The sequence below is a fragment of the Amblyomma mixtum genome, chromosome 4, assembly GCF_055824585.1.
Source record: "Amblyomma mixtum isolate Tamu chromosome 4, ASM5582458v1, whole genome shotgun sequence".
In the NCBI taxonomy this organism is placed as follows: domain Eukaryota; kingdom Metazoa; phylum Arthropoda; class Arachnida; order Ixodida; family Ixodidae; genus Amblyomma; species Amblyomma mixtum.
Window position 1 is genome coordinate 91871526 of NC_143015.1, and position 120000 is coordinate 91991525.

Consider the following 120000-nt stretch of genomic DNA (forward strand, 5'->3'; position numbering starts at 1 on the left):
GCAAACTGAGGTTTTCCCCTCCCTTGTTCATTTTTGTGTTTGCACTTATATGCTTTTCTGCTCGTTTGTTGCAATTTACATACGGGATATTGAATGTTAGGACATTCTTGATTATCGAATAGCGTTTATTTTTGCATTATTTTTTGGCCAAAAGTTGAAGTTCTGCAGTCGGTAGCTCACCGCCCCATGATGCTTTGAGCGCCCATGGTGGCTGAAGTGGTCTCGAGGGGTCTCCATGCAAACTCTCATAGACGGGCTGCCAACTTTCCCTCTAGGTAATAGTAAGAAACTCTATGGATTTATGGAACCCAATATGCGGGACTAAAGTCATCTTCATCGCCGTCTTTCACTCAGCCGAGAGCAGATATCATCATCATCATTTATTAACCCATAAGGGTCCCGTGGGGACATTACATAAGGGGGGGGGGATACAAGTGTCCGACGGTCATACATAAGAAAAGGCAAAAAAGGAGAGAGAAAAAAAAAGAATAAAAACTAGAAAGTAAACTAGACAAAGCAAAACAGTAAATAAATTATGAAGTCATTCAAAGACAACGTGAACCACAAGCAAAATAGTAAATACATCAAGATAGTCAATCAAAAACAATGTGAAAAAAAAACATACAGAAATACACACCACAGTAATACAACGTGTCCAATAAAGTGATCGTCCTGCAGCACATCGCAGCTGATACATGGAAAGTTTTATTTTTCTTGGAAATGGTCGATGAGTAGGTGTCTAAAGTTGAAAGGATTGGTTTCAACGACAATGTTTTCGGGCAAGTTATTCCAAAATTCGATCGCGCAAGGAAGAAAGGATTTGTTGAATGCATTGGTGGAGCCGTGCAAGCGTTGTATACTAAATTAATTATATAAACGGCGAGATCGTACCGGAGTGCGCAGAAGGTTTTCTCGAAGTGCTGGAAAATTAAAGTACAGTTTGTGGAACAGGCAGAGGATTGAAATTTTTCGGCGAAGCGCTAATGATTTGAGAGCGAGAGATGATTTCATGACAGTAACACTGAGCCGAGATTTGTACTGCGAGGTGATGAAACGTGCTGCCCGGTTCTGGATGGCCTCGAGTGAGTCAATGAGGTAGGCTTGGTGCGGGTTCCATATTGTTGAGGCGTATTCTAGTTTGCTGCTAATATATGTTTCATATGCTAATTCTCTGGTGGCTGGGGTAGACATGGCAAGTGATCTCCGGATGAATCCAAGTGACCTGGAAGCGCTAGCGCATAATTTTTTTATGTGATCTGCCCATGTCAGACTGGTCGTTATCTCAATGCCGAGGTACCTGTATGAATTAGTTTGAGACAAGGCTATGGAGTTCAGGGTGTATGGGAAATAAAGATTGGAGCGCTTGCGTGAAAGGTGCATGAATTTACATTTTGAAACATTGAGCTGCATTAACCAGTCTGAGCACCACTTCTGGATTCTGCTGAGGTCTTCCTGTAATATTGTCTGGTCACTGCTGTTGCTGATGCGGCGATACATGACGCAATCGTCCGCGAAAAGACGGACGGTTGATGAGATACCAGAAGCTAGATCATTGATAAATATTAAAAACAGTAACGGAGCAAGAACGGAGAAATGTGCGGAGGAACTTCTTCGAATAATAAACTGAACTAGTATATCTCGAGCGACAGCCGTGAGAGCATAGAAACTGAATTTCATCTCTAAAGTCGCAGGGCGTAAACTTGAGACAACGCTGGCACATCCATGGTGTAAACGTAACAGTCAGATGTTGGACGAGCCAATAATGCTGCTTCCGCAAAAAGTCTCAGCGAAAGTTCAGAACACAAAGCGCATGAAAAATTGTAACATATGGTAGCTCTGAGTCCTTCCTAGAAGTTTAAAAATAATGTGGCTACCTTTATAATCTAGAATTCATCATGTAGGAGTTCCATGTTAGGCAATGAGGCCGGTTGGACGGAATGAAAAGAAGAAAATGCTCCTGCTATCGCTTCGATTTTTCACATCAGGATAGCTTTTAGTGCGAGTGCTCTTAGTAATATCCTGTCTTTAATATGCTGGATATATAACCTATCACTCTAGAATAAGCTTTCATGAAAGTTCTGAGTGTCATTAGTGTGCACGAAATTATGGGTAGTTAACTCTTTACAGCGATACCTGTGCTGGGAAAAAATGGAACATGCCTACTCGGTTTAGTAGCATGACAACTCACATTTGAGTCGCATTGACGGCTAAGTTCTCAATAATGCGAGACAGGAACATCGACCGGGAGACGTTTAAGAAAAAAGTTGTGTCGCAGCGAGTAACAAAACTGGTCATACATTTTCAATCAGGTCAAAAAGATTAAGGAATGAAAGCCAAAATGGAACCTAAACTGAGTGAATGATATATATATGCCAGGCAAGAATATTGATCCAGCCCCAAAACGGCACAATGAAGTGCTGAAGGTTGCACTGAATGGCAAATTGAGCCGTTTGTTCGTTTCATTTAAACCGGAATTGAACATGTGGGCGTGCACATCTTCGTTTTGCATGCATCTGTCGTCGGTAGAATCATCGACTAAAAGGTCCGGCGTACGTATTTCGTTCGAGTTGCGAAACAGTTGTAACGAAACCTGCAGTAGAATGTTTGACATTGCTTGGAACGCCTTGACAGTGACCTTCTGAAGTGGTGTTCTTGGAAACGTCTCCATGGAGCTGTTTAAAAGAAAATGGTCATGGTCGACGGCACATGCTCTTCGTGAAGGAGGATCATTCAGAGAACCTATTTTGGTGTGCCAGCAACTATTTCGTCCGGGAATATGTTTCGGGTGGCAATAATATATTGGCTCTTTTTCTTTGAACAGCGCAGTATAGCATTTGCCGGGACCGTTACAGAGACAAGCATTCATAAACGCACAGAAGTTCATTTTCTGTGTTCAAGAAAGGCTGCCGCCTACGTTCTGCATTGGTGGAACTTGGGTCAGTCTCCTCGTGTGATTTCCTGGTGCGAAAACTGGAGCGACTACTTTGCCATACTGGACAACACATCCGCTAACAACCTGCACGTTGTGGCTATAACTACATTGAAGGTATGAAAGAAGACTCTGCTTATGAAAGTAAATAGAAAGAAAGGTTTCTGTTCTCTGGTCACGTGGGTGATTCTACAAGAACCAGCTGATGAGATGTCGTATAAGCATGCAACTTACAAAATATTTGATTGCACATCGAATTCTGGCATTTCCACTGGAAACCTCGAACAAAGACACAATTTGGCTTCACTATCACTTCAGCAAGTGACTACAATGGCAAGGACCTGGAAGGGGCTTTCCGGCCACAAGCTGTCCGTCGGCTGCGTTGTACTGGATTTCCCGGTAAACCACGAATACTGTTTTTATTTAGAGCGGAACACAGTAGCGCACGCGCTTCTAGCACTAAACGCCAGCTTTCAGATAACTCCGGTGAAACGGGGAAAGTTCGCCGAAGTCCTTTCCTCGAGAGAAGCTGACATTGTCGTGATTGCGGTTGGTCTGACCCCAGATCGCTACCAGCGCTTCGACTTCGTGGTCAACAAATTTGGACACGCTGCTTTTTACGTGCAGAAGAGGTGGCGTCACCACGCTCACTTTCTGGTCACCATGCTACCCTGGACCTTTCTGCTCGTCTTCTCGATGCTGGTTTCCACAAGCACTTTCATCCTCCTCAACATACGTCGGCACAACTACGCAATGAACGGCCTCGGTAGCGTTGCACTGGCGCTGACGGCAGCCACCCTTTCGTTCGTCTCTCCACTGCGAGCTCTACACTCCCGTGACAACAGCGGCCGTATCGTCATGGCATCCTGGATGCTGGCTTGCTTCTCCTTGGCAGCATACACTAGAAGCCTGCTCACCGCCAGTCTGATGGAGCAGCCGACGTGGGAAGCCGACGTCCACGTTGAGAAGATGCTTCCCAAGCTTCAAGCCGGTCGTCTACTCCCTTGCGCTGAGAGGAACTCCTTCTTTGACGTCATGCTATCTGCAGCTTGCACTCGTGACACCAGAAGCGGGAGCGACATTGTAGCTACAATGGCTTTGGCCGTGAAGCAATGGACCCGTAGCAGGCGTGACTACACCGGAACCTTTCACCGCTGCCTCCAACGTACCACGCGAGGAACACACGTTATGCTCTCCATGGACATTGAGCCTTGCAGGTTCTTACCCTTTTCTCGCTTGATTGTAGAAGGCATCAAGCCCATACGTAGCCTTGTAGGAGGTTTCCCGATCAGAAAGGACTTCCCGAAGCACGTAGAGCTTGTTTTACTTATCAAGCGGATCTTCGAAACTGGTTGGGACGTACGCGTTCAGAGGTCTGTTGATTGGAACTGCTCAGCTCCGGTCGAACCTAACGCACAACCGCTTTTGAACACAGCGTTGTTATATGTTTATTTATCGTGCTGCTGTGTTACTGTAGCTGCTCTTCTATCTGAAATTATATGCAAGCACATTATTTTCGGAGTGATGCTCAGATCGCGTGCATTCTGTAGTTGTAAAGGGCGTCAGTATAAAACGCACAGGTCTTTGAATGTTGAAAGGACTAGGAAAGGAAGTCGCATTCTACCTTCCATTCCGAGGTGAAGATCTTCTAGAAGTATTTGTTGGTTTTTACACTTAGTAAGTGGTCGTGCCCTTTCTCAGGATATCATAATTGTGTCGGCTACCGCCCGGTAGCTGTAAGCAGAGGTAAACAATTTAGGAAAAAAACAAAATCCTCAGAACACTATTTTCTAAAGACAGATCCCTGTCGTCGATTTCGTACAGTGAATAGAATTAAAATTACGAGATGCAGTGCATGCGACCACTTGTCACAGTTTTTGCTTTAGGTATCAAATGTTTATAACATCATGAACATGATGATTATGATGATGATGATGATGCTTGTATTATCAAAGATGTGCCTCCTCTTTGACAGCCCTTGCTTTTCCACTAGCGTTTTCTGCTTTGTGTTAGCCAGCCTTTGTAATAAGGGAGTAATTGCTCATTGACATCCAGCAGGAAAGTTAAACAGCTTTCTCAATTAATTAAATTAGTAATTACTCCCTTATTACAAATCTACTCCACCTTGGGGGATTCCCCATAACATTCAACCAGCCTTTGCAAGGACTTTGCTTATCCGCTTCCAGCACTTCAGTTTCAGATGTGTGTTGAAAAAGCCATATTTTCTTGTAGAGAACCTTGGAGATTCGCGTTATCATCACACATTGATGAGAACTTCCAGATTGTCAATAAGACAATAAGCAAACGATGGTGCGGCAGAGCTCCCTTGCGTATGTTACGTTATCAGTTTTAATTTCAGTGGGGCTAAGAAATTCTGGTATACATTTCCTCTTCCGCATCGCTAATCATTTAGCGAGAACGAATTATGCTTGCTGTGAATGCTGGTGATAAAAAATGAGATGAACAAAATGGTTGATAAAGTGTCTGAGGTTATTAAAACTATCTATTGGCCAGTTATGGATGTCGCAAAAAGCTCGCGCGAGTCAGCACTTAGGCCACTCGATAAAGTTCGGTCCTTTCAGACAGCCTCCTAGTATTCGCGTTTGAGCTGGAATCAGTAATTATGGGTATTCAGCGCTTGTATACAGGGTGATTGTTTTTTCACCTGTACAGATTTATATTTAAAAAAAAGTAAGATATACATCGCTGCGCTCTATTGAGCTGGATTGTACAACAAGGCAGATATTATGTAACTCATCGATCAAAAATTAGACAAATTAGAACTTGATTAGCTTAAATTAAATAATACATCTTTGTTTTGGATAATAACTGGCAACGTTATGATGCGAAATTTATGACCGTCAACCTCGAAAGTGAGCCCTGCTTCCAGATTTTCACAATCAGCAATATGGGTACAAATACGGAACGTCAAAAATACAAATTCGAAAGCTTGTTGAGTTGTCTTTTCCGCATTACACATTTTTAGATTGGCTTTGCGCGCGTAGTATAGCCGCCGAAATCAAGTTAGCTTCTTCCATCCCGTCAAATGGGACAAATGCGTTTGTATTTTATCCACACCAAATGCGAAAGACGCCATTTAATAAATTTTGAATGCGAGACTGCCAGCGCAGTAAAGTTTAAAATATATACTTGTCACGTTCGATATCTCGAACTACATTGACGATTAAGAAAACTTACAAAAAACAGTACACCTCAAATATTGACGGCCTACAATTTCGCAGTCACGTTGCCCCCTAATAGAAAGAATATAAAGCGTATTATTTCATTTCAGTTTCTCTTTGTCTTTTAGTTATTGCTCCACATAAGAAACATATTGACCTTACTGCACAAACGAGCTCAACAAACCTCAGCGACGTATTTCTCGCAGTTTTTAAAACAAAAACGTTGAAATTATAAAAAAAAATCGCACTGTATCATGCGCCAAAGTCTTTCCCGTTTAAAGCATAGGAAAGAACGGCATGGATGGTGCTCAAGAAGTGGCCCTACAGGAAGTTTGCAGCCTTTCTAAAATATATGAAATCTAAGCTGTTTGCTTATATGCCTCGCAGTGAGGCTTTTCGGTCAACCCTGGAAGTCCTGAGATTGAGATTGGTGCGGTCGATAGTTGCTCTCATCTTCTGAAATTTTTAGCACTGACGATGCCGAACTAAATGTTCAGTATAACTCAGAAGACACCCTAATCAGTACTACATATCTTACGTTTTGATCAATGTCATAAATAATCAAGCCACAAGTTAGCCAAACGCGAAAAAAAGGCAGCTTCCTAATCCCTCCAATCAACCCTATCCTCCGCCAGCTGCGGCATCTTGCCCCTGCAAACATAATTTCGCCCATCCACTTGACTCGCTGCCCCTCCCCGTTGTGTTGGACATAACAATGCAAACTGACAATATAGAAAAGCATTTCATTTATTCGATCGAATGGCTTGCGCACGGCCGTTGTGTTGCTACAGATACAAATGAGAGAGAGAATAAAGTCTCTCGATTCGAGTGCGGATGTTGTGAAGGACGCGGGTTTTATGCAGTGGTCGTTTTCCACGTGAAAACAACGCCATAATGGTTTCAGAGGTCAAAACTTGTTCTTTAGCTGAGGTATATCCCAGAATGTGATCATGCCAAAGAATAAGAAGGTGTACAAGAAAGATGCGAGCCAGGAGTTGCCGTGACATTCCGTTTTGTAAATAGCTGTATTGTTTCTTCGGCCTCTATTTTGGACAGTGGCGCACTGGCTGCTAAGACTGGCCGAAATGTTCCTTGTTTCTTGGCGGTCGCAGTCATCAATATTATCATCATCATCAGCCTGACTATGCCCATTTCAGGGCAAAGGCCTCTATCATGTCTTTCCAAGTAACCCGGTCTTTTGCCAGCAGCGGCCACCGTATCACCACATACTTCTTTATCTCATCTGCCCACCTAACTTTCTGCCGGCCCCTGCTATGCTTGCCTTTTCTTGGAAGTCATGTGTATCATAATCTTGAAGAGCCTTTTCAAGATCTTTTTTGACAAGATAAACTTTCGAGGAGGTGCGTTATAGTTGCTGTAATGTAGCACATGCAAGCTCCTGTCTCTTGACTGACATTATATATTTATGTGCACGTTATCATTTTCTTCGCCGTTTGAAAAGAATAAAGGTAATTCACTTCAAAAAATACTATCTCATGCCTTTTTGTTGCGTCTATACAGAAACAGAGACTTCCCAGCTCATCACCTTAACAGTATTTTTCTACCACTTTCCTCACCCTTTCTTCTTTTCGGTACCCAACGATTTTTATAGAACAGAAAATACTTTCGCAAAGGAACACGGGGCTATACAGCTGTCCTCAGTATTTAGGTATTGCTTAGGATTCTCGTAGAAGAAATGTCCCCTTTGAAACTAAAGCTGCCTTTGAAGGTCATCTCCAAATATTTGTCCACAAAGTTTCCTTAATTTGTTTTCGTCTTCTACGTTCCTTAATTGCGTGCTATCTCTCATTTAGTGCTGAATTGGCATAATCTCGACCAAGTTACCGTAAGTCACCCTCGTACTGACAAATCAGATGGACAACAGGTGAAGGCGAAGATTACTTTTCTGTCACTTTTTCCCCAGTTATACATCGGTAAACTGACAGAAGTGAACAACGAATGTTTTGAAGAATATTTCGGCAGGAATTAACGATCATAACAATAAAACAGAAGGAAACTAATTTTCAGAACTTGCATAATAAAGATAGCTTCAAAAGAGATTACTGAAAGGATAAAAGTGATGAAATTGTTGAAATTGATGAAATTGTTGGGAAATGAGCCTTAGACATCAAATCGAGCAGACTAAACACGCCAGTCATAGCACACTTTGGTCCAAGAGCACTCGTGGCATTCAAATGGATTTATCATAACGAAATAAGGTTCCACGGGTGATGTACTAAAAATCTTTAAACGCATCGAACAGACATTGCAGTTAGCATCTTGTCGACGGAATTTGACTTCCGGTAAGAGCCCTCGCAGTCAGAAAGCTAAGACGTACGAGACGAGTACAAATGTTACCGATTACCGGACGAAAAGTCCGAGGTGCGCTGTAAGGATTACATTATCTCAGAAATTTCGTAAAATTGGTAATTGGTTTTTGAGGAACGGAAATGGCGCAGTATCTTTCTCACATATATCGGCGGACACCTGAACCGCGCCGTAAGGGAAGGGAGGAAGGTGGGGAGTGAAAGAAGAGAGAGGTGCCGTAGTGGAGGTCTCCGGAATAATCTCGACAATCTGGCGATCTTTAACGTGCACTGACATCACACAGCACACGGGCGCCTCTCGCGTTTCGCCTCCATCGAAACGCGGCCGCCGCGGTCGGGTTTGAACCCGGGTATAAATTTCGTCTACTATTCGTAATTTCCGCTTATCTTAACGACCGCCATCCCTAGGATCGCCAAAGCTACAGTACCTTGACAAAAACCAAGGAAAAAAGAACCACAACTAAACCTTGAACTGAATCTGGTCACAAAGGAATGCGCACGCAGCTGCCTATTCCCCGGCCCCTCTTTTTTGCCGCTGGAAAAAAAGAACACAAAGACGTTTCTCACAAAGTATAAATGGGAGAAGACGCTGCTTTTATGACGCATACCAGTCAATTCATGGAAGTATGTCACCAATAACTTGAAAGCATGCGCCCATCGATCGCGCGTTCCGGGAAACGGCTGGGTTTCTCAAAACGAACCCCCCCCCCCCGCCCCCCCAATTAGCACTCCCTTCTTTCTTCAATGGGCCAAACGTTTAGGCCTCCCAACAGTTTTCATTCCGCGCCACAGTACTGCACGCTCTAGTTGCGTCAATGCACGGTCTTTGAGCTGAGCAGACCAAAAGATTAAAACCGAAAGATGGCAGTATACGAAGACTGAACAGTGTACCGCTGCAAGCAGCCATGTCCTGGCCAGGCTAAAATATTTTCATGCTCGTAGTTAGCTAACTAAGAATCCTCTTAATTGTCAAATTAAGCGAAAAAATTTTTCGAAGTATATTTTCTTAAAACCGCTTTTTATTCAAAGTTGTATTCAAAGGCAACTTTACGTTGTTGTTTTTAAACTTAAAATATATCGCGCGAAGCTCAGTTCTCTCACGTAAGTATGCGCTCCTGTCCCACGATGTTACCACCTGTGAGTTTCTAAATGTAGCCGTTAGAGGGAAAGGCGGCGCTGCGATGGCTCATCCACCAAGGAGAGGCGCAGGAATGCTGTAAAGACGAGGCTTAGTTTCAAGCTTCGCTATTGCTGAGCACACAACGTGTATTCAGTCTTAACAATACGACTCTTTTCGAGGCAAACCTTAAAGAAATGCTGTGATATTTTCATACGAACCTTGGAAACTTTCACTCGCGTTCATATTATCGGACAATTCCCTTCATGGGGCTTAACCTCGAAAAGCGAGTCGGGCTATGAGGGACACTGCAGTGGAGGGCTCGGGATGATTTCACCCACCGAGGGATCTGTACCGTGCGCTGCCTCTAGCAGATCGCCTCCAGCGAAATGCGACCGCGCCGGCAGGGACCGAACTGGAATCTTTCTGGTCAGTAACAGAGCACCATAACCAAGGAGCCTCCTTAGCAGTCTTTTTATTGAAGGAGTGAAAAACGCAGCATAAAATTATTTACTTTGCGCACAGAGGAGGGATCACGTCACTGCTACCGATTCAGAGGAGGAGTCCATGTTTTATGTCAACACTAGGCAAACCAAATAAGAAAGCTTGCTTTCCAACATTCTCATAGAGGGCGTAGTGATCTTTAAAAAGCTAAAATAGACATTAGCGCTAGCTTTTCCTCTAGGCAATATTCACAAACTCTAAGGCTACCGCTCTCCCAATGCACCTGAATGAAGGAACTCTGTTACACAAATTCTAGAGGCCCGTGTACTGTGCGATGTCAGCGCACATTAAAGAAACCCCAGGGGGTCGAAATTTCCGGAGCCCTTCACTACGGCGTCCCTCATAACCTGAATAGCTTCGGGACATTAAACCCAAATAAACCAAACTAATCAGTTGCACAAATGCGCAGTGAATAAACGGGAAGGGTACTAGTCCCGGCAATGGCTCCGCGCAAGGCAGGAGGAGTTAATTTTGTTACTATAATCATGGAGCTGCAGCACGAGGGCGATTGTGCCAGTCTTTGAGCCTCAGACTGTGAAAACTTGTAAATCTATGATAGCACGGCCACCGATTTAGGTAGTAACAGAGACAGTTTCTTACTGTAGAACTTGGTCTCGCGTATGCTATACGTTTATTATTCGCAACCCGTATCTAAGGCCACGCGGGTCAAAGTAGCCACTTTCCAGCAAAATGTTTTGAACCTTTGATGCATTAAGCATAGAAAACAACTGCTGATACATGTAATTTACTCAAAGCAGAACATCTAAGAGATGGAAGGTTGCCGTGCAGAAACAACTTAAAAGGTCAGAACTATTTTTTCATACAGGGGCAAATTCTCTGTGGTTTCCGCTGGCTACAAGCAATTACATTGTGCCGCATTATTCGCGATACACTTCATTTTTAAGGTGGCGGGACATGAATTATTACGTGTATCTCATTCAATGGGCCGTGTACGTAAGGCGCTATAATGCAGTATAATCAATTCCCTGCTTGTTTTCGCGTCTAAAACTGGTCTCGGTTGTTGTTGATCATCTTTTCAAACACGTAGGCAGTGTCTGCGTTTGTATCTGTAGATAAAATACTTTACGGAATGTGAAGCTGATATTCATCTAGTGCGCTATAGTTTTCATATTTATTGCATCTGGAAAGGCAGTTGTCTCTCAAAATGGTGACATGATCCTCGTTATGTCACTGTAGCCGTAAGCAGCGGATTCTCTCAAGAGACCAGCTATTTTGATTAGAAACACCTAAGCTGCTGACAAGTCAGATGTTATTTGGATTAATACTATTGGGACCACATCTGAGTTCCCCTTCATGGGCGGCTTATTCTGGAACGTCAATGAATTTAAATGCTCGACTTTTTTTAAAGAAGCTGTAAAGCCAACGAAACACTCCAGTAGTGCAGCAGGGTTTTCACGTTAAATTACATAACGACCTGCTAAAATATTTCATAATAAGCTAAGCAGATAGCCTGATAAACGTCTCCTGTGTTACCAGTTCCTCTTAAATCAGCCTAAAACCGCGAATCAAGCCGCTGCTGTCCCATCCTCTTACCCATGCCCGCTTCGTAGCTCGCGTGTTTATCACTAGTTAGGCTGGTATGGTGGGGCGCGCCATACCCCGCGGCGTCGCGGAGGATGATACTGTCACGTAGTGGTGACTGCAGTCCGGAGAGCAGGAAGGCAGCGAAAATGGCTTCTAAACGAAACTTTTTATTTGGGCTGACTTGCGCCCGCAAAGAACTGAATGTGTCGGTGGCGGCGCAGCAACGAGCCTGCTCGGTGGTCGTCGAACAGAATCCCCGATTTTCTCGGTCATGCTCATTTTAAAGCTGATAGCCAACTTTCGAGATGAAACGTGGAAAGTTGCTAGGACATTCTGGAACAATGTAGAAGCGGCCCCGTCTGGATGCGATCAATCGAGATAAATCTGGCCGCGTCTTGCAACACAAACAATGTGATAAAGCGGCGCGCTGGCAGATTTGAAGAATGAGCAAACACTACGGAGATTAGCGGCAATGCACTAATTGCCACGTAGAATCCTTGTCGAACTCAGAATTGAGATGTGCCCGTTGACGTGCCTGAAACTTAAATGTTGCCATGGAGAGCCGTCACTGCACCATGACACAGCAGAAAATTATGTCAATCCCGCTCTCGAGCATCTCCAACAAAGTTGGTATAAACGTCCCTTACGATGTTCCAGGGCAGTAACAACTGCACGCTTTGATCGATAGCGTTATGCGGGCGCCATGATCACTGCCTGCATGCGTTTGAGCTTTGCTTTTAAGGCGAAAACCCTTTATGGCTCATGAGTGGCGTGGGTAGGATGTGTCACCTTTCACCAATCCATTGCCAATCTATAATCGAATCCATAGCCATCTGCAAGCCAATCCATAATCCCCGATCCAAAAAGGCACGGACTGCCAATAAGCGTAGCAGGGTGCGGCAGAAACTTAGATGGGCGGAGGAGATTGAGAAGTTTGCGGGAATACGGTGGCCGCAGCTGGCAAGGACAGGTTTAATTGGAGAGACATTGGAGAGGCCGTTTACCCTGCACTGGGCGTAGTCAGGATGATGATGATGAAGAAAAGAAAATTTGGGTCTAGGTGAGAATTGAACACGGGCCTACGGCGAGCGAGATGGGGATGATTTCACTGTGCCACGATGGTTCGAAGTTTGCAGCTGAATAAAGGCGCGTCTAGTGAATGCAGAGTTGTCTTAGAAGTGTACATGAGTAACTATGACCCCATAATTTAGAGATGTCGCAATTTACCGATTACAACAGTACGTTTCCGGTAAATTTACTTCTTGTTTTGTGTGTCATTGCACCATCATGCGGCGTCCACTGAAACACCCCTCGCAGTTTGACGCTGGCCCTCCAGATGGCACCATAAGCCGCCGCGGTGGCTCAGTAGCTATGGTGCTCGGCTGCTGGCCCGAAAGACGCGGGTTCGATCCCGGCCGCGGCGGCTGGAATTTCTTTGGAGGAGAAATTCTAGAGGCCCGTGTACTGTGCGATGTCAGTGCACGTTAAAGAACCCCAGGTGGTCGAAATTTCCGGAGCCCTCCACTACGGCGTCTCTCATAGCCTCAGTCGCTTTGGGACGTTAAACCCCATAAACCAACCAACCAACCAGATGGCACCATAATGCAAGCTCATATGCTTTCGCATTACCGGAAGTAAGTTTTCGTAAGTCCCTCCTTCGATTTTTACTGTTGCCAAGGTGTTTACGGACCGGAGTAGAGAGAACAGCGTCCGCCCTTCCTTGCACAGGCGACATCACTTGTTAGCTCGCAACAAGACATTAAGAGAAGCGAATACAGCCTGCTAGTTCACTAAAGGCCAAAGTAAATGGAAAGTCCAATTGATTTTATACCTGCCAGTATCCGCGGCTGTTTTAAGTGACAGCAAAAAAGAGACTTGTAGTTAAATGAACAAGAAAGTCCCAACATTTTAAGAAATTGTTTATATATTGCGAGACTCCTATCCGGAAATAAAGTCGGCAAAATAACCCAGGACGGCCAAAGCGTACTTTTCTTCCACAGGTATATGCTTGTAGGCGCAAGTCTGAAAGAGAAATAAGTAGGCAGAATGAGTGAAATAGAAATGTTGGGCATGCCCTAGAGATCAAACACTCAAAAACATTAGCGAACTCTCTCGATGGAGCACTAGCGAGGCGCGAAAGATGTCTCACGTAACTACTTGATCATTTTCAAATTAGGTATTAGCTCGTAGCCTCTGACTTTTAATGGTAACTTTTGGGACACCTAGTTTAATCGGAAGGTGATACCGCATTCGCGTTCAGGATCAAAAGTATTCAGCCTCGCGCTCGAGTGAATTATACAAGGAATAAAATATGCTGAAGCAGAATGTTTCATCACCCGGAACGCTGTACGACAAACGGTTACGTCACAATTTTGGTACAAATGTTGTGAAAACTGGCGCCACATTGAGGTCGACAAGTGGGGAGTATATATATATATATATAGGTGGAAGAAAGAAATGTACAATATTTTCTGTAATTGCGGTGATCGGCTTGCTGTTTGTGTCTTACGTCCGCTCGATGAAGTCACCGTATTTTTCTTGTCATATCGCTAGGATTTTCTTTACCATGCGCGTGTACAGCCACCCTGATTTTTAATAATATAGCGCGAGCGTCGACCGAACTGCTGGTCAGCGCCTTATAACGGCGATAAGCGTGCAACAGGGCGAGAGTTCGCGCACGCGCACGAAGGCAGAGCGTCGTCTGCTACGCTGTTCCGAGCGCGAGGACACACGCCCTGCCACAATATCAGTTCGCAAGATTCCGCCGAGTCGTAGAGCGCATGCGCATGATTAATGTGTGATACTTTTTCATTTTATTTTTTCTTATCGTAACTTTGCATCGCCAGGCAGGCCTCCAGTAATAGGCAAAAAAAAAAGAGAGAGAGAGAAAGAAATCACGTCTCATGCAGTCTCGCATATTAATCATGCGCATACGCTCTACGACTTGGCGGCATCTTGCGAACTGATATTGTGGCAGGGCGTGTGTCCTCGTGCTCGGAACAGCGTAGCAGACGACGCTATGTCATCGTGCGCGTGCGCGAACTCTCGCCTTGTTGCACGCTTATCGCCGTTATAAGGCGCTGACCAGCAGTTCGGTCGACGCTCGCGCTATATTATTAAAAATCAGGGAGGCTGTACAGTCGCGAGCAAAAAATATTAGCACAGATCACTGGCGATCAGAATTGGGATATCTCACCACGCGGCGCTGCGGTTCGTAGACCTGCCTATCGGGCCGTTTCCATGATTGCAGCTTAGAGGGGGACGGCAGGAAGTAAGCTTTATCAAGCGTGCACCGCCCGAGCGTTGAAGTGCGGACCCTTCGTGACTGTGCATGCGGCATTTATTTTGGCTCGGTTATCATGAGCAAAGATGGCTTCTTTTTATTACTATTTTTTCATGTCCTGATGGTTTGTCAAAAGGAACTCGCGGGAACAATAGATGATAGCGCTGCTTTTATCCAGTAATTTTCCTGGTCCGTGACCGTCCGCTGAACCCTCCTAATACTGTAGAATGGGAACGGCCCGACACTCTCGTTATCAGCCTCTTCGCCACCCGCAGCGCCACACGTTATCATTCCGGCGCTCTGGTGTCCCGTCATGTGTGCTAATCTTTTTTACTCGCGACTGTACAAACACACATAGTATAGGCGCCATGGAGGAGAGCGACTAGGTTGCGTAGAAGAGGGCGCCGCCGGAGGCAGACGTCCGCCTTGCCAGGACAGTTGAGAGGCGAAAGCCGAGGACACTATGCCGTCACGACTTCCGGCAGATGTGACGTCACACCGTTCCCGTGGCTATATCGATACCCAAATTATACATCTTCCGGGGTCTTAAGTGTTAATTACGCTTAATTACACATTATTCCACCTAATTTAACACAAAATTAACACAAATTCTGTGACAATTTTAACTATGCCGTGACGACTTCTGGTGGATGTGACGTCATACCGCTCCCGTGGCTATATCGTCGCCCACGCTCTTTCGACTCAATTTCGACATTTTGCCTATAATTAATTAACTAATTAATCTACAGTCGTCACACTTGGCTTCTGGGTTCATTTTTTCCTCCTCTATCTGATGCATCCATTGGTTTTCTTTTATCTCTTTTAGTTCCCGAGTTAAACACATGTGACACGCTTTGTTATCGGACGACAGTACTAGCAATTAAAGGCTTTCGCCGTAATATTAGGGATACTCTTAAGCTTCGCCTTTTAGGGTATGAAGCGATAACGTTGATGGTTTCCTTCAGAGGTTTCACGCCCAGATACTATTCTTTGCTCACGTTGACATATTCATCACAACTATCACAACACAGATGAAAGATTCTTTGATTTGAACTCTTCCAAACCATTGTTTATGCATTTAGCAATGCTTTATATGTCACATGGCCACAAAAGAACGTTCCGGACTGATGAAGCTTTAAACTCCTCGGGCGTCATCTTTTGGGGCCGCGGTGTACATCACACCACGGGGGTTTTCCGGCGACGGCCAGACGCCGGCGAAACAATGACATGTCACCAAAGAGAATATGAAACGCTCCCAGACACCAATGCATAAAGGAGTTTCGCGACACAACGCCGACACCGCCTTTTCCGCTCAATGAGAGCCTTACAGCTATCGCTTCAAAACCCAGCGCGCTCACGTGGCAGATATTCTCAGAGTGCTGACTTGGTAGGCGAGTCAAGCTGCCAACATTGTCATGAATGAATAGGAACAACGATGCCTAGAAGCTCGTCCCCATGTCAAAGCGGTCGCGAAAACCTGCATGAGCCGACGGCCGTGGTGAGATCGCCAGAACACATTTGTATTCATTTAGCAACCAGCATCGCAAGGCAAGAGGAAATGCAAGAGCACAAAATGCAAGCAGCTATTCCTACCGATGCTCATCACCCGAGTGTAAACGCTTTTTTGGGTTTAATTTTCTTGATATTGCTTTTAAACCTGCAGCTTTTCATTGCAGCTTTTCATTTTCATTGCAGCAGAATAGTTTATGCCGTTCCCTACCTCAAGCTAGGGCTGGCGGAACAGAACAAAATAGATGGGATCATAAGGCAGGCATATAAAGCAGCATTGGGGCTGCCCCACTGCACTCCTACGGAAAGGCTTCTTAAACTGGGGATCTACAACACCACCACGGAACTATGCGAGGTACATATTGTTGCGGGAAAGAATATATTTACAAATATTTACAAATAGAAAAGACCAGCTGCGAGCGGCACCGAGAACACAGTCCGAACTTCGTTGTCGTCTTCTACTCTTCCCACGCTCTTGGTCGTCGTCGTCGTCTACCCGCTTCAGGACCCCCGGCTGCTGAAACGCCTGAAGCGGGTAGACGACGACGACGACCAAGAGCGTGGGAAGAGTAGAAGACGACAACGAAGTTCGGACTGTGTTCTCGGTGCCGCTAGCAGCTGTTCTTTTCTATTTGTAAATATTTGTAAATATATTCTTTCCCGCAACATATTTGGTGGAGGTCGGGCTTTCCCCTACGTCTACCGACGACGGAGCTCCGCAGCGGCCGCCAGTTGCCTTCACTCATCATGACCAAAGACGCCTCCCAGCAAAGCTCAGCCCCGGCCAGGACATCACTCGTTCTTTCTGCCCCTCGTGACCCTGGGACATTTTCTGGTACCGACAACACTGACGTCGACGACTGGATCGACATGTACGAGCGAGTGAGTACCTACAACCGCTGGGATCCGACCCTTATGCTCGCAAATGTAATATTCTATCTAAAAGACACCGCCCGGGTCTGGTATGAGACCCACGAAGACCATTTATAACCAGCTGGGACGTGCGCAAAGAGAAACTCCGCGAATTGTTTGGACGGCCGCTCGGCCGAACACTTGCCGCTAAGAAGGACCTCGCCTCCCGAGCTCAAACCTCTACGGAGTCCTATGTGTCGTACATTCAAGATGTGCTGGCCCTCTGTCACAAAGTTGACGCCAACATGCCCGAGTCTGACAGTCGGCCACGTGTTGAAGGGAATCGCCGACGATGCCTTCAACTTGCTCGTATACAAGAACTGCACTACAGTCGACGGAATTATTAAGGAATGTCGACGCTTCGAAGAAGCCAAAAGCAGGCGTATTAGCCAGCCGTACACACGCCTCCCCAACACGGCTGCGACTTCTTCATGTGAAGGCCTGCGACACCGGGAAACTCCAGCGCCCCCAGAAAATGTGACCCGCATCATCCGACGCGAGCTCGAAGCTATGTCCCCTGCCCCCCTGCATCTACATGATGGCGACAACCGCCTGCCTACCATCTCTCTGGTACAAGCTGTCGTCCGCCAAGAGCTTGCAAACCTTGGTTTCCAGCCCGTCAGCCCTGTACGGTCTTCACCACCACCTGAAATCACTGCGATTGCTCCTGGACGACCTTCGTACTTCACTCCACGTCGCCGAAACCCTAACGACTGGCGGACAACCGACGACAGGCCCATTTGTTTCCATTGCCACCGCATTGGCCACATCTCCCGCCACTGTCGAAGTTATTGGTCCCGTCGCAGCACATACCGTCCTCTCAGCTCCCACCACGACGACGAACAGCCCACTACACGCCCCCTCCAGCCCAGCACAGTGCTACAGTCGACGGCCAGATTCCCCGCTCCAGCCGCTCCCCGTCCCCCCTGCGTCGACAGTCTCGTTCGCCCCAACGCCGTCGTCTACCCACCTCAATATATTTGCGCAATTAAGGAGGCTTGCGACCTCACTCCCGGGGAGAAAGATCCTGAGCAACCTAGGATTACATGATAGAATTCCGGAAAGAAACGCGCAGGCAAAATTACAGACCAAAGTTAGAAAATTACTCACTATTAAACCACTTCCAAAAAACATGCACCCTGCTTTTCACGAAGGCAGGAGGAGAGCCAGAGCAAAGGCCCTTGAAGCCAAGCTCGAAGGCTCGGAATACACACCCTATGTAGACGCGGCGGAATACGAAGGAGGCGACTCCTTTGTGGTCGTGGCCGTGAACGACTCGGGTGAAACATTAACGGCCGGTTCGGTCAAAACAAAAAACTCAGGGACAGCGGAGGAGGCGGCTATCGCCATGGCAATGGCCAGCACCAAAGCAGTCACCATAATTAGCGACTCCAAGGTGGCTATCAACAATTTCGCGCGGGGTATGATCTCCCAGGAGGCAGAACGAATATTAAGACATAAAGACTGGGACCTAAGAGAGGTGGAACTAATATGGGTGCCGGCACACTCGGGGAACAGGGGAAACGAGTTGGCTCAGAGTATAGCTCGAGGTTATGTCAGCCGAGCAGTGAGCCGGGTTGAGTCCCCAAATTTCACGAGAGATGCATTCATATCATTTCACGAATACACCAATCAGTTTAAATTGGAAAGGAGGATCTATCCGCCACCAGACAAAAAGCTCGACAAAAGCCAGGACGTAACGTGGCATCGGCTCCAGACGCGAGCCTTCTTTAGCCCGTCGAGACTAGCACACATGTATCCGACACAATACAACGCTACTTGCAAACAATGCGGCGAGATAGCCGGATATGACCACATTTTATGGAGCTGCAAAAAGGCGCCGCCACCGGCGGACCTACTACCAGTCCCTTCTCTAGAGCGGTGGGAGGCTATACAGGCCAGCTCAGACCCGTTGACGCAAGTCCGGGTCACTGAGTGGGCTCACAAGGTCGCCAAGAGCCATGGGCTCGAAGCCACCTAGTATAATGCCCACTAGGGCTCAGTGCTGACAATAAACGTTTTCCAATCCAATCCAATTCATTGCCTTCTTATATTCTGCACCTTGAGCTGTAAACCTTCGCATCGTTCACGTAACCAGCCAGGTGACATCACACTCCATCTTCCAAAACACCGCACAGCATTCAGTAATTCTATATCAAGATGCAGCTATCAAGATTTCACATCTTTTGAAAGTATAACCCAAAAGAACAAGCTATTGACGTTTTTGCAGTGTGAAATAAGAAGTTAGTGCGACCCGCCGCGGTGGATGAGTGGCTTTGACGTATGGATCATTGTATGATATTCATGGATTGTGTGCCGGCTGAGGCGGTCATATTTCGATGGAGGAAAAATACAGCAACGCCCGTGTGCTGCGCGATGGCAGCGCACGCTATAAATGTCCTAGGTCGTCCAAATTAACCTGAATGCCTCTACTGTATACGTCGTCCCTCATAGCCCATGCGTCGGTTCGGAGCGCTAAACCGCACGATTCCCGAAACCCGAAATCGTATGCAAAGACATCGTCTCTTCGCTGTTTTTTTTTTTTTGCATTATAAAAGTCCTAGTATGTGCACACAATGGCACAAATTACAAAGCGTCAAAACAAATGTTCTTTTACCGCGCGAATCCTAAGCATTAAACAGCTGACGGAAGTAAAAGCGGCTTGCACAAAGTAAATAGCAGCAGAAGGAAGCCAGCTCTCAAAAATATAGGATGTACAATACGGCCTGTCTCCATGCCCTATCTGATGTAGCTGAAAATCTGCTAGCCTGCGGCATGTGCATCCTTCTATTTGTTCTGTTTGCTTCCTGTAATCTTTCAGAGTGTGCCCACTGTACCATGTAAGTAATGGCCTACATACACGTGAAAAAGTGATCTCCCTTTCTTCTCTTTCCTTTCTATCTATCCCTCAATTTCCATTTGCACGTGTAAGGTAGGCTACTGGGCGTCGGCTATAGTTAACCTCCCTGCTTTTCTGTCCATCATTCTCTCTCTCTCTCTCTCTCACTCGCTCTGCCTACTTTTTCACCTAAATCTTGAAGCAAGGTCAAAACTAGCCCTGCCAAAGAGTGCTGTTTCAATCAGCGTTCATTTAAGTCGCCACATACCACTTCTCTATGATAGACTTCCTCACCGTTCCAATTTCGACGTTCCTGACCAATTTGTGAGTTGGAGCCTGCCAGGGTTCACGTGGCCAGCGTCTGCAGCAACTACATCGTGTGCCCCAGACGCTCCGAGCCGCAGATCACCAACATTTTTAGAGGGGCCTTACTACCTTGAAGTGCGCGAACTGCCGTTGCCCTCACGACTCTTCCTCGAAAGACTGCGCTCGTTTGAAGACTGAACGGGCGGTACTGAAGCAAATTATGCAAATTATACGAGACAATTCTACGCACAGAGAGGCCGCTGCAAAGGTGCGACGACATAGTTCATGTCACTGAAGTTGCTCAAAGAAGGCAATCGCCTTGCAAGGGAAGTCCTAAACGCCACTGCAGCGTGTCTGCCCCTTCAAACAACTGCACTAAATGAAGGGAACCCGGCGTCTGGTTACGCTGGACCTACTGCCTCAGTTATTACTCGGCCACCACTACCCCAGCCTTGTACGGCCTCTGGGTTGGTATGTTACCGCACTCCTGAATCTCCAACGCCTACCACTGGTCCATACAAAAGCCACGATCCGGACGGTGACCGAGATCTGCAGCTAATTGCACTGCTCACGTCTTTGATGAATGTCATGCGTGCTCTGCTTTCTAGCCTGGGCACGCCAGCAGCACGCAACTCCCTGCAAGTGCTGGACGCTCTATATTCAGTTTTTGCGGCTCAACTCAGCTGCAGCCGTCAGCCAAAACCTCTTCTAGAATGATTAGGATGACCCACAACCGCCTTTGTGACCGAAACACTCACGCTGCATTGTGCTTTGGAAGAATTCGATCCTTGCCCTTTAACAAAAGATAAGGTCTTTGGACCATGGCCACAACAGTTTACTTCCCTCCAGGCCTACAAGGCGCTGTTTCGCTACCTGAGGGCGACTGGCTTGAGTGACCAGTTGTGACTGTGCTCCTCGCTACTTCCTGCTTTCCCTTATCAATCCCCCCATCCCTCCTACCCAATGCATGGTAGTCTGCAGGAACACCCTTCTTCTTAGCATCCCCGCCTTCCCTGCTAAGAAGAAATCATCAATCAACCGAGCTGTTTCCTCCCGACAGTTACTCGCGGCTATCACCCACCAGGTTGGCATCGTGTTCTCACCGATGGCTTCCGAAAATGTGCCTAAATTTTGTCGCATATAATGACTTATCATTAGGGCGCCACCAAGGTATGACAAATGCACATATCAAATGTTCTCTCACCGTCGCAGCTTCCACCACGGTAGTCACATTGAGGCGGAACTTGGCCACAAGATCCTAAAATAACAAAATTTCTATTACAGCCTCTTACCAAGTGGAAATTATCGAAAATATAAAGAATAATGCATGCCGAATGCGCACTGTTTGCCGGCAGAAACAATGTGCAGGTTGCCGAGAAATCATGCAGCTTGATTGGCACACTCTAAACAGCAAGGGGTAGAAAGGGGACAAGATGTCCTCCAGCGCACTCCTTTGTATAGAAGACTCGGCGCCAGAGGACAGCTTACTACAATTTTGTTTCCATATTGACGTATTCGCACATGCATGTTCGAGGTAACAATGTGCGACGAATATATTTTGAACACTGAGTATTTGCCTTTCTGATATATAGGCAAGGGTGGAGGGGTGGTGTATTCCTAAAAGATGTTCATAACCATGTGAAATTCGAAACGGTAACTCAGAGAATATGATGCTCGGCTGCTGACACGACAAGCGTTCACGCCCGCGGTGGTCGCGCTTTCAATGTTTGTCTAATGTTTGTCGCATTTTGATGTTGGCCCAATGTTTAGGGGAATCCCAGAAGAAGTAGTAGAACTCTTTCTAATATACATTAACTACCTGCCTTCCTCAGTGACACCTACCATGCGTATTTCCGCGAATGACTGCGTACTCTACCGCCCTGTAACAAACGCCGACGATGCTTTTGTCCTCCAAAATGACCTTGATAGTATACAGCAATGGTGCACTATGTGGCTAATCTCCATTTATACTACAAAGGCTGTACTAAATTCTTTTCGCCGAAGCCCAAATTATGCTAGGACTACGTAAAAAATTAATAATGCTAGCATTATAGCCACTAACTGTTTTTAAGTACCTTGGTGTTAAGCTCAATTCATCTATTCGAACATTTGGTTGTCTCCCTCGTAACCTGAGCATGGTGCCTTCTTCCTTAAAATTAGTTAGTTAGAACACACTTTTGCGACCAAATTTTTAATACGTTAGCTCAAACTTTGACCCGCAGCAGTATGATCTTCTTACAGCTTTAGAATCTGTTCAGGATCCTGCTTCTCGCTTCATTCCTTTTGAAACTGCTTACTATAGTCTAGCATATCCATATTAAAGTTTCAACTGCAACTTTCTTCTCTCGCTTCCCATCCCTGCATTCCACGTCTCTGCCTTCATTACACTTTTTTTCATTGTTCACCCGGCGACAGCCAGCTATTTTAACCAGCAAGTCACACATCGCACAGGCCTTGCAGACAGCGTCATCCCGCATCGTACCCGCACTGCTGCATACCAGAAGTCCTTCTTTTTATGCGTAGCTTATTGCAATCACTCAGTTCAGCCCTTGGGCGCGGCCGGGCAGCCACCAAACCACGTGACGTGACGTCACCAAACCACTTCAAATAAAGAAAGAAAGAAAAACAAAAAAGGAGAAAAGAAAAAGAAAATAGAAAAAAAGAAAGAAAAAGAGAAAGAAAAAAAGGACGGCTGAGCATGGTGGCGGTTGCCACCGCCCCGTTTCAAAGGGGGCGCTCCTATCCATCCATCCATCCATCCATACGTCACGGAGGAAAAGCTGCTGAGAAAATCGAGTGCCGCCAAGCAATACCTCGCGAAAAAAGACCGCGCAATATGCAACGCATTCTTGTCTTAACCAAGCTAAGCCTGGGCATCTTTTTTTGCAAACCCGCCACGGTGGCTCAGTGGTTATGGTGCTCGGCTGCTGACCCGAAAGACGCGGGTTCGATCCCGGCCGCGGCGGTTGAATTTCTTTGGAGGAGAAATTCTAGAGGCCCGTGTACTGTGCGATGTCAGTGCACGCTAAAGAACCCCAGGTGGTCGAAATTTCCGGAGCCCTCCACTACGGCGTCTCTCATAGCCTTAGTCGCTTTGGGACGTTAAACCCAATAAACCAACCAAACCAACCAACCCCACGATTGAGTTGACCTTCCCAGAGCCCTAGCACTAAAGCTTGGTCCTGCTCATTTCCAGACTCCCATCGAAGAAGCCATGTCATCGTCATGATAATCGCGCAACGCTCATTGTTAACCGCTGTTCATGCGCTCACCCCTCAAGTAATGTCCCGCCTGGGGATCCTTAAGTTAAAATAAATAAAAAATGAAGAATAAATAAAAAATCAAATAAATAAATTGCAATAAGGGAGTAATTACACTATGGCCTTGTCATTGGACACCTATGTCGTAGTTCCTATGTCGGTCACATCTTCACGTTGGTCCAACGTTTAGGGGAATCCCCCAAGGAGTAGAAAATTAGGAATTTGGAATTAGAATAGGAGAATCCCTCAAGGAACATATTTGTAATAAAGGAGCAATTACACATTGAACACGAGCGCAGCCATTTCGTTCCGGTGCTACGGGGGCTTCTGGTAAAGTTGGACTGGACGGTGCTTTTATGAATGGTGTACGGTGTTGAGTGGTGGTTGATGAACTTCTTAAGAGTGTAGGTGTGTGGCGGCTCATGAACGGGAAATGCGCTTTAGCAGTAGGTGCCCAGATAAACAATCACACACACACACGCACGCAGACCACGCCTTTTGTTTGAATGATGGCTATACTGAGGGAATGAACCTGCATGTGGAATACGATGGCCTGCAATATAAAGAATGCTGAAAAAACGACACCTTCCCTCAGCTGGTGGGTGGACATGTGTGGACTTTCTCCGATCATAATAGGAAAGAGGATTCTTCATGTCTCCCTGAAAAAACGTCCAAAAATCTTCAACACCTAAAATCCTCGGTCGCAGCATATCTTACTTCGTTGAAGCTCAGAAATTTTGGGCAGTCAATGGGATTAGATTTCCTGCCTTACATTGCGCACTCAAATAATCTTCTAGAACCAACACATAAACATTATGGCGTAAATCGCAAAACTCAATGAGAGGTGTCTACAACTTTTTTCAATTTATTCGCTATTCCTTGCATCCTTGTATTCTCTCTATGAAAACCTCTTCGCAAACTCTTTTGTTTGCGAGCTGACATACTTTTGGAGCTTCGGTGTGCTCGGCACGTCCTCTGTCCGTTCTTCTGCCACGCTAGCATAAGAAAGACTACCTTATTATAAATGAAGTGATTCCTGATGTCGTGCACTTCGCTCACGACGTGTTCCAGTTTAAATAGTGGGTATATAGAAGGGCTCGCTTCCTGGTAGGATGTTCTTTATCCGTAGCTACTACGCCATGTGAGGCTGCGTGCGTAGAAGCTCGTTGCATAACCGAACCATTGTGGTGTCTAAACGGTTGGAAGTTCAATGGCCCTCGCACACCGACAAGGGGTACACCGAAACGCTGCAGTTAGTGAAACGGCAAAATTCCAGCCTCTCTCTGTTTTGGCCTAAGGCGAGTACCCCCCACCCGACAGCGGCAGCAAACCAGACGGAAGCGGAGAGACACCTTAAATATCGAATATTGGCAATATACTATGTTTTAAGATTATACTGACACCTGCAAGCGGATTGCATATTCCCCTGCATCAGAAGACAGAAATTCCGGCTCTGTCTCTTTCGATCCACTGCCACGAAAAGTTGTCCCGAGTACACTGGGGTGGCCTCCTTCTTTTCCCCCTTTCGCGTTCAGTGACGGTGCGGGCAGGGCAAGCCCTCAGTTCGAACCCGGCCGCGTTTCGATATAGCGAAACACAAAAGGCGGTCGTGTGCTTTGCGAAGTCTGTGCATGCTAAACGGGCCCAGGTTGTCTAAACCATTCCGGAGCCCTCTTGTACGGCACCTCACTCTCTCTCTCTCTTTCTTCCCTTACTCCCATCTTCTTTCCCTCAAAGCACACGGCTGCCGTGTTCACCTAGAAGTGAGCCAGGTACTGCGACTTTCATTTCCTCAAAACTTAAAAAAAACCGTCGGGAATCTAGAGAACATCATGGTCTAGAGGGCGACGCACGAGCGAGTGGAGCCTCACCTTTTGCCCTAGGTGGCATTAACCTCTTTTCGTGGTTGTCTGCCCCAACACCTAGTTGCTCTGCTGAGGGAGGGCCCCACCATTGGAACGTGCGAATACAGAGTATGCATGTGGATTAATAAACTTCGGTGTGTTCTTCACGGCCCCAAATATGATTCGACGTAACGGAGCGGTCTTGGTCCTGAGGGCCGGGTCTCAGGCGTGGCACACATCTCTGGACTACGTGTTCGTTTTCTCACCATTTTAGAGCGCAGCTCTTAGGCGCCCGTTTCTGCGTTTCGCGGCGTCGCCGTTGTCCGTTGTAACCAGGAGAGGGTAAAAGCGCAACCTCCTCCCCTTCTTAGCAAGAAACAAAAAAGAGCGCCGCGCGGACGGCTCTCACCGGCGCACGTCGTAAAAACGGAGAGAGGAACCCCTGGAGAGCAACTAGCCTTTTTTGTGTGGCTGCCCCCTCTCCCACCGCTCGCTGACGTGTCGCGCTGGGGGATTGTCGTCGATTGTTCTAGACTGTCCAGTCGTTTCTTCGCGATGTTGATGGAGAGGGTGTAGTCTTGCGTGCGCTAAGAGACGCCCTCCACCTTTTCACTCTCGCGACGGCGGTGGCGCCAACAGAAAGTTCCAGATGCTCCTCGAAGCCACTCCCGGCCTTTGACCAATGAAGACGCGCGCCCAGCGCGAGAAGGGGAACGAGACTGCACATCCGACACTATGTCTTCGTGCACGCCTGCTTTGGCGCGAAGAACAGACAGACGTGGAGCGAGACTATATAAGAAGGGCGTCCACCGCCCGAGCCGCGAGGTGGTGACGAATCGCGGCTTCGGCCGCTTATCTGTTTTTTCAGCCAGCGTCCGCTCCGGCGGACGCGGTTGTTGCTCCGGCGTGCGTCTTCGCTTTTCTTTCAATATTTCCTCTTATCTTTAAACTCTCCTCTATCTGCAAGTGGCAGCGGTGGTGGCTCGGCATGAGCCAGTCGGCAGGCCCGTGCAATTTCCTTTTCATCCTTCTCTCAGTAACAACAACCGAGCCGCCGTTTAAGCCTCAGTGAACAAATTTTGAGGAAAGGAAATGCGCAGTATCTGTCTCCCACAGCTGCGAAGCCAAAGCAGAGGGTGAAGTTTGTACATTGGTTTTTGAGGAAAAGAAACGCGCAGTATCTGTCTCACACATCTCGGTGGACACCTGAACCAGAGGGAAGGCGCATAACTGCCCTCTTGGAACAGTGGACACCTTAATCGTGCTTTAAACTACGTGGTGGTAGTAACAGATGTGCGCTGCATGCTTTGGCATTGACAGCGTTGTGCCAGAAACGCTGCCACCTGCCAAGGGGGCAGAGTGGGTGGGGACTATAATGCAGACAAAAAGACAAGCGGGAATTTCTTACCACTTATGCGGGAGAACAACCTGTTCCTCTCGCTCGTAACGGCTCCCACAGCTGTGACAACCTCCCCAAATACTTGCGCAGACCTCGACTTTGAGAACTATTGGTGCAGCAAGTCCAGCATATATCCATCTGTTTCTCCGTCCACAAAGCTTCCTTCATGACAATCAAGAACTGTTAGTGGAGTGTTTCTTAAAGAAGGAATATGTGTGAAAGTTAAGTTGTCTGTAATTGTAATTACATGTCATGATCAAATTCTTTGCCTCAATCTATTGAAAAGCTGAAACAGCTGATGAGCTGCGCTCATCTTTCACCCCCAGCTCCATCCCTCACCATACCGCAGGCTGCACATTGGCGACAACTACAAACCCGAACTGCTCCATACCCAATACTGCTGCATGCCCGATACCCAGACCTATTCCCGTCATCATGCAAACTTTGCGGCAAACCAGGAGACTTCTTACACACCCTCGTCACATGCCCCACCTTCCCTCATCCCCCATCACCAACCGCGCGGAGTCTTACTGGGAGTCTCTTCTGACCAGCTCGTCCGCTCAAGACCAGCGCCGGATCATCTCCAGCGCTCACAGAAGGATTGCGCTCCAGGGGCTATCCTTCGCATTGTAAGGGTGCCTCCTCCTCACATTGAGGAGGCATCCAAGTGCCATGTAGGGGGCTTCGCCCCCACGATTTACATCATTGGCAATAAAAGTTTCCACCACCACCACCACCATCTTTCGCATTAGAAAGTAACGTAATCGTCGGCAGTTTTTTTCCTTATAAAGGTCGTTTTACAAATACTCCTTTTCGGAACACAAATCATAGACAGCAATAAACACAATAGTTTAACACACGCTAAGGCTGCCTTTCTTTTGGGCATGCATTTCCGTCTCTCGAACAGCAATTGGGAGGGTGCTCTGGTAGATAACTTTTTAGAGGCGATTGGCATGCTACCGTAGGAATGCTACATACCGGACTTATTGCGGTCGCTACGTGGAGCATCTTCTCCATGCACCGCAACATGGCCCTCCGAAGAGATTCAGTGCTCTGAAATGTATGCTTTTGTCACTAGACGCACCAGATGCGGGAACACATCGCAGAATGTACCTGGTTCTCGTAGCTGGCGTACGCGTAACACATCCGGAGTGTGATGCACAGCCGCCGGTGTTCCTGTGAAGCCAAAAAGCTGGATGAAGTTACAATTTTGCAAGTATAACAGCAAAACAACAGAAATGCAAGGTGAAGAAACAAAATTCTCCGCGCGAACAAAGCTAACTAGAGTAATGAATTTAGGAACGGGAATGTTTATGAAAGTAATGCTGGTGCTGACAGCTTTAACCGTTTAAGGCGCTTTTAATACAAAACAATGTAAAATGCAAACCCGCAGCTTTTTCTCAGAGTATGAGCTAACTAGCACTAATTTATTCGTCTGAGGTGCTTATGACATTCCTCACCTTGCAACCAAGCTGCTTTTGTAGCCTAAATTGCAGACGCAAAAAAAATAAATATTCCTTAAGTTTTGTAGCATGTGTTCAGAAATTTTGCATTACACAGATTTTGCCACCAAAACATTTGTGTATTTTTTTCAGGCTTTCCCTCTTCATGTGCTTCTACAGAAAACAAAACAGTTAACCGATCCCTGGGCTCGTAGTTCCATAGGTCATAGTGTTTAAATGTTACTTTTTGAAATGTTTTTAGATCTTGTAAGAAATATTTTTATGCCTTTGTAAAATAACCATGAGCGTTTTCTTTACGTGTCGGGACTGCCACTGATCCGGATGAAATTTGATAACTAACATCTTCGGTTGGTGCCTCGTAACTTCTTGCTTTCATTTTTCATATCAATTCCTTGCATTTTTATTAGTGATAATTCAAATTGTTTCAATTTAATTCCGGGGTTTCACTGAACTTGTATTGGTTATATAGCAGGGAATAATTTTTCTCTGTCTCCTGCTCTGTTCAGTTCCCTTATTTTTTTTGTTTGCTTTGTCTTTCACTTTCGCTTGAATGAAGAATTATTACTGCTCACTATATATTTTATTCTAATGTCCTATAATGTGATTTTGTTTGTTTTTCTCGTTTACTAGTGGTTTACTTTCTATTTTTGATCGAATGCCTGTACCTCCTTATGTAATACCCTCAGCAGTGAGGCCCTTTACGGGTATTTGCAATAAATAAAATGAATAAATAAAGGCTGCATATGCGCTTAGGCTGAAAATTTTTTCTTTCATTCGCAATAAAAGAAGACATCTGAAAATTTTCAATTCCAGGAGGTGATCGCCTTCTATATAACGTGTCGGCTATTGCGCCACTTTCCGCACCTATTCAAAACAAAGCATAACTCACTTCAGTGCTCCAGAAGGACATTCACTTCAAGTGATTGGAAAACGAGCCTGGCTAGCACTCGTTTTCATTCTCCGTGGACCTTCAGTGAAGGCCACGTGAGCTGCACCTTTGTCACAGAATTCGGTGCATTTTTGAAAAAAACCAAACCACGTTTCTGAAAAAACCAGCGCCGCGCGGAAGCGATCTCGCCAGCGCGCGCCGTTAAAACAGGAGAGAAGGAAACCCCGGAGAGCGCCTAGCCTTGTGTGTGTTGCTTCCCTCTCCACCATCGCTCGCCGGCGCGACGCAAAGAGAATTACGTCAGCACATGCCGCCGATTTTTTTCAGAATGTCGGAGTAGTTTCTACACATTGCTGACGGAGAGGGCATAGCCTTGCGTGTGCTAAGTGACGCCGTCTTCCTCTTCACTCGCGAGCCAGCGGCGGCGATACACAAGAACTCGAAACATCTCGAAGCCAGTCTAAGCGCCTGACCAATGGGGACGCGCGCCCGGCGCAAAAAGGAGAAGGGAACAGCACAGCTGATACTGCGTGTATCTGCGCACCTGCCTTGGCGCGAAGAACGAACAGACGTGGAGAGCGCCTATATATGAAGGGTGGTGACCACTGTCTGTCAGCCCGAGCCGCCGTTCAAGCTTTAAGAAGCGCGCCCGCTACACTCCCGGAACGACACCACTCGCCCAGCCACAAACAAACGAGGCAGCGTGCGCCAACCTGCGGGACGGCCTTGTCGTGAGGCTCTGGTTGTCGGGCTGTCGCAGTGCCCGGTGAACAAATTGTGTTTTGTTTGTTTGGCTCTCTCTTGTGTTAGTGCACTTGGGGTGCAATATTTCCTTTGTACTGTATTCTCTCTCGAGCTTAACTTTGCACGAGTTGCATTTTTTTGTTAATTACTTTGTAGGTGCTTATACTAGCGACTGTGAAATCCTCTGTATCGTCTCATTGCTTTATACAGTTTGTTTTGTTGGTGAACCTTTGGCTCCGACCAATTTTCTGGCTTGCGACCGGCGAAAGCTGGGCACCAAACGACCAACAACCTCTTGTCACTTGGTAGCTCGTGTCCGCTGAGCTTGTCACGCTGAATCGAGGGCTTCTCATTCGAGTACGAGACTGCTCCCCCCACATGCTGTAAGGGAACGCACGCTAAAGTGCGCGAAGTGGTGACAACCTTCCAGCGACACATTCCATCCTCTGAAAAAGCGCAGAAATGGCTGCAGCTCACAAGAAAAACACAGGTACACCAGGAGGAATTACTCTATTCTATTTGCAATGACACCACTTGAGCACATACCCGGCGGATCACAAGAGATTTCCTGTAACCCCGGTAACGCGCAGCCATAGTCAACGCGTAGGTGATCCTGGAGCGTGATGTGCTCTAGCGATACACCCTGAGCCTTACAAGAGAGGTTCCAAGCCGGCTGAAGCGAAGCGTTTTTCTCCACCGCGCTTTGGGAAAGTAGCGTACGGAACTGTCACTGCTCGGAAGCATCACAGGGCTTTTAGAAGGAAAAAAGGGCGCCTATGCTACCCCTGCTAACCTGCAAAAACATACTCGCAACATACTCGTATGCTACCCCGACTTCGCTGTGAAAGGTGAACGGCCGAATACCACTTGCAGCCTTTACAATTGCGTTTTGTTATTCATAATTACGATTTACTACACAATTTTTGCAAGGGAGTCCGGTTTTGAATGCGCTCCGTAGCTGACGTTAAGTAACAATTTCGACGATGGGTTTCACATAGGGAAATTTCACAAAGTGCGTTTGGAATGGCCATAAGTTTTGCCCTTGAAGACGACCCAGTTCTGTGAAGTCGGCCTCGCCAAGATATTGTCAGGCTAGAGATAAGAAATGCGCGGCAGAGTATAATTGCTCAGGTTCACTCGATAGGCCTGGAATAAACAGTTGCGTTTGATCTCCGGACTTATTCTGGACATTCTCGAGCACCAGAATCTTTTCTCCGCCTTGGATGCAAACTGCAATGAATGCCTGGGATGGTCATGCTGCGTATTGCCCTCTTCAGCGTATTGAAGGGAAGGTGCTAGGGAAATAACGACAGAGAACATGACAAAAATGAGGCAATAAAACGAGGGCTCGTAAGCTTTGACCTTACAAGAAATAAACCACTTACAAACCGCAAAACTTCGCCATGAATTTCTAGTGTAATGTCTAGGCTAATCTGAGGCGAACTTCATCACGAAAAAAATGTTGAGGCGACCCTGATACTGAACCTTAACCGGAAGCTGAAACGTTTCGCTAACCTTCGTCAAACCTTCTGCGTCTTACTAAACCGACCGTGATTTGAGCGAACGCCTGCGGAGATGAGGCATCATCGTTTCCCGGCATCAAAACGAGTGAACCATTACAACAGCGTGTCGCAACATGTATTTCATTTGGTTATTAGCCTTTTCTTACTCGTAATCCTCGTGCTCCTCGTCTTTACTTCGTGTATTTTATTTGTTTTTTTTTCTCTTAAGCTAGAACCTATAATTGGGTCAGCCGAAGAGGAGGAGGAGGAGGATAAACTTTATTTCCGTCGACAAATGTATCTGACGGTGTGGGGTTACAGCCCCATCAAGTGGCCATGAGCCCGTGGCGTTCGGCGACTTCTAGGGCTCTTGTCACAACCCGGATCTGTGTGTCCGAGTCGGAACTGAGCAATGCGGCCTACCACTGGTCTGGATTCGAGAGCTGCAAGCCTCGAGGGGGGTAGTCGCGAGGGCAAACCCAGAATATGTGGAATAGAGTGGCATGTTGGCCACACAGTTGACAGGAAGGGGAGTAGACCCCAGGGTATATGCGGGCATATATCGCGGGGTTGGGAAAGGTGTTCGTTTGGAGTTGCCTCCACGCAACTTCTTGGGGTTTCGTGAGAGAACTATGTGCGGGGGGATATAGAAGTCTACCTAAGCGGTAGTGCATGGTTATGTCATGAAATGTAACCATACGATCTCTCGAAGTCCGCAGGACGGGCGACACCACCTCCCGGTCGACGAATCCTCGGGCATAATTGTGGGCCGCCTCGTTCCCTGGATGCGATGAGTGCGCAGGGACCCAGATCAATTGGATCGGGCGGAGTTGAAGTTTGGTTGAGTGGAGGAGAGAGAGGGTGACAGGGGAGACCCGGCCTTTGGAGAAATTACGAATCGCAGATTTAGAGTCGCTCAAGATGGTTTCTGCAGAGGTGGAGACCATCGCCAAGGCTATGGCCGCCTCCTCGGCTTCTTCAGGCGATCTGACGGGAATGGAGCACGCAACTAGCGGCCGTCCACAGTAGTTTACAACCGCGAGCGAAAAAGCTTCGCGGTCGGGGTATTCGGCGGCGTCGACATAGACTGCTGTCGGATCTGTTAAATATTTTTTGTGCAGAGACTTAGCCCTGTGCTTGCGGCGAGCGACATGATACTCTGGGTGCATATTTTTAGGAAGAGGGGTAACGATAAGGTTACTGTGGATATGGTGTGGAAGCTGGACCCTGTCGGGTGCGGTTGTTTCGAAGCGTATTCCAAGCTTGTCGAGTATGCGACGTCCCGTGGAGGTGTGAGTGAGACGCCCGTACTGAGAAGTGAGATGAGCTTCCGAGAGCTCCGTCACAGTGTTGTAGACCCCTAATGTCAGCAGTTTATACGTGGGGGTCCGGTGGGGGAGATGAAGAGCCGCCTTGTATGCCTGTCGAATAAGGCAGTCAACGCGGTCCTGTTCCTGGCAGCTAAGGTAAGGGAGGGTATATGTGAGGCGACTGATAACAAACGCATGAACAAGACGTCGGAGGTCAGCCTCTCGCATGCCTCTGTTTATTAGCAATGCGACGAATTAGACGAATGGTCTGCGATACAGAGACTGTAAGTTTAGCTAGAGTGTCGGTGTTTTTCCGATTGCTTTGAATGAGGAGCCCCGATACCCTAATGGTGGATACTTCGCATATGGGCTGACCACTAGCAGTAATGCAGATGTGAGGATGGCCGTGGAGGCCGGGTTGACCTCGGATGAGCAGCAGCTCGGACTTCTGAGGGGAGCACGAGAGGTCGGCTGCGGCTACATGGCGCTCAATGACATCGACCGCTTGTTGAAGAGCGGATTCGACCTCAGCATCGCTGCCTGTTGAAACCCAGAGGGTAATGTCGTCTGCGTATAAGGTATGGGATAGCCGGGGGATAGCGTCTAATTTAGAAGGTAGCGTGAGCAAGGCGACATTGAAAAGAAATGCGGAGAGAACAGATCCCTGGGGGGTGCCATTGCTACCGAGGTTTATAGGGTCTGAGAGGAGAGAGCCAAAGCTAAGTTCAGCTGTACGACCAGAGAGGAAAGTACGTATATACTCGTAGGTACGGTGACCAGGATTTAATAGGGAGAGGTTAGTGAGAATAGCTCCGTGCGAGACGCTGTCAAATGCTTTAGTTAAATCAAGCCCTAGAATAGCCTTTGTGCCTGCTCTGGTAGAGGGGCACAGTATCTCTCGTGAGAGCTGGAGCATAATGTCTTGCGTAGAGAGATTTGAGCGGAAGCCAATCATGGTGCGAGGTAGGAGATGGTTATCTTCAACGTAAATATTGAGACGGTTGAGAATGACGTGCTCCATCAGTTTCCCAGCACATGAAGGGAGATGGGGCGGAGGTTTTCGAGAGCTAGTTGCTTGCCTGGCTTCGGTATGAAAGTCACGCGTGCATGTTTCCATGCTGCGGGGATTTTACCCTCTCTCCAGCAATAAGAAAGCAGATAATTTTCGGCAGCCGACATAAAGGCTGCCGCGGCTGTCTTTTGGGCTGCAGTGTCTTTGTGGCATTGCTGGTCGTGAAAAAACTCTGCTGCACTCGCATCGGAGGCATTGCGCAGCTGCTGCATCATTGCGTCAACGCACGGAACCCCCCCCCCCCCCTTTCCCGCCGGCTTCTGCTCATAGCGGCTGTCGTTAAAGGGCGAACACTGGCACCCGCGCGTGGGTGCCAATAGCGGCTGATGATAAGCGGCGGCAGCTGGATAACACTATCTGGTTGTACTTCTAAATGGGCTCTGAAACGCCTTTCGTGGGGCGCACATCAACTCGCTCAGTCACTGCATTGTGTTGTCGTGAACACCTGAGCCAAGTAATGCACTTCTACACGCAGCAGAGAACAATCGCGCGCGAAAGTTGGCGAGCCCTTTCCGGCGACTTTTTCATGCTCGCGCCCTTCTCCATCGCTCACACCTGCGCATACAAGTTGTGAGGTGGCTATTGATTAGATTCTTTCAGACGTCAGGCAGCTACCAATGCGGCGGCCAATAAGCGCGTAGCACCGGCGGATCAGAAAGCTCCGCCCCCAGATGTGGGGCCGGCGGAAGAGGGCCGACTTTGAGTGTGTGAAAAGTGACGAGAGGTGAGAGAAAGGCCCGAACACGCTGAAATTCAAATTTTGACTACAGATGACTCGGACTCAACAAAGCGCATGTAAGAAAATCCGAGCTAGACAATATTCGTCATGCGGATGGCTTTAAAATCCCAGCCATGCTACAACGCTAGTAGAGCTCCTTTCAGAGCCCCTTTAGAGGCAAACCTGTACTTGCCAACCATATTAAGGAGTCCGCAGACGCCTCTCAACGTACTTTCTCGCTGTCGAAGGTGCTAGGGCACTGTGATAGAGAGTCTGAAAGCGGACGACTAATCCTAAAATTCCACCTCGCGCTATTCTTGTTTGGTGAGCTGGACTGGATAGATTGGTGTGCTCGCCAGTTTTTAGTTGTGACGGTTTTGATTTTCGAATTGCTTGTAAAGGTGTGCTTTTAAAATACATAGAGAAAAAAATCAGGCGTGAGTTACATGCATATCTAGACTTCTTTACTGGGTAGGTGTTTCACGGTAATTGTCTGGGTGGCCTTTCAAAAGGGCCAAAAGTGTTTCAACCAGGGGAAAGGGATATATGCATTGCACTGTAATTCCTTACCTTTAGGATAAGTGGGCTGAGGTCGAGCTTCATTATGTAGTTCTTGCACGACAGCATCATGTCCGTTGCTGCACGCATGGCCCGAGCAAACTCCACTACATCTGAGTAAAACCAGAGAAAAGTCACACGTGCGTTTTATTCAAAACGTTCAGATATCCAAAGTATTTAGTGCAGATGCGGGCGTAAGTAAACCAAGAACGATGTTCATTCTAACTTAAACTACGCCTTCCCTATCAAAAAAAAAGGAGATATTGTTTGTATTAGAAGAAGCGCTGTAGCGTCCACTACCAGCATACACATACCACAGCCGGTAATTTCAATTAGGCAACGAGTGAGAAATATTAGAACTTAATAGCATGTTCTGTTTACTTTTTTCCGGACCTGTACACGCATAGAGGCCCTGGTAACTGTTGATCATTTGTTTAGAACAGTTTAAAGCATTAAACGATGTTTTGATGACTTTCTGTCACCCTTTAATATCAGATTATGGTGCGTACGGACGGAACCATCAATTTCATACAAAGAGTGTGTTATTCTTGCAGATTTTTTGGACTGATGAAAATAAAATAGGGAGAAACGGCGTTTCATAATGTATGAATCAGAAGGTCAGACAATAATGCTGAGTAATGCACAATTGACTTTTGCGCGCAGTGATGGTGGTTAAACACTTCACTTCGAAAGGGGGACTAAGTGACCTGTCCTTGTGAGGAGGGGGGAGGGGGGGGGGGGTGGGTGTCAGTCCGGAGCAGTCCAGAACTTCGATAGCTTCTGCTCTTCTCCGGGTCCGCGATATCAGCCGTCGCTGGCCCCTGAGGCTAGAGCTCGCTCGATCGTTGCCATCGCAAAAGCTTGAGTTCTCGGGCCAGAGCGTGAAGCGCGTTCGTTGCCAGCAAGGGTCAAGCGTCCCGGAGCCCAGACGATGCGTACCGATCGGACGCGAGCGTTTAAGTCACGGGTGAATGTGTAGTACATGAGGTACATGGGGCGGGGGACGAAGAGTGCTTGCACGATGTGCAGTGGGCCGACCTCTTTGACGCCGCCACGACGACTGGATACGAATTGCATCATGTGCGTCATGAGCGTAATTTGTTAGTGCAGGACGTGTACCGGACGAGTGTCTCTGCCATTGGCATAGAATTGGAGACCCAGGACGCGCAGACGCTCTACTTGCGGTACTGGTACCCACTCAGGGTGGATGGAAATCGCGGCGAGCCTGCCCGGTCGCCGGCGCTGTTTACGAACGACCAAGAGCTCCGTCTTCTCTGTCACGCCGGACACGCCTCCGTAAATCGCACACCTCTGAAGCATGTCTACGGATTCCTGATGGTAATAACGAATTTTTATGGCGTAAGGGCATCTGCGGCCAAAAAGCACCATGGCAACAGGTATTTTTTGCTTGCTCAAGGTGGAGTCAAAGACCCATTTTCCAAGCACTTGATCCTGAATAAGCTGAGCACCAAGCCAGGGGAAGCCTGTACCCAATGGCGTAACCGGTGGGCACCCCGCGGCAGTCGGGATCTAACCCCACACCTCCCGCATGGAAGGCGGATGCTCAACGCCAAGGCCTCGTGGTAGAGCACCCGCCTCGTATGCGGGAGGTGGTAGGTTCGACTACTCCAGCGAGCTGGGTATTCAGCGGCTTTCTCGAAAAGGTACAAGCAATGCCCCGGCCTGGTGCTCGGCTTCCCGGGGTCGCATTGCTTGGTAAAGGAGCCTGCGCCTTCAAATCCCGTCATTGTGGGCTTGAGAATGGCCATAAGTGGCCTTTTACCGCACGAGGCGGATTTAGGGTTGCTTTACTGCGGAACGAATCGCTGGCCCGTCAATGCGACCCTCTTGTTCGGGGCTCTTTTCTCAATCAGTTCACCTCAGAAAAGCCGAACGCCATGCCGGGGGAAATCTCGTACCCATTAGAAAACCGGTGAGTACCCGGCGGCGTTGGGAATCGAACCCAGGACTTCCTGAATGCGAGGCTAGTGCTTTACTACAGGACCATTGCTTCGGTCTATGGGTCCCTATAACGTGTCTTGCACGTTGCCATCGGACCCCTCCCTGACACACATCGGCACATCGTCGCGTACAGGAAACAACGAATGGAGGAATGCGGTCGAGGAGGGGCTCTAGCACTGCAATGCCAACATTGAAGAGTGTCGATGAGAGTGCTCACCCCTCGGGCATTCCTAAGCCCCAGTCAAAGTGTTCGTGTTTGAGCGGATATCTCTAGGCCAACAGAGGGGCTGCTGTCTGCGAAGAAGGCGAGGACGTGGTTATACGTTTGTGCACCGCAGCAGGATGACGCAAGGTGGCCAAGGATCAAGTCGCGGCATAAGTTATCAACACTTTTTGTAAGCCGAGAGCCAGGATCGCCTTCGCCTACACAGCGCACTTCGGCTTCTTTGATGTTGGCGTCGAGTGTAGTGGTTTCCTCTGAGTTTCGGTAGTCACGGTAGCAAGGGCTAGGGACCGAAGTAAAGTATCGTTGTGGAAATTGCGTGAGGCGGCTGTTGTCATCAGCACTTTCCATGTGCAAAAGAATGCGAACCTTCTTATCCTCTCCATCTTGGCCTGCTTGAGATAGATGATGGCACAGGAGAGGAACCACATGCGGGCCGCGCCGAGTGTACCTTGTGGCTTGTCGCAATGTTGTCGCACTGCATTCTTGACCAGTGCTAACAAACTAGTCGTCGATTATTTTTTATTGCTGGTGGATTTTTCATTAACCGCTTAAGGACGAGAATGAATAGTGCCGTGCTTGGCTGTTTCGTGTAATGGCTATCTGCTTTTATTATTTCTTTTGGGATGGTTATTTCTCCTCTGTCCACTTAAAATTGAGTGGATGTGTGGAGCTTCCTTTACGCCTTCCTCTTTACAGAATACCACACTGATGCACGTATTACGTGATGTCGACTGCATTGAATTGGGTTTCAGAACAAAGTACACCGTCGTTCACGCATTCGGGACTCTGGAGAAGCGAAATGCGTCATCCTAGCCCTAGCCATCGACCATGCAACTCGACACACCGACGTGAAAATGACCAACACCGATTCTCAAACAGGATGTCGACACTTTTTTCGTGGCATGATTCCGCGGTAGGAAGCCCACGTACTCAAACCCTCCTCAGCCGGGCGAACGGCGAAGAACAGGTGAGAAGGCTCCTGGACTTTTAGGAGCCTTCTTGGGTCATGGAGCTACTCCTTTTTTATCGTTTCAGTAAATGAAGTTTATTCCACCTCATCGTCCTCTTGCACTAATGTGGCGTCGGGTACTAATTGCTTGTGCTTGAGAACGTAAACTTTGTGTACCGGTGGCGAAGTTGTATTCATACAGCTGGTGGAAGGCCTAAAAAAATGTCAGGGCGTTTTTCAGAAAGTCTTTTTGAGGCGTTTGGCTGCTATTGGTCGTGACTGCGTGCCCCGCTCGACAATGAAGGCCGCAGGGGCCCTGAGGCGCCGCCTTGAGCTCTTTTTCATCACACGCCTCTCTCCACTCCGCAGCTATGTACTCTGGCAACTTGCCTCCTTTTTTTCCATGAACGGTGATTATCTGATACCCAAGGGCCTTTGAAATAAAAGTCAGCGCTTTCCAGCTACTAAAAATAGCTCTAGAGCTGCCGCAAGTGCCAGCTGCAGCATCGCTTTTCCTATTCAGGAAAGCTGGATGCGTCGTGATCACTGGCTTTGAAAGAATCTTTTTTTATTGTTTTTAGTTTTATAACTGGGATGACCACCTATAGCGTCAGAATAAAGTGGATATCTCTGCTGTGCGGGGATGACAATGGCACTTTTTCAAGTGGCATAATTGGCGGCTACCTGTACTGACACCTTGACATATTTTTGAGCTAGCTACAACGATATATACAAACACCTATTTTTCCTTTTTTGCAAACTAAGCAGCGGTCACAGCAGCGGCGCTTCACGCTAAATGTTTAAAGACCTTTTTCCTGAATGACGACAGCCTTACAGAATATACTACTACTGCCAGTGGCCGAAAATAACATTGTTATCAAAGGTGCATTGTTAATGAAACAAATGCTGTTCAGAACACAAACAACATTGTGCGAAATCCACTCTCACTTCACACGGTAGGGTACAGTTTTCGCTGCAGCTTTATTCAAAAGGCTATCAGTTGATTTTTAGATGACGGCGAAAAGGCATCTGCGGCCAAAGAGCGCCATCGCACAAGGTATAGTTTCTTCTTCTCAAGGTGGGGTCAAAGACCCAATTGCGAAGCATTTCACATTAAATACGCCAAGCACCAGACCAGGGGAAAGCTTGTACCCATTCTATCTGTGGTAGGTACCCGGTGGCAAATTCGAGGGTTTAGTTATTTTGCCTACAAGAATGGACCATTTTTCGTACTTCGTTAGGTGTACTTTCCATAAAGGTATGTATGCAACCGCTGAGCTCTAAAAAAAAGGGCTTGAAGTATGTTAGCAGGCGCTTAAAAAGTATCGGCGAACCAATAGTGAGATAGCTAATACTATTTATTATGCTTTCTTGGATTTCTTGTCATCTTCGTCAGCATCCCACTTACGCCAGCTGCTCGAAAAAGTACTCTCCCAACGACTCCAATTGGTAGCCCTGCCTAGCAGGGCAGCTGCCGCTAGCTTGTAGGAGTAAACTCGCTAATCTCAATTAACCATCTCATTTTCTTCCTCTCGCCCTATGTTTACCTTCTATTCCAATCCGCTTCGTTACTGACATAGACCACAGGTTATATAGCTCTTCACTGCACCGCATTCACAACTAGGCTTAATTAGCGCCGTTAACCACTTTTGTGAATAGTGGCGCTATTCTGTTTTCAGTGCAAATAAGCAGTAAATCACTCCACTTACTCAATCGCTTACCGCACCACTTTAGACGATCGTCATCAGAGCCGGCACAGTTCACTGTTGCAAGAAAGACTGCCAGTACGCCCCATGGCGCACACAGCGTCACACGCTTGCCAAGCAAAAACCTAGTTGGAAACTGAATCATGGCGCGTCTGTTCTTATTCCAACCTCCTGGTTACGCGGTGCCGGAGCTCTTTCTAGTCTTTACCTCTTCTTGCAGCCTTAATTCAGAGAACTACGTTCTTGTACAAACGATAGAAGAACCACGAATACGTTAATGAAAGATGGAAACCTCCAGCGTTTGGGCACGAGAGCAGCGTAAACCTAGTTTCGTGAAAGGCAAATAATCCAAGGTTGAACACGCAGTTCGGCGAGCGAAGGTTTGAGCAGCTGCTTCGAGACATTTTTGCCGAAGTATCAAGCTGGGATTACCGACCTCGCGTTGTTTGCGATAAAAACGGGTGCAACTCTTTCCACCTTTGGGGCGTTGCATGTAGACATGAATGAACGGACTAGGGGGAAAGCGCAAATTATTTACATCCCCGCTGAACTCAATAGCAGGTCATTCATTCGGTTGGCACGTCTACTGCAAAGAACCGTAAAAGGCAAGATCTTTCAGAGAAGCAGAGAAAACTTAAAATAAATCTCGGCAACCTTGATACTGCAATCTCTTTTAGAAGCACCTGAATACATATATAGGATGAATATAATTTTTAAGATGGACTATGATTTTTAATGATGATAGTTGGGTGATTCTGCTGAGTACTCTAAATGCGGAGATCACTTACTGCCACCTCGTCTTAGGCTTGCTAAATTATTGGAACCGCTAATACTTTCATAACATGACAGCTTAAAATTCGAATGATTGTGTTTTGAACTTTCCAGCAATACATGAGAAGGTGTATTACAAGTAAACTGCAGTTGGAGTTAAACGTGCAGCTATCTTTTGAATGTCTCCTGTTTAAATGTTGTTTTATATAAACCTCTGGCATCACACCTTCAATTCATCACAGAGGAACACAGAGTAACGACAGCAGAGCAACGACCGCGAGCAGTTCCCAGAAGCGAAGGCGCCTCAGCATTTTTACGCTCTCGTTTAGTTCCCGTGACAGCAAAGAACACATATTGGTGAGCGGATCGTGCTCACTGACCGTACTGCACTTGAAAACCTGCGGGGCGCTTAGCGTTCCAGCATTCCACTAATTTAAGCAATACATCCTCCTTTTTAATAACACTGAAAACAGGAAGGAAGGTCAAAGTTCTGAATAAAAAGAAAGCCGCTCACTCAAACACTTCATAGCACTGATCAGACACGAAAAAGAGAAGCTTGTTTACGAAATTCAGAAATTTCACAGTCCTCGCCACAAAACCTGCACACAGTTTTCGCCATATGCCAACCGCAGCGTATTTATTTTCATAACCCAACTATTCTGGATCGAAGCTTTTTTCAGCAGGAAACCTTTTATGAACGCAATTTTTTTCATATTGTTACGAAGACGAAGCTGGCAGTGGCGCGGGACGGCGCGCTCGCGCTACGCCAGCGGCCATTAAATCATCTCTTATCCATCGTTCATCACGCCTCAATCTTCGGCTGGCCGCCACGCAACTATATTATGTCAGATATGACTATAAATATCAATATGTACGCAGAACACCGTACAGCAGTCAAGAATTTTTTTTTCTGTTATCATTTTCGCTATCGTTAAAAGCCTTCGCCATTGGTTTTCTATGGGAGTCTTAACTGTTCGATGCGATCGATGGAAACACTTAAAAGAAAGATTTTGCTACATCTCAGAAGAATGGACCATTACCTTCAATATTTTAGTAAAACTACCTTAAAATTTTTCAATTTAAAAATTTTTGTCTCGAATTTTTGGACACGTACGCTGAAATCTGGATGCTGATGTTGGTGGTCAAGTCCCGGTGGTGGGCACACTGTCTGCGTGTGCTTGGACCTAGAACGTTGCCAGGTTCTCGCGGCTGTTATCTGTGGCCATCAATAGGTGCAGTGGTGAAAGGCTCTGCCGTTACCATGAGATGTTGGTTGCGTCGCAAAACACCCCCGTCTTCCGTGGCAAACTGGCACGACCCAGGTTATCTTTAGAATCAAGGTTATCTTTAGCCAAGGTTATGTTTAGAACCGAATTTCTGATTAAAATTTCACCTCCTTCATGGGACAGGGTGGCACTCGAGCGCAGTACACAAATGTGCTCACGAGTAAACGTCCAGACCTGTGACACTTGAACGCCAGTTTGTTTGAGTAAAACACGTTTTTGGGCAAGTTGGTAACATTCTTGATTGCAGCGAAGAAGCACAAACACACGTAGAAGGAACACGCAAAAAACACGGACGAACGCTGCACTCACAACTGGTTTACTGCGAAAAGATTTCGAGCTTAAAATGGCTCACGCATCTGCGCATTACAGAAAGAAAACCATAACAAACACGTGCCAAGAAATAACATCTTATCATAATGCCGCGAAAAGGTTGAATTCCGAAGCGTACAAAAAAACGGATGCATCACTAATGCAGCAATCTGCTCTTTCCTTTCACATAAAGGAAAAAGCAGATTGCTGCATTAGTGATGAAGTAAACCAGTTGTGAGTGCAGCGTTCGTCCGTGTTTTTTGCGTGTTCCTTCTGCGTGTGTTTGTGCTTCTTCGCTGCAATATGAATCAAGCCAGTTTGTTCTTGACACTGGTACTGCCGCATCTCTTGACGGCGTCAATCTGTGTTCTCGAAATGAGATTTCGTATTGCAGGGCAGTCCGAATCCAGCAGATTTCTTCCGCGTTATCCAAGGTGAGCTTCTTGCCCTTCATAAAAGTTTGTCTTCTTTTATCATTATTTCTTCCAAGCAAGTCACGTATGAACGGCTGCCTTATTGCCACAGTTCAAATAACTAATTATCTACCTAAGCTCCCTTAGAACGGTCCCACTGCCTCACCGGTCGCTTGAACGCGCTGTCGAAACAAGCGGCGCTCATGAAATTCATTATGGCGCGCTGCGCAGTCGGCGTCAAACTTGGCAATGACAGTTACATAATTTCCTGGCTCTAGTCTTCACTAAACGGGAGTTTACATACTTGCAGGTGCATAGTGGAGAGTAGACCATGTGCGCCGAATCTGCTGCACGACGACAGCAGACAGCCGCTTCACCGTTCGCTTATCTCCGTGATAAATACCTACGTGAATCTCTATTGCAAAGCGCGTAGTAACCATTCATTGACATAGGCACTCCTAAACCAGGTCGTTTTTCAAAGTGAAATCGGGGTATTTTGTCGGTGATACCGTATTTATAAAATTTACTATCTTCGCAGTTGCGATGAAAACATCGGAGCGGATTAATAGTCCTCTACTTTGAACTCATATATTTTTCCTAACCTAAATACTCACGTGAAAGTATGCGGTGCGAATAATGCAATCGGTGGTGTAACATATAGTGCTAACAACAAGGTCGCAAACATGCAGTCGTTCCAGCCGTGGTGCTAAATTATCAAGGCTGCGTGAAACCTGTTTTAGGGACCTCCAATATATGGCACCTTGTGAATTTTAAAGCAGGCAAACCAAGAACGTATGATGGAAATCATACATAATTACTCACGTATCATTTGATTTATTTCGTTTCTCTCAGTGATTGTTTTCTGTGTCCTCAACTCCATGCCCACTGCGCAGAATAAGACGAAACCAAATATTATAATTCAAGCCCGCAAAAGAAAGCAAATGTTAATAATACACCAGCGAATCGCAAATGAGTTCAGAAAGCACAACGACGAAAAGTGTGAAGGACACGGAAAAATGTCTTGCCTTCTTCAAATCATAATAAGAAGCTATGGCGCTTATAATTTATCCAAAACAGCATGAAAGAGTGAATATATAATTTGCGGGCAAGAATATTGTTCGGAACGCGATTGGCCTCAGCGGTTGTCAGCGCAATGAATTCATGAAAATCAACATTTTTTTGCATGGGGTCCATGTGTTTTACTCTAATGACCTACACGGACAGAATGGTAACGTGTTTTTGAAAAGAACCACTTTTCTAAAAAAAGACAGATTGCGAATTTTATTAAAAACACAGAGGCGATGTGTTTTTCTGCGCCATGAAAGTTTTACAAGCGAGTTTTTACTGCTTTGGTGCTGCTTCGGCCGTTGTGTTTTGAAAGAATAAAACACGTGGAGCGACATTAAACCTTTTCCAGCGATGCCATGTCAGATTTGCGGGATACCAGGTGGCTGCAGCATATTACAATTTGAAACCAACGCGTTTTTGTCAAAAGCTATTCGCAAAAAGGTGCTTTAGAAAAAACTTTGCGCACCTATCCAAACATCCGGCAGCTGCTGTGAAAGAAATGGGGGCCCTAACATTTTTTTCGCTGGGGTTTTATTACGAATGCGGCGCAGGGCATTTCACATCTGCACACATTGCTGTGACCGGATATGAGGGCGGGCAGTTGCAGCTGTAGGTTTCGCAGAGCTTACGAAATTTAAAATCGGTGTTTCAAACCAGGAGGACGGTTCGTTTCCCGAGCGTTCGCCAATCGCTTGCAAATTCCACACGTTGAAGCAGTTCTTGAATACTTTAACCGGATAAGGAATTTCCCGAGGCCGGTCGTAACTGATGAGATCAGGATGGGGTGTATCCTGGAATATGCCCTCTTTGGCATCCTCGTGACAGGAAACCTTCTCTTCGGCTTATATCACTCATTCAGGAAGAATGTTTCTTCTTCTGGCGCCGCCGCAACTAAGACGGAGGTTTTCCTCGGAAGCCGTGCTCTCAGGATGCTTCCGCTTGCAGCGTCATCGGTGGCATCCCTCTACTCTTCGACGGGACTCATCGGGTTTCCTGCACACTACTACGCATACGGTTGGCACGTTATTTGGTGTGGGATTACACCCTTGCTGTTCTTCCCACTGGCTACACACCTGTTTGTGCCGCTGCTGTACAACCTTCGTGTTACATCTATATTCGAGGTGAGTTCATTGCACAAAGTGAACTCATCTGCTTTGCCATTCAATTCATGCCTAATGAAAACCGACATATTATTAATGGTTCGTTTAAGATGGGAACAACCACTGTGCTGCCTTAACATGAGCATCACCAAACCATGCTCATCGATGGTTCTTCTTTTTATTGTTTCTGTAACGACCATGAAATTACTCCCATCCATCATCAGCACGGGGCAGGAGTGTGTGTAGCGCACCTAGTCCCCGATTATTTCAAGAGGTGGACATGACAGTTCTGTTTTTATATCCACGAGGGCCTAATCATATACCCATATGACGAACACTCTCAGTAATACTTTAGAAATCTTGCATCAGGGTATCTCGTAATATCACGTCAATGTGTTTTCTATTCTGCTTACTGCCCCTTCCATATCATGGCAAAATATCTTTTTTAGCCGTCAACTTACTAAAAGCGTCCAAATTTATTCACCCAACAATTGCTCTGTTTGCCAATGTGCCGGGTAAAAATCAAGATTAAAGGATTTCTCAATGAAACGGACCGTTTTGAATAACGTTAAGAGCACCAGTATTCTATGTGGGCATTTTTTATTTGGTCAGGAGTGGCAAGAAACTGGCAGCCTGCATTACCCACCGAAGGAAATGTGGTACCATTTAGGTTGTCGGTTATGCCGTTCTCATTGCAATTTGGATGTCTCAGAGAATAAATAGTGTTATGTTCCCCATCACTATTTTATGTGGACGCAAACATCCTGTAATTCTGACGTTTTTCCTGCCATTAAATGTTGTACTCCTCCCGATCGCCATTTCATGTGCACAGAAAAATAAAGAACAACTTCACAAAGATAGCGAGATGTAGCATACCTATCCCTGAGCTCCTGGAAAACAGACGCTTAGCGCCCCACCGACATATACCATGATTTCCCGCCAAGAGCCCCTTGAAACCAAAGTTTCGCGCTATTTTCACATCACACTACCTTTCACCACCAAAACCTGGCTGAAACCAGATTCTAACGCGCTTTTCACACCACGCTGCATTTTCGTACTAAAATTGCAAATCCACCTAATAATCCAGCTCATGTCAGGTGCCCGACTGCCGTATTTTGATTAGTAGCCCAACCACCAGATTTCGGTGGTAGCCCAGGTGCCAAATTTTGTGGGAGGACAAACTATTAAATTTTGGGTGTGGGCCATCTGCCAAATGTTCGGGCTCCGCTAACTGTCAAATTTCCGGCTGGGTGAGCTGTCCAATATTAGGGGTGAGTGAACTGCCAAATGTTGGAGGTTGTCCAGCTTGAAATTTTGGGAGTCGACCACTTGTTAGGTTTGGGCCTGGTCGAACTGCTAAATTTTGAGGCTAGACCAACTTCCAAATATTTTGGCAGTGGGTGAAGACCAAAATTTTGGGGATGAGACAAGTGGGGCTTGTTTTTGGAGCTGCTCCAACTTCCAAGTTCTCTGGCTAGGCCAAGTGCTAAATTTTTCAGAGGTCAGCCGACTATGTACTTTTGAGGGTAGGAATGGATCAAGTTCCAAGTCCTAAGGACGAATTAAGTGCCAAACTTTGAAAGTGAACTAAGCGCAAAATTTTCGTTGTAATACAGCTGCAAAACTTTGCCGTGGGCCAAGCGCCGAATTTAGTGGGTGCGCCAACTGGCAAATTTTCCCGATGTGGTCATGCTGCCAAATTTTCGGGGTAGTTCGGAATTTCAAATTTTGCGGTGCTCTCCCATGCTGTGGGTTAACATGACCCTGATGAGGTCTCTTCCTAATTGACACTAAGGAAATTCTGTTCTGTGAAATCGGTCGGCTTTTTAAAAACGACACCCTGGATGCAATCGCATCAATAAGCTTTGGTAGCGGAAGTGTAGCTGCAATAGTAGTGGAAGTAAACTTATATAACTTTATTTTTTATGCGAACAGTAGGCACGGTATACGTGAAGAGCATTAATTTTTCTCAGATGCAAGCCCTAAGCATGGCTAATTACAGCGTGGCCGGCAATTTTGCCTTAAGTTGTAATCCGTATTGCGGAATAATTACTACAACTAGCGATGCTGAACACGAAAGGACTGATATTAGTAGGAGTAGCCACTCTAGAAAAACATTGATGGCAATCTTTCCATAGAGATATTGCTAAATACTGCCGCTTTTAAAGTAATTGCCGCAGTGTGGAAAACCAGCCATCATAATCTGGTGAGCGACTATACAAAGAAAGAAAATATTTTTTGAATATGTCATCTGGAGGAGCAGGCATATCACGCGAAGAATGTATTTTTCATCGTTACACTAATATCACATCAGTTCCGTTAATATGTAAGTACATGGTGTATGAGTATGAGATGTCGCACCTCAATCGAAAACTGCTGTAGAAGCGCGAACATTAGCTCAATTTTGTGTAACCTTGGTTGTTTCACATTAACCACAGTTCTCCTTATCCAATATCTTGAAACAGTCGCTGCGCATGATGCCAGCATGAGCTGCTTATGACGTCACTGTTTCTAGTAGACGACTATGCCGCGAAGCTGCCGTAATCCGCATTAGCAGCGGGACATATCGGGGAAGCGCTTGAGTTACCAGTCTGGAATAAATGAAGGAGTTGCATTTCACGAACTCTATAAAACTCTTAAAATTTCTGAGAGTTTCCACGAAAAACAGTCGCCTGGGGCACCACTCTCACGTACTTTCGGCATTCCGTACTCAGTCAAATGTCTTTACTCCCATAGCTGGCTTTTAACACACGCACACACAGGTCATCTTCGCTTTGTATCGGTGTTAAATTCAGGAATCGGTGCCTCGTGCACATACAAAGGCTCCTAGCGCGACTAGTGACTTCATGGCTGCTACCGGAGAGCCTGTAAGCATGTCCCATGTCCCGGCTAGTGGAAATGTCTAAAACACATCAAAGAAAAAATTGCAGCACTGGTGTTTCATGCCAAAAATGTATTGGTTTCCACTATTTGATCGTTCATAATCAATGTAGAACAAATCAAATAAATAGACGAGACACATGAAAAAGCCACCCAGAGAAAGACGCATGGCAAACAAAGTACTTTTGTTTGCCAAGTGTAGAAGAAAGTCTTTTGAAAGAATATAAGTTTGAGCGTAAGGTACAGCAAAACCGTACAATCATCCTTTAAAGTAGGGACAAAACTGGGACAACAACAGGACATCAGACAAGACACCTCCCTCTTCCTCTCACAACGCTCACTCGTGTGCTTCTGTGCGAGAGTTTCCAGTTCAGCTCACAAGGAGAGGAACACTTCTTGAAAATGCGTAGTTTTCCTGAGAGCCATAAATAAAAATCACTTTGTAGTGAGCTCCTCTCGGTCCTAAGGTTTTTTCTTTGCCTCGTCCCTCTGGGGCTATTCCGGACGAAAGTTAGGCAACGAAAATGCAGTGTCATATTTTGCGCTCTACATTGACTTAACGACGTATTCTTCAAACAGTACCTTCGTCTGCGCTTCAACCGTACCATATCGTTGACGGCGTGCGCAATCTACATATTCCTTACGGTGAGTAGACAGTGTTCTCTGTCTTGTTTATACCGAAATAAAGGTTTAAGAGCAGCTTATGGTCTAGCACAGTGTTACATAGATTGAACAAAAACGTTGGCTTAAACGATCTTGCGGGCTCAATCAGGCGCTGGAGTAATAACAGCAGAAAATATGCTTCTCATCTAAACGCTACAGTATTAAGGCATCTGTTAGCAGCGCCGCCGGGACGACGTCAAATTTCCAGCTGTGTCGAGAAACGTTAAGAGTGGATGTCAGGAGTGATAAGAGCATTTGTAATGTGAATAAAGGTCAACGCATGTTTCAAACAAGGACCTGACATTGTAACATAATTGTTTTTGCGTGAAGAAGAATTTCTATGAATTCTATTTTGGATTCGAACCCTACGACCCTGGAGTTGGCAGCCAGGTGCGCTGTGGCGCTGCCGGCTAGTTCACGTAGGGTTAGCTGAGGTACAAGAGGGGTCATGTATGTGTGGTGTTGGCTCAGTTTGAAGCTTATTAATGTGTTAATAAGGGGAGTGTACTAGAGAACTTTAATAGGAGACGCACTAATTGCAGTTACATTATGGCCATAAACATCAGTGTGGACGAGTTAAACGGCAAGGATGTGGAAACTGTGTTGTGATAATTGCGTTAATGCGTGAATGTGAACAAAGAACACTCACTCTGCGCGAAGAGAACCCACTGAAGGCCGCCATTAAGGTGGCTTAGTCATACCTTTAAAGGCAGAGCTTAAGTATCTCCTCCACTTTTTATTGCAGTGACAGTCGTATGCCGTCTGCATTTGTGGGCGTGTGGCTTGGCAGTTGCCAGCTTCAGTTAAGGACAACGCAGCCAGCTTCGGAAAGCAAAATGATAGGTGTAACGTTGAGAGACAGGAAGAGGGAAGAGTGGGTGAGGGAACAAACGCGGGTTAACGACATCCCAGTCGAAATCAAGAGGAAGAAATGGGCTTGGGCAGGGCATGTAATGCGAAGGCAAGATAACCGCTGGTCCATAAGGGTAACGGAGTGGATTTAAGCAGAAGGGAAGTGTAGCAGGGAGCAGAAGAAAGGTAGGTTGGCGGATGAGATCAAGAATCTTGCGGGGATAGGGTGGCTAGAGCCACAAAGTACAGGGTTAATTGGTGAGGCATGGAATAGGTTTTTACCTTGCAGTGGAAGCAGTCAGGCTTATGGTGATGATGGCTTGGCCGCCGACCGTGATTCACAAAGGGCCGACAATGTGCAGAAAACGTTCACACTCATGATAATGGCATTGGGCTCAAGGAGCACAAAAGCACAAAAAGTCACAAAGTTCTTTATAGTGCAAAAAAAAAACGCGTGCTCGCCCTCAGAAGAACTTCAAGCAACGCCGGCGCATAGCCAGTAGCCAGTTGGGCTGACGTAGAGGACCACTCGCCATCGCCGCGCGGCTTGAATAAATGCGCCTAGTTTGTATTCATGTACATGAATCGCATTTTTGTTTTCTTGCTCAACATGCTCAGAAAAATATTTTGAAAATTCCAAATTGTAAAAGTGTCATGCAAATGTTGATGTTAATGGTCTATTCTTCATATATGCAGCAAATTCTTTGTTTCAAATTGTTTCCATCGATCACATCGAACAGTTAAGCGTGCCATAGGAAACCACCACAAGGCCACCGCAGCCTCCCATGCGGGAGATGCGAGGTTCGATCTCCAGTGTTGCGGGTACCCTCTGGTGATACATTGGGTGCAAGCATTCTCCTGCCAAGTGCTCGGCTTCTTCAGGGTGAAAAACTTAGAAAATGTCTTTGACCTCCCCTTGAGCAGACGAAAAATGCCTGTGCCATGGCGCTCTTTCGTCGCAGATGCCCTTGCGCCATGAAAAATCATCATCATCATTGAAAAACGAACAGGGAAAGCTAATAAATAAAATGCAACACTTGTCATCGTTGATCTGCTGATATATTGATGGCTATAGTTAAATCTTACATTACATAAAAATTGCATTTATAAATGGTTTCCTGCTTAAAAATGCTTTTGTCCCGAGCTGTTAGGTATGCTGGCTGTATTGCTACTACCAGAAGTTGTAGTTGCAGGATGGAGCTAGCTGGAGCCTTCAGAGAATGCAACAGGACGAGGGTTCATTACCGTAGTTTGTAATTAGCGCACGAGGGATTGGATAAGGTACTTCAAGATATCTTTGACAAAAGTTTCCGGCTGCGTTAAGTTTCGAGCAGAAGGAAGGAATCGGATCTACTGTGATGCGTTGATCCCAATTCTATTATAGAGACGCATGCACCAATTGGAAAGCAAATACGCAACTGTTTTTTCGCAGGAAACACGGCAAAACCTATTCGCTAAGGACATTGCGATTCATGCGCACAGTTTCACGTTATGAGAACTCTGCTGCACTACACCAAAACCATATGGGAACGAGAAGTTGCCTCAAGACATTTATTGCATGTTTCTGTGGTTATATTTTATTTTAACTCCTGAATAACTACAACACAGCCGCCACTCCTGCCAAAGTCAGTTAGAGGCATGAGCGGCAGCGCCCAGCAGGCGACAACCCCTGTGCATGTTAAAAATTCAATGTTAAGCAGTTTGCATAAAGAAATCTGGGAAAAAAATTCAACGAAAAATTATCAAAGTGGCATTTTTCGCTGCGTTACGTGCAACTCAAGAAAATGTATTAGTCTTGCTATTCACTGCGACTCGTGCATGTAAATGTAGCGTCCGCTTTCCGTATCACGTCCTCACAGGCGGTAGATCAAAACGGTTAATGAACGAAGATCGCACGGAAGTTTGTACATAGTACATTTGATACCTTAGTTCAACCGCGCATTTAAGCAATCAATCAAAATCGCGAATTTCGAAAACAGAAAGCGGGTAGTATTCTCACTCCTAGGTTAGTTTTAGGTAAACAATCAATAGTGGTGGGTACCTGAGTGTGACGTTGCTTATTGCTGATGTGCTTTCTGCGAACTCTACCTCTTTCACGGTTTTCTTCTCTTTCCAGCAAAGTTCTGCCGCCATCTCCATCTTCGCAGCATCGCTCACGCTTGCCACAGGTATAATCTGAACGTCCTACTCCTTACCACGTGTCGCCACAAAAAACTTGTCGCGGTAGGCTTACCTGGTTGGCGCATTAATCAGCAAAAGATGACACATCTTTGGTTTAGCCATATAGCCATGCTTTCGGCCGTGTAACCAACCAGAAACTGCGCATTCCTACGCTCGTGTCATACGATCCTGCTTACACAGTAACCACTGGTTGAGCCCTTCCCGTAGCAGCCACCTTCGGGTTGGCCATTAGTCCGCTGTCGCCATTGACTCTGAACTCACACGGCCACTCGTCGTCTACCGCCCACTCACTCTCATCCCTCTCCCTCCTATGCCCTAAGCGTGAAGAGGATAATTCCCTCTCTCCACTTTGCCATCTGCCAACCATGGCAGGTGGCCGCCACCGACAACGCAAAATAAGAGAAATTATTCCATTGGCGTAGCGATAGCGTAGAGGTGGCGCATCCGCCTCACGTGCCAGAGAAGCTGGGTTTGAATCCTAGTGGTCGGCAAACTCCACCGGATAAAAAAAACTGTGTGTGTCGATGGAATTGCATAACAAGGCATGGGGTGGGGCCTGATCTCCAGAGTTCGAGGTTGTTCTAGAAATCAAATCTATAAAGTTTCAAGGTAAAGCGTGCAAAGTATTCTTTAAACTCAAAAGAAAACATTCGACAGAAGTCTGTCTGGTTGGGAAATTTAATGTTAGGAGAAGGTAAGTGACGCCAACCAAGTAAAATACAGGAAAAACACGACGTTTCGGGACCGGCTCGGCCCCTTCTTCACGGTGTGACTACGGGCGAGCGCAGCTTGGCTTTTTAAGCCCCTGTGTGGAGGACCTGCGGGTCAATGGCCGCAGCCCATGGACGTAGGATGAGGGGAGAGTCCCCAGGGAACGATTAACATTCTCTCGTGTTTGCTGTATGTGCCACGACTCGAGTAGAAGCCTCCTGCGTGGGTTAGCTTCTACTCGCAGGAGGCTTCTACTCGAGTCGTGGCACATACAGCAAACACGAGAGAATGTTAATCGTTCCCTGGGGACTCTCCCCTCATCCTACGTCCATGGGCTGCGGCCATTGACCCGCAGGTCCTCCACACAGGGGCTTAAAAAGCCAAGCTGCGCTCGCCCGTAGTCACACCGTGAAGAAGGGGCCGAGCCGGTCCCGAAACGTCGTGTTTTTCCTGTATTTTACTTGGTTGGCGTCACTTACCTTCTCCTAAAGTATTCTTTCCCTAGCATTTAAAATGGTGACATAATCAGCGAAAAAAACCGCGACGATGTTCAGGCTTCTCTTCACTGCGTTGGGGAATGCAGGATATACGTAGTGACGTCACTGTCGCCGAAATTTCAGATGTCCGCTGCCTTTGCCGGCATGCTGCTGTGTGTCGTCGCCAAACAGATGCCGCCAAACAATTCTTCGTGAGCTTCACCTTCGATGGCGTTGGTTTCTCCCATGAATGAACCGTTTCTTCGCTGGAAACGTAAGGCCGTGGTTCGTGACAGTATCGGGAACCCTGCCCGTCGCTGTGCACTGCAGAGCAGCCTGAACGCCGACACCGCTTTATTGTGCGATTACAACACCATTTCAAATGCTAGCGCAGCATGCTTTCGCAAGCTTTACCCACATGCTTTAGACATTCCGTCCTTTTAAACTAATCTAATTCTAGAACCACTTCAGTTGCCGTCCAAAAGTGTCCGTCCTAAACATGTCTATCAAAAGATAGAAAGGTAAACCGGGTATATGTTATCAGTCACCACACACAGCCGTCGAAACATTAGAATGCGCAAAATCTAAACGTGCAGATGCTTACTGAAAAACAGCTCTATAAACTTCCTTTTTGTGTGTACGTATTATACCGCCTTTGCCAAAGGGTAGCGATCAACGTATTACTCTCACGGCAGCCCCTAAAGGACAACTGAATAATTTTTAGAATTCAGCGAGCTTAAAGTTGCTGAAGGCGCAAAACTTGCAGGTAAAGAATTCCAATTCTTTTTGTGCCTGCGTTTGAAAAGGTGGAGTAATTGCTCCAGTGAAGCTACGTAGGCGTTCAGGCTTTTCCGCACTGCACAGTTACGAGCAGGGGCCGCAAACGCGACTTCATGTACGGCGGCGCTACCTTTGCAGCGAAGAAACGGTTGTATTGAAAGAAGAAAACCAAGTAAAGCCCGCCGAGAGTTTTTTTTTTTCCCCGGTGTTGGACATTGCCTAGCCGGACGCCAGTGCAGGCAGCGCAAAACATAAAATTTCGATAACCACGACATCATCACGAGTTTCTTCACACTTGTCCTCCGCAGTGAGGACAAGCCTGAACATCGTCGCAGTTCTAGTCGGCAATTAGGTCACCATCTTAAACGGTAGTGGCAGAGTATCTGACACGCTTCGCCTATAAGTGTTATAAACTCTAATCTCTAAATGATCTCAAGTTCTTGAAAAACTATTCTAACTCCTCTCAAAGCGCTAAACCCGTATAAGGTAAGGACAACCCTGTCCCCACCTTTCTAGAGCTTCTGTTGTGTACAACTGACGTAAGCGCTCCAAAATATGGCTAAGAAACACACCCGGTTGCTTGGTAACTTTTGTTAAAGGTGGAGCATCATATGAATGTTCATTCGCGTTTTTAGGCGTACCAGATGTGTCTTCCTGGTGTTTAATAAACTCACCAGAGTGAAACCATCGAGCCAATTACCAAAGTTCTCACTTCGTACCCAAGAAAAAAAATTACCTAAGGCACTTTGGAAATTCTAAAGTGTGCTTGGCGAAAGCCTTGTGGACAACCCACTGCCGCTTTCCCGAACCGCTTGGCGCGGAATCACTGGGCCGCTTCGGAGCCATGCGTCTCACACACTCGACTGCAACGAGACGTCTGGCGAAGGAGCGGCGGTGTAGATGCCACCACCGACGTACGCGCGCTGGTTGTACCGCTGCTGTGTGACGTCACGGTTGCTATGCACAGCTGCGCCCCCCACTGGCGCGCCGGTTGCTAAGGGGGGGGGGGGAGCAGGTTGCGCCGCTGCGCGGAAGAGAGGCCACAGTTGGCACGATTCCAGCGCACGGACGGACGCGACCGCGAGCATGAGCCCCTGCAGGCTTTCGTCTTAAAATTGCAGGAGCCGTTGATGCCTTATGGCAGTTTCGATTGGGTCAGCGGTTGGGCAGCATTGTATGAGAGGGGTACTTCGTTCGAACGCAGTATTTTCTGAAAGGAACACGCGCCAACGGAGACCCCTGAGGTGCTCAGGGGAGCGCGGGTTGAAAGCGAAATGATGGAATTCCAAGAGGAGCTTCTGCGGCTGCTAGGCAGCGGTCTGGTGACAGTTTATTTTACTGCAATACTATTCACCCAACAAAAAATGCGGAGGAGCGCTGATGTCGATTAGATTTCACAAATGAAAAAACGCAAAATTTACGACCGACCTCGCACTTCAGTCAGCGACCACCTCAGTGTGACACAGCGCTTCAAATTTTTACTTAGTGTGTCCTTACAAAAAAATGCTTCTTCTAATGAACTTGTCACTCTTCAGCGAGTTATTTTCGTGCACTTCTGATTACATTTGTTCTGCTTTCAGTATTCAGGGCTCCTTTGTTCTGGAGCAACGTCGCAATAGGATTGTCGGGGACGCTTTACACAGCACTGGTAGGTGTCTTTGGTGGTGCCGTGTACCAATTTTGACTCATTCATAATTAGGTGATAGGCGTATAAAAAGGACTTTAGCGCCACGACGTACTATGCACCAGAAGTACGTCTTGGCGCTAAGACCAATTTCTTATATCTGAACACAAGCTAGCCCAGCAGCTAACTCCTTTATAGGGCAAGGCGCCCAGGTTTTAATATAAAAGAATTTTAGCCACAACAATGATTTCCAATAAAGAGGGATTTTGACTCAGCGCTCATTTCTCTGATTAAATTAAAAACCAAATAATATAGAAACAAAAGGCCACACTCATACTTTAAAGGGACAAGTCGCAGGAAAGAAGAAAATTTTTGGGAAGCCACACGCTTTTCCTCCCCAAAAAAAGATCCTTATATCTCATTTATCGGAACAACAAATGGCAAAATGATTTCTCGCAGTAAAAATCAATAGTAAGGTAAATCAGTTCGGTTCTCTTAATCGGTGGGAAAGAGTAATATAAAAACAAAATTAAGCAATAAAGGCCTAAGATACGTTGCGTATAATAGATGCTAATATACATTTATACGTGAGTACTGATATATGCACTCCGCACAAAGCAGGTTAATTCATACGCTAAGCAAAAACTCCTAGCGTACTCTGCAGTTTTTTTGCAATTTATTTCCGTGTTAGTAAGATATTCTCACTCGTTTTCAAAAGTCGGCGCCGCTAACCAACCTCTATCTTTTTTTATATTACATTCTCATGCATTGTTCAATGCTAACTATAGTTAATCTTTATGCGGCGACTTATCGAGCGCGTTTAAACATTTCTGGTGATTTGCCTAAATGCGCTCATGAAGGTTTTGTTCATGTTAATTGATCTAGGTTGTAATGACATATCAGTTCCTTTAGGACGCTTTTCCTTACCAGATAAGGTACTTTGCGGAAATGCCGCTAGTTCCAATTATAATTTAGAAAGTATATGTGTACACATACTTGAAAAACTCGAGAAATATATTCAAATTCCTCCAGGCTTGAGTCTCTCATACTAAAGTTTGGATAAAGGCACAACTCTTAGGCAGAGGCGACAACTGTAGCCTTGACTGTCTTCTTTCTGAGCGTATTTTCAGCCTTTGACATTTCTTTAGAGTGTCCGCTTATGCAGTTCACGGCCAAATAATATGTCCATGACCCTTTTGCGGCACAAAATACCAAGATTTAACCTTTATTTGCGTCTATCAGGATTCTCTCAATAATCATTAATTATTCTAAGCTAATCAAGTCCTCCAGAAGAATTTTCAAAAATAATCTGCGGAGTGCCACACGACGGGAAACGATATGCCGTTCGTTTCACCCAGCTCTGATGCCCTACTTTTTTTTAATCCTCACGTGAAACATCCTGCGTAGTTGATGCGGGTTTTATAATATCTCGAACAAACATTGCTTTCGCCGTCATCAGCATCCTACCGTATCAAAGGCTATTGCAGGCTGGCATATTTCGAGGCGTGTGCGAAGATGCAATTAAAAATGTGCCTTCTGTGGTCACGTGGTTTTGACCAACTTGCGAGTGGATGCACTCAAGAGGGCAGGTGCAGTGCGTACTACAGCACCGACCACTACTACTTTGTACCTGAGTTTGAACATCCACTTGGCTTGTGCGAGACAACATGTTCGATCCCCCCCCCCCCCCCCCCTCAACACCGCTTCTTCACTGGTTTTCCAACGGCAATAAGCTATCCAGTTGAGCGGCGCTCTGCTACTTTGTTTTGAATGCTTCGTAAACTGATTAGTCGACCCTGCCTGTTACGCACAAATCCATTAGCCGTGCCCCTGTTCTGTCATTATTTCTTTGCAGAACTAAGTCACCATCATCATAATTAGCTCTGTTTGATCGCAAGAAAACGTGAGAAGATCGAAAGATTTTCACTACACTTGATTTTTGTCTACAGCCGGGGCCTAGTAGTTTTGAGCCTCCGCCGCGCATTCGGAAGGTGCGGGGTTGATCCCTATTACCGCCCGGTACCCACCGCCGATTCAATACGTAAAAGCTTCCCCACTGACCTGGTTCACGGCTAATCTGACGTGAAACGCTTGGGAAAAGGGTCTTTGACTCTTTCGCAAGTAGTCCCACTTGGTCCCACTTTCCCACTTTGAGTAGTGAAAACAGCTCGTGCCACGGCGCTTCTTGTCCAAAGCAGCCCTAGAGCCATCTGAATTAAACATTATGATACACACTTTCTCTGAGATTTTTCGAATTAGCATAGGTTGCCCTTCCAGAAAAAAATTGTGCCGACTGATTTTGCAAATTGGGTAGTACAACACGACATTACGGCTAAGTGTTAAATTCAGATCAAGCATTACCTGACCAGTTGCATCTGGGCGCCTCTAACATAAGAGTTTACTTTTTGTTGCTCACTCTGTACTCAGACTTATACACCTTGTAAAGTGTAGTTTCTTTAAATCCGGTACCTCTTCCGTCCTTACTGAAGCACCAGCATTATTTCACTCTCTCTTGCGCATTCATGAGCAGCACTCTTTTTTTTCTTTTTTCAATGCGTGCAGGAAAAAAGCTGGCATTGTTTGAATTAAAGTTCACAACAGTTGGCCGTTTTACTGTATTTTTTTTTCTATGCTCACATTTCTTTTTCATTCACTTCAGGGAGGGCTCCGCGGTGTAGTGTGGACGGACTGCATGCAGTTCCTCGTAATACTCACCGCCCCAACGGCACTTGTTGCGAAGATCATGGTTGAAACATTTTCGTCAAACTCGATAGTTCAGCCACTGGGCGACCTGAATGTAAAACAGCACGTAGCAGAGTAAGTATTAAGGTTCACTGTGATTTCGACATTGCATCTGTGCGCTGGTGCTTTGCTTATTCCGCGTTTATGCAAATAGCAAGTAAGGTGGTCCGTTGCTCCTTTCTTCCAACTCTAAAAAAGCTGCTTAGTTTCACCATACTTAGAAAAAAAAAATGGTGTGATGAACGAGTTTCTTTTCTTTAGGTTGGTATGCACTCTGGCCCGGAAGAGGTGTGGCGTAAAATCAGGAAATCATTCTGCATGGCTCAGTTCGACGTAGAATATCTATTCGCGCATGAAAACACTCTCAAAAATCTGAGCAGTAGAGAATACTGTTTTTTTTTTTTTTTGGGGGGGGGGGGTAAATATTAAGATGGCTGAATGGGCGTCTGCGTTTACTGCACCTTAAGGAGAATATTTAATCTCGCTTGTCCTTAGCAGTTTATACCAAATCTGCTGTGAATACACCTTTGAAGCATTTTACAAAATGACCGCCAAAGAAACACATTCTTTATTCTGGCAGCCTCCGATTCGACTTGACTAGTGATGAGACGGTTTGGTCCTGCTTTTGGGGATCATCGGCGATTGCGATATACCGGCTGTGCCTGGACCAAGTGGTCGCCCAGAGGCTGCTGGCATCCAGAACTCTGAAGGACGCTCGAAGGTAACGAGGAGCTATTTACACCTCGTTTACCCATCATCATGGACAGACTTCATAGAAAGGGCTTGAGGCAAATAGTCCAGCACATGTCCGTTCAGCTTCTAAACAAGTAAGCTTCCATAAGCGCCTTTCCACTCACTCGTGTTAAGCAAAGACATATGAGAAAACTTATAGTGCCTGAAATAAAGTTGCGCTGGCGTGTTCTCTTGGACATTTCGCGAGTTCTAGCATATGAACGACATCCGTCGTTCATAAGCCTGAATCCATCCGTCATGCCTGAACGACATCCGTCTTTCATATGGTGTCAGGTTCTCAGTCGTGTTTTTTTTTTTCATGTTGCACACTAAAGTTTGGTTCTGATCACTACAGCGCAGCCCAGCATATACCCTTAAGCGAGTATCGCCAAGTCCTTTAAACGTCACGTGAAAATTTAAATATTACCCGAAATTCATAACATATTGGGATTTGGGTTTATGGCGTTTAACGTTCCAAAACAACTCATGGTATGGGGGATGCAGTGGTGGAAGGCTCTGGGTAATTTTGACCGCCTTGAGTTCTTTAACGTGCACTGACCGTGCACAGTAAGTGGGCACCTAGCATTTCGCCTCCACCGAAATGCGCCACCATGGCCAGGACAAAACCGTTGTCATTCGGGTCAGCAGCCGAGCGCCATTACCAAGCCACCGTGGCGGCTTCTAACGTAATACTTTCGTTGAGACGAAGTTTTATTCTTGATGTGCAGAACCGTGATCACAGGTTCTGTCCTGCTTGTCATGATGTACTGTGCGTGCCTCTCAATGGGAGCAGCACTGACCATCTGGTACCGTGGATGTGACCCGAGCCTACTGGGAGCAGTTAAAAGTATTGATCAAGTGAGTTTTCAATAGTTTTAATGTTTTCTGCAATAACAGATACATCGAGAACGTTCCTCGGAATTAGCGCCGTGATCGTCTTTGTAAGTAAGAGAAAAGTCCGCAGCATACTTACCTCACGTGATTACTCTCCTCCTACCGCGCGAGGTTTGCGTCACCACATTGCGCAGACAACTGTGATCCAGTAGCACGGGGTGAACCCCAGCCATGAGTACTCCTGTGTCGAGACGCAAATCAACAAAATCAGATCCTTCGCGCTTGTAAATTTGTGCTTAGTACGAAGTACACTCTATACACGAATACTTATTGGAAACAGAAAGGAGTGAGCTCTCCCTCCTCTAGTTCACTTCCTTTTATAAAGGAAGTAGGAGTAGGATGTCTGGAGGACATCCTACTCCCGTTTCACTCATTTATGTTTCGAGTGTGCACATTTCTGTAGAATGCGACAGCTGCTGTCGTTGGGCAAATGATCGTAATACGTTTTCAACCGAGGTGCGCTTAACAATTACTTGCCCAAGAACACAAAGCGCAAATGCGCAGGACAAAATACCTCACATACAAACGTTCTAACAATTTCTTTATCACTGAGGTTAAGTACCATGGCGTGCAGGACGTAAAGCTCTAGTTTGGGCGAGTTGGTTCGTGGTGAAAGGAAAAACTGGTAATGGCGCAAGAAACCAGGACACGGAAGGCACTCAAAAGACAGGAGTGACGCCAACTTGCAACTGGTGTTTATTGCACCAAGCCTGCCTTTTGTACTACAACCAAGCCGTATCAACAAATGCATCAACGTTGTACATATCAATCAGCAATTCATGTGAACAATGGCAACACAGCATCGCTGATCACTACAGCATCTATCCTCAACAGAGCTTGGGATGCCAACTTCTTTTCTGTCCAGCAGAAAATATCACAACAACCAAAGCAAAAAACAAGGCACTGGGGCATGACAAGTCTACACTAACAAATTATGAAACGTGTAGTGAAAGCAAAAAAGAGGAAGAATCGAAGGACTATGCCATCTATTTTTCATTTTTCACGAGGTTTTATCACATAGTCGTTCAATTCTTGCTCTTTTCATTTCATAATTTGTTAGTGTAGACTTGTCATGCCCCAGTGCCTTGTTTTTTGCTTTGGTTGTTGTTGTGATATTGTCTGCTGGCCAGAAAAGAAGATGGCATCCCAAGCTCTGTTGAGGGTAGATTCTGTAGTGATCAGCGATACTGTGTGGCCAGTGTTCGCATGAATTGCCGATTTATATGTACAACGTTGATGCATTTGTTGATACGCCTTGGTTGTAGTACAAAAGGCAGGCTTGGTGCAATAAACCCCTGTTACAAGTTGGCATCAGTCCTGTCTTTTGTGTGCCTTCCGTGTCCTCGTTTCTTGCGCCATAATCAGTTTTTTCTTTCAACGTGCAGGAAGCGTGATTGGTTAGACAAAAAAGAATAAAGGATCATAAAAAAATAGTTGGATGATTACGAGTGTGTAAAGCGAATGTCTGATAGTTACTAACTATGGTGTGACAGCAAGGAAAGGAGCCGTGCACCAGGCCGGGTCACTTTTGTACCCATCCTTGTCCAGCGGTGGGTTTCGAGCCAACCACCTACAGCCGCCGACGTGACTGCCCGTGCCAAAAGGCCGCCAATCGCTTCGCACTCTCTCTCCTATTTACCCCCTCCTCTTTTAGTAGTGACCTGCCAGCCGAGCCGGTCGGATTTCGCACTTTTCATGCGCGCGTCTCACTGTCTGCTTTTTATTCCCATTTTTATAATTTCTTCTTCTTTGTGTGCTTGTACGCGCAAAACATATGCACGTTCTTTGTACAATAGGCGACAAAGAGCAAAGACTAAACCAGTCTGTTATAACACTTCGTTCGTACCTTTCTCTTCATTGATTATCTTGAAACTTCCTTCGCAGTGCTTCCGATTTTGTAATCAGAAAAAGTGTCATTTCAACTTTCTCACAAATACGAGTCCTGATAATCGGCGTAAATCATCGCATGTGATAAGAAGGCCTACAAAAATTAAACGGCTTTTTGCTTGATATTGTGGAGTCTTGGCTCAGGTACGCAACGTTGGATAGGAATGGGGAGGAAGCACTGGCTGTTGCGATCTAGGGATTTCTGCCTGGCAATACTTTTGATCAGGGCGAAAATTATAATGTCTTTATTACAGGCATTTATAATAAGCATTCAGACGATCACCCCCGCACAGATCTCTGCAAAAAACTTTTCACAGGAAGATTGCGCGTCAATTTTCTTGTAAAGCATTAAACGAACCTTCAACGTAGCGCTGAGGTCTGTTCATCTCAAGATTTAAGTACATTATCTTCGTGAAGCCTGAAGTCCTGACACAGACCCTCTTCAGTATTGAAATTTACATACGAAGCCACAAATTATCTGCTGTTCAAAATGAAATACAGAAAGGCTTTCAGGCACATTCGTTAACGCGTCCTCAAAAAGCCTACGGAGGAAGAACAGGAAGACAGTGGAGGATGTAAGGCAACGCCTGCTTATATTCTAAAGTTCGACGACGATTATATTCTACGACAATTAGGGCAGAGCAGAGAAGAAAAATTTGCTTATCGTAAAATTGAACGTTAGAGCACCAGAGTCAGAAAGAGAAATGTATCGTTAACATGATGGCCGGATTTTGTCTTCTTATTTATAATGGCAAGGCGGTGGGCCTGCACGGAAATAAGAGCTAAAGCACGCTACCAGTACGATCAGTTGGGGCTGCCTAGACGTCATGCCGTGAGATGGCTGCAACAAGAATGAAGTGTTTCTGTTTTTGCGCATCCATGGAACTGATTTCTCTGGTAAAGTATTTCCGAAAGTACTTTAAGAGAGCGATTTGACAGCCAAGTGATCCAGTTAATGCGACAGAAACTTCAACGAGAGTCAATGCGGAATAAACGTAAATCAGAGTGTGTTAGCCGGTGTTTTGCTACACGGAAAGCATCTGTCCAGAAAAAGAGACATTCGATGTGGCTTCAACTGCCCGAAGTATCCTGCTTTCCCTAACGATTTACTTACTTCTCAATAACATTCCAGATCGTGCCGTACTACGTGAAGACCGAGCTGATAAATATACCTGGGCTTACTGGACTCTTCTTGGCGGGCGTTGTTTGTGCCGCGACGAGGTAGGTGGTTTGACTATAAATAAATCAAACAAAGCCACATGGCGCTCACGGCAAGAGGGGATAAAATGTATAATCCTGTGATAATAAATTCAGAGGGTTACCGAAAAATTATTTGAAAGTGTTTAGGCGTAAATGTGCCTATCGAAACGTCACTGCCCTAAAAGTAAGTTTCCTGCGTACTTCAGTTGGTAAAACTTACGAGCGACAGAATGGATATTAACTCGTAAGCATTGGGTTAGCAATTGAAAACTAATTATGCGGGAGCATTATAAGGCTCATCCGTAACGAAACGCGACGTCGGCTTTGACGACCAACAAGGGTCCCAAAAATCTTGGATGCCATCACAGTAAAAAATAAAAATAAAAAGCTTTCCGTAGTTGCGGGCAATTAGGCCCAAGAAATTGAGATTGCGAGGCAAGTACGTATTCCACAGGCCACAAAACCACTTCTATTTTTGTTTAAAAAAAAGCTGAACCTAGTGTACACGTTGCCTTATGACTGTCTGCTAACGGGTAGGTGTGCCATTAGAAGAGAAGAGAACAACAAAAAACACACAAAAAATAAAAAGCAAATAAATATATTAAAAAATGCTTTCGCACTCAAAACACGTAAGCAGCCTTAAATTCCCTCTGCAGTTCTTGACACCAAGCCCACCTCCGTTCAGCCCAGGAAATTACGCGTAAATAAAAATTCTGCGCTTTATTCTGCGCTTTATGGGAGAGGCCTTTGCGCTGAAGTGGGCGTTTTCAGGCTGATGATGATGATGATGATGAAATAAAATAAAATCTTCATGCAGACCGGAATTATTGTAAAGACAAGCTGGTGATTCACTGAACAGATGTACCTAGAACGCCTTTCCTTTTTTTTTCATAGGTGAATCATGTTGGATGAAAATATATAATCAGAAAAAGAATTCTCACTGTTTAGAGCAGTCAGCAGGAAGCAACAATGTTTGACTTAGTGCTCACGAGGACCGTTTTACATGAGGCAGCCGCTCTGAAACTTTCGTTGGCACACTATGAAGCACATGGGAGATTTTCATCGTCAATCCCACATCGGTGCCATATCTGTGCGGCAAAACTCAACAGGGTCCACATTTCGAATAAAGCTTACTCGCTTGAAGTTCGTTAGGGTGAATTATGTTTAGCGCCCATGATTCGCCTTCGTCCCTCTGTGCAGCGTCGTTCCACTGCAAAAAAATAAATTAGGGTGGCAGCAGAAAAAAAACATTTCGAACAAATTGGAGCTCTAAACGTAATACCGCTGTTGCCTTACCAGGGCAGCAAATCTGGCATTCCTGTGTCCCTCGGACTTCTATACACTGATTGAGTTCCATCTGAGTGGAATGAGTGGATTGTGGGCTGGGCCACGCAAAATTCAGGCATGCCGAGCTGAGTTTCCAAAACAACGCTCCACCCTGTTTTCCATTTGTCATCGATCGTGGCGAGAGTGAACAAGCCAGCAGTTCTGCGTTCTACTCTGACCAATGCTATGCGATCTACTTAACGGTTCTTTTATGTTTGTGCAAGCATCATATAGGAAACACTTTGTCAAACCACAGTCTACTGCTGCCACCGATCCATCGTTCGTTTTCGATTAGCCAGAGTGGAGTTGAAAGGCTGTATACCCACGACGAAACATAAATTGTCGCCTGTCGCCTCCTTGACAGGAGATGTAATACAAATGTGAATCACATGAAGGTACAGCTTCAGCAAGCGCGTATGGGTCTGCTGACGCCGAACTTAAGACGACCAAAAATGAGTTTTCTGCTTTCTGATCAGCTTTCAGGCGTTGAATAATTACATCCTTAAATTCCGACTCGTGAGTTCCACGAACAGAAAAATAGAAAGATTCCGCAGTGCTTTCCTTGGTTTCGATGGCCTTGACAGAGAGAACTGAACAAACCGGCATGCCACAACTCACTCTATTCCGTTACCTGGTCACTGCATGACGGTTCATTCCACGCTGATGTAGGCTCCATGCAAGAAAACCCTCGATAATTTAAAATAACGCTACCAGTACAGTAACGCCGTTAGTCTTAGATTGGCTGTGGCAGGGCTGATTAAGCCTGCTTTGTCTGTACCGAGATTTGCAAAGGATTATGTTCGTGTCGATAGCCTGATTTGTTCCAAGCACGTGAGAAGTGAGTGAATCCAGTGAATTAAGTGGACATGTGAACTGAAACTTGCCTTACGCATACAAAGAATCAAGATCTTTTGACGCTCGCAATCGTGTTAGAAATAACGAAGTAGAGGCCTAAGATGTACTGAGCTGCTTGTAGACTGCCCACATCACTCCAGCATGGGATCGAATCCACAGTTTGCATAGGCTATTAACCTCGGGCCAGCATGGCAGCCCCTGCGGGTTGCCATCGTTGCCGAAATGTTGTAGATACAGCTTAGCCAAACACTGTCACACTACTAATCACCACATTGATTGAGATAACGGCTCACTCATCATCTAAAGATATTGCCTGTCATCACATCCACTTCTGAATAACTCCACATTCTGATGATGTCGCATGTTTTGAATCCGACTCAGGGTAAACTTTCCAAAATATGTGTACATGTATTACGCCATCTATGCCGCATATAAGCAACCAACACCACCCTTCTTCTTGACTTGCGTTGTGAACAAGGGAGCCGTACGGGGCTGAAACCTTAATGCTTTGTTTTTTTCCCTTTTTCAGCCCTCTCATTCCTTTATCGCTGCAATTCAGAGCAAGAACGGCTGCGCAAATGAAGACACATTACGGCAGGGTTTAGAAAACGTATGACCATAGTACCACCAAAATATTTTTTATATATATTTAACTGCTATTACCTTTTATAGAGACTTGCCACTCGTGTTGGTATCGGCTAAGAGCCACGCTCCTCTAAATATGGTGTTCGAAAACAACAAAGCCCGCACAGGATTAAAGCTAATTAACTAATTATTCAGACTCAGGTCTCATCTTCGACATTCATAACAAATGATCAGTGTTGGTGAGAGGGGCCCATTCAGTACGATACCAGACCTTCTACTGTAGGCCAACTAACACAATATCCGATTTTCCAGTAATTTTAAAGGAAATCTGCGGACTCTCTTACTCCCAAATCAGTTTTTTTTTCTTCTGAGTAAAAATTCACCGTTGACATCTCTGCGCGCCTATTTTAGTGTAGTCATAGTTATGAACCTATTTCTCGTTTCTTAAGGTGATCGGCTTCCCAGCATTATTTGACTGCGAGCATAGCAGTGCAGTCACGACAGTTTTATCAGTCATTGTTTTCTTCCTTCCAGTACAGTGTCTTCAACAGTTAATTCCCAAGCAACTATTGTGTACGTCGATGTCATCGCTCTTGTGTACCCTAAGGCTGATGAGCATGTGTTGCTGATTACTTGTTGCGCTGGTGAGTTGACTACTTATTGTCACTCTTCACATCTAAAATGAATCCATTTAACGGTGACAGCGTTTTACACTAAGGATGTAGACCTTCGGAGATTCGCATGCGACAAGAAGAGCGGATAAGATGAAAGAAATTTTGTGAACTATTTATTACATTGAAAATATCACTTAGGTGCAGTTATTTTATTGCAACCTACTGCGTTGCGAAATTAAGCCCCATTCTTAACGGCAGCGATAATGTCTGTGCGGCGCCTTCTAAGACACACTTCAACTATGCACACAAAAACAGCCCTAAGTGCTTTATTGTCGGTCACATCCCTTAGGGTAATGCAATATTTAGTTATTTTACAAGGCTTTGAAGCACCTATATAATGCTTATATTATTCAGATGTAAAGTTTTGAAGAATTAAGCGTGGTCTTATCACTCACTTTTCATTTTATTAATATTTAGTTATTGCATTCAACATGAAATGAACACCCACAAATGACACAAGAAATCTGCACTGGCGCCATCGTAAGAGAGTATGTACAAACGCATCTATATGGAGTTACAAATAAATAAGCAAATCCTCCACCCGTGGGTTTGGTGAGAAGACACCCTCACTGATGTTTACAAACACGAGTTTCCCTACATCGGTATATGCCAGTGATCGTGCCATGAAATGACTCTTGTAACGCAGTCACCTTCTTCCAATGGAAGCTAACATTCAAGCTGCAAAAAGCAAGAACAGTGCCTGAAAGTACTTCCCAAAATATTCTCCCAATTCCAAAGAACCGAGAGAAAGCTAGACGTAGGACCTTTACCTTGTGGCAAAAAAATTAACGCCTTCAATTAAAGCTATGCAACTAAGAGAGTCTTCGTGAAAAGGATAACAAGGGGCTCGATTTAGATAAATACATGAAATGCAGCTTTAGGTTGTGAGGAAATAAGAGATCGTAGAAAAAATAAGTACAGAAAAGCTGCAGTACAGAAAAAAAAAGATCACTGCCCACCAGGAAGAGGGTTTCGACAACAAACTGGCAAATCCATGTTCCCTGCGGAATTATCATTAGAGCCAAAGCACGTGTCCGCATCTCTTCGTTGTTCCGTCTGCTGCTTGTCATTGTATCACCCCCCAATATTAAGTACTGTCGCTGGCAAAGCGAGAGAGAAACTAAGCCTGCAGGTATGCATCTTAAGTAATTGCTACAAAAGGCACCAACACAAGGAAACAAATTTTGACTATTCAGCAATTTCTAAGCTGAAATGGTACTCTGAGTGCAACTGTTACAAAACGGCTGAGTTTTTTCTTGAGAAAATGTTGCAACTCAATGTTGAGCTATTCTGACATCGCTGTACCGGTGTTGCTTGCGTGGAAACTATATAAAGCATTTCACTGTGCTTTTCCAGCCCTGCTTTTAGGTTTAACCACGACAATTTATAGCACACTGGTTGTGTACATGGCGTCCGTAACCAGAGTAAGTGACCCGCATTTCAATAGCCAATAATATTTTAAATTCAGCTCATCCTCCTTACATCCCTTTTGAGATTTAAAAAATGCTTCAAGAGTGCAGAGTTGAGCTTTCAGTCTTTCTTTTCTAGGCACTATTTTGGCATAACGGCTTCCTGCATAACAGCTCTCTATGGGAAGGAAAGAGCACCAGTATCCATGAGCTGCGCACAGAATACTCGGTCGACTCGGCGGTAGCCATGTTTACGAATGGCGACGCAGCACTTCTCAGCAAGCCTCCGCAGCACTGTGTTAGCGCGGAGTTTCACTGCTAATCTAACCAGTGTATTCTACGCTTACTTCACTTTCAAAACGCCATTCCTGACTACCTTTTCAATAGCTGCAATAATTTCTTTAAAATACAACACTACTCACCGAATTGCGAGGACACTTTAGCAACTAGAGTGTTGAGAGGCGAAAGCCGAGGACACTATGCCATGATGACTTCCTGTGAATGCAACGTCAGACCGTTCCCGTGGCTGTATTGATACCAAAATTATACTTCTTTCGGGGATCTTAAGTGTTAATGACGCTTAATTGCACATTTTTCCATCTAATTTGACATAATTTCGACGTTTTTTCGATCATTCTGTGACAATTTTCACTATGCCGTGACGACTTCCGGTGTATGTGACGTGAGACCGTTCCCGTGGCTATATCGACGTCCGCGCTATTTCGATGCAATTTCGACAGTCATCACACTTGGCTTGTAGGTTCATTTTTTCCTCCTCTATCTGAAGCAACCAATGGGTTTCTTCTATCTTTTTCTTCTTTCTTCTATCTTTAACGGCTCATGCGACAGTATGAGCCATTAAAGTCTTTCGCCTTAATATTCCTTATAATCTGGACCCCCGCGCACGAATATGTCCGTGGCAACGAGGCGGCCCACGAGGTGGCTCGAGATCTCTACCACCGAGCTACACACGACGGTCCACCGCTCGCAGATCACGGGAGAGAAGGGCGACTAATCTCCTGTCAGGAAGTTACAGAATATTACAGACAACATCGCAGGTACTTTCCCCCGCCTAGCATGACACTCAACAATCAACAGGCGGTGGCGTGGAGCCGTCTACAAACAGATGTCTACCCACACCCATTTCTAAGGAAACATATCATTCCAGAAATAGAGGACGATAAATGCAAGATGTGCGGAGCGAGAGGGTCCCTCGACCACATAATATGGGAGTGCAGCCAATCCCCTGGCGGGGCAAACAACATTAATAGTAGAGACGCCTGGGAGACCTTGGTCTGGAGCTCGGACTCTGAGCTCCAGCTCACCGCCGTCCGACTGGCTGAAGAGTCCGCCGGGATACAAGAGATCCTGGCCAGCATCTGACGCGACTACCCCATGCGGCTGAATCTCTCCTGATCCTCCTCCCTCAACTGATGGTATAGGACAGGGGAGGTCTGGATGAGGTAGTCTCATTCTGTTGGACAATAAATGTTTTTCACTCATTCACTCACTCGCCTTAATATTCGAAGAATTATATGTTGTCTTCCTTTAGCCTGCACGGACGGTGGAGCTTTACCTTTCACAGTGCTGCGAACAGCTTCTGAGATGACGTATAATAGGTGAGTCAGGTACGAAAACTCTTCAGAAAGAAATCCCACTCGGAAAGCACATGCTCTCAAGCGTGCAGAAAAGATATTCAGCGACGGAAGAAAAACTACCCGCGTCAAAATTTTCCAGACCGCACGAGGCATAAACCATATGGATTTCTTACTCCCGATATTATATTTATTGGCGCCACGTTTACTTCCTGCTGTGCCAAAACCTGATTAGCTCATTTTCTGACTGAAAAACGAAATATTATTTCCTGCTTACCTCCCCTCACATCCCATGTATCTTAACTCGTAGTTGTAGTTTGCTGTTTGGCTGCCATCTATCTGTTCCACGTGGAGCCTAAAGTTATCTGGTGCTAATTGCAGATGTTCCTAATGGTTTACTCTGCGATCACAGGACCGTACGTGGGCCTGTGCATTCTGGCGGTGTTATTTCCGTCAGTCCATTCCAAAGTGAGTCCTGATTCTTAGAGTGCTTTAAGTGCTTACAATCAATGTTATTTAGCAGTAGTTAACAAAGATTCATGATAATCCTTTCAGAAGCCTTAAAAATTAGAATCTTTCTAGGAAATGCGCCTCCAATATTGTAAAAAATTTAAAAGTAAACAATGTGCAGATTTAAAACGTTCCGTTTGAGCGTTGTTCGTGCGAATTAATTTTCGTGAGGCGTTTATTTTTAAGAACATTCGTAGCCCTTTTTCCGAGCGAATTAAATCCCAGGCTTTCCGCGAGAATAAAACAGTAGTTATTTGCCTGCTTTCTATTTATACTTTCAAACTTCAGGTGTAATTAAAATTTAAGAACGATTTCCTGCTTGCTACTGTAGTAGGATCCTCAATAAGCTGTACTGTTCTTTTTTCGTCTTTTGTAGATACTACACTTCCAAAGAAATTGGTTTGGTTTGGTTTATGGGGTTTAACGTCCCAAAGCGACCAAGGCTATGAGAGACGCCGTAATGGAGGGCTCCGGAAATTTCGACCACCTGGGGTTCTTTAACGTGCACTGACATCGCACAGCACACGGGACTCGAATTTCTCCTCCAAAGAAATTCAACCGCCACGGCCGGGATCGAACCCGCGTCTTTCGGGACAGCAGCCGAGCACCATAGCCACTGAGCCACCGCGGCGGCACTTTCAAAGAAATTGAATTCAGCTTCATTTTGCAACGCACGGCTTGAAAAATGACACATTTTCTTCTAGCCAGCGCGTCGGATGTTTAATTCAACTGTCCGAGTTGTTCAAAACAGTTAATACCTCACAAATAAAATACCTCCAGGTTAGAATAAGTTTCTAGAATTCGAAATGTTACAAAAAATCATGAATGCGCTTCTTAGGAACGTATTTTTCACGTGGAGTAAAAAATTTCGAATGACTCTAGCGAGTTGTTTGTTGGCAATGATGCGTGCACCTTTAGGTAAATAAATAAATGCTTTTTTCATTGTGCTTTTTATCCTAGAGATGCAATGCGAGCGCCCACATTCTTATGAGGGAGGGAAAGTTCTGCAATAGAGCGGAAATCTGGGTTAGCTGGTGCATACTTATGAAAAAACCAGCCAAAAAGACGGGGACAAAGGAGTGACGAGGCACACACAACGACTGTGTTGTGTGTGCCTCGTTTCTCCTTTGTCCCCATCTTTTTGGCTGGTTTTTTCTTAGGCGAAAGTTCTTTTAACGTGGCGCAATAAATATCACATTTTTCTTAAAGTCGAAACACTGCTGCTCGAAATGAAACTTATAAACATCAAGCGGGAGTTAAGTGCAATGGCTCTCTCATGCAGGGCGCTGGCATGGCGACTCTGATAACCACTGTGTATCAGGTGTGGCATATTGCGGAAATAATTACAAGTGGAAGAAAACCTCCCAGGGCCCCTGTGTCACTCGACTACTGCCCTAAAAACCTAAGCAGTGCTTTATCAACGGCTAACACATCATTTTCTACTCCAGTCACGAGGTAAGGAAACTGTGATCGTAAAGCTTATTATATTCCTTTCAATGATGCAACTTTTCAAAGAAGTAAGGATCAGCGATACCCGCAAAATTTCACCAAATTTGTAACAGACGTTGATTGTCACTGAGGACCGCTGTTTCGGAATCATCTGAGCAGCCTTTGTAGAAGAAGCTGAGAGATTCACTTAATGTGACAAATGTTTGCGTGGCAACTGTATGTGTGAGGAGCCATGGCAGAAATAATGCAAAATAATGCAGAAATAATGCTGTTTCAGGGAGCGGAGTTGCGCGTTTCTTTAAATGTTATGAAGTAGTCGTATGCATTTGCTAACTGTATTAAAAAGTGGGTGGTATCTTTGATTGCTCGCCAGTCGGTGGTGAACCGACAGAAAATGATGGCTTTCCGGGCACTCCTAAAGGAACATGGCTAGTTCCTAACCTAAAGACCTGCAAACTGCTATAATGACAAGACTATGCTTATTTGGTCCGCCATGCGAGAGTAAAAAACGAGCCAATTATTTTAACACTCCGGTCACTCGGACGTGAAAAACAGCGACGTTAGCATTTGTTTCGTAAATCGTTAAATCCGGCTGCAGCTAGCGTACGCATTCCCAATCTGGCTCCCCACCTACACGGAGCGCCCTAGGGGCGTTTTAAAGCGTTTCGTGGAGCACCCGATGGAGAACAATGATAGTGGCTTAGCCCAGCTAGGCCAGGACATACTTAGCGAAAGCAGTTTCGTCTAATGACATTTCGGTAGGGGACATCGCGTTTCGGCTGGCGAAGCGAGCGGAGGCGAGCGCAATGACGAGGCAAGCGATGTGACGTCATACCAACCAGCCGCGGCGGCTCCGCGGCGAGGCGCGTGGTGTGACGTCATGTCAGATGGCGTGGCGAGCGCATGTCCTCCACCAGCTGCAGCGGTTGCTAAGCAACGGCTCAAGGTCGGTCTCTGTGCATCCTCGGAGCACCGCCACAGCGAAATCGCAAGTTCGCGGCCAATGTAGCTTTCGCTATAGAAAGGCAGAACGAGCCACGGCTCAGTTCTTGTGGTGTTCCGGTGATCGCGATTCTGTGATTCGACAAATTTTGGATATTTCGAGAAGCTACATGGACTGGACTGGTTCCTTTGCCATCATTCTTCTGAAGAGCGCATTAATTTTAGTACGATGCAAAGAAAATTTTCTGGAGAACAGCGCCGAGGTTAATCGTCTGTTCAGAATTCTAGAAATAAATATGCGTACTACTAGAGACGGACTGCACACCTGCATCACCAACCAGGTGTCCAACCATAATATTTAAAATTAGTTAAGTCGTCATATAGCTAACATTACTCACACAATTTCTAACCTCCGCCAACGCAAGTATTATGCCGCAGAAGTGGCTTTCATAGCTCAAAATGTCTAGTTTTAAAAAACCTCGTTCACCATCTCTGAAGCGATTTTTGTTTGGGTATCTATGCCTTGAATTAAAGGCTGCCAGCAGCGGCTGTAGAATACCTCATCTCTTCGTCCTCTCTATGTTGCGGCAAAAATTCGTTAACGTTAAGATTTTCGCATAGTGAGTGCGCTTTGAGATCGCTAGCCACTTGACATTCGGTTAGTGGGCAACATTGAGAAAAATATCTTTTGTTAAATTGTGATGTAATAGCTGTTTCATTGCGAAGCGTCTCTGATTCCTTTCCTTTCAACTAAAAGAAAGGTCATTTTTACTAAGTTAACGTCAAGGCTTGATGTTGAATCTGTTTGCAGTTCAGAAGAGACATTCTTCGTGTTCCGGCTGTCTCACCTTTGGAGCAGCTTCTTTTCCATATTTGCCACTGTTCTCATCGCTCTGGTGATAAGTGCCGTCACAGGTAATACTTCTTGCACGCCTTAGACTGTTTGCCTTTCAACTGGTCAGCTTGATTTCGATCTTTTCATCCCAGGTCATCAAATTATACAATGCAATTACTCTAGGTAGCAGAAAAACGTGGTGGAAATATTTCCATACTAATTACAAGGCTTCATAAATGTACTTCTTTTCCTTTCTCTTTCAGAACTTTTAAGCCTGATTCCTTAACACATCAGTGTATGCTTTAAGGCTGATTTCCCTCTCTTCGTAAACCTAATGCTCGCAGGTAATTGGTTTACATGGAGGCAAGCATTAGTCACGTATTAGCAGTGCAGCGCATATACCTGCTATTTTTAGTTTGCAGTCATGACGTCGACATCAGCTCCTTTTTTTCCTCCTAGACCTGAGTATTATAATGCGCTAATTCACATTGCCTGCAGAGCGGATGTCAACAACGGATTAAATGTGAAAGGAGGGAAGAGTATCTAGGTGTTTGCAGGAATACTAATTTCATCAAATGGCATGTTTACGACGCGTCCAAGGAATCCGTATATCCCGCGGCGATGTTGAAAAAAGTAAGGCAGCTGTTCAACTCTGCCGAACCGAGATTTACGTAGCGAAAGCTACATAAGTATGAGTAAACATGATTTATCTTTGGTACATCTGTTATTGTTTCCTAATTACTGTCACCACTTCTCAGCCGCTGATACTATTGACTGTCTTCACGGAGACAACGACTGTTCGATGGTCAGCCTTGCCAGTCACATTTTTTCGCTGACGAGCCCGCTAACGGCGAGCGATGTCTGCCGGGTGGTCAGAAGCGGCTTGCTGCAATGTTCGAAGATGTAGTTCACTTTACCTGCGCTCCTCAGCGCGCTCTCCATCCTCCACAGCGTCTGAGTCAAGCGCATAGCGCACGTTACATAAGCCCCATACCTCACTTCACAACCCTGAATTGAATCACGTGACACAACGTGATTACTACGCGCCTTTCTTATTGCCCTGCCGACAACTTGAAAGGTCAAAATTCAATGTACAAGTTCAAGGTCGAAGTTCAAGGTCAAATGGCAAGGTAAAAGCTGAAGGTCAAAGTTCAAGGTCAATGGTTAGGTACATGCACCCCCTTTGCCACAAGTAACCGAGCAACAGGTTTTTGCTTCTCAACCGTATAATGGAGTCGTTACGACCTTTTTAAAGACCAAAATGTGTCAAAACGTGAGGTTAAGGGCTCACCTTACTTTACACAGATTCAGGTCTTAAGGGCTGCCATGAGTGCTTCGCCATGCGACTAAGAAACAAACCTCCTTTGCCGGGTTACCTTTGGCAGAGACTGTGCTTAGCAATACTAGCCATGACTTATCTCAATGTCGTTTCAAGATCATTGGAGGCTCACGTCGAAATGCGTCCCAGCTATAGTAGTGTAGCTTTCGCTCCGAAATCCCGCTGGGATGGTTCGCTCGCAATAATGACCCCGCAATAATGACAATAATGAAACCGACCTCTTGTCTACTGTCTGTACTGCACAACCAGATTATTTGTTTTATAGGGTTGTATCGTGTGGTGCATAATTGCTCATTGGCACTTTACAGCTAGGGTTATAAGTTTTCTGTTTACAATGAGAAATAGCCGCCGATGTTTCCAAATTCTGGTTTTGTATTGTGTAGAATACAAATTATTGGGTTTAGCTCCGATTTTCTAGACCCTAGCAATGGAGATCCTAGCCATTGTCGTCTTACCTAATAAAGCATTTCGCTGCCAAAACCAAAGCTCTGCACATCTTGCTACAAGTAGCAGGCTAAAGCGCTTGGGGACAAGACTAAACGTTCTCCGGCTTACAGCCCATCTAAATGATTCACATTTCTGTAGATGTGCGCCAGAACCCTACTACCGCAGGGTTATAGCTGCTTTTGCGACACAAAAAGAAAAATGTCCAAAGCTGACAGCACCTATTCATGACTGGTTTTTGGCATCAGTTTGTTATTCAGATACGCTTTCTAAAACACACATTGAACTAATGTTTGTCTTCTATAAACTACCGCGAAGCTGATTCGATTCCAGAGCAAGACGTAAAAGCCATATTTTCTGTGTGCCTTAAGGCACTGCTTATTGAATGGACCAATCAGTCACTTAGTTTGTGTGAGGGCGCTAGAATGAGGATGAGGAAACAACTAGAATTTCTGCAGAATGATGTGATGCTGTTCTTAAAGTGTTTGCTGACGTTGACTAACGAAAGGGAGAAAACTAACTACACTGTACTGCGCCAGTAATTTTGCGCCCGATGCAAATTCTAAAATTGAACGTATCCGAAATTCCCTGTATCATTCCAGACCAGTAAGGCATTGCTTGGCTGTCGTTATGTATGAATGGCAGCACTTATCTGTCTCGCTCAAGAGCGCTTCCAGTGTCGAGCATGCAGACATGATGGAAGTGGATGAAGCGATGTTCATCAGACATGTATGTGTGTCCTAAAAAGTACCCGTCTTGGGATGCTCATCTTCTAGCTTCTATATTTTATCCAGTGTGAATTTCTTAAGGAAGGGAAAACTTTATTTTCACTAATGCTTCTCCCTGCGGTTTGGGGGCATCTTCAGAGACGTCTTGGTTCTACCCCCAGGAGCCTTCTCTGTCGAAGTCGTCCGCCTCTAATCAGTGGTCGGTTGCGCTCAGTCCAGGGCTCCGCTGGCCACTGCCGCCCGTTGAGCTCGCTGTACCAGACCTTGTTGGTCTTCACAGCGGTCGCTGGACAGCAGAGTCTCTCATTGCTCCGCACTCGGGTTTTGTATTTTGGGGACCACGTCTATGTTTTGGCAGGCCCATGTGATGTGATATAGAGTAGGTTTTTCGTCGCACCAGGGACATTTGTCCGCGTATATCGTAGGGTGCATTTTGCTTAGTATATGTAGGTTTCGGAAAGAGCCTGTTTGTAATTGTCTCCAAGTGACAGCTTCCTCTCTGCTGAGAGATTTGTGCGATGGGGGATATTGCATTCTTCTGCCTCTATAGTTTTGTAGTATGGCCGAGTATTCCCTGGGTGCTGACGAGAGTTCTGCGGTCTCCTCGGATGCTCGGAAAGTAATGTATCCTCGAGCTATCCTGTTGGCCTCTTGATTCTCTGCCACCCCCGTGTGCCACGGTACCCACACAATTTTGTGTGCGATCTTGTTGTTTTGTTCTTCCTGGGTTTCAATTCTGTCGCTCGCTGCAAGGAGTATACGGAGCGCGTGACGACCTATCCTGCCATTCATGTAATTTCGGCAGGCTGTTTGAGAGTCCGTGAGTGTTGTTAGCGACCGCCCGGTTCTATAGCCCTCCGCCACCGCTAGAGCAACGGCTACTTCCTCGGACTCTGCAGCTGTGCAGCCTCGGAGAGACGCGCTGGTCATTTCGCGTAAAGACCAATCGACCACCGCCGCCACAGCGATTTTGGTATCTCCTCCTCTCCAAGACGCGTCTGCATACACGGTCGTGGCTCGAGGAGCGTATGTTTTGTCGATGAATTCGGCCCTCGCTTCTCTTCTGCCTCGATGGAGGTCGGGATCCATGTTTTTTGGTAGTGGCGCTACCTTAAGGGTCTTGCGAAGCTCGTCGGGGATCGTTGCCGTCCTCGTCACTTCTAGCATCTGCTCGCGGTATCCGAGCCTCGGCAGGAGCGCCCTTCCAGTCGTTGTTTGCAACAGCCTGAGTTTTTGCGACTCAAGCTGCGCCTCTCGTAGCTCCTCAAAGGTGTTATGTAATCCCAAAAACCATTAGATGTGTTGCATGGTAGTCGGAGCGCTGTCTTATACACTTTGCGTAGCAAGGCATCCGCTTGTTGTATTTCGTTTTTGTTGAGGCACTGGTAGGGTAGGCTGTACGTGATTCGACTAACTACTAGGCTTCTGACTAGATTTAGTGTGTCCTCTTCACGCATGCCGTGTCGCCTGTTGGTGATGCGGGTGATCATGCGTGCGACTTGTAGCGTTGTTGCTTTGAGCAGGGTAAAAGTGTGAGTACTGCGCTGGTTGGATTGAAACCACATGCCCAAAATTCTTATTGTTGCCTTTTCCGGTATGGCCGCCCCTTCTAGGTAGACGTTGAGTTTTAGGTCCTCGTTGGTTGGGACGGTCCGGTTTTGCTTGCCTCTCCAGACTCTCAGCAGTTCCGATTTCTCGGTCGAGCGTGAGAGTCCTCTTTCTGCGAGGTATTGCTCTACACAAGAGGCCGCTTGCTGTAGCCTTTCTTCTTTCTCTCCGAGGCAGCCCGTGTTTGTCCAGACTGTTATATCATCAGCATACATTGCATGCCTGATGCCTTCGATGTTCTCTAGTTTTCTAGCTAGGCCTATCATAGTTATGTTGAAGAGTAGGGGTGAGATAACTGACCCTTGGGGTGTTCCCTTGTTTGGAGTGCGAATTTTCTCCGATCGAAGGTCTCCTATGCCGATGGCGGCAGTTCTATTGGACAGAAAGGCTTTGACGAAGCCGTGGATTCTGCGTCCGCAATCCAGGTTGTCTAGGCCCGTAAGGATCGCTTCGTGGCTGACGTTATCGAATGCCCCCTTGATGTCCAGGACCATTATGACATTTTCTCCCGTCCGAGGTACGGTTCGCAGCACATCTTCTTGTATTTGGAGGAGAACGTCCTGCGTCGAGAGCTTCGCTCTGATGCATAAAGCTTGCCAAGGCACGACGTGATTGATATGGGCCTGAGGTTTTCAATTTGTAGCTTTTTACCAGGTTTAGGTATCATTATTACTTCGGCGTGTTTCCAATCTTCAGGAACCGTCTCCGCCTCCCAATGTTTGTTAACAAAGCTGACGAGCTCTTGTATGCGGTCGTCGCTCAGGTTGCGGATTAGGGCGTTGTCGATTTTGGTGGTGTTTCTTAAGGCAGCGTAAACCTCTTCCACGGTTATGGGGCGGTCGAGTTTCTCGTTTTCGGCTCCTCGATACGTTCCTGGGTATCGCGGGGGGTTGTGATCGCCGAAACATTTTTCTCGGGCCTTCTCCAGTAGGGCGATGTCTGGTCCCTCGAAGGAGTGGATGAACCTGTGGATGGCTTAATTCTTTTCTGATTTTATTTTTGTCGGATCAATTAGTGCTCTTAAGAGATTCCAGGTTCTAGCCGTGCCTAGAGTTCCCTTAAGCGAGTCGCTGAGTTGTTCCCAATTTTGTTTCGCAAGTTGCATCGCGTATTCTTCCGCCTTTGCCGTAATTTCTGCTATCCTTAGTTTTAGTTTCCTGTTGTGTTTTTGCTTCCGCCATCTTTTGGTGACACTGCGCCGCGCTTCCCATAGTCTGACGAGGTGTGCGTCTACTTCGGGCGTTGCTGTCGTTCTCGTTAGACTTTTTATGCATCGTTGTCGCGTTTCTCTCCACATGCCGCTCCATTCCTCCAGTGATTGGATAGCGCCTTCAGATTTGTTGCAAGCCGCGCGAAACGCGTTCCAGTCAGTGATTTTCGCCTGTCCAATCTGGCGTCTTATGGTGTCGAATGCTATTCGTGTCCGGAGGAGAAAGTGATCACTGCCTAGATTTTCCATCATGTTTTCCCACTGTGGCTCCCTGCTCTTCCTTACGAAGCTGGGGTCCGGGCATGTGTCCGTGCTCACGCTATTCCCGATTCTCGTGAGGTTCGCAGGATCTGTCATTAGACTGCAGCCAAAGTATTCCGCTACTTCCACTAATGTTCTTCCCTTGATGTCTTGTTTCTCGTATCCCCGTCTCCTGTCCATGGCGTTGAAATCTCCTACGATGATGAGCGCATTTTCTTTGGCCAGCTTGTGCGCTCCATAAAACAGTTCGAAGAGTTTGGCTTTTCTTTGTCTCGGCGGGCTTTACACGTTCAGTAAGAACGTGCTGCTTCCCTTTCGCTTTTTCGGAATGAGTTCAACGAGCGCGTGTTCAACGTCGGTGTCGGCGATGGTATCGTGCCTGATGGCGGTGATGGTTTTGCTGACGCTGCTCTACCTTCGTTTTGACTCTCGTAAACCTCGTACCCTTGTAAGTTCGGCTTGATTCCAGTCTCTTGGAGCGCAATTACATCAGGAGGTGTGAGTTGTGTGTTTATATATTCTTTTAAGAGGGCCTGCTTTTTGCGGTAGCCTCTGCAGTTCCATTGCCAAATATCTAAGTATTCTTGTTCTTGCCGATACGTATATATCATGTTTGCGGATTACTGCTGTTGCCTTGTTCGCTTGCGAAAGCTGCTAGCGCTCGACGGTTGTACGCCCTTTCCCTAATGTTTTCGGTATGTTTTTGTTTTCGAAAAGCGCTTCTGATCTCTGAGATCTGCCATTGGAATTGTACTTGCATCTGTTGCATTTGCGACTGGATTTGCTGCATCATATCCTGCATCATCTGCTGCATCATCTGTTGCATTCGTGTTTCAAGGTCTCCTTCGTTCGTTGCCTGTGTTTGTCGTTTTGGAAGGGCTCTAGTCGTGTCGAGTTCCCACTGTTGTTCCTTTAGTGTTTTTGTGAGTTCCTCAACTTTGCGTTCGAGCTCGTTTTGTTTGATTCGAGCGAGTTCTAGCTCGCGTCGGAGCGCATCGCTGTTCGCGTCCTTCGGTTCTGTGACGCGACTGTCTTTGTTGCTTGTGTTGTTTATGTTACTACCCTTTCCTTGCGAGTGCGAAGCAGTGGTAGCAGCCCAGCTCACCTTGCTGCCGCTTGTCTGGGAAAGCTTCTTCTTTTTCTTTTTCTCTTGCTTCTCCCTCTCCTGTGGGCCGGCTGGTGGTAGAGGCGGGAAGGAGTTGGACCTAGATCGGCTCCTCGATGTCTCTCCCTCTGAGCTCAGCCATCGCTTGGGTGGTCGCCCGCGTTGGTCGCTCTGTCCTCTTTCACCTGTGGGTTTTGGCCTCGCTTGTTTTCAAACTCTCGCGGCACTCCTTGGATCCGGTCCGGTGTGCCTCGCCACAGATTATGCACTTGGGCGCGCACTCGCGGTCGTCGGGCGGGTTCGAAAATCCGCACAGTCCGCACACAATAGTGTTCGGTGTGGGGCACACGTCGGAGCGGTGTCCTTGCTGGAAGCAGACGTAACACACTTGCCTAGTGGGGCGGTACTGGTAGCATGGTACTTCACCTCCGTAATATATGACGAATTTCGGCAAGACTGGGCCGTCGAACGTGAGCACTGCCGTCTTGGATTTTCCGAGCATTCGTGCCTGAAGTATGGTCACTCCTTGAGTTCTGACTCGTAAGTGTGCTTTGGGTTCTTCAGGAGGGGTACCTGGGTCTACACCGTGGATCATGCCGTGCAGGACGTCTTCCGGTGCCGCCACATAAGCGTTTACATCATAAGTCTTTCCGTCGAATTTGAGACGGGTAATGTGCCGCACTAGCTGAGCCGTTTGCTCGTGGGGGGTGCTAACGGTAATGATATTGGATCCAGTGCAAAGCCTTACAAGTAGGTCCTCGTCCTTGCATTGCTGGCCGCACGCCATGACAATGGCGCGCGCTACTTGGTGGGTGGTGAGGGACTTCACCATGAGTCCTTTCTTAGGTCGAATGATGATCTTGTAGTCGCTTCTGGGGAGTGGCGCCATTCTTCGCCTAGGCCTGCTCTGCTCCCTTGATCCATTCTTGTTGCAGCCGGCCGCATCACCCGGTAATTTTCTATCGTGAGGTTCGGCGGCCGGGCCCGTTCCTGTGCCTTTGCGTTCTTTTCGCCTTTGAAGTTTTCTCTGGCGCTTGGATTGTGCAAGCTCCCAGCTGGCATCGTTGTTGTACCCGGCTGGCTTCGACGAGGAGTCGGACGGGATCTCGTCCTCACTTCCCAAGTCGGCGTCTCCGAAGTCGTCTTCATCCATCTCTTGGAATTCGTTGAGAAGGACGTTTGGTGATTGTAGTGGCACATCGTTGTCTTGGCTGGGCCCCGCCATATGGTCCGTCTTTGAAACGGCGTTGATGCTAGGCGTCGGCGTCGTCGACAAGGTTAGCGGCCCATGCTCTAACGATGTCGAGCTGGGTGGCCCGTTAGGGTTAGAAGGCCGCCGCCCGCTTTATAACTTTCAAGTCCGGTAGAAAGCCGAAAACTGGTCGTACCGCTTGAAATTTCTATCCTGGGGATCCAGCACTTGATATCTTTCCGTTCCGAATAAAATCCAGTGGCGAACATGATTTGGTCCTGTCGAATTCGGTCAAAATGTGCGGAACCGATGCGACGTGCGTCCGCTTGCTTGAACCGCCACGTAGCCTCCGAATTGCTCAAGGAAATTCTTGCTGTTGCTTCCCGCGAAAAGCAACACGGTGTAGTCGCAGAAGCCAACATGACCAAGTAAGCTTTACATTTGCTGATCGAGTGTTTCACCTGTTGTTGTTGTTGTTGTGACTGAGAGAAGGATGAAAAGGAAATTGCACGGGCCTGCTACTGGCTCGAGCCAAGCCACCACCGCTGCCACGTGCAGATAGAGTTGAGGTAAGAGATCAGAGCAAAGAGAAAAAAGGAAAGAAAAGACGCGCGTAGCAGCAACAACTGCGTCCGCCGGAGCGGACGCTGCTGAAAAAATCAGATAAGCGGCCGAAGCCGCGCTCGCCGAAGCGAGGACAGATACACTAAGACGTTCTGCAGTTTTTAAATGTGGGGTTCTTGGTTTAGAACAGCGGTTTGTTCGACATAGCACTGATAGCGGTGTAGCGCACCAAAATACAGCTAGGGCGTGATAACAGAAGGCTGGTTAACTAAGAAAGAGTATTCTAACTTTTAAGTTTTTACTGTTAGTATTCTTATTCATTTAGAGGCGTGTAGCCCATAGTAAATAAATTCGATATCAGCTTTTAGAATTTCAAAAAAGCGGTCACTCTCGCCATGGTTGCCCAACAACTTATGCCTACACAGCGCCAAAATACATGCGCTTTCGAGAAGCTTGCAGGCAGCTCAACCCCTCCAGTACACCTAGCTCATCGAAAGAGTCAAAAGGGGCTCAAAGTTAACTACTGAGTATTATCTAACCAGTCCACTAGTTAGCACGTCTTAGCTGTACTGTGAAGCGCTACACAGCTGACAGTGCTAAACCGAAAAAGTTTATTTGAATTGGAGCGGAGGAAATACAATAAGATGCCTGTTTCACTCGTAAATCAGTTCTGATCCAGTCCCAATTATGAGTTCATTATCATCCCTATCCATCCCAATTGTGATTCGGTTCTAACTCCGAATGCGCAACTACGCAGAATGTGCCACATCCACAGATTTCGGCGAGTCCTCGTATCGCTACCGGCGCAGTGGTGCTGCAGTCAAACGATGCACCACTGCACTTGCAGCTCCCTGTTTCTAACAAAGGCAATGGTGGGGCATGTGGAAACCAGGTTGCTCTTCCTGTCCAGTGCTTGAAAAAACAGCTCCCGCAAGCTTAATTTTTTTCGCTGATAAGTTCTTCAGGGGGTTGTATAATTTGGACGTAGGCCTGCTGTAATCTGAGTAATTTTCTTTTCAGTCATTTCCATTCTGCTAGCCCTTCTTCGTCCGGCATCTCCCTTTCTTTCCCCCACAAGTATAGAGGGGGACGCTTGACAGGTAGCATGTGGAGAGAGGCGAATCCCCTTAAGCACCACTTAGCAGGTGGGGTCTTTGCGCAGACGCCGCCGACGCCACTAACACCGCCATCCAGATTTCGCCTTTAAGGGCTTTCTAATGCTACCGCAATAAAAAGCACTCTTCTTTCACTAACATCCTATTTAAAAATCTGCAGAACATCTTAGGTGAAACGCCCAGTATTAGGAAAAACTGAAAAGAACTGCGGAGTTGTATCTGAAATTTCTTTGACAGAGCGTCTTGCAGCGGCACCGCATACCGGTGTATAAGATTACAGCTACTTGAAGCATGAAACCAAATACAAAAATATATTAGCTTCTTTACGAAAACCGACTAAATACATAATTGTACCCGTGATAATAAAAAGAACACCTATATTTTGCAGCCAGCATCCTCGTAATGAGCCAATATCATTGAGTTATGCTATAGTTTGTTCGTACTTCCCAGGTTCCTCTACAATTCTAATCTGGCATATATTTCCAATGCCCTTCAGCGCTTCACATAGCGAAGACTAAACAAGCAGCGGGTACACTAACCGTTTATTTTTATTTCCTTTTTGCCGGTATTTTTGCTGCAGGAGAGATGCGAACTAAAGTAAGCCAACCAGGGCTTTGCAGCGACGCACTTCAGCGATTATGGCGGAAAGGAAGGACGCAGCCTCGTAAGAACGAGCATGATGTGAGTAAACATCTGTGCTTATTCGCGGAAATACACTGTTTCCTTCGTTTTGCAGGATCCAAGTGAAACGCTGTGCAAACAAAGTAACGAAATCACTTGCGTACAGTCTGCAAGCTTCGCCATGGCAAGAGACACGTTTGAAATCAATTTCTGTACGAAGTCGAACGAGCCCCATCCGGTAATACCTGGTTGATGTATGCCAAAGAAGTTATTTTTTTTTATTTTACGCATACATCACAACGCCTTCAAAAATAAAAATGAAATGAGAAAAAACTATGCTTTGTTTCTCAAGTCACTGCATAAAACGCTGCGAGTACAATGGCTGTGCTTCAGAATAGAATACATCGTTGGTTTAAAACTATGCTTAAATGCATTACACATTCCCCTTGGTGTACACTGCTAGCGTTTTCTCAGAGTGAAATGATGATTGCGTCTCCATGAAATTCGTAAATGAAATCTGATTCGCTTCGTCAAGTAGAGTACGGGAGGCTCCGACAGTATATAGACATTTTTGTCACGTCATCCTTCCGTACAGCAAGAGAAACACCTTATATCGATGTGCCAATCGCAAAACGAGAACAAGAACTAAACTTATTTTGCTCTGAACACACTAGTCTTAGATTAAATATGTATTAACAAATGTCGCCAACATAGTGTTTGCTGTGAGCGACACATTAAAAATTTTGATAAGAAAGACATTGAGCACGACGCTGTCACACATGCTTCTAGAGAAAAAAATATGCAATACGCGGCCAGGGGGTCAGTAGACGCCACGGATGCCGGACTTCAACTGAATTATATTGTTTACTAACAGCGTTTTTTTTTTCGCACAAGGCAGCGCTGGTGGCACCTGGCGCACGATTCCAGCTGGAAACAGGATGACAACCAATGGAAGTGAAAGAAAAAGGAGAAAGGTTACATGTCTGGTAATTCACTCTCAGTCATTCACAGCTGTGGCTTCTACTTGGCTGACACGACGGACAAGTGTGCGTGCAGATAGCCTATTTCTCTTTACAAGAGCGCGACAGACGTTGCACTGGCAGATTTCTCTTTCATTAAATATACGCGTACTAAAGGCTTCCAAATTTCCCTAACTTTTCCACCTGCTAAACTTGCGCAACGCTCATATGCGGAAAATTTAGTGGGTGGGCTTCGGACAACTTTTCCTCTTTCCCTTCTGCTTAAAACACTCACAAGCTACGGGCCCTTCGGTTACCACGGGCCACTGTAGCCCGTGCTCACCAACTTGTGCCCCTTTTAAGCTTTTGCGACCGCAGTCGAACACACTTCGCGTGCTTATCGCAGTGGGTGGCTGTGTCGAAGCCATGCTGGCCATGCGTCAGTATTTTTCAAGCATGCCAATGCCAAGCAGTCGTTTCTGGTATTATGGCGTTCATGGGGTGGATGACTTTCTGTCTTGGTTGTTTCTTAACGAAGGATAGAAATGGTTGCTGGCCACTAATTTTTTTTTTTTTGTAATGAAAGTATTACCAAACATTGTTTGAAAAATCTCTAATCTATCCTTTGTTGTTTAAAAAGGCGACCCAATTGAGCAGCTTCCATTAAAGCATTTGAATAGGGCTAGCTTTTGAATAAACACGAAATGTGCATGCTCTGACGGTTACTGAAGACCAAGGACGAGCTGAAAAATACACATTGCGCGAACTGCATTTCGGCGTCTGTGTGTTTTATGTTGTTACTTGTGTTTCAAACTGCAACCAAAATATTTTTCACGCGGCATTTAGGTGCTAATCGCTTGCTCACAAAGAGCTTGCATTTTCCATTGCATCGATATGTTTGAAGCCAAAGCAGCCTAAATATGAAATATGGAAGCACAGCAAGGAATTCAGGGCAAGCAGTACATTAGAAGTTAACATGCGATGCATTGATATCTATGCAAACCTGTCGATCATGGCCACTTTTATTCCCACAAAAACCTTTATTTTTTTATTTTGGTGCCACTTCCTTCGTGTGAAAGCATCCGTTCTACTTTGCCCGCGCAGAAATGATCCCTGTACGCCCAATCCAGCTCAGCAGGCTGATTCCGAAGCTTGACGTGAAGACATTTTCGCTTCAGGAGCTTCCTTGCAGAATTTCTCCGCTCGTTCCACACGTGCACCGGCTCTTCGAGGTGCATGGACCTTTTCATGATGTTCTCGAGCTCTGATTGTTCATGATAATTTTAGCACACGCACAACTCATACAAGTTTTTTTGCATTATTTGGACTCTCAGAAACATTCGAGGTAAATTGCTGAGATCGTAGCTCTTGTCGGGTCGTTCTACGCTAATTCAGGGCTGTGCTTTATTTCTTAAAACGAAATTTGGCACTGATGCACTATCATAATAGAAGGAAACGCGAACAGAGCGGAGCCTACGCGCTCCGCTGTTCGAATTACTTTTGATCACGCGTGTACCTCATTGGTAACAAAAAGACGTAAGAGTCGTCTTACAATGTATCACGGACGACTGCAGCGCCTTTTTACTACCCCCGAAGTAAACTCGCGATTGAAAGAAAAATTTCGAACAGCGGAGAGCCATGGCTCCGCTCTGTTCGCGTTTCATTTTTGTTTTTTTTTTACATCGCGATAGTACGCTTGATGTCTTCGAGGCACAGAGACTCTTTTGCGAAGCGCGCGGCTTTCGGAGGGCTCGAGCGGCTTTAATCTCCTCCCGTGCTGAGCAGTCGAAGCACGGTGCCTCTCGTGTCGCCATATGCGGCTGCAATTTTTTTTTTTATTCGAGCTGTTTGCCATCAGGCATAATGAAAAAGGAAAGAAAGTTATAAAAAGGAGTGCAAACAAACCTCGCTTAAAAAGCGACACAAGTTCGTGATATAGCGATTATCTAGAGTCCACTTGGTATAGTCGTCCGCAACGTCCCATCGCAGGCCAACCTTTCTTAATAAACGTCGTCTCACGGAAGCTGTAGCCGGGCAAGTCCACAGCAAGTGTTTTTCATCACACAGGTCGGGCGCAGCACCACAATGGGGACACTTGTCTGTCACTTCGTAACGTTTGTCACGCCACCGATGACGCACACAAGGAGTCAGAGCCGCTCCTGCGCTCCGAATCCGGCGCACAGATACCTCCTCCTCCCGAGTGAGACTCCGGGGGAGAGGGTACGAACACGGAGGAATTAGAGCGCGTGTTCGCTGACGCAAAGACTGTTTCTCGGAAACATGGGACAGGAACGGATCTGAGGGAAGAGGGGAAGGTGGCGGGATATCGGATGTGTCAAGGTGTGTCATTGCATCCACATGAATATTATGCGGATCCTGGGCATGCCCGCGAATCCAGTGTATACGCACAGGACAGGGGTGTTTTGTGCAAAGTTGGTGAATGGATTGTGTAACTTGGAATGTGCGCCGGACAGCCTTGAGCTGTTTAAGGGCGGCAAGGGAGTCGGTGTAAATGTGTACAATATTGAAAGTAGGTACGAGTGGAAGGGATGCAATGGCATTGTGTATCGCCTGAAGCTCCAAGGCCAGGGGGGAGCAAGTATCCGAGCTATATGTAGCGCGGGAGCTGAGATGAGGATGTGAGGGACTGTAAACTGCAGTAACTCCCTGCACTGCTGTGTGTGATGCATCGGTGTATATTATGCACCCTGAAGGAAGATGGGCGGCTGATATCGGCGTCGAAGCAGAGGGGCGATTGTCTGTGAGCTGACAGTATGACCATGGGGGAAGAGTCTGTAAACGATGAAGCTGAAGCGACATCTTGCGTGCTCTGTTTGCCTCACGCTGGTCGATAAGTTCACTCAATGTATTAAGTTGAGCGTACTCTTGGAGAATGGGTATGGGTGTGATACGCGGAAGATAAGTTATGGCGCGCATAGCCTCCCGATTGATTGATTCAAGGGAGCCCCACTGTCGTCGGGTGAGGCGATGAAATTGCGCTTGGTACACAATCCGCGGCTGAAGGATGGAGCGCACGAGCTGACGGGCAGTATCAAAACGCGCTCCGCCAGAGCGCATAGCTATGCGTCGAATCAGACCGAGAGTAGCGTGAGCCGATTTACGGGTCGCGTTTAGCCACGGAGTCCCAGTCCCAGATGTATGAAGTAGAAGACCTAGAACACGCACACTTTCAACTTGAGGAATTGCAGAATTGTCTACCGTAAAGGTAAAAGGTGCTGCTTTCCGTAAGCCACTTCTGTTGCCAATGCGAATGAAACAAGATTTATTACACGAGAGGGTCAGACCCAAAGGGGGTAGTCGTGATGTTAAGGCATCCAGCGCTTGCTGAAGCGCCGACTGTTGCACAGACGCATCTGGATTACAGGACCACAAGGTTATGTCGTCGGCGTACGCAAGGACGCGCACAGAAGGAATTTTCTCTAGGGCTCGGACAAGAGGTATAAAAGTTACATTAAATAATGTGGGGGCGAGGACGGAGCCCTGGGGTACACCGCGGTTGGAGGTAAAGTGACCAAAATGCTTCCCATGGATACGTACACTGAAGGTTCTGTTTGTTAAAAATGAGTGAATTGAAAGGAGAAAGCGATGCGGGAGACCGAGATCTTGAAGGGTGCCAAGAATGGAAGAGTGTAGGACGTTGTCATATGCCTTTGTGATGTCAGTCGCGATCACCGTGCGAACAAGATGACTATGGGGAGAATGGTTTAGTACGTCCGCAGCCAAAACAGCCAGACCGTCTTCTGTTCCAATGTGAGGGCGGAACCCAATTTGAGATTCTGGATAACAATCATTCGATTCCAGCCACCACGACAAGCGAGCTGCTAGAATGTGTTCATAAAGCTTGCAGATAGTAGGCGTAAGTGAAATAGGGCGGAGGGCCGAAAGAGAAACCGGCGGCTGACCTGATTTGGGGATTGGGACAACGATTGAATGTTTCCACTCTGCAGGAATAACTCCAGAATGCCACACCTCATTGAATGTATCAAGGAGGGAATGTAGAGCAGGTCCTTCCAAGGTGCGAAACAACGAGTTAGGTACACCGTCATGCCCGGGAGCAGTGCTTGTTTTGAGGCGATCTATGGAGGCCAGCAATTCTGCCATGGTAAAATCTGAAGTAACCTCATCAGGGGGCTCAGAAATCGATAATATGGGAGAAGGGGTAGGGAGGCAGTCATGATGTGGGAAAAGCTGACGGGCTGCTTGTTGTGCAAATGAAGTTTCATCCACATTCAGAGCCAAGCGAATGCTCTCGGTATAATCAGCTACTTGAGAAGTGCGTTCCATGGCGTGAAATACCCGCCAAAGATGTCTATTACCCTGTGTAGAGGAGAGGCGGGCACACCATGCAGCCCAGCGTTGTCTGCTAAGTCGCTTTGAGTAGCGCCGCGCACGTGCAGTAGCCCGATGAAGAGCTGGAAGAGCTGATGAAATAAAAACTGGTATGGCGCAAGAAACGGGGACACAGAAGGCACACAAAACACAGGACTGACGCCAACCGGCGTCAGTCCTGTGTTTTGTGTGCCTTCTGTGTCCCCGTTTCTTGCGCCATACCAGTTTTTATTTCATCATGAACCAACTCGCCCAAACTAGAGTTTTACTGGAAGAGCTGAAGGGTCGTCGGGATTACGAGAAGCATAATGATCCGCCCTGCGACGAAGAGCCCAGAGATTAAGGAGATGCATGTCCGGGTTCGGATCATCCTCATTTACAGTAGTGGCGAATGTATGAGTGGACAAAACAGCTGAGAGGGTAGACAGAACAGTAGATGGGTTCAGCGTAGACAACCTATTATCTGCGCGTACGGAATCCCATGATGTAAAGCGCACGCTGCGGCGTATTTTCCGGAGACGCGAAGTTGTGATGGAGATTAAAATAGGGCTGTGATCACTGCCCCAAGTGTCTGGTTCAACATTCCAACGAGGGTAGCCGGGCCCTAACCACCAAGACAAATCAGGCGAATACGGACCACCCCGAGGGCGCGTTGAAGTTTGCGGTTGATTTAGTAGTTGAAATGAATGATCTAGAAAGGTGCCATGAATGTGAGCACCCCGGGAGGAATCCAAAGGGTAGCCCCACGATGTGTGAGCGCCGTTGAAATCTCCGCCAACTAAAATAGGGGTGCCCGAGTAGTTATTACGGAGAAAACGAATCCAACCTAGGTTGGGAGACACTGTTCCCGGACGACCATAGAAAGATACAAGTATCAGTGGTGTATGTGCAGGTTTTACGAGAAGGCCAACGACCTCCTGGCGAGTGTTGCACCACCGTGAAAGATCGATCGGTGTATGGGGAACCGAACGATGAACATAAATTGCAGATTTACCGGGATGGAGGGAGGAAGCGATGCAGCGGCGATCAGGGATGGAAGGAGAATGGTACGCGCAGAAACCAGAGAGGTGAGGAAGGGAATTGTGCTCTTGAAGAAGGAAGGCCCAGGCCTTGAGTTTGCCGTCACGCAGGCGGATGTTCACTTCAGATGACTTATTGGCAAAGCCACGGCAGTTCCATTGCACCACCAGAGATGATGCACTAGCCATGGCGAGGCCGAAGAGCTTCAACGATCAGGGTGGTCAACTGCTGCATGAGTGCCATTATTTTCTCCACTGCCGGGGAGTGCACATTAGATGGGACCTCGGCGCCGTTATGTGGCTCAGTGCTGTTTGGAGATGAGTCGTGAGGAGGTAGCTCGTTCGCTATGTTTCTTCGAGATGGCTGTGAGCGCCGCTGTTCTCGACGCTTAGTGAGATCCTCTAAGTGGCGACGAGCCTCTGCGATGGCATTGTCGAGAGCGGTGTCTTCATCTGTGGTGTCCGTGGCTTTACGTGTTGATGTGGGCTTCCTTCCTCGACGGTGAACAGCTTGTGCGTAGGAAAGTGGCTGAGCAGGCACGTTGATAGTCGGGGAGTCAGGTGTAGGAAGTGCAGGGAAGTCGTCTTCAGCACACGCAAGAGCAGCGAAGCGATTGCTTGTGCTGATGCCAGTGCTCTCGGACGGCTTGTTCGACTTCTTTGCCTTCTTCTTTGGACAATTAGGAGAACGAATGTCGTGGCCTGGTAATTTGCACAGGGCACAAAGGCCTGCTGTCTGGTCCATATTGGCCACTGCTGCAGGATTGGGGCAGGTAGTCTGCATATGCCCTTCTTTATGACAGTGGTAGCAAAAGATACGGCGTGGACGGAAGGGCTGCGGCTTGACAATGGCGCCGTAATAGGTCATGTAGTCTGGTAGATTGGACGGGCCTTGAAGGGTGAGGAGGTACGTGCCCCGGCGCCCCATAGGCCGGGCATGGAGTACTGTGTGTGTAGAACAACGGATATTTGTTCTCACTTCCTGGGGAGGACTAGTGCTGTCGAGGTGGTAGACGATGCATCGGAGGGTGTCAGGCCCGGATGCATAATAGACTTGTACGGGGACATGTTTGCTTGAGTTCAGGGGGACCTGCGTCACACTGCACATTTTCTCAGCGGCCGCTAAGGTTGGTAAGTTCACTGTGATAGTGTTGGAAGAACGATGCACAACAAATCCACAATAGTTAGACGAGCCGAGAACGTGATCAATAGTGGCCTGAACATAACGGGGAGGGATGGCAGTAATGTCAAACCGCAATGTAGGCTTGATGGTGACGCGGAACAGTTTTGGGGTAGGTAGAAGCGCACCTGAGGCGCTACTCACCGGTGGTGTCAGTTGAGGTGGCAGGGGCTCAGTCGGTTCAATCTGTACGGGTGGCCGTGGTAAGGAAGTCGCAACTGGTTCTACAGGCGCAGTTCCTTGCGGTAGCTGACGAGGTGTCACGGGCTCAACCGGTACAGTTGACCTTGGAAGGGGAGACGAAACTGCAGCCACGGGAACAGTTCCTTGTGGCAATGCGAGAGACACGGGGGCGGTGGTGCAGTCCATGTCGCAAGTCGCAGAATCGGAAGACGCTCCAGCGGGCAAGTCTGTAGCCGCCGAGTCATGCACTGACGTGGAGGCAGCAGGCGGCCGCGTGGCCACCACCAATGACGCCGAATCCATGCCACAGGCGCGCAGCGCGGCCTCGCTCAGCAGCGCCGAGCTAAGCCTAGCTTGCGCCTGGGGTTGTCGGTTATGTTTTCGTACTTGAGATGTCGCCCACCTTGCCGGAAATCTGTCCAGAGGGGTGTCCTTGACCTCCGGTGGTACAGACGGCAGGTCGTAGCCTCCAGAAGATGTCCGTGCACAAGAGAAACGAGAATGAAACACGGAGCTCAGAACAAACACGTCTCAGCTCGGGCTTCTTCTTCTTCCTCTCCCTGCAATTTACAGCATAAAATGCATATAATGTTGGGACCAACACTTTCGCCGCTTCATCCTTCCGAAGAAATATCGATAATTTTTTCGCAGAACCTAAATAAGCAGCCACAAGTGGCGACCTTTCCTGAGCATGATGTTCGACCAATGTGTCAATCAAAAGCGCAAGCCACTGGGCCCTCCATGTATTACAATGAACGCGAAGCTCGGTTATGTGCGATACTAGTCAAATTAATCCGTGCTAGTATTGAGTTTCCCGGATATTATAATCTCATTTTGCTACTCATGCTTCGATTGCCTCGTTCGCTTTTTATTTGTTGCTAATAGTACTTGCCGTTGAACTTAATGGTACGCATCTAGAGGACAGTATAGATTAAAATTCCTTGCTTAAATGACATTACTGTCTAGTTTGCAAACTCAGCAGCTTCCTCAGCTTAGCAAGAGTCAGCGCACCACTTCGTGTAATCATAATTTCAGATGTTTCCTTAACGCGATGCTGTGAAAATATTCCTAGAAAAATGTATTACGGGCATGGCTGTCACAGTTCTCGTCCATATCTTCATGTTTGTTTTTTTTACCCTGTAGTTCCCCATTAATGATGCGAATTCAAATGTTCATTCTCGTTTCTAAAGAGTATCATTAAAGAAAAAAGCTAGGACGGGCCTAATTCTCTCTTATCTCTGTTTTAGAAACGCCAAGAAAAACTTAGGGACATGCGCCTGCTCCGATTTTCAGTCGAGAAATGATTATTAGACCTCTGCGTGGTTTTCGTAGGTTTACATAACATGCTTTAATTTAAACCAATGCGGCGTTTCTGCCCCGAAAACTGTTCACACTATGTAATAGGAAACACCCTAAATATGGCTTTAGTGTTTTTTTTTTTTGGACTTGAGAATTCAGTCAAGACGTTTTTTAACAAAAATTTTGAAATATGCATTACGAGGCACGGTCATTGCCCTATTCACTTATTTTTCTTGGCGCTATCGGTTTGTAAAGGGTAATGGGTTTTCCTTATAGAGAAAACAAACTAAAAGTTAATAGTGGTTTATGGGGACGTGAGCAGCGCCGGCGAGGAAGACTCGGCCACAGGCAATCGGGAAAGCAGTGGGGCGAAAGGCAGGGTTACACAGAGAGCAGTTCTCAGGGCCGCCTCCAGAGCTTCGTGGTCGTTGGCATCGGTGCTTGGTTGTCATCTTCATTCCAACTGCCCCGGCGGAAAGAGGGAGCCACACTCGCGACTAAAGGCGAAGGGGTTGTAATACGGTAGTAAGGTTGTAGTAAGGTGTAGTAGTGTGTCACCGGTTCGATTATGTAGTTAACAGGGAACGTGCGCTCCAAGATGCGGTAAGGACCGATGTTCTTGGCAGAAAATTTGGAAGCAGGCGGGATTGAGAGCCAGACTAATGAGACAGTGCAGAAGTGAACAGGAGGCTTGGCCGGATCGGACGCACATCTGCAGAGGCTATGATGTCCGGAGGTGGTGGAGCGAGCCAGCTGATGGCACTGCTCATCATGAAAGATGACTTCAGAAAGGAAGGTGTATTCCAAGCTGTCAGGGCTGTGGGCAAGGCTGGCGCCCAGAAAACAGGAAAGATCACGCCCGTATAAAAGAAGAACGGTGGGGTAAGGCGGTCGTTGCTTGAGATGCAGTGCTGTATGCATAAGTAACGAATGGAAGGACCTGATCCCGATTAGAGCTGTTGGGGTGAACATATATGGCAAGCATGTCCCTAAGACTCCGGTTAAATCATTCAGTGAGGTCGTTAGTTTGAGGGTGATAAGCAGTTGTGGTGCGGTGAATTGTGTGGCAGGCATCAAGGAGCTCGTGAATAACTTCAGATAAGAAAGCACGCCCGCGATCACTAAGAAGTTCCCTAGGGGCGCCGTGACGAAGGACGGAGTGATGAAGTATGAAGAAGGCGATGTTGCGAGCCGTAGTCGCACGGAGGGCAGCGGTCTCAGCAAACCGAGTGAGGTGGTCCACCGCAACAAAAATCCACCGATTCCCCGTGGTCGTGAATCGAAGCGGCCCATAACAGAGGTCGATGCCCACACGGTCGAAAGGTCAAGCCGGGCACGGAAGTGGCTGCAACGGGCCGGTCGAGGGGCGAGGAGTTGACTTCCGCTGCTGACAGGCTTTACATCAGGGAACATAACGGCGAACAAAGTTCTATATTCTACGCCAATAGTAGCGCTGGCTGAGTCACTCGTATGTTTTCAGGAAGCCGGCGTGTGAGCGCTCTGAGAATGGGCATTGTGACGTGAACAAATTACAGAATGAATCTGTCTTGGAACTACCAAAAGCCACTTTCGGCCGTCCGGACGGTTGTTGCGGCGGTAGAGGAGAGCGTCCCGGATCGTAAAATGGGCAGCTTGGCGGCAGAGGGCTCGAGGGAGGGAAGCCGTAGAGATCGCAAGAAGGACGTTGAGAAGGAATGAGGTCCATGGATCCTGGCGTTGTACAGAGGGCATGTCCGTGGTAATGAGCGCTGCGAGTAAGGAGTCAGATATTAGCGAAGAAGGCGCAGGAGGGGGCAATGGATAACTCGACAAGGCATCAGCGTTAGAGTGCCTATTGCCGGACCGGTAAACGACGCTGTCAAATTCTTGAAGGTGAAGGGCCCATCGTCCAAGACATCCCGAGGTATCTTTGAGGCAGGCAAACCAGCACAGAGCGTGATAATCAGTGACAACGGTGAAGGAGCGGCTGTATAAGTATGGGCGGAATTTCGTTAAAGCCCACATGACGCCGGGACACTCCTTTTCCGTCACGTTGTAGTTAGACTCAGCTTTGGTGAGAGCACGGCTGGCGTACGCAACGACACATTCAGAAAATCCGGACTTGCGCTGTGCAAGGGCAGCACCGAGGCTGATTCAGCTTGAGTCGGTCCGCACCTCGGTAGGGGCACTGGGGTCGTAATGTCGAAGGATAGGCGGTGAAGTTAGAAGACGACTTGGCAGTCAGGTCCTGGAAAAGCGGATGTTATTGTATGTGGTGAGGATGGGGTTGAAGGAGACTCTGAGAAATGTAAAAAGCATGGGAGAGGACCAGCAATTTACAAACTGAAAGTGCTAGTAGGGGCTGCGCAGCCTTCGAAAGGAAAAGGTGGGGTACAAAAAGTAATAATTAAAGCATCATCTACCTCTGGCTCATAATAAAGCATCTGGATGCGAAACGGCACTTCGCAAAAATAAGCCGAAAAGAAGCAACAGTATTCTGTCAATTAGCAGGCGTGTCAGGTAAATATGAATTGAAAGCGTGCCAGCCGATAAGCTAGAATGCCAGTGCAGAGGTGGCCACATTGCCATCAATATTGAATCTGATGTGTACTCTCCCATTCAGCCCCGCCGTGGTGGCTCAGTGGTTACGGCGCTCGGCTGCTGACACGAAAGACACGGGTTCGATCCCGGCTGCGGTGGCTGAATTTCGATGAAGGTGACGCCCGTGTACTATGCGATGTCAGTGCAAATTGAAGAACCGCAGGTGGTCGAAATTTCCGGAGCCCTTCATTACGACGTCCCTCATAGCCTCAGTCGCTTTGGGACGTTTAACTCCGATAAACCAATCTCCCATTCAGTTGGCAGTGCTTAGTTGCGCCAGGGTGGGTTGTATGCTTAAGAAATACCTGCGCTTATCCAGACTCCCTCTAGATGTCAGATGCGATCCGTGATGCGCTTTCTGTGTCCAAGATGAGAACCGTCATCGAAGATTCACGGGGAGATGTATGCTGTTTATGGTGATGCTAGTCGACGTAGTTTGGCGAGAAGGCGCCCTGAAGTCTCGGGAGGCAGAACAGATATTCATGAAGAAAACAAGGAGCGAAGGCTGTCTGTAGTCTCTAAAGGTTCTCTTCAGAAATTCGAAAACAACATTCGTTCAATAACAGTGTGACGACAAGGCAATAGCATGAACTCTTTCTGAAAGTGGGTGTCAGAGGGTGTGGTGTATAAAGCCGCGAAATATGGAGGTGCATTGAAAACAAATTGAGGGAGCATCTGAGAAGTGGTTCAGTGGTTCGGTGGCTCAGTGGTTATGGCATTCGGCTGCTGTCCCGAAAGACGCGTCTTTGATCCCGGTCGTAGCGGTAGAATTTCGGTGGTGGCGAAATTCTAGAGGCCCATGTACTGTGCAATGTCGACGCACGTTAAAGAACCCCAGGTGGTCAAAATTTCCGGAGCCCTTCAATGTGGCGCCCGTTATAGCCTGAGTCGCTTTGGGATGTTAAACCCCCTGCCATAAACTGAACTATACTGTCCGCCTGCTTCACGACAACGCTCGGGCTCACACTACGCAGGAAACCGTCTCGCTTCTGGAAAGATTGAAGGAACGTTTTTGAATTTACCTTTCTTTACTGACCGGAAAAACGACCCAAGGACCACGTCCCCAATGGCAAGCAATCGGGCATTATCTACAAAATTCCATCCTCCGAGCGCCCGGTTTTTTACATTGGCGGGACAAAAAAAAATAGAGCCGATTCAGCGTACGTGGGAAAATGCGAAGTATGAGGGCTAGCATGTTGCGTTTCATTCCGCTTCCGGCTCCAGGCTATGGTTTCAAGGTCAGGCTTCGGGCAAAGATCGGTGAAATCCATGATCGTGGACCTTAGTGGTAGCGCACCATAAAATGTTGGGACCACCTTACACACCTTAAGAGAGCACTGCGATATCGGTGTGTTCTGGATCCGTTCCACACGAATGAAAATTGATGAAGACGGCGACATATAATGCACAGCATGAGAGAGATAGAGAAAGATGAACGGAAAGGCCGGGAGATTAACCAGGCGACGCCCCGTATGCTTCCCTGCACGTGGGAAGTAGAATGGAGGGTGAGATAGAAGAGGGAAAGAGGAAACGAAGATCACTTTTTCACGGGTCGTGCACAGCGTGAGAGAGCAGCAGTTAAACACTAGGGGTGATCGGCTGAGGCGATAGCAGAGTCGCGATCTAGAATAGCGACAGCATAGTAGCATAGTCGCGACCAGCGAAGCTCACCTGTTCGCGTCGCCCCGAGGCCGAAACACAGAGGCTTCGCAGTCTTGCCACATTTGTTTTATTTCGGCCTGTCTAGCTGGCATGAGACACTTAAACAGGCAACAGGTTTTTTCGAGGTTGGAAGCGTTAGTGCTGGCGAACGAAAAGCCACAATCAGAGAATCAGGCTACGCAAAAACTACGTGCGGTCCATGAACTCTGGATGTAACCCCCTCGCCAAGCACTGCGAGTCCGCCGACCACAGAATCACCTTAATTGTAGTGAGCGTGCTAGCTGTGGAACGTAACTTGTTCAAGAGGCGTCACCTAGTGTGCTTATCGTCACCTTTGCGAGGCGACGGTAGACAGGACTCCATGAACACTCCCCTCCGCGTATGTTAATGGTCTTCCTAGCAAGATAAAGTGAACGCGAAAACTGCTCCCCGCTGCTGTTTGCTCGACCCTCAGTCACCCCTGACGAAGGGACCGACGTGGTCCCGAAACGTTGGGCTGAAAATAAATTATTAATGCGGAAGCATTTTTAGGCTATGTCAGTGGGGTCGTGTCGCCAAAACGTACCCGCAGCAGTTGTGACGTTCCCAGAAGAGACAGCATCAAACCAGGGGATGTAATCGAAAAAGGATGATGTGAGGAGTGAGAATGCTGCGCAAAAAAAAAATGATGCCGATAGGATGATTACTTAATTAGAGCCAAAAATGTCGAAAAAACGTCGAAACACCTCGGACGTCGATAGAGCGAGTGGATGGGAAAGCAGCCAGGGGCGGTAAAATAGTGCGAAGATGGGCAAAAGAGTAAAGATAAAGTTTGGAATGAACTGGAATGTATTTGAAGAGTTATAATTATTGTAACAAAAAAGTTTCATTCACATAGATTAATTAGTCATTTATTATAAAAAAAAAACATTGGATGGCAGAATAGGCTGGACGGAGATATACTAAGTGGACGGGAAAGCAACCACGGCGAAATATTGAAAAACCCAAATCATTGATTGAGATAAAAGAAGGTGTAATCAGAGAAAATAAATCGCTGTTTAATTAAACGATAAAAAATTACGCTAATTCCGCAGTTTCATAAAAACAAAAAGAAAATGATAAACAGAGACAAAGAGAGGCGACGAGTGCCGAGGAGACATCAATGCTTTCGAATTCTCCCAATGGGGGTCGGCGCAGTGATCTCTAATTTTGGTTGGTGGGAGAATTTCTGAACTTTCATTTCAAACCCAACCAGACGGACTCCCATCGAATATGTTCTCGTTGAGATCATTAAGCCACGAGAGAGAGAGAGAGAGGAATTTTAATGCGGGAAAGGTGGAGAGGTCGGCCGGTGGTAACATGGCCCTGGCCTGCTACTCCACACAGGGGAAAGGGAAGAGGAGGAAAAGGAAAGTGCGAATGAAGGCTGATGATGGCATAATACAATGAGTTTCACGGGTGGTGTCTACACACACACACACTCACACCACACTGGCTGGCACTCGCATCGCGGTTAGTAGACGCACATAAAACTCATAAAACTGGTGTCTGCAACACAAACACCGACACATGTCATTAACCATGTAGGTTGTGCACAGGCAGTCACAGACGAGTATCCAGGCCTGCTTCACACAAAAAGTTGAGCAGGGCCTTTATCACACGCCACCAATCAGAACGTCTCGTCCTGGCGCCCAAAAGAGTTTCCTCAGAGAGAGGGCGAGAGTCCAGTTGTTTCACGGTCCCCTCCAATGTTCTTCTTGCAGCAGTATTGTTCGGGCACTCGCAAAGAAGGTGTCCAATAGTCTCTGGAGTGTGGCACTGTGCGCAATTTGGGTTACTTTCGATGCCGATCTTGTGAAGAAAGTGTTTGGTGTAGGCAACGCCAAGCCGTAGCCGGTGGAGTAAAGTCCCATGACGTCGCACCACCATAGATGGCAAATGTAATCGTGAGCCAGCGTCAAGCTTACAGACGCGGTCCTGTTGATGACTCGAATCATGCCAGTGCGACTGCATTGCCGCTTGCATTAAATGCGCCAACAAGGCTCCAATGTCTGATCTAGAAAAGGCTATCTTAATGAAAGCACCATCAGTATGTGCCATCCGAGCCTCGGCGTCAGCACGCTCGTTTCCCGCTATGCCGCAATGGCTCGGTATCCATTGAAACTTTATGATACGGCTGCAGTGGAAAGCTTCGGCTAACAAAAGCACAATCTGTTGAACCAGCTGCTCGCATGCCCTTGGTTTTAGATAAGTTTGTACGACCTGCTATGCCGATCTCGAATTCTCGAGTCGCAGAATATAGTCCATTGCTGCGCTGGCTGGTGACCAATATAAAGGACGGCTTCTCGTATGGCTGCCAATTCGGTTGCCGTAGAGGACGTTTTGTGCATGAGCCTGAAACGGTGACATGAGGCATTTCCTGGCACTATCACCGCTGCAGCTGAAGGAGTGGTCGTCACGGATCCGTCCACGAAAACATGCTGGGTGTTAGTATACATAGATGTAATGTATGACAGCGCCAGCTGTTTCAGTCCGACTGTTGGAATGTGCGTCTTCTTTGTTATCCCTGGGATTGTTGTCCGTATAGATGGTTTTGGTACTGCCCAAAGTGGCACCTCCGCAATTTGGTGTGGCGCGTAGTTCGAAGGCACCGCATTGCGCTGCATCCAAAGGGCTCTGGAAAAGGCTGCATCTGGACGCACCGCACTAATGTTGGTCAGGGGGTGATGACGATGCCTGGTCAGATGCCGCAAATGCACACGAAGTGGCTCCTGTTGAAAATAAATTCGTGCTGGGCAGGCGCGGGCCTCATAAAATGTGCCCCATGTAGAAGTTTTACATGGCAAACCCAAGCATACTCTTAAAGCACGAGCCTGCGTGCTTTCAACCACACGCAGGCCTGATAGTCTGACCCCCGAGAGAACGGGTGCACTGTATCTGAGAAGACCGACTACCAGCGCCTGGTACACGTGTAGTAAAGATCGCTCAGAGGGACCCCAACATTTTCCTGCCATACACCGCACAATGCTTGCAAAGCTGTCGAGCTTTTTCTTGAGCACAGAAATGTGCTTCGTCCAGGACAGGTCACGGTCTATCGTAACACCTAAGAATTTGTGATGTGTTACGTGTGGAACAATTTGCCCGTCGATTGTGACCGGATACCACGCCATTAACTTGCGTGTGAAAGCCAATGTTACGCTTTTAGTTGGCGAAAGTTCAAGCCCCTGACGGCGCAAGTACGCAGACGTAATGGAAACCGAACGCTGCAATCTTGCTTGCACTTGGGGACGCGTGACACTTGATGTCCATATGCAAATATCATCTGCGTAGGCGGATATCGAAACAGTCTTCGGTAGTTGTTTGAAAAGGCCAATGAGCACGAGATTGAACAACGTCGGACTGAGCACTCCTCCCTGAGGAACACCACAAGCAACATGATGATCTGCTGTGTCTCCTTCAAGAGTCTCCATGTAGACTGTCCGGTTTGTCAAATAGCTTGCAATCCAATTGTGTAGACGTCCGCCTATACCACATTCATCGAGTGCATTTAGTACTGCATCATGCTGAACATTATCGAATGCGCCCTTGATGTTGAGGAAAAGAGCAGCAGTCAACCTGTGACGGCGTTTTTCACGTTCTACCGTTGACACGAGATCAATTACACTGTCGATGGCAGACCGGCCTTTGCGGAGACCCGTCATTGTGGAAGGGTATAGTCCACGTTTTTCAAGGAACCATTCTGGACGGGTTAGCACCATACGCTCCATCGTCTTGCCAATACAACTTGCCAGAGCTACTGGTCTGTAGGATGTTAAATCGAGTGGCGATTTCCCTGGTTTGAGCAAGGCCAAAATGCGGGTTCTTTTCCACTGCTGTGGAACAGTGGCAGAGGCCCAAGAGTGGTTGAACAATGTTAAGAGGGCTTCCATTACCTGTGGGCCTAAATGACGAAGCGCATTGTATGTTATTCCATCAGGTCCTGGGGACGAAGGATGCGTACAAGCAGAAACAGCTGCTTTCAGTTCTTGAATTGTGAAGGGGATGTCCAGTCGATCGTCCATCGTGGAGGGAGCACATCGATGCTGCCGATGTGAAGAAGCGCTTCCGGCAATTCTCGAGCAGAAATCCTCCGCCACCTCTAGTTCTTGCCGTCTTTCATAAAGTGCCAATGCACGGAAAGGGTGTTTCTGCTGGGGAAATGTCGGCAGGGCTCGAACGACGTGCCCGATTTTGGAGAGTGGTTTGCGGGGATCCAATCTGCTGCAAAATGACCGCCACCGTTGTTTGCCTAGGTTCTCCAAATAGCGCTGTATTTGCTTCTGGGCATGTCGAGAGGCCCGGAGATACGAGACATCCTTTGTCCTCCGGTATTTTCTTTCTGCGCGCCGACGAATCGCCCGAAGCTGCGCGTAGATCACATCCACTGGAGCTGTGGAATTGGCCTCTGAGATGTTGCGCGTTGCATCTTGCATGGCCGAAATAATACGCTGTTCCACATCTGTTGGATCAGCGAGGTTCCCCCAGGTTTTTTCTAGAACAATGCGGAAAGCACTCCAGTCGGTGCAACGTATTTTGGCATTTGGAAGACGGTGAAACCACCGTAGCTGCACATACGTTGGTATGTGGTCACTTCCATAAGTTTCAATATCAGCACACCACGTTGCGAACGATGAGAGGCGCCTGGATACAAATGCAAGGTCCAGGCAGCTGCTGTAGGTAGTCCCGCGTAGAAATGTCGGCGTGCCATCATTGAGCAAAACAAGACCTGCATTGTCCATGAACGTGGCGATATCCCGTCCTCGAACGTTCGTAACGGCGCTTCCCCAGCCGTGGTGATGCGCATTGAAATCCCCTACTATTATATGGGGCTCCGAAACGCTGTCGAGTAGCGATTGTAGTCGTAGGGCATCAAATCGACCCCTTGGTGGTATGTAGCCACCTATAATAGAGATTGTGAGCCCATTCAAAGTCACAGTGATTGCTACATACTCGTTGCTACTGCCCCCAGGAATTTGATGCCGAACGTAAGTGAGGTCACGACGGACGCATAGTAGTACCTTGCTCAAATGCCCAGCCGCTTTAGAGAGGAAACTTTCATAACCGGACAGTCGAAAAGGAGATGTGATTTTAGGCTCACATATTACAAGCACTGGAAATCGGTACTTCAAAATCCTCTGCCTGAAATCTGCTAGGCGGCCTCGCAGACCTCGAGCATTCCATTGTAATACTGCCGATCGAGAGATTCTCTCCTGTAGTGAGGGTGCTGACGACGGTAGAGCCATAATTTTTTACTGCTATTAAAGGGTGGCAAGCACCGGTTCAATAGCGTCTAAAATTTGGACAGCAGCCTTAGCAATTGGCGTGTCCACTCCAGCAATTATCAGCCGTAAGGTGCCTATCAGCTGTTTCAGCATCGCCCTGAATTGGTCATCTGTTGTAGACACATCCGGCGGACGCACAGGCGGACGTGTCACAGAGCTTACAGTACGCGATGGTAGAGGTGGCCACTTTGCGGAGTCCTCCTGGGTGGTTGACAGTCTTGGCTCTTGCGGAGCTGGAGGCGGTGGCTTCTGCGTGGCAGAGCGGTCTCGGTCCTCCTGATGTATTGGCACTTCATTTACTGAGCTCAATTTCTTCTGCCGGTTTCGTGTCCTCCTCCTGGAGCGACGTACCGCGATTGCTGCTTCTCGGTGAGTAGAATGGTCTCTCACCATTTTCTTCAAGATCTTCATCTCTGTTTTCACCTTCGGACATTCCCTAGACGTTGCCTCATGAGGACCTTTGCAGTAGGCACAAACTGGAGGCTCAATCGTACATGTAGGTCCCTCGTGCACGCCACCACAACGCAGACATGCTTTCGTGCTCGTACACGCAGCACTTACATGTCCAATCTTCTGGCATTTTCGGCACTGCACCGGTCGGGGCACATAAGGACGCACTGGGTGCCTCACAAAACCCACTTTCACATGGGATGGTAAAGTAGTACCCTCAAACACTAGTTTGACACATCGTGATTGGCCGAAACGATGGATGTCAGTTATGCGAACAGAACTTGATAGCAGTTGCACCAAGTCCATATCGTTGATCTCTATGTCCACGTCAGAAATCACACCAGCAGTGGTGTTAAGTCCATGAGCGAAGAACGAGCGGACTCGTATGTTGCCAAGGACAGACACGGTCTTCAACTTCTCCAGGGTGGCCCGGCTAGAGACATCAACAGAGGATATTCCTTCTTGCATTAATACGCACTTCTTTGACTTGGCCCGGAACCAGTCGTTCAAGAAGAAGAGTCAAAAGCGTAGCTTTTTGGGCTTGTTGGTGCATGATCATAGCGATATAATAGCGCAGATTAAGACAGGACACACGAAGAAGACACGAACAACACGAGCGCTAACTTCCAACAAAATTTTTATTACACACATGCAACATATTTAACACCAAAACCACGTCATCACCTGTGCTATCAGTAACGTTGTCTGAGAAATGATAGCTCCTTATCCGATAAAAAGATAGAAGGAGTGCTTATACATGTCTCTCTCGAAGAATTTATCTTCTCTGCTTCAATTATTAACCGCGTAAGCATGTCCCTACTTTTTGCAAGGACAGCAGTTTTCTCAAAAAATGGTTTGCATGCTTTTGATTCGCATAAATGAATATGATCAACAAGTGATTTCTCTTTGCCGTTCTTGATGTCGCGTGCGTGTTCCATTAATCGTTGATTGAGGCATCTCCCCGTCTGGCCGATGTAATGGACCCCGCATGATAACGGTATTTTATACACGACACCTTCAATGCATGGCACGTACGGCTTCTGATGACGAGTTGTGCATCCACGTGTTCTGTTGCTGTTGCTTTTCCCAATCTTGACCCACTTGTTTTGACCACTGAATTTCCAGTAAATGATTCTATCAGGTTTTTAGATCTCAACTTCACCTTTCATCCTAATCACATTTGCTGGACCTACCAGCCTCGTAGTAACAAGCATGTATTACCTTATCATTCTGCACACTCCAAACTCGTAAAAAGAGCCATCGTCAACATGTGTTTTCAGAACTCCCTGAGAAAATCTTGTACGCACAGGATGGATGAAAGTTTTAAGGAGCAGACTAAAAGGCTGACTGATGCTGGGTACCCCACCGATGTCCAGGTGTCTGTTGCCGAGAAGCTTTTAAGAAAACTGAATGAAGATAAATGTCAACAGGCCCCGATGCACGGTGAAAGGAAGCGCTTTATTGTATTGCCATATCTGCACAAGATTTCTCATAATCTTAAAAGGATTGGACAGCGGGCAAACGCAACTGTCGTATTTTCGGCGCCAAAAAAACTTGCCTCGTTGTGCAAGATTGGGAAAAGCAACAGCAACAGAACACGTGGATGCACAACTCGTCATCAGAAGCCGTACGTGCCATGCATTGAAGGTGTCGTGTATAAAATACCGTTATCATGCGGGGTCCATTACATCGGCCAGACGGGGAGATGCCTCAATCAACGATTAATGGAACACGCACGCGACATCAAGAACGGCAAAGAGAAATCACTTGTTGATCATATTCATTTATGCGAATCAAAAGCATGCAAACCATTTTTTGAGAAAACTGCTGTCCTTGCAAAAAGTAGGGACATGCTTACGCGGTTAATAATTGAAGCAGAGAAGATAAATTCTTCGAGAGAGACATGTATAAGCACTCCTTCTATCTTTTTATCGGATAAGGAGCTATCATTTCTCAGACAACGTTACTGATAGCACAGGTGATGACGTGGTTTTGGTGTTAAATATGTTGCATGTGTGTAATAAAAATTTTGTTGGAAGTTAGCGCTCGTGTTGTTCGTGTCTTCTTCGTGTGTCCTGTCTTAATCTGCGCTATTATATCGCTATGAAGAGTCAAAGTCTGCCGGTTGATGGAGTTGAGATTCTCTAAATCCTCAACAGGCATGTATGAAATTGTGTAAGTGAGAGATTGCTCACTTACATTGGCCTCGTTAGCTGTTTTCTTGCTCACACTGTGTTGGTTAGGCACCTTCGTGGTCACAATGGACTTGTTAGCCCGCTTCGTACGCACACTGGGCCCACACTCAGTCGGGGTTTTGGAAAGCTTCCTCTTCAGGCGCCGACTCACAATCTCGGTGTAGCCACCGTCGAACTCCATGTCATCCGAGTCGGAGAAACTAGACGACCCCGGGAGCTCTGAGGGGAGATCCATACTGCATCCAGGTTGATCTGTGCGGTTCACACTGCTAACCACAGAAGGCAGCAGAGGCGGCGGGTCATCCGCCATCGCCTGGGACGGCGAAGTTGCCTTGAAGGCCACAGAAGCACAAATTATTTCGAAAAAGCAGGAGCTCGATCAAGAGAAGCTGCCGTTCGCAGTGCTCTTCCATTAAGCCAAGACTTCGGCAAGCAGATAGCACAGCTGGACAAACGCAGTGCAGTGTGTCTAGCTCCCGCAATGTGGCCGCATACAAGAGCCACCTGCGTTTTACCGTTTTCACAATGTCTCGTTTCACAACGTGTTCGCTTGAAGGCGCCTAATCGACACACAGGAAGGCAAGAATATTGCCGCCGAAGCTGAACGACAACTGGGGAAGGCAAGGATGCGTGAGTGTCACGACATCCTTTTTACCCTTGTGTTGCTCCTCTCAGAAAAGGCAAGAAAAGAAACATGAAAGAAAGAGAGAGAGGGTGCCCGGACCAGCAACGCTTTCCCAGGCTTAACGCCAATTGAAGACAAATGAAAAAGAGGTAAATGCTCCAACGAAAAAAAAAACAACTTAAAGGGAAAGTCAGAGGAGTAAAAAATAAAAACTCAAAACGAGAGGAAGCAAAATGCACATCACACTGAAAGTCACAGTCGCAGGCAGACAGACAAAGAAAAGCGTGCAGTCCGCGAAATAAATAAAAAAAATGAGAAAACTGAAGTTATAGTATAGTCATGGTCTAAGTAACAATCAAGACAAAGCACAGAGTGTCGGCCGCAACGAAAATTGGGTAAGTAGAAACATACTCAAAACAAAACAAGACAAAACTAAAGTCACAAGACAGCTAAGGGCACAGTCACAGTCACAGAGTCAAAGCACAGTATACAGGCCAGCCACTACTATAGCGTCTATACCACACAAAGGAGCACGGATCCCTCCTCTGTGCAGAGCTTGGAGAAGAGAAATGAGAGGAAGGATAGAAATCAGCGTAAATAATAAGGAACGGTGTTACTTATGAGGTGAAGCATTTCAAGGAGAAGAGCACAAGCAGCAGGGTCTCGGAGAAGGGAGGGGTAGATAGTTGCAGTAATGTCGATGAGCAAAGAGATTTTAAACCAGAAATTAAAGAAGCAGCAACGGAACAATCTCGGAAGTAGTGACGGAAGTCTTCACATAACATTCCACAGGAAAAAGTTGAAGATGAAGAGAGTCCAATTTTTTTTAAATAAATAAAACGGAAATCTACCATCTCAGTAACTGAAGTAATAAGACGGTTCCTGGGTAGATAATTGGGGGAAGGAGCTGAACCTGTTCTTTTTGCGACGGCCACTTGAACATCGACTAGCGGATGTGTCTGGCTTGCTGAGCGGGTTCGCCGAAAGTGTTTCTTGCCATTGCAGAAAGACGAAATTCATCGAACGTAGTTAAACTATGCAAGTTGCGAAACGGGAAAAACAACGCAAATACGTAGCCTGTTGACGTCTCGAGCTCTGTCACCAGCTTCTAATTCAGGTCACTATCTTCAAAAGAAGCTGTGGCCGACACCACGTCAACAAATACGCCTTTCGCACAACTGGTGACAGTCATGAATGGCGGTATGAAGCGTGTTGAACCTTCTTCCCGCGAAGAAGTCCGTCTAAAAACAATCGGTGTCCTGTCCAGGCTACCCAGCCACCAGCCGAAGAACCTTTCAAAGAGAGATATCCGCTCCCCGAGAACTGATGATGATGATGATGATGATGTCCTCGGGCTGAATGGCACATACCCACGGCGGGGGATTGGCCAGGGTGCATAGCGGATACAAACGCACTCATGTACAGGGAATGGAGTAGAATTAAATCTAAAAATTTGGAACGCAGAGCTAGAATTTGTACAATACAAAAAATACGGAGAAAGAAAAGTTGTGAATTCACATTCTAGCAGAGGAATCTCCCCGAGAACTTCGTAAGGATAAAAACTTCGTCATCCTCCCGCCAGACAAAGGAGGTTGAACGATGGTCCCCAACCGGCAGGATTGCGAACAAAAAGTCAAAACACTTCTCGACGGCCCACCCTACGAAGAATTCAGAAAGAATCCGACTTTGCAACTGCAGAAAAGAATGTATCAACTTTTGGCTGCCATCATCAAGCGTTACCCTGAATAAAAACGCCTCCATTGCACCTGATATGCTGCAATGCTTTGGCACCGGTCTTTTTCAGTCTCCAAGAAATTCGCAAAGAGGGTGCTTCAGTAGAGTTAGTTCTTGGGCTAGTTGGTATTCTCGATTTACACTCATAATTTTTCTGCGCAACAGCCAAAGAACAGAAGCAGGAAGAGAAGAAGGACGAACACAGCGCTGTGTTCGTCCTTCTTCTCTTTCTGCTTCTGTTCTTTGGCTGTGTGCCGTTGCGCTGAAAAACTATGAGGGTGCTTCGCTGCGCCCCATTGTCAACTTCACCACCTCACAGCTTCGGGCCCTCTCGGCCTATCTCCATTAAGTCCTCTCCCCCTACCAGGAAACTTGCCAGGGAACGTACGCAACTCCAGCAACTTTGTCAAACGTCTTTCCCTGCACAAATGCTCAAACAACTAGCACTTAATACGCAGGAATAATAACTAACAACCAAAATGCTACACTGCAGCTGGATAAAGATAGATAGCGACGATATATGCACAGGCACAAGCGATGAAGAGCAAGGGAGCGGTAATTAAAAGTTCAGGAGTATACCCAAGACAAGGAAAGTTCTCCCACGTCGCGGACGCTATAGGAGGCGAACGGAGTCGACGGCTAGGAAGTTGGCATTGTCACGAACCATGGACCACAGACGATCGGTTCCGCGAGAGGTATTCCAGAGAGTAGATCGCCGCAAAGCACACTGACTTTACGGGGCTCAGCCCGCCTTTTTATCCGCTTCTTAGGGTGTAATTCCGGCGCTCAGTTAAAGCCTCGTTTGTTTTTCTTTATTACACTGTTGTGAAGGGGATGGACACCACCGGATTGCGCAGAGCTCTCTTGAAACTTCTTTAACAGCTCGGGCCACGAAGGCGCACTCAGCCCTCCCCCCGAGTGGACATACTGATGTAAATATCGACTTATCGGCGCCGCTAAAACTGGGGAATCTTCACTGCTTAGTAAAAGCAGGTGCGCCATCAGATCCAAGAAAGGAGAGAACGAGCAGCTCAAGTAACTACTACCGATGTCCCGGCGATGCTACGGCGGAGGTTCTGTCGCGTGAGACCAGGAGAGGAGTGCGCATTATGCGTTACATCGCCGAAAGGGTGGCTCTTGGAATTCGTCTTTGTCGCAAAGGACCTGTTCTCCCTTTCTTTTGTGGAATTCTCGCAGCGTCTCCCTTGTCAGACGAATAGCGACCCCATCGCCTCACGGCGCCTTCCCACATCGCGGCCGTTGGCGCCAAAGAAAAAGTTTAGCTAACGTGTCTGGCCCCGGAGGTCTCACGTCTGCAAACACGCTGACAACGGCGTAGGACTGGCTGAAAACTAATGTATGCTTCAATGCCCAGTGTGTGCGGGTGGTGGAAAAGGGTTCGAATATTTTCCTGTTTTGTTTGCTTGTCTGTTTTTTTGGATCTGGCTTCGAGGTATTGCCCAACCCTCAGGGTTTGCGTAAGAATTTTGTTCGTTTATGGAAGCCTGGGGCGGGTCACCGGGAATGGCCGCCGCAACTGCTTTATTATCGGAACCCTTAAAACGTGGAGCGAAACCATTTGAAAGCAGCCTAGGTAGAGACTCCGTGCTGAGCACGTTCTTAAACAATACCTAAGGTTGGCAAGTGTCACCTCTGCGTCAGACCGCTTTATTTAAGTTGAGGTCTATATATGCCTGTGTTATTTTACTTGTGTGACTTAGGTTGCCTCTATATATTTTTTTAAATATATTTCTTCGTCTTCATCTGCATCATCGCCTTTCTCTTCATCACCGTCCCATTATCACGTTTGCAAAGGTCCGTACACCTCCGAAGAAAGTGAATGCGGTCATCAAGGCCATGAGCCTCTGGGTAAGTGCTCCTAGGATCACGTCGGAATATGTCAGAACGTCGGGGTTGCCCGCTCATGTTTGCTGGGTTTTAGGAGGCGGTTTGCGACACTTCTCTTCACGGGAAATAGTGAATAGTTTCGACAGCAGCATCCGGCTAGGAAAAGTGAGCGATATATCGATATGAAAGCGCTACGAAGTCACGTGCAGACTCACGTCGGTGAATGACTCTCCGTTTCATTCGCCGAGTTATTCGTGTTTGCTTATCTTTCATGTGCCAAGAAGCATACTGCTTGCGTAGGAACAAAAAAGAACACAGCACATAAAGTAGAGGAAGCTGTACGGAACAGATGGCATAGAATTATACTAGGATGATACACAACATTAAGTTGCTGAAGGTATTAAGGCGAAAGCCTTTAATGCCTCATTGTTGTCGACAGAAGGTTGTCAGCAGAGGTGTCACGCTTTTCGGTTGGTCGAAATAGTTAGGACGTCACAGGGCGCAGCCCCCTTTTGGAGCACACGACTACTAAAAAAATAGTGGTCCGCTTCGACAGGGGGCGTAAGGCGTCCGTGAGGGACCACATTACATACCTCATGACTGCGAACAGAGCCATGGATACCACCAAGCTCATCGAAGCAGAGAGAGAGAGTCGTGCTAGAGAAGCAGTCAAAGTCGGCAGTTAACGTGTGTAGTTGTAGTGTGTAGTCAAAGTGTGTAGTCAAATAAAGCACTGGTACAGCACAAAACAGTCTCGCAGTCAATGCCAAACAGTGCGCCAGGAAAGGCGTTCGCCTTGCAGCTCTTTAGAGAGCCAAAGTGCCCCTGAATTTTTCAAGTATCTACCCAGTGCTTCATATATTAAAAAGCGACATTGTGCTTATCTACACTTGCCTATCCCCATCACTTAGCGTATTTAAGCTCCATCTGTCGAAATGCCACCTTGCGCCGTCAACAAAAAAGGGCAGGGCAATAATTTAGACCACCCACGCCATATGAACCACGGGAAAAATCGAATAACTCTCTGTCTACACGGAAAATTTAGAGTTATCGATCAGGCCCGGATTCCTGTGTGCTTCAGACAAAATAGCATTTCGATCAATTTAGGGCTCACAGCTGGCGCTCTATCAATTCCAGATGCTTACGGAATGCACGACAGCGCTCAGAGTGCTGTGGACACTTCGTCAGTCCATCGCTTCAGGCTAGTCACCTGCCTGCTGCGAGTGTGTGCCCTATTTTTAACGAGCAGGCGCTATAAGGTAGATGAAAAGCATAGCTGAGAAAGTCATTCCCAAGAAAGCCCTCCACAATGGTTCGAATACTCGAATACGTAATCTTTGCGGTTCTCGTTGTGGTAAACCTCGTGTTCGGTTTATGTTACTCTTTGAGGAAGAGAGTTTCTTCTCCCGGAGTTGCCGCCACTAAGGCGGAGGTTTTCCTAGGCAGCCGAGCTATAAAGATGCTTCCCCTAGCGGCTTCTGCAGTGGCATCGCTGTACTCTTCGACGGGCCTCGTCGGCTTTCCGGCGCACTTCTATGCGTACGGATGGCATGTCATTTGGTGCGGAGTAACGCCTTTGCTTTTCATTCCGCTGGCTACGCACGTGTTTGTGCCGCTGCTTTACGACCTTCGAGTGACGTCCATATTCGAGGTGAGAGTCTGAATGAAATTCAACGCTATAGCCAAACGGGCAAGCTGGTGGTACATATTAAGGTCAACAGCGCAACGACGCAAACAAAGTAGAAGAAAACACAGGACAAGCGCTGTCCTGTGTTTTCTTCTACTTTGTCTGCGTCGTTGCGCTGTTGGCCTTTGAATGAAAGCCGTCCATTTGCTTCACCGAGTATTGTACACTACAGTGCAATACTTACAATGCACTTCATTCCAGAAGCTCTTGTGACGGGAGGGCACAGAACAATATTCTTCTTTCCTAATAATTCCATAACAATGCGTGTCGGAGTGCATTCATTTTTGTTCTAGTTCCACACCCAGTTAAGTTTGGTTTGGTTTGGTTTATTGGGGTTTAACGTCCCAAAGCGACTCAGACTATGAGAGACGCCGTAGTGGAGGGCTCCGGAAATTTCGACCACCTGGGGTTCTTTAATGTGCACTGACATCGCACAGTACACGGGCCACTAGAATTTCGCCTCCATCGAAATTTGGCCGCCGCGGCCGGGATCGAGCCCGCGTCCTTCGGGTCAGCAGCCGAGTGCCGTAACCACTGAGCCACCGCGGCGACACCCAGTTAGGACTGCCTCGGGCCAAACACGTGAAGTATAGGAATGCATAAGTTTCATTCTTCAGAGGGTTATTAAGTATGCCTGTGTGATTAAATTTTGCTTTATTTTCGCCACCGTCCACGTAAACTTAGCATAACCTAATTACCTGAGCTATGCATATGGATAAGACCGTTGGTGACGACGGCCTTCTTGAACGATTTGCCATGTAGCAACTCAGGAGGAAGTGTTTCATATTAGGAAGTAAATTCGTGATAATTTATAATCTCATTAAGCACAAAGCGCTTAATTTTTGATGTCAGTGTGTCATGAAGCTTTATTCACTGTATAGTGCCATAAAGTTTGCATTTATCTTCAATTATGCGAGCTTTCGTAAAAACAATTGCTTGTGGCCCGCACATACGCCCTAGCTCAATCAACTCCTGCGATCATTCTGAAAAAATCGGGTCTCAAATGTCCCCTAGTTGGAGCATGATGTTTTCTGCCAAAGCAAGTGCTTGGTAATTATTATGTATATAGCGCTTTCCTGTGCATACATAACCTCGTGTAATAAATACCACGTTGAAAAAAAAAATTCCTCAGTGGTCGATGGGTAGCCTCTATTTCATCCCATAAAATTAAAGCTTCTTGTGACATCGTGCTCACTGTATCGTGCGCTGCGTACTTTCTTTGTTTTTGCAGTAAGCCTGCCGCGTTACTGCAGTTTATTCCTTTGAAACGCGAAAACACTTTGGTCCCAACATAGCGCTGTAGATGCGATTTTTTCTTGTATGGAGCAAAAATGAACAAGGCCAACAAAAAAGTGCTACCTCTACCTGGCACCGACGCATAGTGAAAAACCAAGCCTTCAGACATATTGTCGACAAAGTTGGTTTCTTCGATTTTTCTTTACAGCGTGATTAGGTGGTTGGACCACTGTGCAAATTTTAAACCCCAGAAGACGCTTAAATTCTGTTGTGCAATTGGCAGTAAAAGTTTAAATTGTTCTTTCGACGCTCCTATTCTAACTCATGACGTTGCTCGTGACATTGTATGTCATGAGAATGCTCCGTTCGATTTGCCGGGTTTAGTTATTGATTTCGTTCTTTTTGTGAACTAAAACTATTTCTGCATTCATTTATTGTAACTTCTTATCTCTTCTTTAATAGCAGTTATTTAAGGGTTGCCTTGATATTCCAGCGCGTGATCCTTGTTTTTCTATTATATTGAACAAATAAGTGGCAGCGTTTTAACGTATTTAAACCGAGTAAACGTACGAAAGCATGCGTTTCGCCTGGTTATCCCATGCTTTCGCTTTGCTGGGTCCACCGCACGCTTGGCGACGATATTAGTTTGATAGTAGTGGATGAAGATGTAGAGGTAGAATCCACAGCGCGAGAATGTGCTTCAAATTAACGCGAGATGTGATATAGGCTGGGGCGATACCATAGTGCTCTCGTGCAGTGGCCAGGGTTCGAATCCCAGTTTCGACAATATTTATTTATTGCTTGTCCACCGTCACCCACATGAGTGACCTTGTGGGTGACTTCAATTTATTCACCTTCAGGGTGTATTACCCAAAGGCTAGGTTAATATATTCATCAATAACAAATACAAGCTATTGCATTTATATGCAGGGGGTTACAGCATCTAAAAGTGTAGACCGGCACGTGATGGTGGCGTTTTGGGTGAGGAGTACCATCCTTTCATTTCTCACACTTGCTGGTGGTAGTAGTTTATAAGTAACATGTTTATCATTAAAGTGGAAATATAATTATACAGGCTAACTTGATATAGAACTTTGTCGCTTGAGATTGGCGCTAATGGAAAACGGTGCACAAATGGGAGACATCGTATCGAAGTTTCACCCTCCACAGGGGCTCAGTGGTTATAGCATTCGGTGGCCTAGCTTTAGGTCGCGGGATCGAGTCCTTGTTCTGGCTTCCACAATTCGACGGAAGGGAAACATAAAACCGCCACTGTTCTCTGCGTTATCTGCGCAAGTTGAACAACCCCAGGTCGAAGAAATAATCCTGAGCCTTCCACTAAGGCGTCTCCTTAGCTCAACGGCAGCTTTGAGGAGTTAAACCGCACATGACACAGTACCTTTCACCGATGTTCCAGAAGTGAACTAGAAGTCTTATGGGTGCTTCTTAGTGTGCTGTGAACGAACAATCTGTGCCAACGCAAAAAAAAACTGATGTCTCGCCGAGGCATTCCGTGCTTGTCATCCATGCCGTGACCAAAGTTGTTATTGCAATAAAGTGTGTCTAAATGAGAGTTTTTGGAGTTTTTAACGCAGTAAATGAGAAGCACATCGGAGTTCTTTTTGCATGCCCGTTATGCGGCCATATGGAAATAATTACAGTGGGTAGTCATCATCGTAAACCTCTCAATCAATTGATAAACATTTCAGCCGTTTGTGTTGCACTGTACGTCCGTACTGGAACCTCACAAGCCGTTGTATTCCACGACCCCTCTCGTTGATGAATTATCCTCCCCCGCGTGTATTCGAAGGTATACTCCCTTCCAAAGTTTCAACTCAACTCGCTAAATTACGCATGCAAGGTGGCGGCTATCTACACTTAACTCCTCCAATACGAGACGCAGCTGTTCAAAATGGCGTTTCTTCTATTTCCGCCGCCAGAAAAGAAAGAGAACCAGTTGTTGTTGTTGCTGTTATGAAAACGTTTATTGACCAAATTGAGAATGAACCTCGTGCTTGGACCCCTATTTCAGGTTTCCATTTGTCGAAGGCGTTGCGGTGGTTTTGTATGCGCCCAACTTCTGGTCCTGAGGGCCTTCGTTGAGCTGAATGGCCTTCCACTGGTTAGGGGCGGCTGGGGAAATGATGCGAGGTATGGTCTTGTTTTTCTGGCAGCCCCATAGCACGTGGTAGAGGTCCGCGATTTCTCCACAGTACCAATATTGCAGTCTCCAATGTTCTGGATACCCAGTGTGTGTGATTTGGAGGTGTGAAAGGTGTCGGTTTGCATCCTTCCTAAGGTTATTTCTTCGTCCTTGCTTAATTCTTTGAAGAGTTTAGACAAAATCGATTGTTCTAGCCTGTAGGACTTCAGCAAAGGGGTGGAGTGACACACAATAGTTATGATCATTTTGGGGCGTTGCCAGAGGTAGTTTAACCAGCCGATGTGCAACGCTGCCAGATGGAAAGGTGCTTCTCGCCAGGAGTAGGCTTGAGCCAGTCGTTGCTACTCTGCATGCGCTATTAAGAGTACTGAGCAAGAATCTTGCAGAAGAGTGTTTCGGAACACACGCATGCCAGGATAACCTTGCCATATGGTGTACTGTAGGAATGTGACCTCCTCTAAACTTTCAATACAAACTTTCACGTAGGCCTGAGTGTCATCATCATCATCATAACACGCCCACTGCAGGGCAAAGGCCTCTCCCATGACTCTCCAATTAACCCTGTCCTTCGCCAGTTGCGGCCACCGTATTCCCGCAAATTTCTTAATCTCATCCGCCCACCTAACTTTCTGTCGCCCCCTGCTACGTTTGCCTTTTCTTGGAATCCACTCCGTTACCATTAAGGACCAGCGGTTATCTTGCCTTCGCATTACATGCCCTGCCCAAGCCCATTTCATCTTGATTTCCACTACGATGTCATTAACCCGCGTTTGTTCTCTCACCCACTCCGCCCGCTTCCGATCTCTTGATGTTACACCTATCATTTTAGAGCGCAGCTCTTTGGCGTCCGTTCCTGGGTTTCGCGTCGTCGACGGCGTCGGCCTCGTAACCAGCTCCGCCCCCAATGTCACGCTTTTCAATTGGTCGAAATGCTCGTGACGTCACAGTGCGCGAATTTCAAATGGGGCCAATTGTACTTTGGCTAGTAACCATGCAACCAATCACAGGGATCGTATAGTGATGCTGCAACTAAGTTGGACTGAGTTTAGTCAATTGCTTAATTAATCAATCAGCCTAATTAATATAGAGGAGAATGAAGAGGTCAGAAGAAAAGAAAAGACGCGCGCCGCAGCGACAACAGCGTCCGCGGAAGGAGACGCGGCTGAAAAAAACAGATAAATACGGTGTTTAGAAAAAATTTATTTACATATGTACACATGCCAAGGTTACACGATACATTCACATTAACAAAAACACATGACATTAAGCATGTAAGGTGAGCCAATTAAACAGGTACCGTAAACATTTCTAAGTAACTAACAGGAATGGGCAATGTAAATGAAGGATGCACATATACCGATTGACAGAAGAGCGAAAAGTCGATAATTAGTCATTGAAACATTGAAAAGGAGACCTTAGCGCCAGTTTGGCCTAAAAACCAAGACAAGACGACCGTTATTAACAGAAATAAATGGGCATGACCATTGTCGGAGAAACTCTTCCTCACCCAAGAAAAACAGTTCCTCGGACAAAAAACTAATCAGCTCCCGTCGGAGACGGCCGAGAATTGGCCACACAGCGCGGCGTCGAAAGCCACTAGCGACCGCGACGCATCGACTGCGCCATAAACTAAAAAGACCTGTAACTATTAACAGGCGAGCAAAACGGCCGCTGGGGAAGCGGCCGCGGGAGACGAAGCACGAAATGCCCTGCCCACGAAATCCCGCATGAACCGCGCGCCAAAAGACACGCGCTACAACACAGGTGACTGTAGCGTGGCGATTAGATTCCGGGAGCGGGCAATTCGGACAGGTACTGGAGCGTAACACACCCCACCGCTCTAACCGATAAATACGAAGCCGCGTTCCCTCCACCACCACGCACTTCCCCACTCAGTAAGACGTTGCTCGTTTCATATACGTTGTGTCGAACATCCTAGACAGTTCCAACAATTGACAGGTTAATGACAGAACACGATGGAAAGAAATACAAGAATATAAATATGAAATAGCCTAATTAGCCTTTCTAGTTAGACCGCATAAATCAATAAAACCGAGAACGAAATTGGTCGAGTTGGGGAATCGAACCAGGGTCTCCGGAGTGCGATACGAGCACGCTAGCCACTCCGTAATGCCAGCTGAATGGTTTGGAATGAACAAAGGCGCGTCTACCTAATACGGCGTCTTCGTTCACTCCCATCTTCCCCCTTTCCCTTACGGCGAGGTGCAGGTGTCCACCCAGATATGCGCGAGAGATGCATTTCCTTTCCTCAAAAATAAATTTACCGTCCAGCAAGGCGTACAGCCGAATTGGCGATGGCGTTCTGTGGACTCCCTGGCAGCGTTGCAAGACGCTGTCGCGTTCCACTCTTCCAGGCGAAGCTTAACATGTTAACCACACATCAGTAACACACGCAGACAGCCAATGGACGCGTCATTCGCTGGCAGCACTTGATTCATCATTCACAACCACATTCTTAACGTACGCTCCCTTGCCGCACATGCCAAGGACGTACACCACGATCACATTCTGCGCCATTCCTCTGTACTTTGCTTTGCTGAAACCTGGATGGATCCCGAAGAGCCTCTCGAAATCATAGATTTCCTATACTGCTGTGGTGCTCGCAGAGACCACAACAGAGCGGCGGGAGTCGCTATCTACTTGCGCACAGGTCTCTCTGCAATATCAGTCGAAATGTTTGGCACGTCACATGAAGTTGGCGAACTGTGCGCCGCAAAGTTGCCCAACGGCTTGCTGGTAGTAGCTGCCTACTTCGCCCCTACCGCACTCACGAAAGACGTCGTGCACTTCCTGCAACTCGCATTAACTGTCCATCGATCCACACCGATGTTAGTAGTGGGGGACTTTAATGTTGACATAAAGACAAACAGCAATTTCCTAACACTTATGCGGGAGAACATCCCGTTCCTCTCGCTCGTAACGCATCCCACGGCTGTGACAACCTCGCGAGGCACTTGTATAGATCTCGTCTTTGAGAATCAAGCATTGGTGTACCAAGTCGAACATATATCAGTCTATTTCTCCGACCACAAAGCTTCCTTCATGACTGTCAAGAACTGTTAGTGGAGTCTTTGTTAAAGGAATACGTGTGAAAAATAAAAAAAAAAATTCTGTGATAGCGCATACATGTGTTGCTCGATTTCTTTGCCTCAATCTATCGAAAAGGTGAAACAGCTTATTAGCTGCGCTCAAATTTCGCATTAGGAAGTAACGTAATCGTCGGTAATATTTTTTTTCTTTCCATAGCTCGCTGCGTTGTCCTTAACTTAAGATGAACCCCCTTTGTTAGCCTCCTTCTTGCTTCAGTTCCCTGGCTACATATTGTGCTTCCGAAAGCCGTTTTCGTGAAGATACTGGAGTTTAAAAATCAGGCAAGTCCAGATTTGAAGAGCAAGTATATTATCATGTGTGGAACAAGTCGCAAGGGTGTGGCTTTGCAGACGAAAATTTTGGTCAGTAAGTCCCTGGTAATAATCCTGTTCTTTTTTTTTTCGCTTCTACCTCGTGCACGAACATTGCCAGTAAGAGTGAGACAATTCGTAGACATTGTTACGCAACACTGATGAGGAAACTCGTTGTCACCTCAAAAACGACGCGTCTTACGATCCACCTATGCTCCTCCAGTTTGTCATTGTCCTCGCATACGCTAGTGCACTGTACACTGATTTATAGCGGCAGTATGGGGGAGCATGTGAACGATTTTAGAGATATTCAATGGGAAGCATTGCTTAGTGTTAGAAGGGGCAGTGATGTCAACTCTGCCATATTCTTGGTTTCAGTAAAATTCAATTGCTTGCATTTTTCTGGCTTTGTTAACTTAGTGTTCATTCAGCAGCAAAGTACGCATTTATTTCTGTTAAATTTGGAGTAGAAGACGGAACATTTCTTTCACCACACTGTGCATGGACGTAAATGACGACATCGAGACTATTACAGGTTCAGCAGTCGGTGACTAGTAGCGGATGGCCGTGTGATCTAGTTTCGAAGATGCCGATACAATAGAAGAATTGATGCTAACGAGCTTTGCTTGTGAAAACGGCTTGTGGCGATGTAAATGACGGCATCGAGACTGTCACGGGTTCAGCAGTCGGTGACTAGAAGTGGATGACAGTGTGATCTAGTTTCAAAGATCCAGATACAATAGAAGAATTGATGCTAACGAGCTTTGCCTGTGGCGATGATAAACTTCGTTTCTAGGCAAAGTAGCCTGCTTTTTTTCCGCACATTTAAAAAAAAACATATAAGCCAACCTAACTTGTCTGTACTTTCCCTTTACCAGTGTCATACAGGTGTTTTTATTATTCCATGTTTAACGCCCCTTGTACAGTGCTTTATCACCTCGCTGGCTACGCGAGACACCACCATAGTTCTCTAGAGCACTCATCGTCACGCACGAATCTCTCTACCCTAAAGAAGCGGGTTCGATCCCTGCTGCGGCGGCCCAATTTTGATGGAGGCAAAATTCTAGAGGCCCGTGTGCGGGGCGATGTCAGTGCGCGTTAAGGAACCCCAGGTGGTCGAAATTTCCGGAGCTCTTCACTACGGCGTCCCTCATAGCCTGAGTCGCTTCGGGACGATAAACCCTAATAAACTAATAAACAAAACTAAACGAATATTTCTAAATTGTTCAACTCGTTTTTCGATGGTTTTAGCCCCTTTACCTGTAAAGTACGGTGTTGCCTTTACACACGAGCGCTGCGAACTGCAATCACTGTTTTGATCTTCGACGAGCGCCTATTATGCTTGCTCATGTCGCCGCTGCTGAGCTCAGCTTCTTTTTGTTTTATTGCACACGTTCGCCAAATAAGCACTTCAGGTTCTGCGCCAGCCTCGGTTGGTACTGCCTACAGTCCCAATCACGGAGCAATATAGCACTCGACGCAAGTGAACGTGTTTACTCCCACTTTTACCAATAAAAGTCTGGCATACACGATACCCCCACAGGAATTGCGGCGTGCCGTCGAGCGCATACAGAACCAGGTTAATTATCCACCATGCTTTTCGCTCTGCCAGTTTTCATTCCATGAGGTACATGCAGCTATAGAGGAAGCCACCTGTATAGGGATGACAGCACACCTTGCGGAGATAACTGTAGCAGCATCAATAGCGAGGAGCGCATGAAAAGCTGTTGTTTGCCGTCGCTTATGATGTCAAATGTCAAATGGCGGAGAGACATCAAGGGAATGCGATGTAATAAAAATTTGTTGACACCTCGCGTTTCGAAAAACTTTCCGGAGATAGCTCAATCGAAACTCGAGCAGTCTGTGCTGTGAATAAGCAAGGGGCTATTAATTTTTTGTATGCGATCTTTTAGTTCAGTTGACGTTCTGCTGTTCACATACCAGAGATTCAAACCATATGGTGCTCTTTCTCACACGTAGTTCACATAAGCGACCCCAATATATTCCTTTTTTTTTTAACAAACTCCATGAAAATATATGGGTGAGCACTGCATCGTTTTGTTCAGTGGCTTTCAAGGGAATCTTCGTTCTCTCTTTCATGCATGGTCTTTAAGCACACGTCACGAAGGTTGTCAGCCGCGCCAGAAAGTGGAGCAACCAGTGTTCCCGAAAGGAGTAAGGTCATGAAGCTGCTCTCCAATCCTGGGCGGCTGGTGGTACCTGACGCCGTCTAAAAGGCTGCGGTTGTAAGCCTTTCGCAGGTGGCTGCTCATGCATTTGCCATCATGATGTCCTCTTTTATCCCGAAGGTCTTTGTTTTTTCTTTTGTAGCCTCCCCGCGCAGGTCACAGCTACACATTAACTCAGCAAAACAACAAAAATTCCTACTGGAAGGAGAACATGCCCTCTATTCGCAAAAAAAAATATATTGCTAATGCCAAATTTCGCAACACGCCGCCGAGCGGAAGTTGTGTACGGGAATTAGATGGTAAGCTCTAACCGGTATGACGTCAAATCGGTTTCCTCTGAAGCCGCCTTCTTAAAAGTTTTGGGTGCGAACATACCTTGTCATTACAATTTTTCACTGTCATTTTACTGCGGCTGTCGAATTGGTAGTTCATTTTCTAGGCCCATTATATTGTACGCCAGTTTAGGAGTTTTTCTACGCTACGAAAAATTTTGAAAATTTTGTTTCGTAACGCGTACCGCATTGTTACATAAATAGTTTGCAAGGTTTTGTATGTCAGCCGGTCACATGCACCGGAGTTTCTCCTTTCCTGTTTCAAAGTTGTTTGTTCACTTTCGGGGTAAATGCTGGCAAAGTGATTGCAGATATCATCTTTTATTCGATTGGTGATATACTAATGCGACAGCATTCGAGTTTACGTCAGGATAAAAATCCGGCATCCGATAAGAAAAAATTCTCTACTTGGTCAAGAGAGACCCCGTGACTATACGTTAAACCTTCACATCTTGCCTACCGCGGCTGGTGGCGATTAAATTAATGACTGGTCGAAAGAGCTCGTGCCAACTTGTGACGTCATCATAACCCATCCGCCGAGTTATAAGTAACCGTGTTTGTAGACTGCAACCTAGATAGGACATGAGTTCACGTA

General features: G+C 46.7%; 3 protein-coding genes across 4 annotated transcripts in view; 2 read left to right on the plus strand and 1 right to left on the minus strand.

The window, feature by feature from the left end:
- Positions 1–13506: 13506 nt before the first annotated feature.
- On the minus strand, positions 13507–35302 carry LOC149347419 (uncharacterized). The gene is made up of 5 exons (XM_089585574.1): positions 35225–35302; positions 28070–28132; positions 27935–28009; positions 21658–21711; positions 13507–13626 (listed from the first exon to the last, which is right to left on the minus strand). The coding sequence occupies exons 1-5, from the start codon at positions 35300–35302 to the stop codon at positions 13543–13545; spliced, it is 354 nt and encodes a 117-aa protein (XP_089441700.1). The 3' UTR covers positions 13507–13542.
- Positions 35303–44565: 9263 nt separating this feature from the next.
- LOC149347420 (sodium-dependent multivitamin transporter-like) lies at positions 44566–83260 on the plus strand. Of its 2 annotated transcripts, XM_089587090.1 has the most exons (15): positions 44566–45023; positions 48462–48527; positions 51514–51565; positions 55126–55193; positions 57829–57986; positions 58492–58632; positions 59372–59501; positions 62557–62645; positions 65925–66034; positions 67421–67488; positions 69450–69536; positions 70861–71033; positions 72781–72884; positions 82951–83051; positions 83107–83260. In XM_089587090.1, exons 1-15 carry the CDS (start codon positions 44682–44684, stop codon positions 83242–83244), a joined length of 1827 nt encoding a protein of 608 aa, XP_089443216.1. In that variant the 5' UTR covers positions 44566–44681; the 3' UTR covers positions 83245–83260. The 2 variants fall into 2 exon arrangements, with proteins under 2 accessions (XP_089443216.1, XP_089443217.1); XM_089587091.1 differs by lacking the exon at positions 48462–48527.
- A 26424-nt stretch (positions 83261–109684) lies between these two features.
- Positions 109685–120000, plus strand: part of LOC149347421 (sodium-coupled monocarboxylate transporter 2-like) — an 82795-nt gene continuing 72479 nt past the window's right edge. The window contains exon 1 of the mRNA XM_089541579.1: positions 109685–110026. Within this exon, the coding sequence (XP_089397705.1) occupies positions 109685–110026 (342 nt within the window). The remainder of the gene's footprint in view (positions 110027–120000) is intronic.

Coding starts and splice junctions, on each gene's coding strand:
- LOC149347419 (XM_089585574.1), bottom strand. CDS start 35,302: ATGCGTGCAGCAACGGACATGATGCTGTCGTGCAAGAACTACATAATG. Junction 28,010..28,069: donor ACGCCAGCTACGAGAACCAG/GTACATTCTGCG, acceptor CATACATTTCAG/AGCACTGAATCTCTTCGGAG. Junction 21,712..27,934: donor TAGCGACCGCAATAAGTCCG/GTATGTAGCATT, acceptor TTGTTATTTTAG/GATCTTGTGGCCAAGTTCCG.
- LOC149347420 (XM_089587090.1), top strand. CDS start 44,682: ATGGGGTGTATCCTGGAATATGCCCTCTTTGGCATCCTCGTGACAGGA. Junction 66,035..67,420: donor GCTGATTACTTGTTGCGCTG/GTGAGTTGACTA, acceptor GTGCTTTTCCAG/CCCTGCTTTTAGGTTTAACC. Junction 69,537..70,860: donor TTCCGTCAGTCCATTCCAAA/GTGAGTCCTGAT, acceptor TCTCTCATGCAG/GGCGCTGGCATGGCGACTCT.